This window comes from Anguilla rostrata, chromosome 4 (genome assembly GCF_018555375.3).
Source record: "Anguilla rostrata isolate EN2019 chromosome 4, ASM1855537v3, whole genome shotgun sequence".
Taxonomy (NCBI): Eukaryota; Metazoa; Chordata; class Actinopteri; order Anguilliformes; family Anguillidae; genus Anguilla; species Anguilla rostrata.
In genome coordinates, this window is record NC_057936.1 from 36,199,796 (window position 1) to 36,343,974 (window position 144,179).

At 41.8% G+C, this 144,179-nt stretch overlaps 5 protein-coding genes and 1 long non-coding RNA gene across 11 annotated transcripts; 3 read left to right on the top strand and 3 right to left on the bottom strand.

Moving 5' to 3' along the window:
* Window positions 1–51,381: 51,381 nt before the first annotated feature.
* Window positions 51,382–52,449, top strand: LOC135253314 (uncharacterized). The gene is made up of 2 exons (XR_010329582.1): window positions 51,382–51,708; window positions 51,887–52,449. It is a non-coding gene; the product is annotated as an uncharacterized LOC135253314 (long non-coding RNA).
* Window positions 52,450–55,221: 2,772 nt separating this feature from the next.
* Window positions 55,222–83,744, bottom strand: pak2b (p21 protein (Cdc42/Rac)-activated kinase 2b). 5 transcript variants are annotated; one of them, XM_064332433.1, is made up of 16 exons: window positions 83,508–83,744; window positions 75,468–75,557; window positions 69,378–69,610; window positions 67,992–68,098; window positions 67,258–67,405; window positions 66,866–66,897; window positions 65,158–65,271; window positions 64,926–65,058; window positions 64,342–64,405; window positions 62,455–62,503; window positions 61,823–61,935; window positions 61,555–61,672; window positions 58,583–58,682; window positions 57,883–58,079; window positions 57,363–57,500; window positions 55,222–56,999 (listed from the first exon to the last, which is right to left on the bottom strand). In XM_064332433.1, the coding sequence occupies exons 3-16, from the start codon at window positions 69,562–69,564 to the stop codon at window positions 56,913–56,915; spliced, it is 1,587 nt and encodes a 528-aa protein (XP_064188503.1). In that variant the 5' UTR covers window positions 69,565–69,610; window positions 75,468–75,557; window positions 83,508–83,744; the 3' UTR covers window positions 55,222–56,912. The 5 variants fall into 5 exon arrangements, with proteins under 5 accessions (XP_064188503.1, XP_064188502.1, XP_064188504.1 ...); XM_064332432.1 differs by having other exon boundaries at window positions 83,358–83,744; XM_064332434.1 differs by lacking the exon at window positions 75,468–75,557.
* A 304-nt stretch (window positions 83,745–84,048) lies between these two features.
* On the bottom strand, window positions 84,049–88,286 carry pigx (phosphatidylinositol glycan anchor biosynthesis, class X). Of its 2 annotated transcripts, none has more exons than XM_064332436.1 (6): window positions 88,088–88,286; window positions 87,926–88,007; window positions 87,711–87,846; window positions 87,168–87,378; window positions 86,856–86,977; window positions 84,049–84,698 (listed from the first exon to the last, which is right to left on the bottom strand). In XM_064332436.1, exons 1-6 carry the CDS (start codon window positions 88,152–88,154, stop codon window positions 84,561–84,563), a joined length of 756 nt encoding a protein of 251 aa, XP_064188506.1. In that variant the 5' UTR covers window positions 88,155–88,286; the 3' UTR covers window positions 84,049–84,560. The 2 variants fall into 2 exon arrangements, with proteins under 2 accessions (XP_064188506.1, XP_064188507.1); XM_064332437.1 differs by having other exon boundaries at window positions 86,877–86,977; window positions 88,088–88,284.
* Window positions 88,287–88,390: 104 nt separating this feature from the next.
* cep19 (centrosomal protein 19) lies at window positions 88,391–91,714 on the top strand. The gene is made up of 3 exons (XM_064332440.1): window positions 88,391–88,538; window positions 89,143–89,297; window positions 90,163–91,714. Exons 2-3 carry the CDS (start codon window positions 89,168–89,170, stop codon window positions 90,507–90,509), a joined length of 477 nt encoding a protein of 158 aa, XP_064188510.1. The 5' UTR covers window positions 88,391–88,538; window positions 89,143–89,167; the 3' UTR covers window positions 90,510–91,714.
* Window positions 91,715–91,843: 129 nt separating this feature from the next.
* ing5a (inhibitor of growth family, member 5a) lies at window positions 91,844–99,824 on the bottom strand. Its single transcript, XM_064332438.1, has 8 exons — window positions 99,708–99,824; window positions 97,916–97,987; window positions 97,228–97,394; window positions 96,528–96,639; window positions 94,656–94,743; window positions 94,185–94,320; window positions 93,929–93,990; window positions 91,844–93,766 (listed from the first exon to the last, which is right to left on the bottom strand). The coding sequence occupies exons 1-8, from the start codon at window positions 99,742–99,744 to the stop codon at window positions 93,730–93,732; spliced, it is 711 nt and encodes a 236-aa protein (XP_064188508.1). The 5' UTR covers window positions 99,745–99,824; the 3' UTR covers window positions 91,844–93,729.
* A 537-nt stretch (window positions 99,825–100,361) lies between these two features.
* On the top strand, window positions 100,362–106,179 carry plekhb2 (pleckstrin homology domain containing, family B (evectins) member 2). The gene is made up of 8 exons (XM_064332439.1): window positions 100,362–100,510; window positions 101,312–101,364; window positions 101,519–101,671; window positions 102,053–102,155; window positions 102,587–102,626; window positions 103,342–103,428; window positions 103,523–103,643; window positions 103,987–106,179. Exons 2-8 carry the CDS (start codon window positions 101,328–101,330, stop codon window positions 104,121–104,123), a joined length of 678 nt encoding a protein of 225 aa, XP_064188509.1. The 5' UTR covers window positions 100,362–100,510; window positions 101,312–101,327; the 3' UTR covers window positions 104,124–106,179.
* Window positions 106,180–144,179: the final 38,000 nt, after the last annotated feature.

Consider the following 144,179-nt stretch of genomic DNA (forward strand, 5'->3'; position numbering starts at 1 on the left):
GAATCTAAGACACAGGATACAAATAGGATACAAATCCCATAATCCTTCCCTCCTCTAGTCAAGACTGGTAATCATCCGTGCGAAGCTCACGGGGTCAATGCTGAACCCGTAAACAACAGAGAGAGAGACGCCGCGAAGCAGAACGGCATAGCTTGTCTTTGGCAAACCACTTGAATGTCTGCATCATTCGGCCTCTGTGAGAAAAGATGTGATGCAAATTTACATTTTTTTTAGAATACATTGTCCCCCCTCTGTGCCAATTAAATGTTCGCTAAAAAGTATTGTTTCATGTGCTTTTAGACCAACTAAAATAGACTAGATATTCAATCTAGTATTTTAGTGTAAAAAAAACAGTGCTTTTTGTGAACAGCTAAATTGGAAACAGGGGGCTTTATAATAGTATTTTATTCATTTAGAACACACACACACACACACACACGTCTTGATAAGAAAATAAACCTGACACACAAAAGTTAATAACACTATTACACTGTGGATGTAATTCCTAAGCCACTGTTACTGTAGCTGCAAACAGTTTCAAACAGGAAACCGGCAAGTCTTTGAATACCATGGGATCAATCTCATTATTTTAGAGGGGGGAAGTGGAGGTGCAACCAAAATTTGGCTAGTTTCGTTAATGACGTTCTTTGTTTTTCATATTTCCACATAAACAAAGGTCATTAAACCTCTCCGTAGACAGCCTATCCCGGAGGGAAGACTGATTAGAAGATAGTTTCGCTGTGTGGACGGAGTCACATGGGACACACTAACAGTTTGAGTCTCTGGGTTTTATGTTTCTAACAAGGTTTTAATTGCCTAGGTAACTGAATGCACCTGCTTAGGTCCTTTAATTATTTGATAATGGTCTAATCTTTCACAATACAGCCTTTTCTGGGGTGTTGAGCCGGACTAATGAAGCCGGCTGGGAGAGCAAGGAGGCTGTGTGTAGCGGGCACCAATGAAAATGTGGGAAATGAATTTTATTAATATTAAGCTTAATAATAATAATGACAACAGTAATAAAACATCTGGGTGTGAGCTGGCTGGCACGACTAAACAAAGTTATGCTATCAATGCATTCATTTTAATAATGCATTGCAGACATTTCTTGAAAAGTGTTTGTCAAAAACACTCCCTTTTTAGGACCCTGACGAACGGTTTTGATATAAAGTGAACACAAAATGAGAATGTTTCACAAAATATTCAACAGAATAATGATGGAGAGCCATGTTTCCCTGGATAAAGAAAAATGCGTGGCCTATTTCATAATGTCACATTATAGCTCAATACACAGAAAGCACACATATATTACATATATTAAAAACTGTGGTATATAATTGTAATCACATACTGCATACCTTGCATAGGATTGTCTGATATATTTTGACTACAGTGGAGGGATTTGACCTATGGAATTCCATATAAACTCTGGTATCTGATGTTTCCATCCCAGGTGTATCAGTAAAGCACTACATAGTAATATTCATGACCTGCAGCATTGTACCTAGTTAAGGGAAATATACATCAGTAAATCCGGAGTGCACCAAAGAGGCTGTGGGTGTGGAGTTGTGGAGTCGCACAATGCATAGCCCTTTCAGGACGGACAGCATGCCGACTTCTCAACATCCCCGCACTCTTCACCCCTGCAGTGATAGATAGTTATAAAACGGCACATTTCCCTTCATACGCAGTCGGTCACCGAGCGTGCTGTCGACGCGCCTGTCTCATCTTCGGCGCCCTCTTTTAAGATGCGCGATGGCTCTCGGGTTGCTCCCGCGTGCGGGTTCGGTCGGGGGAGGGCGGGCCTGCGGAACCTGCCGCGGCGGTCCGGAGTTTAGCGGTTATTAAAAGATGTGTCCTCCTGCTCTGGCGCTCTCCCCAGGATTGTGAGCTCCTGCTGGGAAGCAGCGTGTCACTGTCAGCTCCCACACGGGCCGCTGTGGCAAGCGCTCCCCAAAGCGCCAAAAACAACAGCACAGGAAAATAGAATTCACCCGCCACAGTCCATCGGAGGAGGCGCACACACTCGCACAGAAACTGCAGCTTGCAGGGAGCAGGCAGTTACCAATAAAAAAGAATTCACAAAGGTTTAGTCCCTAGATCTAAGTCTTTTTTAAGAACTGTTTTGAGACCAAAGATTGGAATTAGGAAATAATAGTCCTTTTGTTCCTGTTGGGTGGGTTCAGCAGTCATATAAATCTAATGAACAAATGCTGTTTGAATTGAAGGAAGACATGTTGAAAGACATTTATGTGTACGTCAACCTCAAGGACAAAATTCTACAAAATCCAGGTATCCTATCCTATGCATTGCTAAGGTCTTTTTGAAGCATGTAACAGCTTTATTAATTTATAAATGATCAAAACGTATGTAATATAGTATTATTCTTTTTGAAGAATGGCATGACAGAAAGTGCATAAAATTCCTTTCTCAGATCTGATGCAAAGGTTCCTGAAAATGTGCACATGTTGGCTTTGCAAATACACTATACAAGAACAATAGAGCTTTACTAAATACTTCACCAATCAAAAGGACCGTGCCTGCTGTGCAAGAGGTCTTTCTTTGGCCATGAAATGAAATAAAAGGTACCCTATGAAGGTGGGCATGGTAGAGAAATGATGTAGTGACTGCAGAATTTAGTTCAGAATCAAAAAACGTCTTGCCTTGCCAGTGACAAGCGAGCTTTGCCCTTGCCCATCTCATAACACATTGTTTTTGTGGTGTTCAGCAAAATGCAGGTCTTACACAGAAGTCCCATTTGTGCATTGATCTGTCGTTGAACCCATATGGAAGGAAGAAACACAGCAGACAGTCTCAGCGCGTGGATGTAAACTGCCATCCATACAAATCGAACAAACAAGAGACAAGTTGGCTTCAGACAATGTCCTCTTTTTAAAACCAGAATCCTGGAAACATATCTCAGGAATTTTGTTCAGACACGTTGTGCGATTTCTGTAATAACACCTTTCATTTCATCCTGGGACTATATACAGTTTGGTATAACGCAACGACAATTGTAGGTGTTCCTTATTTGTAGTGAGCTATATCATCAAATTCGAAGGTGCAGACATACAATAAGGTTCATTGTGTATATAACTGTAAAAGTGATTTGCATTTACCTTGAGATATTTTCACTGTGGTGTTTATTCAGCCATCTCTCACTGCTAAAGGCCTACACCTCTGAAATCAGATTATCCCAGTAGCTGGGAATCCCTCATAGACATAAATAAGGAGATTCAATTGAGATGCAAAAGAACCGCACAGACAATGGAACACGTCTGGAGATTTCCTTGAGGAAATATCCCCTCAGCCAATCGCTCCAGTCCTGGGGCACGGGCGCAGCCAATCATTTGAGAGTATAGGTTCGTGCACCGGCACTCGGCGCATGCAGAGTTCCAGAACCGTCCCCGGAGGAGCGCAGGATTGAAAACCAGATATCACTCCACAGCCTGTGTGCAGACTGGGAAGTGTGCAATTCTCCCCAAGCTGCATACGTCCTTAATACAGTTCCTGAGGCACAGATAAAACACCGTGCAATCCACAAGTGTGATGATGACCGAAGCAAATATGTCCCTTTGCTTCTAAAATAAAGCATTTTCATGGTTTTACTCTGACCTGTCGCACAATGAAAACGAATGAGTGACGAGTCCTTCTGGGTGGCTTTTCTTTCTTACTGGAATCAAATAACCAAATTAAGTGTCTGCTACTGGCAAATACGAAAGTACTCACGTTGTACGTACGTGTGACTGTGTGTGTTCTGCCAAACATGACAACATTGGTAAAATTATCCAGTGCAGTGACAAGTTCTGAGGCACACTCAGCTTTAGTGATATACCAGAATGGCCAAGCTTTAATTCAGGAAAAACACAACAGCATGAACACCGATTGCTGTTTATAAAAAAAAAAAAAAACATTTCAAATGTGCTTGTTTTTCATCTGCTTCATTTTTCATCAGCACACACAAATTATGGTTCAACAAAATCAAGACAAAATTATGTTGAAGCCAAGCGAGTACCGTAAGTGAGATTTGTTGGTGTTTAATATACTTATGCTCACCTTGCTTTGGAACAATGTCTATTCTGGGGCTGCTGTCGTAAGAGAAAATGGATGCTTAGATTACAATTCCCTATTTGTTATTGTGCACTTTATATACAATTCTGTTTGAAATTAAGATCTTAAGTCGAAAAAATTATTGGGCTTTCAAAATGTGCATAAAGCATCTGCAATGAGATAATTTTTCAGCATTATTTATTTATCAATTTGCTTGAAAAGCAATAAGTAAATCGTTATCTGAAAAACTTACTGATAAATGTCACCCAACTGATGAATTGATTTGACATAAAATCATATTTATGAGTCTTGTGAAGAAAGCTTATTACTATACTTTTGAATTATTTACTTCGATATTAACCATGACACAAATACAGAAAGCATCCAACAGTCCAATTATAGTTGCTTTCCAAAACTTAGTATGCAAATAATTTGATACATGAGAACTGTTTCTGTATTGAAGCAGGAGTCCCTACAGATAGAAATAGCTTATATAATAAGCAATAACATATTAACAGATATCAGAATACACACACACACACACACACACACACATGTACACACACATGTCAAGTCACACACTTTCAAACACACTCACAAACTCACACACAAAACTATCGTGCCACTTTCTTTTACTTAAAAAAGACACTAATTTCTTTGGTCTTGGGGAAAATGTTGTATTTTCATAAGAGCAGGCCTGGGATTGGCTGAAAAAACCAACAGTGCCACAGTCCCATCTTTCTTGTCAGAGGCCTGACGTGTGTATTCCTGGACAAAGGCCTTGTGGGTCTGGACACTAACCTAGTTTTCCCTTCTTGCTCTTTTAATCAGTGCACTGCCCTAGATCACTTCTCCACCACCCTCCAACCCTTTCACCTCACAGTCCTTAAACATGTGAGTGATTGTTTTCTGAGATCACTCCGTGAAAAAAGAACCCCTCACTCATTAAGATCTTGAAGACGAACCAATACAAATATAGATATTAAAAAAACTAGTGTTCTAAGAAGCAACGGCGTATAAGCACCAGATAAGTTGGGGGAGGGAGGAACACAGTCTTTGCAAAAGGAGTGCATGTGTGTGCATCTGAAACACAATGAGAACAAATACACTTTACAAAATGCTTTTGGAGAAAGCTGCCTTTTGGGAGGAACTTGTTTTATGTGTTCATTACAGGCCTTTGTCTCAGTGACTGAAGTATCAGTTCTCTCTCATTACAGGGGAAATACAGTCATCTATTACAGTAACAAGATGCTTTTGTAAGTAAAGTACGGCACCAACCGTACACGCTTGAAATGCATGCATGCCCCAGCTATCTTTGCTTTAATTAACAGTTTTTTAAGGCCCTACTGACTGGATCCCCGCTGGTTTCCTGATTAGATATTAAACAATACATTTAAAGAAAACTGGCTTTTCAAAAGAGACTAGTTCCTAAATGAGCAGGATTTGATTCAACGACAAACCTAAACCAATATAACCTGGCTTTATGGCACAGTTTGTCAGCAATTAGGAGAAACAGAAAATCTGAGCAGAACATGCATATGTAATTATATGAGAATCACAGTCATCTTTGATCGCGTTTCATTACCTTGAACGAGCTCCCTGAACAAGCTACTAGGTCTCTTATTCATTCGACAACCCAGGAAGCTAGGAAAATCTGAAGGGAAAAACTGGTGTACAAATATACAGGTTCATCAATGTGAATCAAAGTCCATTGCAAAGTGATTTATTTTATTTTTTTGTTGTAGAGGAATTTGTTTTGGTTAATTGTGTACTCAGCATTAACAGCTCAATTAAGTGCTGAATAAGAAAACAACAGCAGACCCCGTTGCTCTTCAGGACCAGGTTTGTAGTATGGATTTAAATGCCTACTTTCAGACCATTAAGGTGTTATCACATTGAAAACAATGAAAACAAAGCTTGCAATCATGGTGATATGCTAACAATGTTCACTCCAGGAAAAAAAGATCTGGCTTCAGTGAACATTCTGTGACTTTGACTTGCAATTAAATATTCCCTTTTTCCAGTGCAAACAGAGTCTGGTGAGTTAATTTAGGTGACTGTTTAATTCTCCAAGCTGTGTTTGTGGAAAACACAAACACATGCATTTAATTCAAAGGTATCAGAGTCACACATACCACAGGGACTCTTCTCGTGCCTTGGAAATCTCCTTTGCTCAATTCAGAGCTCACAGTTATGCAAGTGAAGGAAAAGGACTGTTTGGGAGCTACACTTGGTGCATCTCTTTCCCCTCTCTACCTATCTATGTTTTTCTCTATACGCATCGGTTATATGCCCCGGAGATGCATAATATCCCTTTTAATTTCCCTCAGGAAATATCCACCAGTGGTTTTTTTTTTAAAGAACAAAGGCAGAGCGCAGTAAGAGGGAGGTGGTCGTGTAATCTATGGTCAGAGGCGTGCCACGTTGTTAAGACAATTGTTTTATATGCAGTGCCACCTCTTATGTCTGGGGCAGTATTTTTTTGTTTGTTTCTCTTTGCTTTTTTTCCCCCCTCCCATTGTCTGTAATTTCAGGTTTCTGGGTTTCAAGGGTGTCCAATTGGACTGTGCTCAGTAAAGCAGAGCTCTGTATATCATAGCAAACACCCCCTCCCCCCTACGGCCCACAGTACAGAATCGTCTTCTTGTGCCAGAACTTGTCACGTACCGGACGAGGCGATGGCACTTTGCTTTAAAGGAGGAGGAGTATTGTCATGTGTGCTGCCCTGTCTGCATGCGTAGGAGACAGCAGGACCCCGGTCAGTCCAGAGACATCAAACGCAGCCGAGGCAGCGCGGCACGGCACTGGACACAACCCTCGTGAGAATTCAGGAGAGTCTCTTTCTCGATCTTCTTTAGGAAAACAACAACAGCATAAGATGGTTTCATGAGAAGAAAGGGCCGTTCAGCCTGTCTGTTTCTAGAGCAGGGGTCCCAAAACCCTGGTTGTGGCGAGTTGCAAAATCTACTGGGTTTTTTCTTTCACTGTAAAATCAGCATACAATTCAGGCCCAAAAAACCAGGTGAGCTGCGTTAACTGGGTAAGCAACTATCTCATGTCTCCTGCTCTTTGTGTATAATATAAGGTTCATATGAGTTCCAAGCTCAAGGCCCTTTTCCTTAATAAATACAGTATTTTTGTTGAATATGGTTACTGCTGAAATTAATATATTGAAAGACACAAACACCAAACAATAAATACAACATTTCAAATAGAAATTGTTCAAAGTGTTGCTGAAAGTTAACATGAAACACACTACAAATGGCTAGTGAATCTGGGTGCTGGGAAAATGGCACCCTGAGGCCAGCCCAAAGTCATGCCAAGCAGTGTGGTTCAGTTATCCCCTTTAATGGCCTCCATTCAGTCTGCCAGGCTCAGGTTCCAGAGCAGGCAATGCTGCATATATCCTTTTGTGTGTTTGAACACTGTTTCAGCAGAGGGATATGACCGCTTTAAGAGTGATGGCGAATGGTGAAATTACGGTGTTTGTGACATGGCTCCAAGAAAGCTCTGAGCGCCTAGCTGCTCAGGGGACTGTGTGTGTGTGTGTGAGGGCCCCCCCTTTACTGAGGAGTCAGTGGGGATTGTGTCACTTCATCTCAGCAAGTCTGAAAGTCAACTGGCAGGGTCAACTGGCACAGCGTACATGCCATCTCAAAATCTCCTTGCTCCTGCTGGGGGGACTGGGCTGAAGTGACAGGGATGTTTTGTTCCCCCATCCCCACAACACACACACACATACACACACCCCCACATACAGTACACACACACACGCACACACGCACATGCACATACACACACAGTTCTGCCAAGTACAGTCAAATATGCTAAACTGCCTATACACAAGACTGAACTTCCTGACCTGTATATGTACTGTATATACAAGATGCAGGGCGCTGCCACTGCACCTTTTATGGATGTAGGGAGGGGGCTGATTGGGTGGACTTCTTGTTTTCCGGATGATGGGGGCACTGCTATCCAAAAGTTAAAATGCATTAAGCCTAATATATGCATTCCGCATTGTAATATGAAATCATTTCCCCGTTATTTCGCCCTTCTGATAGTTTCCATGGCAACGTGTCCAAAACTAAGAGCTGAATGCAAAAAAGACCTCTGCGGGGTAATGCCTCTTCACCACAGGAACCCAGAAGAAAAGTCTAGAAGCCAGCAGGCCTGTAATGAGCACAATATAGGTTAAAAACCTCTGTAGATAAACGGGCGGCAAAGAGGAATTTGAAGAGAAAGAGGCGATACGATATCCGGCATCATAACAATTCCTCTTTCTATTCCCTCGTCCCTGTCCTTTCAGGACTCTTTCCTGGCACACAGCTCCAGGGAGATACGCCCATATCAATGTGCGCTTTGTCAATATTGACAAGGCAACAGCTATTTATGGACATGTTATTAATCTTATCAATAATAACACTCCGTGCATCCCTTGTAAAATTAGGCAAATATTTTTTCCTACTGCTTGATTGTTTGATCGAGCTTGTTATTTTGGTAAACATTGCACTAGCGTGAATTTTAAAACGTAAGTAATCTTTCTGTGGAATAAATTCACTGTTTATTTCCCTCTCAGCACCACTGTAAGGTCCCTGTTGTAATATACAGTGGTGTCAAAAAATGAATTTTTTTTTAAATGAGAGGAAGTATAAGATTAACTGATGCATCAAATATTCATTACATGCATGTACTTTCAAATACATACCTACCAGCCATATGGAAGACAGAATTTATGTAAACAACATCTACGAACAAATACAAAGACCCTCAAGGCATTTATAAATAATTAAATCTAAAACACTTCTATGTCTTCAGACATTCAAACAAAGAAAAATCTCAATACTGGTTTCACAGCATGCAATTTAGCCTTGTTTCAAGACACGTTCATCAACGTCTTTGTGCTGCCGAGAAAAATCATATTGCTTGTCATTAAAACCCTCCTTTATTTAAAAATTGGGAAAGATGATGAAAAATACGAAGCGGCATTTTATCAATGACCATCATCCCATAATCTCTGCTATTTCTTGGCATTCATGGTTTATTTGTTCTTAATATGATTAAACGGAAGGAAAAAAAACATCAGTGGATTCTTACACTCTCAATTCCCTGACCGTGAGTGCAAATCCAGATAGAGAACAAAAATAGAAAAACAACAGCGATCTAACTGTAGGGTTCTGATGATTTTTGTGAGGCACATTTTCCTGGCCTGTCATTGCAGGTGAATTGAATATTCTTGAAGAACACCGGAGACAGTCACTACCATAAATGAAACACGCATTGTTTGGCTTTCTATTGAAAGAGAGTAACATCAAAAACTTTGGTCAGAAGTTGCTGTGCTCAGTAGCTTTCTCAATTATTCAAATTCTGTTCAAGTTTATTTTAGTTAAATTAAATTAAAATGACTCTTTAGCCTCTGCTTTTCAACCCCTGCTTCCAATCATCTGAAGCTGACTCTTGACATATTCCTTTGGTAATTTAGAGTGGTCAGTTCAAACCTAATTGCCATTACTTTGAGCACATTTTGAGAAATTAGTGCACAATGCTGACTGCACTAAGAATACCAACTTCAATGGCATTTTTTGTCATTGCCTCATGAGGCTGCTTTGCCGCTTGCCTTTAACTGAGTGCTAAGGCATGCTGGGTGATCCCTGCGTTTCCTCTCATGAAGGGCAGAATTAAAGGCCTAATTCTAAACATTACACTGTATTTGCTCTATACTGTACTTTTCTGCATTCTCCTCATGGCACCACTTTCTGCGCCTATTGCTTTTTTAATACCAAAATTTAGAGGAGGTGGGGGACCTCTTCCTTTTCAGTAGCATTTCATAAATGATAACTATGTTAATCTTGAACTGGTTGTTGGCACAGTACCCAGACATTTGTCTGCTTTTAAGTAATCTTAGATGATTTTCTGTCAATGACATTATGCCATGATGGTGGTGCAAATGTTGCTGATATTTGTTTAATCAAGAATCAGTCACGAAGGAATGTCTTTGTAAACTGAAACCTTAAAACTTTTGGTCAGAAGTTTTCTGTACTTAATAAATTTCTCATTTGGTGAGAAAACACATTTAATACTAATTGCTTATTTTGCATAACATTAGGAAGATATAGATGTAGAAATATTTGATTTGAATGCTTAAGGTAATGAATTTGCTGATAGCAAAAGGAAGACAATGAACAAGGAACCTGCTTGTTGAATCACAATGCCCAGTGGTGGTCATTTTCAGAATATTGTATGAAACAGATGTGTATTTATGAGATGTACATACCTGCAGTTGATATGTTTGGTGAACGCATCGCTATGTCTTGAATTCTATACATTTGATGACTTTCAATTTTATTAGTTTAACAGGCATTTTCATTTTATTCTTTTCAGAGACTTAAGTTGGAACATGTTATCTGTTTCTACAGCTAAATATGAACTACGGCAGTTCAGGGTAAGCACGATCCTCAAGGGGATCACTGTCAGCTCCCACCCATGGATGATCAAACCAACAACTGTGTTAGTAAGAAGCTTTTTAACCATGATGCCTCCTCTGTGCTATTATTCGTAAACTGGAGAGAGAGCAACAGTGTTATCAATCAGTCCAGGCAGAATTTGTTTTAGAGCATTTTTACAGTTGTAACACAAAGCGCTGTACAGAATACATTGCCATTGGGAAATTGAGAAACAAGAGAACCCTGTGCCAATTACAGGACACACTATGAAGTTATTCCTTGACCCCAGGATAAGTGAGGAGAGAGAAGCTTCTGGAAAAGAGTTAATGACAACAGATGGAATAATAGAAGCTAATGATTTTTTAAAATAAAATGCACAAGCACACACAAATAAATCCTCATGTGAGTTCTCACACACACACACATATATATATATATATGATAGGTGACAAATTTGGGCCACCCTTCCATATTTGGTCATGCTGCATGTAGCCACAATTTCTGAGTTGTCTTAAGGTCTATTTGCCTGTGAGTGTGTGCTGAATATTGGCTGAAGTCTGTCTGGATGGGGTACAGGGATAGGGACAGGGATGGAGAGTGGGGGAGTGGTTGTGGTGGTGGTGGTGGGGGGTGGGGGTCCTACAAATTGACCAAACAAGTTGAGTACGTTTTGTTCTCTGTGTGGAGCGAGTCAGGCCAAGGTACCCCAGCGTTGTCTCTGAGTATATTTTTGACACCTAGCAGCATAGAATATCAGCATTGCGCTGACGGAGTCTCAGTTGGATTATAAGCCTGACAGCTGGTCCCCTCTCTGGAGAAATCCAGCGGAGCGACCATGTCTGCTTGCTGTACAGTGTCAATTTGTGTCTGAGCAAGTAAGACTCAGCCCTGCATAAACAACCAGCCTGTCTCCACAGCTTCATTTGTCAATAGGTTGTACACGCTGTGAAGCATGAAAACCTCTTTTTTTAAACACAATTCCTTTCATGGTATTGTGATAACTACGGTGAATTAATTCTCTGGAAATTAGTTCAGCTCTGCGATGTTCCGTTCATGTAGTGAGGAGAGGTGGTCAGAATGCTGAATTCTGGACCTGAAGGCATCGATTATTTTGAGTGAGATGGTTAGCTGCCAAATTCCAGATTTGTGAACGGGGCTACCGAATGTTGAAATATTGCAATGTAGTACATGTTAATGGATGTTGTGTACAACCTACAGTTTTAGAACTACTTAATATCCATTCACAATCAAGGCTTAAATTGGCCTTTCTGCCATTTCAGTGACTTCAGAAGATAAATTAATAAAATGACTGCTTAAGGTGCTTGTGCTTCATTTGGTTGACTGGTAGTCCAGGGGCTCATTTCAAGAGAGTTGCAATGTGCTAGCAGAGATCAGCGAGATGCCATGGATTTCTCCAGCTCTTTTTGGAGAGCGTCACATAGAAATGACAATAGCAAACACATGTTGCAAGGTGTGTTCATGTAGACAACCAATAAATTGTACATGTATAATTATCTTCCTGCTCCCGTGTTTTGGTTTTGTATTGCACTGTTGCACAACATTGTATCCATCCTCTACTCTACATGGGCTGGCCACAGGCATCAGGATCCAAGGTTGCAAGGGGTATCTAGGCAGTGGATAAATTTGGTTTGTGGTCAGGTTAAATTTTTATCACATAAAAATGCAAAATGAAAATGCCATTTGAACAATTTGTAGTGAACTATTTGTAGTGAACTATTAGCTCTCTGTAGTCGGCCAAATATAGCCTCTACTTTATAGTAACATTAGGTGTTTTGCTATATTAATAATATTATTAAAACAATTGTTTAATTTGTAATATTCAAATTAAACCGACCCACTATCACCCACAAGCCCCACATCAGTAATGTCACCGGTGACCAAGTGGTGTCACAAATCACCGTTGCTCCAAATGTAGCTGTCTGTGTGCTCCCAGGGTATTTAACCACACCATCTAATTCCTCACAATTAGCATCACATACAACTTGTATGTTTATCGAGTGGTCCCCTTTTTACCCACAAAAGTGCAATTGTTCTCAGTCCATGCCCTGACAGAAATTTGCAACTGATTAATTGCACCAAGGACTTTTGGGAGACCAAAGGGTGTGTATAAGTTTCATTTGACGCCTGTTGTGGAGCTCGAGAAAGTGAATGAAATCAGTATTTACAATGCATAGAGCTGATGCCACTTTACGAAGGCATCTGGACACAGAGGCTTTGCTTATTCCATGGCAGTGTCGGTCAACCTCGAGAAAGCTACCGGTTGCCAGGAACTGCAGACCTGTCAACCCTTACCAGGAATAAATTTATAAAAGTATGCATAGATCACGGTTAAAAATATTTCATGTAAACCACTTTAAAGCACAAAAATTTGAAGTTGTTCGTAAATAATATACTTAAAGCATACTATGAGTATGCCTAAATTGTATGCTTTAATAAGTATGCTTTAGATAACTATGGAGATAAAACTCATTATCTCCATAGTTATCCAAAGGGTGGACCTGATCGCGAATGATTTTTTTTTAAGTGGGCCTCCATTTCCGCGCAATCAAAGTAAATGCCAAGCTGTTGAGGAAAGTGAGAGAGGCCTGAAACACATTTTCACAAGATCTGCAATTGAAAATCCACACAAATCGCTTTTGTGAAATGAGGCCCAGATCTCTGAGCTTGTACTGTACACGCTATATACATTTTCTTTCATATATTTTTCTTGCTTCTCCTTTCCAGTGCATACCGGTAAATATCGGGAACTCTGCCGCCACCTGCATTTTGCGCACCAGCTGCAAATTCATCGCCACTGCCAGCCCACCACCTTTGACTTGCAACAATTGGTGGCAAATTGTGACAGGCAGAAAAAAATGGTGCTAACAGCTCAAAGTCCCATATGTTAGGGCGCAGGCTGTATTGGGGGGGGGGTGTCACAGGAGGTAAGTGTGTAGAACCCATTTTTTTTCTGTGTGGTGAAGAGTACTGCTGACATTGACTCAATTGCTACTTAATTATGTTTTCATTTAAAGGGGCCCTCAATGCAGAATCATTTAAAGTGTATGATCATCTGGTAGGGAATACAATAGAATACAAACCATGCACAATGATATGCAAGGCTCTTCCATACCTTGGCATGCTCATTAAAAACGATTATAGAGCACTGACTTCAGCCACATCCACAGAAAGGATATGTGTGGACATTGGCACCTAAACTACCCAAGGAGGGTGATCTGTGACTTAATTTGCTGCGTGATTATACCCCCAGCATGTCCAATTGAAAAACACATGTTCATTATGATAATATTTGATGAAATGCTTAATGTGATGGTGATCCAACCATATTGTTCACAGATATGGGCTGTCTGTGAGGTCAAATTTTTACCTCAATCATATAAAAGTGGGCAAAGAGTTCCTGACAAAAAAAGGCCTGGGAATTTATGGAGATTTAAAAAATACCTTGTTACAGTGAAAATATACCACCACTGTACATTAGAATTATTTTCTTCTTTTTTGAGAATATCAAGACAAATTATAATGCATGATGATGATGTCAAGAAAGAAGAGGAAAACCACAAAAATAAAATATGAAGAAAAAAAAGCCTCAGAATGACTTGCCTCAGGGGGGAGGCTTGCACAATTATGCAAAATCAAGGCCCTACTTGAGGCTGGATTGGATTGTTTTTCATATGTTGCAATCAAGAATCATGCCGTTTAATTGATTTTCAAGTAACAGGATAAAAAATAAGAGGTTTTACTTTTCAACTCAAGTGCCATTTCAAATAATATGGCTGTTCTCATCTTAAGTAGGGAACAAATAAATGTACAATCCCTGGTGCTGCGTTCTCTTAAAGATACTGTGCAATCAACACATAATTGTTATTTTCACAGGTGAGTAGCATAGCAGGGGGGAAGGCAAAGCTGGCTATATGGGCTTTTTAATTTGTTCTGTTAATTTTACGGATACCAGACCACTCAACTTACAATTTTTTATGTAGTTAAATAATAGGAACTTTCTATGTATTTGTACCTGAATCATGCCCTAATTTACTGCACACAACTACTGAAAGCTTCTACCAGAAAAGACATAAAGGCCCAAGTTAAAACAAACTGTTAGACCCTGATGCATTTCATTAAAATTCCAGTGTTGTTTTCTGTCAGCCAGAATTTCCTGTCAGGTTTTTCTTGACTGTTGAGACAGGAACAAACATACAGTTCAATGCCATGCCTATTGAAACTCTGTGGTTAAATTTGGCATTTAAACAAATATGTTGATATTTTTTTTATCTCATATGATCATACTATCAAGTTGTTTGTGTTGTTTTTATCAATAAAATCTCATTTGTAGATCTACTCTCGTCATGGCTCCAACTACTCCAAACACTCCAAAATAATATAAATTAACGAAAGTGTGTTGATGCCTGCATGGATCAGCACCTGGAGAAGATCAGCGCTGAACGCAAACACAAACAGTGCCGGAAATACTTAACACAGTCTGCATGCTAACAATTGCATGCAAAACAAAAATCTCAAAGCAAATTCGCTGTTACAAGACTGCTACAAGGCAGGGTTGTATTCTCCTTTATATTTCAGTGTTATCAATCCATGTTAACAATGAAATAAAGGAAGAATAAAACAGTGATATTTATTTTTAAACATGGGGGATGAATTCTACAATGGCTAGGAAATAGGCTTTGGTATCACATCATTAGCCACATGTCATTAGGGTATCAACAGCACAGTCTAATTCAGATTATGTCTGCCGTCGTGTTTAAAAAGAGTATTAACTTGGAGCATTTTATCTCACTTGAACAGACGTGGGCCGCGGGTCTCAAAACGCACAGTCAGGAATGTCACACCGGTCCACGAACGTGCTCCCAGGAAACTACTGCTGGTGGATTTAGGCCTGCAGAACCCCACAGGCGAAATGCTCCATGACTATCTGATTCTAGTTTCAGTCCTGAAATTCTGATATTAGGGAGAAGCGCAAATGTCTACTATTATCATACATGGCACAGTACATTAACTGTAGATGTAATTGTTTGTGCACATTAATGAGGTGAAATGATGTCCAAAAACTAATGACATTATAATGATCAGTAATTCATTGCTATGTTTAAAAAAAAAAAAGAGCGGTTATTTTTGAAGCCGGTGTTGCTTAAAATGCAATTCTGAGTTGCGGTCTGTATTCTTTGTTCCTGGGACTGGTGGAGGGGTGGGGTCAGGGTGAGGACAAAGTGAGCTAGTTACTAGTTAAGGGCCTTCCACCTGATTCCTTCACAATGTTAATGAGTGGTCAATATGGTGTTAAAAAGCAATATTTAAACATCATTCTCTGCACATGATAAGGGATGATTCTAAAACAAATCAAATATCTATAATAGTTTTTTACTTTATACTGACTTATGTTCTCTCTTTCTAGATATATAAACATGCATAAATACATATGTTCGTCATGTATAAATCAAATTAAAATATGACATGCTTATATATGTGTGTGTGTGTGTGTGTATATATGTAAAACTATATAAAACACATACACACACATCATTTCATATGCAAATGCATATGTAATGCATGTGTCTGTGACTGTGTATGAATGTGAGAGACAGGTAGATCTTGTGTTCGCGTAGGTTTCTGTATCTTAACATGTATTGCGTTTCTCATAAATGCAGTCATTTGATTTCCAGCTGCAAGTGTTTTCTTTTTTCCTTTAGTTGAGGTTGACAGATGAGGCTTGCTCTCTTCACATTGAAAGGGCCGTACAGCATGTATTTTTAGTGCCTATATCTCCCGGAATTATAAGAGAATTAACAGATTAACCTCACGGTTAGTAGACACGTGAATATAAAATCTCGCTGCCATTAGTCTTCATTAATGGTCCATTGAAATATGATTGCACTCTTTATCATCTTAATGATATGACTCATTAAATCTCTCAATTTTTTCCCTTTTCTGTGGCACTCAAACAAACAGAGTGGGCCGTTAGAAACCAGGGGACCTGTAAGTGCAGGGAGTGTAGGTGTGTTTGCCGGAAGATGGACCACCTACTGCACACCTAAAATACCAACCTGGCTCTATCGTTTAAAGAGCTTAGAATGACAGAATTAGGTAGTATAGTGTTCAGATATCAAACTTCAGACTTTTCTCAAGTCTAAAAAAACATACATTTTTTCAATGTAGCAAAACAATATTATAGTTAATTTAAATTACAAAATCTGCGCATTGCAGTTCTTTGTCATTCATATTCTCTGAGTGTGCGTGCAGAGAATGCATGCATCCACAATTGTAAATAATGTTTATAAAATGTGTACAATAAAAATAATTTTATTAGGCTACTCACCAAGCTAATAGTATAATCAAGGACAACTGACTAGACTATCCAATGGTATTGATCACTGTGTTGTTAATCTAAGTAAATGACTGAAAACAGGTCAAGACCAATAATCAAGAGGAAGTTTTCCACCCCATCAATTCTCAGCTCAGCAGCCACCACTGGCTAGCTGGCTAACTAACATTAGCTATAGCTACTCTGGAGTTGCAAGTATGTTAAACTTAATGCAAAGGACAGAAAATGCTACACATGCAGTGGAGAGAGAAAAGGATTTCAACTACATCATACTACATAAATATATATATATATATAAGATAGATATGTATATATTTAATGCATGTGTGAAAGAGACAGCGAGGCTTGATAAGTACAGTAAATTGACATGGGAGGATCACGGCATGTTCATCAGTCCATCCACCCTGAGGAATTGTTGGCACTAATACCTAGTTATCTCACACATCTTGCGATGCACTTGGACATATCATCAGTGATGCAACCTGGGGTCATGGGGTGTTTTGAGTCTTTTCACAATCATACACCCTCACCCAGGCGACCAAGCCAGGGTTGATCAAGCCCTAACTTGTGTCCAAGTAGCATGTGTTGTCCATGGATCCCCCCTCTTGATCCACAGCCATCTTGACGCCCCTCTACACCTCTGCAGCCTCAGTGGTGTTCTTGATGGCTTTCCTGCTGTGCAGTCCTGTAATGCCAAGGAGCTTGAGGGCCCTGTGGAGACACTGGTCTGCGAAGCTGCTGACAGCCCACCTCTATAGGAACACATTGTGTCCTCGATCCCTGTCTCCAGCACTCACTAACCACATCCCCATACTTGGCCCTCTTCATCTCATAGACCTCCTCCATCCAGTCTTTCCAGGGAACAGTGAACTCCAGTAGGACCACCTGTCTTGATATTTCAGATATCAGGACCATGTCTGGCCTAAGTGTGGTCACTGCGATGGTGTCTGGGAACTTGAGCTGCTTCCCCAGATCAACCTTCAGCTGCTAGTCCCTTGCTGTGACAAGGAGCCCACCCTGCACTCTTACCTGAGCCTGGGGCTTCTTCTCTGCCTTAAAAAACACAATGAGCTATTTTGCTGTGCGGTGTTGCTTCGCCTGGCTGATCACCTTCAGGACCTGGTTGTGATGCCAGTGACAGTACCCCTCTCCCAGAGCTTTCAGGCAACAGCTGAGGATATGTTCGAGTGATCCTCTTCTCTGGCACAGTGGGCATGCTGCTGTTACAACCATACCCCAGCAGAGGTTAGCTTGGCTGGGGAGAACGTCATAGATCAACTGGATCAGGAACTTGATCCGGAGCGGCTCAGCATTCCAAAGCTCCGACTAAGAGATCTTCCGCTCTGTCGCTTGCTCCCATCTGGTCCATGCGCCCTGCTGCCACATCCTACCCTGGAGTGAACTTCCTCCACCCCTGCTCGAACCTCCATCTGGACCAGGTGACGCTTCTCTTTGCCTTGGGCTTTGTCGTAGCAAGGTCTTGGGACACTACCAATCCCTGCATGCTCAGACGCCACTGATACCTTCAGCACACTGTGCCGCAGCCGTGACTCAGCCTGCTTGACTGCTTCCCATGCCCTCCACTTCCTCCCAGTCCTCACTTCAATGTCGGCTGTAGAGACTCTGGTGTTGGTGAAGTCTCTGTATTGCAACACCTGTCTTACATGGGTGAACATGAACTCTTCAGTGAGGCTGCTGAATGGGAGCTGTAGCTTGTTCTTCTGCCCATACAAGGTGATGCTGTTCAGGCTTCCTGGCAGACCCAGCTGTCTGCAGGGGAATTGGTTGACTTTCCTTTTGAAGCCCTTGATAGTTATCAATGGGACCTCATAGACTAGCAAGGGTCACAGGAGTCGAGGGAGGATGCTGTACTCATATATCCAGGCCTTGAACTTCCCTGGCAGCCGTGATTTGTCCACTGCCGTCACTCATGACTCCTTGTTGGTTGTCTGGAGTGTCCTTCAGGGTGCAGCTGATGACCTTGCCTAGGCTCTTGACTGACTTCTCAGTGACAGATGGGATCTGGATACCTCCTACGGAGAAGCGGAACTTGTCTGTTACCTCTCCCTGCTTCACAACCAGCAATCAGAACTTCACTGGGTTGATGAGTCCCTCAAGGCCTTGAAGGATCCATCTGCATCCAGGCATTGATGTAGTTGTCACTGTCAGGTCATCCATGAAGGCTCTGATGGGGGGCTGTCGAACACCAGACTTAGTCAGGGGGCCTCTACACTCCACTTCTGCTGACTTCATCAGCATGTTCATAGCTAAGGCAAACAGGATCCCTGAAATGGTACATCCAGTGATTATCCCCTTCTCCAACCGGTGGCACGCCAATGATGTAGTTCCAGAGGTGATGTAGTCACCTCTTATAGACCTTGTACGGCACTCCACTTAGGCCAGGGGCAGAGCTTGTTCTGGCAGCTCTGAGGACTTCCTGAGCCTCCTTCAGGGTAGGCTCCTTGATGTTGCACTCATAGGTGGGATCTGGTGGTGTTATCAAGGCTCTGCATTTCCCCAGGTCTTGCTCCTAAGCTCTGTCACTGTAGGAGCTGTTGAGGTGCTGGTCAACCTCCTCTTTAGAGCACATGGTCAAGCCAAAAGGGTTCGCGATGAAGGCTGTGTGCTTCCTGGCCCTCTCTCTGCCTCTTCTTCTGTGCCACTCTGCTCTGCGGAGAGTGATAAGCTTCCTCCTGGTTTAGCCCATCTGGGTTTCTGGCTTCACGTTGCTTTTTAGTACCAAACCTTTCGGCTGCAATGCAGATTGATGCCATAGACTTGAGCCGTCATTCTGCATCACCCTTGGTGGTAGCTTCAAGGATCCTGTCTACATCCTCATCAAACTGGAGTCTCTCTCTCTCCTTGGTGGCTGCAGGCCACTTGACCCGACGATGGGGATGGAGCCCATGGCACTTGGAGGTTCCAGGCACTGTGGGGTGACTTCAAGACTGGCTTCTCCTGCGTTTCACCAGGTATTGCTCCTGTACGATGCATCACTTGCTCTCCCCTCAAGCATCTCATCTTGACCTGGTGGATTTTCAGGCTATGTGGGTTTTTGTAGATCTTACCACATATACAGTACATACTGCACCCATAGTCAATACTCTGTTCGCTTAGGTCGTCACCTGTCCGACTGGGGTGCTCTCCCCCACCGCCTCCCCCCCCCCCATTTTTGGGCACCCCAGGGCGTATTTCTTTGTAAGGGTTTCTGTAACTTGTTTTTAGGTTGTCCCTCTCAGGAGCTGCATTTTGGGTTGCTAATCCTCCCTGCCCCAGTTGCCGTCTCTCCAAGCTGTCTGCTGTCTCTCCAGCTGTTGACACAGTATTCGTGGGAGACCTTTAGCCTGTTCCTGGACGTCACTGACTAAGCCAGACTGAACTAGTTTTTTCACACATCTTGCGATGCACTTTGACACATCATCAGTGATGTAACCAAAATATTTGTCTTAACACTTCATAAGTGTGACCCGTACAGGGTGTTTTTGGAGATTTAAAACTTTAGGAATACAGAAACTGGTCACTTCACTTTAGTCACTTTAAATTATGTACATTGGAATATTATATAATGCATCGATGACTGATTTATAAAGCAATACCTCAGCATTAGGACACAGCAAAGAATGTCACTTTACTGGATGCATGACACTGTACAGCACAGTAATATGCCAGTAAATTAAGAAGCTAATGTTTCATAAAGGAAAGTACAACAAAAGTTATAACTATGGTATTAGGGTGGAAAGTCATAAGATGCTGAACAAAAACATAAGTGGTGCAGAGCCAGTGGATGACAAAGCCTGTAAGTACTGAAGGTTTGTGTTATCTTGTGAGCCAAGAGTAAATGAGAGTATTTGAAGGGCATTTTAATTATGGTGCCCTGAAGTGGAGGTTATGCATAAAAGGTGCTGTAATTTCTGTGCGTGTGTCCATGTGTAATTATGTGTATGTCTATATTGTCATTGTTGTATTAGTTTCTATTCTAATGGGTTTTGGTCTCTGAACCCTCACTAAAAGCAGTTTCTGCTTCACCAATCACTTAGACTTATCCGGCCATAGCTCGGACATGTTTTTCCCCTGACCACGGAACATCCGGTGTAGCTTCACTGTGAAAATAATAGCTCTTGTTGTCGTCCAGTGGAACTAAAGAGAAATTCCACTTGCCATGTTTCTACTGCCATCTGTGTGTGTCATCCTCGATCCTTCTCTTTGGGAAAGAGAGAAGATAAAAGTAAAATATGAGACACCCTTCGGCTTATTGATCAATTGCTCCCTCTAGATGTTTTTTTTTTTTGTTGCCCTGAGTGCGAAATACAACCTGAATTCAGTGTCATTGATCACTTCACCCTTTCAAACAGAACAAAACGCATTAGAACCAAACTAATATACGAAAACAAGAGCTGACTAGTGCTGCCCTGACAGACAGCTTTGTGTATAATTGTCTTTCCCCGGCACACACTTTTTTGCTTTACAAAATTATGTCATGACTTATCAGACATTTTCCTATCACGTTGTGACAATACTGTTGTGACTTACAGGACATGGTGTCTGCCACATTCTCCCTGAACTCAAACAAGGGTGTGTCCGCATATGCACCTAGACTCTCCTGTCTCTCCTGGACTCCTTCCCTGTGTCCATTTAGTGACAAGTGAATGCCCAGTTGTAGTTCAGTACAGACAGAACTGTAGACAGCCACTTTGATAGAAAAGGTGGTTTGATGTCTGGCCACTCATCAGTGTGTAATGGGAAGGATGTGCTCCCCCTCCAGGTGGAAATATGTAACTTATTTAGCCTCTCCATTCCTTCCTCCCACATGACATAGTAATCTTTTCCTCACTGACATTCTGGTCATGATCACCTGCATGAATTATCAGTAACGATGAACTGTGATTGCCGTCACAACAGAAGAAGGATTGACTGGAAAGATTCCTGCATTTAGTCCTGTATATGTGGTGATGACAACATTATGTGTTATTCATCACACATGTTTTTATTGAAAAGGTCGACAAACCAACAAGGCTGATAAACAAGTTTCAATTCATGCAAATGTAAATCTCTACAACATGCACTAATTTGTTTTTGCTGCTGCATGATTGAGGATATACTTTCACAAATACAATTGAATTAATGCTATAGGTTTCACTCATACAGGACATAAAAGTGCCTGACATCTTTTAAAAAATGTATTCCGTCCTGGAAACTTATTAAACTTATTTAAACACCTGAGAAAAACAGTATCTTTGATAAATGCCCATGCTGGTATGGGGTTTCCTCAGTTTAAAGAAGGAACATGAGGCTTCTGGCACCAACACAAGTGCCCAAGGAACAAACAGGATAGCCCCATTAGTGCATAAACAATACTTGAGCATAACCCACGGAAGCAAAGCTTTGAAGTCTCCATGTGCCAGGCCCAAACCTTCACAATACATACCGATGCGAGGACCGTGATATCCTGTAAACAATTTCCAGGGACCAGGTGGCAAAAATATTTGTGGTGGGCAAGAAAGCGGCCTTTTGAAGTGGGAAATCTTACAGGCTATTGAATATTTGTGGCCGAACTCAGTATGAGTCAGTATAATAGTGGAAAAATCCCAGGCTTTAATCAATATTTATCCTTGACTGACTAAAAAAGTTTTCTTTACAAGTACAATTTAGTGTGTTCAGCAATCATGAGAATTGATTCTAAAAAAGCAGAGTTGGTGATGAACATTTTTATCATTTGCATTTATTCCTAAATCATAGTTGCAGAAAAATGGTCATTGAATCTTGGCCCCAGTCTAGGTGAAGTGTGATATTGATTGATACATAGGAATTCTGTTGCCCTGTTCTTCTGTTTTGGGGAAGGGATGGGAGGGGAGGGGTCAAACATGACTTTCGAGTGAAAAACATCAACTGCCTCTGTGGCTGGCAGGGGTCCCACTCTTTCCTTCACTCTCTTCCTTTGCTCAGAAGAAACTATGTCGCCCTTTGTTTTCCTCTCCCAGTTCCGTTTGCACTAAGAATGAGCCTCAGATCCCACAACGGGAAGGAACCCCAGAAGACCCAGATACAGGCCAATTAGGGAAACATACCATGCCTGCAAAAAAAAAAAAAAAAATGGAAAAAGTTTGACTGCACAACAAGCTCAACTGAACTCGACCCGAAAAAGAATACGAGGAAGAAGCATTTGATCACATGCCCTTCTTCTGAACTAAGATCTATGAGAGAAGGTGTGTGATGGAGAATTGTGGGAGAAAGGGGGGTTAATTTAATGTAATCTGGAGATATTATGGTGATCTTTGTGCAAGACTCCACGCATGCCAACCCTTGTTAAAGTGATGGATTGACAGCTCTGGGGGATACATCATTGAGCTGTCTGTCAGCTAAATATAGCAGCTCACGACACAAAGATGAATTTCATTCCCATTCTGCCAGAGCGTGAGGAAGCACCACATCACCGTGTTTTGGACTTTGTCGAGGTTGTGACTCAGAGCGCCACTGACCAGCAACACTTTGTCCACCGTGTTACTGATTCCTGAGAAAGTAAAAAAAACAACAACAAAAAACGTATGAGTATGCTGGTCTTTGTGTTCACCTTAATATCAGCATCCTACTTAGACCAAAGGAATTAGGTAAGGTGTGTTAACTTAACGGCGTAATTAGCTTCATTATTTGGTCCACTAAGTACTGAGCAACAATGCAAACCAGCGCACCCTGTGGCTTTCCAGGGAAAGGGCTGCAGACCCCCGCCACTGTTCTATGTACCTCTGTCAGCCTTCTAAGTCTGATGTACAGATTACTGGTGTTATTTTACTATTCGTAACGTACGTACATACTATTGGCAAAGTACAGTTGTACATGTATTTAGCTCATATTTATTAGTTTGCATTTATGGATAGGAATTGACAATAATTAGAAGGACACTGCTAGGCAATTCCTAGTGAAGAGTGTGGGGGAAAATAGTTCCAAAAGATTTGGCAGACCACCACTCTCATTTAATTGCTGAAAAGACAGTGGCTTTTGTGTATTGCCACACATGCAGAACTGCTCAATCCAAATGAACTCAAAGCTTAGTTTTTAACATTTCATTTTAAATAAACATTACTTCGAGCTGTGTTCGCTGCAACTGCAGCGTGTGCATTCATCTTTTTTGATCTTACATTATTTCAGATGGAAGGTTCTCTTCACAGTTTCCTTCTGGCCCAAGAGAAGCCCTGTGTGCTGTGGTCCCCAGCCAATTTTCTTCACTTTGGCCAGACGCGCATTTTCCAGTCTGCAGTACACAAGTCATTCAATAACTCTGTGACCACACACTATTAAAAAATATTATTTTTTCTTTTCAGTGTCACTGCACTGTGGTGTGGAGCAAAAATTAGTATTAAGTGCCAAAACATAAAAAGCCTGCATTTTTAGCTCAAATAGAAACAAATTTTGTGTCTTTAAGTTTTGGAATCTTTGTACAATGTTTTGTCATGTTACATAATTTTCCGAGGTCAATTGGGGAAATTCTGAAGCATTACCCACGTTACATTTTATACAATCCTATATCGCCTCCACACAAAAAAATGGACTGTTATTTTTTTCTTTATGACCTCCTCAGACCCACAAGATTCTTATGAAAAGAAAGGGGAGCGTCTCTGTGCATAAATAACTGTTGCAGGCAAGTTAGTGTTGCAGGCCTTGGTTTGCACAGAGGAAGATTAATGTACATATATACCCAAATGACAGGGAACATCATGTACATTTAGCACACACACATCTTTGCACTGTAACATGCTCTGAATATGAGCGTCTGCTAAATGGCGGTAAAGACACACACACCAGTGCAAACGTTTTGGCACCACAATCATCGGGATGTATATACAGTATTCACACTGCACCAGTGGAACACAGCATTACTATGTCCTATATAGATATTTTGTTAGCACCCATTTATAATAATAATTCATTTTGCTAATCTCTCCTGGAAGAAGATGGCCTTGAAAAATCATCTTTTGAGATCAGAAGAGCTGTAGAGCACATATTTCAGTGAAAAGCAACATGTTTGGCAGCCTTGAGAACTTCGTAGCCTTCACCAGTATTGATGGGTACAAGTAAATCTTAATCTTGATCATTAGCAAAAGAGAAGAGTTGGCATTTTACCAACATAATCAGTTTCTGTCACTCAGAGGCTCTGATATTACAGCAAAATACATATATTTCCCCCCATCAGTGTTTCAGTTTTACGTAGCATTTTTAAAGTGACGTGCGGCAGCATTCCGGGGCCAGCCAGCCTCTGATGGCCGCGCCCCGCCCCACCTTGAAGGACTCTCAGGATCGGCCGCTGCGACTGCGAAGCATCCGTCCGCTGCGACGGCAGCAGCCGCACCAAGCCCAGTGTTTCCGCCTGGCAGACGCACGGCATCCTGGGTGCTCAGAGCGAGGAATGAGACGCCTCCTTTACCGCCCAACCCCAGCCGCGATCCGCAATTACCGGAGAGCCGGCGACAGAAAAGATAAATGAAAACCGCCTCCGTTAAAGCATTCCTCTCTTTCTGCATGGCAGATTGAGCCTTTCTGGACATTTTTAATTCCGTTGCTTCTGCTAGTCCTTTTTTTTCTTTTTTTTTTTTGCCCAGTGACATGTTCAGTTCCACTGCATGTGTGATCGTTTGCACATTATCGTTTCGTGCCCTTTTACTCATTCTGACTGTGGGCTCCTGCAATCCATGCATTTTATTCTTTTTTATTCATTATGTATTTTAAACTTTTTTTTTTTGTTCATGTATCCAGCCGTTGTCACTGCGAGGGAGCCAGAGGGCTCTGGATCATCTATTATATGTTATTAGGCCATTGCTGAGAAACGCTCAGTTCTGGAGGCCCCATGGGAGGTGGGGGGATTCGCTGATCAATGGACTGCCGCATAGAGAGAGACTTGTATGCCTCGGCAGACAGCCACTCACACTTTAAGGCTGCTTTTGTCTTATTCTTCTTCTTCTTCTTCTTCTTCAACTTCTTCTTCTTTTGTGTCATCTAGATCTTTTTTCATATCAGTGTCTCCATGGGTCTCTGGGACATTACATTTGCGAAAACCCAGCAGGACAGAAAGCCCGCAGTTCTCGCCCTCCTCTCCTACACAGACACAGAGCGCCCAGCGTATGCGTGCACGCCCACACCTGTGCCCACAGCCGTACCTTGGAGCTTTCTTTCTAACCCTAACCCGAGCGCTTTCTCCCACCGTCATTTTCCTGCCGTCGTTTCCTGAGTCTGACGGAGAGGTGGGATGCAGTTATTTGCTGACCTAAAGAAAAAAAAAATGTCTGCCAACATTGTTACGGTGTGAGCAGATCCCTTTCATAGTTCTTTTCCAGCTGCCATGACTGAGGCACATCCTGAACTCTTTGGGCCAGAGCTGGACAAGCAGCACTGTCTGATGCCTTTGTGTGGCTTGATGACTTTGCACATGTCCTGCAATTACTCTCTGCACGGGCACCCCTCTCATTAGCTAGGAGACAATAATTCTGCCAATGGCACACGTTCCTCATTGTATAATGCATTTTCATGGAGTAGGAGCATGGTTTGGTTTCGAACTACGGAGCTGCAGGATTGACTCAAAGAAGGGGAATTACCGCACCCAAGTTTCTTCAAGGATTACGCATGTTTTAAATAATGTATTTATAATGTAGTACATGTTATACACTCTAGTATAATGTAGAGTGTCTGCTTCAGGTTCACTTTTGTGTGGCTGCATGGATCATTTAAAGTAATCTTAAGAGACTCTTGATCCTGACTTTTCCTTATCCAATGCTGTCTGACACGTAGGGAGGGGAAAAATAACAGGGTTGCTATTTTGCATGCATTTCAGTCCTCCAACAGCAAGGCGTCGACGCAGCCTCTAGTTCAAGCCACAAGTGAAACCATCGGTTAATTCAGTTAATTGCAGCAATCATCTCATCATTCCATTTTTCCACCCAGTGAAGGACGAGAAGTTTGCTTATGTTCATTGATATTTATGACATTTCTGACTCTACTTAGCCTATTACACAATCCAGCTATAAATTTAACCATCTACCAAGAACACATATCAGGTGGGAAATGTTGTTTTAAAATGAGCAACCTGCATTTTGGTGTTAAAAATATAAATGTGAAATAATAATACAAGGTTTGTTTTGTGTGTGCGTCTGTGTCTTTTTACCTGGAGGTCATTCTTTGACTGAGTCTTGACGTCGCTTGTGTATCCCAGTTTCACTTCCTCCACGCTTATCCATATCAGCGCCATTTCATCGTTTTGTGCCGACGAAAACCTCTTAATCGTTCCCTAAATGTGTAATTACCCGTGTGTCTGCGCTGATTTCTGATCTCAGCGCGCCCGTGGGGACACCTGGAGGATAACTGACGAAATTCGGTGCGTGCTCGATTATTTCTCCAGACCCGACTGATGCAATGTGCTCAATGGGCTTATTTTCATTTGTGCTTTACTGACCTGGCACAAGAGTGAGTGCTGCGAGAACGAATTAAAATAATAGCAGTAATCAGACGTAGGAGCTCAGGTCCCTCTCAGTGAACACCACAGTTTCGTGTTCTAACTATCCGTCTACTGTCTATCTCTGAAACCTTGTTGTGTTGTTTGCATGCTCCGAGTCACTCTAATTAATTTCCCTGACTGAAGCATGTATGATTTTGCCACTTCTTAGCCAGATCTCTCCTGAAATACACATGCAATATCCTCATTATGATGATGTTGATTTATTATTATTATTGTTGTTATAATAATAATAATAATAATAATAATAATAATAATAATAATAATAATAATAATAATAATCATAAACACTTTTTAAGTTACGTTAATGTGCAAGGCTATAATACATTTGTGTAAAATCATGGCTAAAAAGTAACAAAATATTCTGCCTACTGTCAAATAAACAGATTCCCTATAATCCATAGGCATAGGTACAGTATATAACGGGGACATACAACATTCACACAAGACACTAGCACTATTCCACAAGTAAGTCAGTTAACTCACACTTAGTTGAAGGAATTAGAAAACTCTGCTGTAGAATTCCTTCTGGAATATTCCATTAATGCTCAATCAGATTCAGATCGGAAGATGGAGAAGGCCATGATATATGTGTAATGTCAGTGTACTGCCTCTTGAACTATTAACTGCTTGTGCTCGGTGGAGTCGGGTGTTGCTAGTTTGAAAGAAATTACTCTCAAAAAGAAAGAAATGCTTTAACATGGGGTAAATATTCATTTCATAAAGCAATGATTGACATAAACCTTGCGTTCCCAAAGCGTGAATGTATCAAAACCATGGCAGTGAAATGTGCTTGTAATGTGTAAGATGCCATAACATCTAATATGTTTTAATATAATTGGAGACGGGCCAATGTTATGTATCCCACTAACAATGCATGTGTCCAAGTTCTGAGACTCTTATTACTGCTATGATGTGTGATATCTTGCTTGGAAACTTTGTAGCCCAATAAGTCCCAGCAACAAAAAAAAAAGAGAAAGAAAATTTTCAGCTGGCCCCTTTGCCCTGTTTGTTTGTTTTGGAAAAGACTTAATAAAAGTCGTAAATCTCCGAGCTCTGCGCTTGCCCACACTGTCCCCCCGTGCTTCGGCGTAATGGCAAAGTTTGCACTTCCTATAGGTCATTATTCAGCTGACGGCAGGAGAATCCCAAATGACAACAACCGAGTAAACAACTTACAAGCGGCGGCGATGTTAATTTCAAATGATGAAATTATCTTTAGGCCACAGATGCATTGTTAAAACTATTTACATTGTTGTTAATTAAAATAGACAGCCCAGACCTGGACAACCCACATGTTTGAATCTTAGATGCTGACTTTTGGGATGGCTGCTGTTATTTTATTTTAGATTATTTTTTTTGTTTTATGCGCATGGTTCTTTGAAACTACAGTATATTCTGAGCAAGATGTCTCCAAGCACTAATAAAGGTGCTGATACATCCTCATTTTACAAAAAGGAATTGGAGACTGAGAGGTTATATTTCTCATTAGATGACCCAGCGCATGGCATGTGCATTAGCGCGCATTGGCTCCTCTCAACTGAGCATAACATCCTTCTTTTAAATTACTTTTTAAAAATATGCCATTTTTAAACATTCCACAAAACACCAAATGTGATGTATTATAAACAATTAAATCCATGTCTTGTCATTATCATCAAAGACATTGCTCCCTAAGTATGCGAAAAAAAGAAAAGAAAAAGAGAATAAAAAAGGAAAAAGAGCTGGCTGATTGTTCTTTGATTTTTTTTAAAAGGACAGTGCTTTTTTTAAGAAAACAAATTTAAACTTTTTTTTTTTGCTTTTGCTGAAACGATTATCCCTCTTATTTCTGAAGAGAGAGCATACGGTTCTCTTCAGGCTTCATGGTTGAAAGGCCTTCCTCCTCCGTGATTCTGAACGGGGTCTGTGAGGGTTAGGTTACACTCCAACCGCACACTGCTCAGGCTCGCTGCCCAATGATATGGACTATGCACACACAATATAATGAAGACCAGGAGAGCAGCGCAGCTGTCAGATCTCCCACTGGGGAAGAAGGGGGTACATTCCCAATCATATTTCAGGCTGAGCAAGAGTTAATAACTTCCAAAGGGCCTGTTGCATTTAGGAGTTAGCCGTAAAAGAATACACTGGCTTTTGTTTCTACTCGAGCTAATGTATTCTTCACAAATGGTGCTGCATGAACAGGCCCCTGTGAAAGATGCAGTGAGCAGGGTCACAGAGCTAGTTGGGTGCAGAGATAGCTGCCCCTGTGAGAAAAATGTCATCTGGTTTGCATGTAATAATGTTGTGTATTCATGCCTCTAGAAGTCAGGGAGAGCTAGGAGACCTTATTAGAGCGGAGTACCTGTTTGGTCTAAGAAGGGTGTATTTCAGCATGACATCATAAAATGGATTAAAATAAATTGTCGTACACTTAGAGCACTGACTCATATTAGAGACAATGAGCTTATTTCGGGTTCTGTTTGGACACTGACACACTCAAACAGGGCTTTAGTATAAATAGGTTCAGCCCGGAGGGAGAGTGGAGTGGGATAAGGTCTATTTCAGTGGAGCGTACCGGTCCTCCTTGCTGCATCACTGCTGTAGCACAGTCACAAGCATTAAACTAAATAACAAGGACTGGCAGTTAAAATAATGGAGCTCTTTGCACAGCCAATGGAGGTCAGTCAATAGAGAGGGGGGTGGGGGTTGGGGGGTGAGGGCGTCATCATTGATGTGGCAGCACAGGCAGTGCAGCAATTTGCTTTGCTGCATCACTTTAAATTTATATTTCCACAGATTTCCCTGAGTCAGGGTTTCCCCTCCACTTTCTCATGTCAAAATGTCCATATTGTTTACGTCGACACGGCCGTATTTCACCGCGAAGAAGAAAAAAATAAAATGGGAATAAATCTCCTGGATTTGTTCGCCGGCACAAGCACACACCCAGTGCCTCCTCAGCCCTATTGGTCAGGCCTTTGAGCTTAAATCGAGAGAGACGGAGAACTCACCTTTGCACCAATCACAGTCATACACCTTTTTGTTTACTTTTTGTTGAACAAGTTTTCAAATCAAAGCAAGTATTATCCATCATGTTTATAAGGAATTTAAATTATAACAAATCAATAGGGAAGTCAGAGTGAAAAAAAAAGAAAAACTATATAGGGGAGTCAAACCATTCAGGTTTATCCTATCCAGGCTTTCTGTTTACTGAAAGACATCACCAAGGAGGCTGACTTAAAGGCAAGTTATTTATTTTTCTCCATTACAATTAAAATTACCTCACATGATGCACGCAAATTTTTCACTGTTACTAAGCAGTTCCATGAGCTTACATCAATTTAAGCACCAATGAACAGATACATCACATTCTGTATGTGAAAATAAAATAAAAACCCTATTTACTCCTGTTCAACACCAATGTGTGGGTATACCCTATCACAGTTTTTCTTAACCTTACTTTATCAACCCTGAAACTACCAGGGATCCAATCAGTGACAGAGTAATCCGATGTAGGTGGATGATCCTTAGACGAAAGGCCATGCGTGACGATCCCAGAGAATACGAGTTACGTAAAAAACTGAATTCAGTACTGGCAAGGCATATCTATCCTATCTATGTTCTTTCACAACACAATTGAGCCATTCTCTCTGATTTCTTTCATTTTTATATTTAATAAACTTCAATACATTTGCAAACAAACTTATGCTAATATGGATTGTCCGATTAAAGTTTTCAGTTGAACTAGATTTGCTTTATACAGTATCTATACATAGCAATTTTGTGTAGATTGTTCTAAAATAATGTAGAATGCACACACTGTTTACTGCACCCCTGTGCTTGATATGTACTGTTTGTGCCTCCACTAGTTAATTGTATTAAAAACATTTTACTGGAAGAGGTATTTATCCATCTGTTAGAATCCATACATTTGGAAACAAGTCACCAGTGATATCTAGAGAGCAGGAGATGGCTAAAGCAAAAATTATTTGGTTGATTTGGCTCCTTTTATGGTCAATTCTTTTTAAAATGAGGCTATCCTCTTTGTTTAACTCTAAGGGAACCAACATCACAACTGCACCAAGTTCAATTTCAAACTCCTCAAAGCTGGGTCTATTTTAGCTAGCGCCAAAGTGGTAATATTTCACCGTAAGAGATTTCATATACAGTTTCAAACTAACCAAACCACCTGAATGCAAATTAAAGCCCAGACATACCAGCTGTGAAGCATTGTAGGAGAGTTTAAACACTCAGCTAAGTGAAGCATAATCCTTCATCTTTACTATTTTTGACTGAGAATGCACTGATTCTGAAAGTCTTTGTGGAAGTAGTCATAAATGTGTATTTCAATTATATAATGAATGATAATTTAACAAAGTGTGCATGAATGTTTCAGAGGATTATTAGTTTCAACATACAAGTTTGTCAGTAAATTGTAATATCGTCATCACTTACTTCAAAGAATGCAGAGAAACTGACAGTTTCCACAGTGTGTGTGTGTGTGTGTATGAGGATGGGGTGGATTATTTTGCTGTAAAGTGTCCTTGAGACAACATCTTACATTGAATTACATTTGCTTAGTGTAAAAAGCACTGTACAAATAAAACTGAATTGAACTGATTCTGCAGCCAGTGATTGGACAATGAGTTTTGCATGAACTAATTAAGACTGCGTAAGTGTAGGTGTGTGACTGCTCAAAAGAGGCCATTCACTGTGATGTACTGACAAGGAAAAGACATTATGTTGCTTCATCCTGGGTGATTTCACTTTAAATTGAGACGTAATAACAGTCCTGGGACATTTCACGGTATCCAAACCGGTTTTCCATTTTAATAAAATGTGTAAATAAATAAATAAATAAATAAATAAATAAAACTCTCCGTCCCCTGTTGAAAACCTGAGCTCCACCTGGTGGCTCAGGTGTAACAAACATATTGGCACTGCATTTTCAGAGGTAGTGCACTGCTGTTCCGACAGGAAATGCCTTGATTATGTTCTAACAAGCAGATGTTTTTTTTGGTTTTCCCCGCATACTTTAACCGGGTTCAAGAATGCATGAAAAACTTATTTGCTATTATAATATTGCAATAATGTTTTTCTATATAATGTAATTTTGTTATCCTTTGTTTTGCCAGGCTACTTGAGACTGAGGCCTCTCATTCTTTGACAATACATGGATAATAATGTAAGCATAATAAAATGCTTGTAATATCCACCTGAAGATTTTAAAATTCATTCATGTAAAAGGAGGGGAAAAAATCATACCTTCTTTTAAAATATAACCCCTGTGATACTTGCCGTTATATTAAATCCATTTTGTAATTTTACTGATCAAACTAATAGAGTAAAAAGAGAGCATTGATCCACAGGACATTTGTTTTTTTGAACACAAGTCCATCATTAACATTTGTTTATATGCTTCAGCCATAACATGAGCAACCTCCGTCTGCATCTCTGGGTGCTGCCCGGAGACTATCCGAAATGAACTCGCTTGTTGTTTCGGGTAAGTGTCTGCGGCTTTCTGGAACAAAGGTCAGCAGTGCTTACGCTGCTTATTTAAAACAGGGAGAGAGAGAAAAAAAATGGTTTCCCCTGTCTTTCTGGGCTGCTGTTGGCCAGAGTAATTGGAAAAGTTTTTTTTTTTTTTTTGTGACTAAACAGGAAAGTCTGACTATGTGAATGGCCATGAGGTGCACCGGGGGGATTTTGCGGGTCACATTATCTTCAGAGACAGCGTATTGTTGAAGGCCCACAGAGATATGAAGGATATCTCTTGCTTCCCTGTTGCTGGCAGAATGGTGACTGGAACTCTGAAAGAAAGTGGAAACAGAGGTATGGAGTGAAAGGGCGAAGAAAAGAGAGATACGAACAGACAGAAGAGAGGTTAGAGCTACAGTATATCATGATTCAACTGCCGAAACAGCTCTGTACGTTTTAATCAGGGCAGCTAAAACACCACAGAAATGTGTGGCTGTGATTGAATGACCAGTCTGTTGAAGGGCCGATGTGGGTTTGTCATGGGACAGTACGAGGCCCGACATGTAGAGCGGTGAAGGGGAGGAGCCTGTCAGGCGCTGAGCGGGACCCTGGCAGCCTCTTCCCTGATGCGTGCGGGCCGCCCTCTCTGCGTGCGGCGCGTGTCAGCTAAGCTCGGCCATGTGCCATTCCTCTGCAGGAGGCCCGTGCGCTGGAGATCAGCAAAAACAAGCCCACCCCACATCCTGTTCCCCATCATGCCCAAACATCCTCCAGCAGCGTAGGAGTGCAGGGGCGCACCGTTCTGACCCACCCCTTGCGATCCCTCCCGTCCCCCATCCCCCTGGGACGCCTGATATTTCCAGGAGGGGGTTGGGAGGGTGGGTAGATGTGTCTCCACTGAGATCTATAGCAAATAACACTCTGACTCTGGCGGCCGGTTCATTTATCAGACCTGTGTTTATTCCATGATTTTTTGTTTTGTAAAACTACATCTTTGTGTTCACATGAAAACTCATAGTTACTGAATGTATGGTGTTTGACTTCAGCATGTCAAAGAAATGCAGAAGAGCATGTCTAAGACACAATTGGTTCACATTGTTTCTTTGCTTGACAGATGCCCATAGTGCCCTCCCCAGTAGGCCTGTTTATTTAGCATAGAACTAATGTAACATTTGCATGACGCCACACTGACAAAATGGCAGGATAAACACTAAGATAAGATTGACTACTACAGTCCACTAATCTCTGCTTAGAAATGGTTGCTATGTATGACTTCCTATGACATCTAGCTCCGACACTGTCCGCAACATCATTGTAGCTGATAGCAGAAGAACTTTAGCTACAAGTTACAAAGCTTTTTCTGGAGCTGTTGTTGGAGAACTTCAAAACAGACACATTATCCTGAACATCTGTTTGGGGGGTGTTATTTTTATTCCATTCTCCAAGCTGAAGATAGACTTGGAAAAGTGTCTGTTGTGGATATAACTGTTGACATTAAAACTGTAATGTCAATACTATAGACAGACACATACATTTGCTCAAAGGTAAGCTATGGGCTATTCTGCCTATTAATAACATCAGATAACATATCTAGCATATTACCTGTAGTTAGCTGAGTGATTAAATCAAATCAAAGTTTTTGTCAAATACAGTTAGCTAATAATACAGAAAATAGGCTATTGTTAGCTGGCAATGAAATGCTTGATGTTAGCCTGTCCTTGTGTATTCAAAGGGAAAACCTAGATAAACAAGGGTTTTTGTTTTTTTTTGAAAGTACAATCTTTGAAAGTATCCAGATATCTGTAATTCCTTGCGGTAATTCATCCTAAAATTAACCAGGCAACTTGGTAGGTGACTGATTAGATCTAAGTGGGGTAAGCCAAGACTGGTTAATGACACATTTCCCCTGTGAAAAAACCCTCCTGTCCACTTTCCGCTCTCTGAGACTATATTTTGTTGTTGTAATGGCCAGTAGCTGATAACACATGCACCTGAACTGGGCACATCCAGTTAGTTTACAGTACGTGTGCCATCAAAAATTTACTCCACAAACATAAATCATTAAGGCTTAAATCTGTAGCAGAGACAGATATGTTAAACATTTATTATAGTTAGAGGAATCCGCTAGAACAATAGCTGATGACTCAACATAGTCTTTAGGCCATTTACTTGAAAGTATCTGTTCATCACAGGAAAGCAAGAAGCCAGAGACATTGGAGCCAACAGAGGCTATTGTATTATGAACAACTGAATTATGGAGGAAAGACCACACCTTTGCACCTTTGTCTTATTACCAGTCATCCAGGCACATAACAGAATCACTCCTAATCACTCCACACCCCTCCTAATCATCTTTTCCTTCCTTAATATTCAGGTTCCTCCAGCTACTGAATTGAATGAATTAACTTTACACTGAAGAATGTCTACCAACATCTCTTTGCAGTTTTCAGAACCAATATTCCATTTTCTCTTTAAGTGGGTATCCTTAACGTTTCAGGTTTGGGGAATTTGACTACATCTGTGGTTCGTTTTAACATTCAAATTCTGGAGTTCTATTCGAAACAAAACTATCACCAGGAGCTCACCGAGTGCTTATTTTTCTTAGAAGATAACCCAGCAATAGCGTATTTTGGAGACTACATAGAAATAACAAACAATGCAGTTTGAGAAAGTTATATCGAGCAACATATCAAACCTAATTTTAAAGACTTTTTTGGGGGATTTTAGACGCTTGCTCTTTTGCATTCAGCATGCAAGTTCCTGTGCAGGTGTTATCATCATACTTGACAAGAGTGTTGCCCCCACACCACCAGTGGAAAACAGAATATAGATACTGGTATAAATATGGCAGCATGAAAAGGTATTGCATATAGCATTTAAAAATATTTTTTACAGTTCTCATACACCGTTTTCTTACAATGAACGTTCTCAGAGAGTTTTCTGTATTTGATTAGACAATACCTTATGAATTCCAAAAGTTCCATCTGTATGTCTTCCCTATCTTAACCATCAAGATTCCAACATATTGTACTAATGACCCCAACATAAAATCCAGATTCACTACAAGAATTTTTAAAACACAATTTTACAAGAAACAGGCCACAATATTAAACATTTTGCTTGAGATTGAAATACTCTCTCTTTCAGGAGTACTTAATCAAAACGTTATTTAACCGTCTGAACATATAATTTGTGTCAGCACTGAATGGACATTGATTAGACTAACTGTAATTGTTAACTTTACAATCTGTAGTCTCAAACAACTTGAACCAGTAGTGACGTCAAAAACTAACAAAAACATTATGGATGTACTGTATTTTTGCAACTGTTCGATGATGTTCACGCAGTATGCTGCAAACACATGTGCTGTTTATCATTAATCATTCTACAGACAGACAAATCGCACCGTTTGAACCTTGCCATGATCAGAATATACTGGCTCTTGAGAAGATGTGCATACTCTTGAAACCTTCCTGTCTGTAATGCAGTCACAAAGCCATTTTTACCTTTTGTGGGATTTGCAGTTTGGCTGTATCATTTCCACAATGCAAGAGACTGACCATAAGCCCACATGTAGCATTGCTGCTCTAATTGAGGATTAGAGTGTCAATGTTTGAGCTCCTTTCTCGAACATGTATACTACCTTTAAGATATTGACAGAAATACAGTTAAATTCAAAAGTATTGGGATAGTGACAAAATGTTTTGTTGTTTTGGCTCTGTATTCCTATACATTGTATTTGAAATAAAACAATGAATAGGTGGTTAAAGTGCAGATTGTCATCTTTAATTTGAGGATATTTTCATCCATACCAGGTGACCCGTGTAGGCATTACAGCCCTTTTAATACATAATCCTTCCATTTTAGGAGAGCAGAAGTGATTGGAAAATTGGCTACACAGCTATTTCTTGGCCAGCTGTGTGTCTTTGCATTATTAGTTCACGTACAAGAAAGGTCTAGAGTTCATTACAGGAGTAGAATTTGTATTTGGAGTCGGTTGCTGTTGTCTCTCAACATGAGACCCAAATAAGTGTCAATACCAGTAAAGCAGGCCAACAATTAATCAAACATAGCCAAAACACTGGCAAAACACTGTGTGCCAAAGTCAACTGTCTGATACATTGTTAGGAAGCAAGAATACACTGGTGAGGTCAACAATAGCAAACAGCCTGGTAGACCATGGAAGACCGCTTTATTGGATGACTGAAAAATACTTGAATTGTGAGGAAAACCTAATATTTTCAAACCCCAACTGCCAAGCCATCAATAACACTTTCCAGGATGTAGCCAAAGACTACCATAAAGAGATAAGCATAACCTCAGAGGGTTCATTGCAAGATGCACACTTTTGGTAAGACTCAAGAACAGAATTGCCAGGCTACAGTTTACTAAAAAGTACATTTTAAAAAACTGTTGAGTTCTGGAACAAAGTCTTATGGACAGACAAGACAAGTATAAACTTGTACCAAAGAGAGAGAGGTGTGGAGAAAGAAATCAACTGCTCATGATCCAAAGAACCCCCCCCCCCCTCCATCTGTGAAACATGGTGGAGGTAGTGTTTTGGCTTGGGCATGTATGGCTGCCACTGGAACTGGCTCACTTGTCTTAACTGATGATGTGGCAACAGTGGCAGGATGAATTCTGAAGCACATAGAAATATCATGTCTGCTGAGATCTAACCAAATAAATGCCACAAAACTCAATCATCTTGCAGCAGGACAATGACCCCAAAATATATTGCTAAAGCAAACAAGGAGTTTTTCAGGGCCAAAAAGTGGAATCTTCTTGACTGGCCAAGTCAATCACCCATCCTGAATCCTAGTGAACACGTGTTTCACTTGCTGAAGACAAGACTGAAGGCAAAACAGCTCAGAAACAAACAGGAACTGAAAATGGCTGCAGTACAGGCCTGGCAGAGCATCACCGGGGAAGATACCCAGCATCTGGTGATGGGTGGCAGACCTCAGTCATGGAATTCAAAAGATTTGTAGGCAAGTACTAAATATGCTGACTTTATTTCAGATTATATTAATTTGCCTAATTACTTTTGCTCCCCTAAAATGGGGAGACTATGCATAAAACGGGCTGTAATTCCTACACAGCTCACCACTGATATGAACGTAAATACCCTTAGTCTTAACTTTAACCTCATATTCATTTTTGTATTTCAAATCCAAAGTGTTCAGAGGCAAAACAAAAAATAGTGTCACTGTCCAATGCATATGCCTGGGGGTCAGAAATGACCTCATTTGATCACTTGGGGGTTAAAGGTGCATGACAAATTTGCATTTGTCAAAACAATGTCACTGGATAGATGAGCATGTACCAACGTAAGTTGCCCTAATATATTCAGTTTCTACACTGACTAAAGAAACACAACAAATGCCAAAAATGGTTGGTGTGTATGCAATTACAAACACGCTACTGTTGTTTAAAGTGTTCAATAAAAAAACTGAATGTCATATCCAAAAATGGACTATCAGTCATTTAATAACAAATCAAAGGTCAGTATCCATTACTAAACCAGTAATTCCTTGAAGTCCTGATGTGTATTTGCTTTTTGCATATTCGTTTCAAATTTGGACTTAAAATAGTTTATTTTAGATTTTTAGGATTGTTGTTATTTTAATTTTTTAATCACGTGTGTTCTTTCTTCTTGTCCAACATTATTATATTCAAGCTGTCTCTATTTAATCCAGTAACAGCTTTTGAAATTTGTGTTAAATCACATTTTTTTCAGACTGCTCTCTTTTTTTTCAAAGCTGGTAAATTGGCAAGTAAGACTGCATCAATAAAATCTGAGCATCAATCAGGGCTCCATTTTAACTGATTTTTACTTGTGGTTGTGCTGTACTGTGCAGCATTTGCATATGTAGTTCAGTGAAAAGTATACCATCAGCTGAAGGGATTGTCTGAATGGAGCCGTATTCCTTTGAGATAAAGAATGCTTTGAATTGTTCACACTGTGTCACACGTCTCTATTTAGCAACATAAAATATTACAGTAAAAGCTGGAACTTTCCATCAGATTAAGCACAGGATTAAACACATAACCTTTACCTCATCTCCAACAGCGAACCATAAAACCCATTTTTACTTGGAAAAACATTGTATAAAAAAAAAACATTGTAGAAAAAACAAAGTGAAGTGAGAAGAAATTAACCTGAGCAAATATGTTCATCAAATAGCCTCCTTTTTACTTTGGCAGTCCTGCGGTGAGATTTCTCAACTTTGGAGAGCGTTGAGATGACGTAAGGGGGGGGGGGGGGAGTTAGCTGTGAAAAAATCAATTTCAAATCAAACAGTCGTACGGGATTGTTTTTGCATTTGTGCTCGGGAGTGGAAGATGGAATGTAATGTTCCCTGGCAGCCGGTACCGCCATGCATTTAATCAAGCCCACCTTGAGCAGAGTACAGCTGTAAATTAGGAATTTAATTTCATGGTTCTCTCATCAAATAAACCAAAACCCAAACCTTTCGCTGGTTAAGAAATAGGCCGGGTGGGGGTGGGCAGTACGAAGAAGCACCTTATGTAACGCGCAGGAGAAATGAAAGAGCGAGGAGAAGAGCAGGCAGGGGAGTACTATAGTGCTTTGCTGCCCTGTTTGCCATCAAAGTGTCTGCCCAAACTAATTATGACGCTAATGCCCAAAGAGACTGGCACACCTGAGACAGGCCTGTTCCCCCTGGATCTCGACTCCTCCGCGCCACTCGAAGAAACAGCCATCCCCATCCTATTCATTAAAAAAAAAGGAAATAAACATTCCTGGTGCGAGGATGCAATTAAGGCCAGTTTCTCCTCCTGAAACAGCACAAAATACACCCCATTTGAAAGATGCAATTAAAAAGTAATTACTTTCAATTAATTCATTAATCTGGAAATGCTGAAGCGCACCAGGACGAGGCCCCCGTTCGGGGCGAAGCCCTCCATCTCACTTTGTCTCTTTGGAATCGGCTCATCCCGAAGTTACCTCGCAGGAATTTCCAGCCGAGGCTGCGCGGTCGCCGCGGCGGCGTCCGCGAGCCCGTCCCCGGATCGGGCCAGATATTTTTGCGTCCGCATTCGTGTTCGCGTCAGTGGCAGAGAACCGTTGTTGCCGGTGAATTTCATGTAAGATCTTAATTAAGGAAACGTTTTTTTCCCCTCCTTTTCAGTGTTTGTGGGAGAGCTGCTGTCTGATAGGGACCTGTCAGCAGTGCCAGCAGGATACGCAGGCCTCTCAGAGATAGCAAATGTTATATTGCCCTCTGCTGTTTCCCTCTCACGCAGACAAGCTGGAGAACAGCATATCCCACATGGGGCAGGCATGAAGTCCACTGGTGCATTATTCCCTGTTCAGATTTCCATTTGCCAGTGTTGTTGGCGGATATATATACAGTGAGTGCCATAATGTTTGAGACAAAGCCATATTTTTTTTCTTGATTTAGCTTTGTACTCCATAATTTTAGATTTGTAATCAAAAAATGCATATGTGGCTAAAGCGCAGATTCAGCTTTTATTAAAGGCCATTTTAATACATTTTGGTTTCAACAGCACTTTTTATACATTCATGGCATCATAATGTTTGGGACAAATGGCTTTACAAGACGCTTCTGATTAGTCAGGTATGTTGAATTGCTTCTTTACAGCAAGTATAAGTATATATAAGCTTTCAATATCTAGTCCTGATTCTAGGCTTTTGAACACCTTTGCAGTCTGTTAGTGGCATTTGTCAGCATAAAGACCAGAGTAGTGCCAAATAAAGTCAAGGAAGCTGTTTTGAGGCTGAAAAATATGAAAAAAATTGACAAGCACTGGTGAGCTCAGTAATCGCAAAAGGCCTGGTAGGCTAAGGAAGAACTCTACAGTTTATAACTGCAGAATTCTCACCATAATAAAGAAACACCTGACTGACAACTCAGAAGCACTCTTCAGGAGGCAGACGTGGACGTGTCAGTGGCTACTGTCTGCCGAAGATTTAACAAACAGGACTACAGAGGCTACATTGTAAGATGCAAACCACCTATGTAGCCATAATAAAAAAGAATGGCCAGGTTTGCTAAGAAGTACCTAAAACAGCCTGCAGAGTTGTAGAAAAAGGTCAAGTGGACAGATGAGACCAAGACTGACTTGTATCAGAGCGGCAGCAAAGGAAAGTGTGGAGGCCAAAAGGAACTGCCCAAGATCCAAAGCACCCCCCCCCCCCATTGAAACATGATGGTGGGGGTGTTGTGGTTTAGGCATGTGTGGCTGCCATAGGCACTGGCTCACTTGTTATAATTAATGATGTAACTGTTGATAGCAGCAGCAGAATGCATTCTGAGGTGTACATAAGCATTGTATCTGCTCAAGTTCAAGCAAATGCCTCATTGGACAGAACTTCATCCTACAGCAAGAGAATGATCCCAAACAACAAAGGAGATTTTCAAAAGCAAAAAACTGGAAAATTATTGACTGGCCAAGTCAGCCATCCAATCTGAATCCAATTGAACATGCATTTCATTTGAGGAACAGAAAACAGGAAACCATCTCCAAAATAAGCAGGAGCTGAAGATAGCTATAGTACTGGCCTGGCAGAACATCACCAGAGATGATACTCAGCACCTGGTGATGTCTATGTGTCACAGCCGGCATTGCATGCAAAAGATATGCAACAAAGTGCTAAACATGATGACTTTCATTTACATACTCAAAAATATGTTCCTAATGTTACGGTGCCGTAATTTGGGGGAGGCGCGGTAGGGGGGTATGCATAAAAAGTGCCGTAGTTTCAAAATGGTGAAACTAACCTTTCATAAAATCTGAGAATCTGCTTTTAAACCGCATCTGAATTGTCTGATTACAAATGTGAAATTATGAAGTACAAAGCCAAGTCAATAATAAAATCCCATGCATCACATAGCAATCTTACATTCCACACATTTTAGAAGGACAGCAATCATGTGGGGATAGTGTTGCCACCGCTCACATTACCATGACTTTGTATATTCTGGTCAGTAACTGACTGACAGTTATAGTTAAGGCCAGTACCACAGTTCTGAGTGGATTGCTTTCATTGTACCCTTGAGCAATACACACACCCTGAGTTGTTTCTGTGAATTCTATCTACAAATTCATAAAACTGAATTTATGTAGCCTACAGTAATTCACCATGGATAAGGGAATCTGCAAAGCAAATTTGCAATCCTCTGAGGGGAACTGCTACAGATAGGTGTTCAATTTCCCCTTGCTTGGAGTACTGTCATGTTTCCCACAGTGCTAAGCAGGCATTCCCCTTGACCAGCTTCCATGCATTGCAGAACAACTGCTGAGCCGGCTTCATTTTGATCATGGAATATTATGAGTGAGACTCATGATGTAGACAATGGGAGATAGGGAGAAGAAGAGAGATAAAGTACAAAAAAAAAAAACTGTCATCATTGCTTTTAAACACAAAACTGTCTTCACAAACATAATTGTTTTATTGATTGCAATGTGGTTGGTGCGCTTTCATCAGTTAATTCCATAAGATAATTGGAAAAAAAAAATCTAAAAGTTATTAGAAAAGAACCGGCGACTGATTGTGGGGTTTGTGCACGTACAACTTAGTTTGTTATTTCTTTTTCTTCTTAGCACTCATTTATTAAACATGACAAGTGTATGCATATACCAAAAGTAGAGTGTACTACTGTGTGTCTCATTTAAATGTGTCTCTAAAGACCATCTGGGAAATGAAACTGCTAGGCAAAGTTCTCTTAAACAAAAAACAGAGAAAACCTTTTATTTTTGGGTCAAAAGGTTACTTTAAAACTGCTTGCTCAGACGTTTCTAACCTGGATTTCTGACAGAGGGAGGACCTTTTGAAGACTCGAAGCCTTTGAAGTCTTTTAACCACGGGCATAATGTGTGCGCAATTAATAAATGATTTGCATACGATGAAACTTGGGTACTTAGTCAATGTTCTTGGGATGGGAAACTTGAGACAAAACAACAACACCGACCATTAAAAAGTGAGCTCTTGCAAATGTAAGGCTTGCTTTAAATTCTAAAAACATTAGCAGCTAATTATCTGCTAATTGCCAATATTTTAGCAGGTGTTTGTACTTAACTACCGGCAAACCTGAGAGGAAAGGGCTCATCACAGTATTGTCAGCTGAATTGGCTCCGGCCCTGTGTGTATACGCATCAGATCCCTCCGATATGCAAACTCATTATTAATGCTATTAGTCTGTCATTTGGAGTCAGCCAGAAATTGTTTACATTTCAGAACTGACCCAATTTTCCTACTGTTATGAATAATGTGCAGCATAATATCACAAAGTTCCTTTTTCAAGTATTTGTTTGTCACCTCTGAGGGCATTTTATAATGACAGCCTGATTTATTTGCACCACGAGCAGGGATACACAATATAATTTGTGTCATGTAATTTAGGTTGGCTGCAGGCCTGTATTTGTCTATATTTTCTGTATTTTATAGAGTAATGTTTTAGGTGTTCTGATAAAAGATCCAGCTCTATACACAACTTTAACACGCAGTGCTAAAGCGCTGTTTATCCGGTTGTGTTTGCAACAGACGAGAAGCATTTTGTTTTAAGGCGGCTCCTTTTCTCTCACTCCACAGGAACAAGACAGTTTATGAAACTCCTTTACCGGTACAGAAAATATTTGCAAGAATACGTCTGACTGTTTTAAGAATAACTTGGCTAGCCATATCAAAACAAACAAAAAAGTTTTTTTTTCTGTTTCCTATCTCTTGCAGGCATTTGAAATAAAGTAAACATATATATATGTATATATATATATATATATATATATATATATATACTCTCCCTCAGAGAGATTTCTTACATGCAAAACTGCTGAGCGAACAGCCCCCCATTCCCTTGTAAAAAAGACAGAATTCATAAACTCCAGGGAGAAAAATACAGCTTTTCAGAGGAGTGCGAGATCTTCCTTGTTCTCTTTTCATTTTCTTCCGCTCTATACGCCATTGTTCCCATAGACCCCTGGGGCTTCCTCAGCCTGAACTCAATATTGTGTCTGACCCTGTAAGATCATACCATGCCGGTTCATTCAAGGTGAACCCAGTGACACATATTGCTACAGACACCATTTCTTTTAAGAATCCAAGAAAATGTGTTTATATATCTATAAACGTGTATGCAGGTTTCCATGCATATTTTTGCATGTGAATGCTCACCTTTGTGTTCAAGCACGCAGGCGAGCACATTTCCGTGCCTTCAGGTGTATGTGTGTGTTTGTCGGTCTGTGCATGCATAATTATATATACGGTGCTTTTAAGCTGGGCTCCTCCCATGGTTTCATCCTATTCACCATCCACTGACTTTCCCCCTGTCGCCTTTGACTCGCTTTGCTGCTGTTTAAGCAAGGATATACCATTAACCATAGTTTGACACATTCTTTATAAGCTGCTATATAAATAAAATTTGACTGAGTGATATTTTAACAGGTCGTTGACCTTTCAGGGAGACTCTATGAACTGTTTCCAGCAGTGTCTGCTGATGAGTTTAATTTGTTCTTGAATCTCACTGCAACGATATTTTGCTCCTCAGTTTACATGGCCACAGCACTAAATATAAATCTTCTGATGTGTGAGGGAACAAAGCATTGTTTGGCATACGGATCTGACACACATGATGCTAAGGGAGATGATCATCACTGCAGCACCCAGATATCAAATGTTCTTTTCGCTTTGCAATGTACTAAATGGAATAGTCCTTTTTTAACCTTTCAGATATTGTGACTTTAGGCATTGAACATGGTTCGATATGTCCCATTTTTAGTCGCACTCTAAGCAATGCTGTTTCTGATCCTCCCAGAATTATTTGGGGATAATGGCGGTGGCCCTATCCCTGGCTGAGACTGCAGTCAGCTGTTGGCAGTGGATCAAAAGAAATGCGGAGCCTGAGTCCATTCCAATTATAACAGCACACACTATCAACTACAAATACAAATAGCATGTAACTGATAGCGCTTGTGGTCTAAATGATTGCTGCCAGTATGCAGCCAGAATGTTAATTAGGATACCTTTTGCTATGGGCTATTCAGGGAATAATCTCTTATCTGCACAATCCCCCTATGAGAGAGAGAGCTAAGAGAGAGGGAGAGGGAGAGGGAGAGAGAGAGAATCCACAAGCCCACTTGACTCAATTCAAGGACAAATCATTATAAATAAATCCTCATCTTTGCTCTTGGCCAATATCCATGTTAATTACTGCCGCCAAAAATGAATCATACACAAATCAAACATATTAAATAAAACATACACCTCAAATCAAAATTTGTTTAACATGTTTTTGTGCACTTGCATGGTCACCACTATAAGCAAGTTAAAACTATTTTTTCTTTTATTTTTTAATGTTTTTAAAATAATGAAATATATAAAGAATGTATTGTCATGTTAATTTGTGAAATCTTTCACTTTCCCAAATAAATACATAATTCAAAAAACCCATGGGAATCTCTTAAGACTCTAGTGAAATGAATATGTTCTGCGGCAGTTATGAAAAGAAGCATCGGTCACTGAGTGAACACAGTACTACCTCCCTCTGAAGTTTTTGTGAAAATTTTGTGATGTGAGTTGGATGAGGTGATACCAGAACCAGGAATTTGCCTTAAAGCAGTGATTATGTTTTCTGATTATTTGGGTCATTGTTTATTTTCTTGTACCTTTTGCATACTGCCAACCTATAGCCAGCCGATCCAGTACAAGTGCCTTGCTCAGAAAATGTTGTGCTGGGATCCTAACTTATAACTTTGTGTATACAAAAATCACCATAATGGCTCCTGGTTTAACATGGACCTTGCTCAAGGGTGCAGTGACAACATTACATTACCGGTTAGCTCATGTAGTCTTCAGGCAAAAGGCCCTGTCTTCGGCTTAGATGCTTTACTGTTACTGTTACCGTTCAATAGTGCATGCTGTGCAGATGCCCTCTGCTGAGCGTTCTTGGTATTGCCACCAAAGGGCAGGCAGTTGCAGGGCAATGGCTGGAGGCACATGCTGTGCATTGTGGGACATGCCAGTCCCCCGTCTAAAAAGAGGATATGCAAATAGCGTGGATAAATGGGACAAAGTCTTTCAACTACTCATCCCAGCTGCAATAAAAAGGAGGAAACTTTTGAACCTACGATGACACAACCACCATAATTTAATTACTATTGATGGCTTTGGGAAAGCTGATGTACACTATATACGCCTTCTCCAGAAGAAGGAATGCATTTATTGATTTTTACTGACTCAATTTCTTTTGATATAATAATGCAATACTGATGATACTGAACTTCCTAGGAACCTGGCAACCAGGTGGCCAGTCATGATCCCCCCCTTATATGATGAGGGCTGTAAAGGCGGACCCCCGCACCGGACGCCTCATCAGTCCTCCCCGAAACGTAACGAGGAGACAGCATCTCGGCAGTCACGTCCCGAAAAACGTGCCCGCGGAACGCTCGCACGAGCCTTCCTCCAATCTGCCGCGCCGGTTAGTGGCCCTCCCGGAGCGGCCGGCGATCGATGCCCTTCATTTCCATAAAGCGCCGCCGCGGTCGGGCGCCGGCCCCTTCGCGTTTCGGTACGCCGTGCGCCCCAGCGGGCTCGGCCGGCATCGATCGGAAACGCGCAGGGCTGCGTGCGCGTTCAGAGGAGGAATCAATCTGCATCCCTCTGTGCGGGGGACAGTGGTGCCCCAGGGACGCGCCAAACCCGGAGACACCGAAATCATCATAACAGACAGATTCTGCTCACAAATTACCAAGACAAAGGGAAAATGAATGCATTCATGCATCCTGTGGAAATGCAGTGGGGGTGGGGGGGTTATTTTCTTGTTTTTCTTTTAGAAAATTCAGCATTGAGCAACTGACGGAGAGGCCCGATTCCAGTCGCTACAATATCAGGGCTTATGCCAGCTTCTCTGCTGCTTTTTAAAAAGCACTGTGATTAAAATCCACAAAGGAATCAATTTTCGGCATGAAGCCGAGAACGTTTCTCCTGTTGTCAGAAAATGGGCAAATACATCTCAATTCATGCTCTTACTTGACGATTGCACGTTAATACATAAAGGTTATATGTCCATGTTGATATAGGGGAACAACAGCAAGGTCAAGAATGTACATTGTACTTTATAGACCTAGACGACCTTCTCAATTCCATCCCAGAGGAAGTAACATCCCAAATTGTGCTGGGTGATTTCAATATTCCCCTGGATGACACTCAGTCATCCAGATTCCCGCATGTCCACTCTTTTGACTTGACATTTTCACAGTCCCCCCACCATATGCGCAAGGCAGGCAATCAGCTGGACCTGGTCCCTGAGAGCCTGCTCTGCCTCCAACGATCACACCCCTCCACCTCTCCAGGGACTATTTTGCATCATACGCTCTCACTCCTCCTCCCCCACCCTCCTCTGCAACTCACTTTGTCATAATGCACCACAACCTCTATAATCTGTCACCTGCAGCCACATCTTCTAATGCTCTTACTTCTCTCCCATCTCATGAGCCATTTTCTCATTTTTCTGTTGGCTCTGCCAACACTACACTGCTCTACTCTCCATCATCTGCCCTTTACTCTCTCTTATTGGTTACTTTCACTGGCCCCTCCTTCCTGTTCTTAGCTTATGGACACCCATGTAACTTTTTGTGCTGCCACTTCATCTTCATCCAGCAAACTCCCATTCATCCCATCCATAACCAGCTCATCACTGCCCACAGGCAGTGCATCCATAGGTTTCAAGAAGGTCAGAGTCACACCCCTGTTGAAGAAACATCTTAGAAGGTCCTTTCAGGTTTCCTGGGATGGGTTCTTGTCTCGTCCTCACGACCTGCCTACTGATGTCTCTAAAGGCTCCATATTTAGATTCCTTTGCTTTTTAAATTCCATCCCCTGGGGGGGCTGTCATCTCTGTGGTTTCTCAAATCATTGCTATACATTCCGTCCATCTGTCGCTGAGGTCACTTTGTACACAAGATTGCAAGACATCCTGTGCTGCACGGCAACTGTCATCTTAAGCTCAACCTTGCTAAGACTGAGGTTCTCCCAAATCCACACCACTGCGTAACCTCTCCCTCAATCTAAGTGCTGCAGAAGAGCTCACTCAAAGCAATTTTACTGCAAAGGGCCTAGGGGTAACCCAATGGAACAGGTCTCCTTCTTTCTCCATGTAGCGGCAAAGAGCTGGGTGTGCAGATTCTTTCTGTACAAAATCTAAAGAACCTGACCTTGCTTCCTTAACACCTACTTGACACAGCCCTTTGTCCAGGCACTGGTACTCTGAAATTGTGTTCTCACCGATCTCTTCGCTTGGGGTGCTAAACCCCTCTGGCTAATACAGAATACAGCTGCATGACTTGTCTACAACTTTACCAAGCTTGTTCATGTTACACCCCTTCTCATCCCACTTGACTTGCTATCTGTTACAGCTCACATTATATTCAAAACCTTGGTACTAGCCTACGGGCCATTGAATGGAACACCACTAAATGTACAAATGATCTTGCACGCACACCAGATTGTTCCACTACCAAACCCTGAGGCGGCTGGCTCTCCCCTCTCTGCATGGTCATTTCTACCGATCACAATGCCTGTCTGTACTGGCCAACAGTGGTGGCCTGGACTAACCGCAGTGGTCAGGAGAGCAGAATCAATGCAGGCTGAAGACCTCGTTCTCCTCTTATCCCAACGCCCCAGTACTAATTCAATTAGTATTTTAATGGTTTCTGGTTCTACTTTTATCTTTCTTTTTTGTTATGGATATAATCTGTATGTATTCAGAATTAGTATTTTGGTTCTTGCAATATTATAAAGCAGTTAGAACATAATAGTGCTTTATTGATATTGCATCCTATTCTCATCTGTTTTTGAAAGTTGTTAGCCAAATCTGGCACTATTGCTGAAATTAATCAGGTGAATGCACTTATGTTCCTCCTATAGTATAAATCACACTGGCTAAGAGCACCGGCTAAATTTATATAACTTAAAATGAGAACAGTCTACGGTATACAGCAGATCGATGTGATAAGCCTTCATTTTTGATATCTCCTTGTTCTTGTATTTGCCATTATTTATTATCATTTGGCAATAGTTTTTTTTTTTCTTTTTGGATCCTTCTGGAAAACACACTTCAGCAGGTTGTGACAATTGCAAAAATTCAACATAAAAAAGAATTTTAGATTAAAAAAAAGAGCACTGTTCTCTGCCAAGTGAAAGGAAAACTGCGATGACTTCAAAGCCTCAAAGACTAAACTTAACCCTCAGAGAAGAGTAATACCTCTATTACCAGGGCCTCATAATTCAAATGGCGTATTACTGACATAGGTGCTTAATCAATGCTTCCAGTGCAATATTTCTTCATCAAACAGCGATGCTTGATTTATATTACTCCAACTGCCATTCATTATCTACACGGCAGACTCCAAACTGTTTTAAAATTCTACATTACATATTATGCAGCCCAACTGTTTTTTTTTTTCTGCAGCAGGAAATTGAATTTGAACCTTGCTCAAGGGTATAATGGCAGTACCCTTCAACACTGCATTTATCACTTCCAGCAGTCATCCACTACACTACCATTCACACCACTGTTGAACTCATTACATCACAACCAGTGAGGTCCAGTAGCATTCTGGAAAAAAAAAATCTTAAATATTGGCACCCAACATGGGGCTCAATACGTCTAATTCACAGCTGGGAAACCTGCCGACCCCGTCACACAGGTGGACTCCGCCATTTCAGAGCAGGCAGCCAGTGATGTAATACTGGTCTCGTCAGAGGCGGTTTGAAAAAGTCTTATTCACTAATGCTCATTTAAGCATCCCAGGGCAATTCAAAGGACCTTCCTTCTGGGTTTGGGTCTCATTGTTGAGCGTAAAAGTCAGCAGTTTAGCAATAGGAATAGCTTGAGGTTCTGCGACAAACCAACCCAGTGTGTTCCAAGATGGCTGTGCTAGTAGCTGTCAACATCAGTTCATTCTTCCAACAAATATGGATGAATTTCAGATTTGAATGCAGGGCCAGACCTTATCTAACATAAAACGCAAACGATCCAGTAAAATTAGAGTGCTTCACGTCCCTTTGAAATGTCCTGTTAATTATCTTGTGTTCTCCACTGCTGATTCGAGACAGTGAAGACATCCATAGTCCTCCTCCAAAACACGTGGTGTCACCAGCCAGCTTCTTTTCAAATCGCGGCTTAAAGCCAAGCTTGCAGATGAGTTGGAGGAAGACCTGTCATATGCAGCTTTGGCATACAGTCAACAGACATGCAATTAATCAGTAGGGTTCCAGAAAATATAGACCCCTAACCAGCTGAACCCTCCCATATCCCGGGTAACGCAATTGCCAATTGTGCGTCGCCATATGTAACTACTGGCCAGTTGACACTGGCATGCTCTGGATTAAATCCCAGACCACAGGGCTCATCCATGCACCATGGTGCCTTAACTAAATAAACCACCCAGCAGTGCCCCAGTGTATGGTAGCACTGTAATGTATCTATACAGCCACAATGAGATTTTAAACCTTGATTTGTATGAACTTTGTTCAAATGCACCAACATATGCTATATCAGTTGGCTTCAAACACTTACAAAGCACGCTGTTATTATTATTATTGTGATCATCGTCATTATGCTCCTCATAATTTGGACACTCAGCGTCGGGAGAACGGCACATACATGCATTACGAATAATCAGGCTGAGGAAAAATAAAAGCTGAGTGTATAATGTTCCGGTTAATTGAGATTGGAGAATGAGAAGTCAGGGGTGCATAATGAATGCGGTAACATTGATTGGTAATGAACGCTGCATTGTGCTGCCTACTGCTGCATGTCTCGAGCGAATCCCTAAGGATGCTGGGAACTAATAGCGAAAGCGCTCTCCGCAATGTTTCTGTGGACAAATTGGAAGGAGGCTGTATAACATGGACCTCAAAAACACAGTGTGGCTATTATAAAATGCATTTATAATTACTTCTGTAATTGCTTAGCAGGTACCCTTTCCAGGGTGTGTCAATTCCCATTTTATACATTATCCATTTACTGCTGGATATTTACAGGGCCAGTTCAGGTGAAGTACCCTTCTCAGGGGATGCCAGCTCGACCCTAAATGGAAGTCAGATCCGCAGCCTTCTGCCAGTCAGCGCTAGGAGGAAATAATGCTGAAGACCACTAAAAGCACAGAGACGGTGCGTACAATGAGGGCTGATCCGTTTCAGGATTTTGTGCCAACTTCTGCTCTTAATTATTTAATTAGCTCAATCATATCTTCCTTTGACATTTGCATAAGCACCAGCTGCAGCTGCAGACTGCAAGTGTATAGCAAAGACTTTGATGTACTCAAGTACTGGAATGAACCAGCGTAGTTTATAGAGCTGTCAGTAAGCAAAAAAACTAAAGTAGCTGGTTGGAACAAAAACCAACATGCAGACTAGGCCTCCAGGACTGGAGTAGTGCACCCCTGCACAAAGATTATGATGCTTTGGCCGTGCTCTTTTAACGCTGCGATCTTCATTCCTAGTCCTGCCAGGCAGAAGGGCCTGCTGGTTTTTATTGTTAGTTGGCACTTAATTGTTCAACTCAGCTCACCTGGTTTCTTGGGTCGCAATTTGTTCCTGACATTGAGACGAAAACAAAATCCAGAAGACCCTGCGGCCTGCCAGGACCAGGAATGGAGGTCACTGCTCTAATATGTAGCCCAGGGCTGACCAACCCTGTTTCTAAAGATCTACCGTCCAGCAGGGTTTCATTTCAACCCTAATTTGGCACACCTGATCCTACTAATTAGTAGCAGCTCAAAAAAAACCTCTAGCTGTTGAATGAGGTGTGCTTTGTTAGGGTTAGAGTGACCCACAGGATGGTAGAGCTCCAGGAACAGGGTTGCTTACCACCACTCTAGAGCACGGATACTCAAATGGCCCTGGTTTTCTTTCCCCCCAGGTAACCGAACAATTAGCGCTACTGATTGGCCAGACTGTATTCAGACCTGCACCCAGGTAAAGGAAGGGTGGAAAACGAGCGGTTCTCTGAAACTCGAGGGCAGTCACAGAACAGGGCTCTAGAGTTTCTATGGAACAAGCCGACAAATAAAAATAGCGGCCTGTGTCTTTAAACGCAGCGACACGTCGCGACCCAGTGGCTCCGCCGAGCCGAACTGATGCTGGGTCGGCTTCCCGCCGTCTCCGTCCAACAAAGGAGAGCTGACGCGGGGCGGCGGAACACAGACCCTGGGGTACGGTACCTCCGACTGCAGTCCGCCCCGCGTGGATCTCTTCAAATGAAAAGCAGGTATTTCGGGATCCGTTCCTTGCGGGGGGGAACGCAGGGGGGGCCGCGCGCTACCCAGCGAGGACCGCGCACTTTAACACACCGCCACGGTTCAGGCGCCCAGCCCTCGGCGCCTCTCTGCCGGGGTTTTGTGCTCAGCTTCACAGCCGAACCGCCTCGCACGCACTGTTCACATGGACTAACAGTCTGAAACTTTGGCTTTTCAATGACCTGAACTACGGGACATATGTATTTTTGGTACCATTTCGACATTTCCGGGTTCTGACAAGCACTTTGTCCCCTTTGAGGCAAAAGTAGAGTCCTGCTTAGGTACTATCCTGCCAAAATGGCCACACAAAATGTCCTGAGGAGCTGAGCCTGTAAAAAGATCCAATAAATAATTCCTCTTACTTCCTTTCGCAGTGGGTTTTACATTTACAAAGTTTTTTAAACTCTGAAGAACAAAAGACCTACCTGCATTGCTATGTATGGTTTAGCTGTAACTGTTTAGAGTTCTGTCTTGGTCTTAGGTTAGTTTGTTCCCCCCACATCTCATCCATTCTAAAACTGCCAATCTGGGGGACACATAGTTGTGCCAAGAGACATAGCTGTTCCTTTCTTATACACTCAGTGTATAATCTGCTCTACCACACACTCTGTGGCATTTGTATGCAACAAATTCAAATTGACTGACTGAATGGAAGTTGTACCATTGAGGCTCAATACTTCCAAAGTTTGCATTCGCCAGAACACAACACTTACCAAACCCAGTCACCTTTAGGATAACCATTTAAGGGCCAACACGTTCCTTCAAGGAGAGAAATCTAATTATCAGGGGCAAGATACATTTCCAGATAAATTTAAAGAATACCACTGAAAAGTCAAATCCTGAGCCATCAAACCTGTGCGTGCAGTACTATACTGCAGTCCAATACCAGAAACAGATTGCCTAAACATTACTGCACAGTCTAATCTAGATCAGAGCTCTCAAACTCCTGTCTTGGAGCACCACAGGCATAAACGCACTGTATCTATGCTGACGTTTCTCAGCAGAGCGAATGTCAATTTTATTTCACCGATTAAACATGATCGTTTTACCAGCAACAAAGCAATAATGATTACAGCAAACTATTTACGGGACATTTGATGTCATGCATAATTTAGTCTGCAAGGCACAGGAATCCACCATCCCCTTTTGGCTATAACACAAAGTATCCAATATATTTTCTTCCTATTTCAATTCAACCTGAACAGGAAGTGCTTTCAATTGCATTGTTTAGAATAAATACAGGGGTTGCCATGTTCATGAATGGCCACAGGGTGTCACTACATAACTACATACCATTAGGCTGGATGGATATTTTGAAGAACTCAATTAAGTAGAATTAATGAATTTAGTTACAATCTAGGAAATTGAGCTACTAGAATGGGTTAGGTTTAAAAGTGTCAAATTCCAGGAGCACCCTGTTACAAAGGTTTTTGGAGGTTTGTTGCAGGAGTGCTTTTCCAAATATGGCTGTACCTATGTTCCTGGGGCTGCTTCAGTTCGTGGATGACATGCAAATTCAATTAACCTACTATGCTGCCTAAAAACAAAAGTGAATGTGGTCTCTTCACTCAAACCAACAAAAACAAAACCAAAAGAGGATTCTAACAGACTGAAGCAGTGGTTCAGAACCTCGGTCCTGGAGTCCCCCTGAGTATGCTGGTTTTCCTTCCAACCACAAATTCAACCCCAGAACTTGAACAGTTGTTACCTTTTCTTAATTAGGTGCTTTTCGTGTTCAGAGGGATTATTTACCCACCTGAGCCACATCATGTCAGAAATAGCCATGAACAAGTGCGCTATATCGCAATTACACGAGAGGCAACAAACCTTTTGGACCAAATGAAGGACTGAGAGAAATCAACAGACTCCTGAGCATGTCGCTGAACACAGGTTTGCTTTTGAAACGTATTGACATCATGCAGGTTTGGCTCGTTATCATTTGCTTTGTCTTCAAATTAATTATCTCCCAGATGGTTAGTTTTAGTGGCCAGTTGTGCACACTTCGGCCAATTAGAAGCCTACTGATTCACCTTAGTCTTTAATTTGACAATTTAAAAATGATTTACCATTCATGTGATTGTGTGCAATGTAGCACAATAGGCACAATAGGAACATGGAAATTTTATTGTTCGTGGCACTCATAGCTATTTCTGACAACGTGGTTTATAAGGGTAAATAATCCCTCTAAACATGAAAATAACCTAATTAAGAAAAATGAACAATTTGTTAAAATTTTGGGTTTGAAACTGTGGTTTGAATGAAAACAAACATACACAGGGGCACAGTGCTTTAACAAAAGCTAAAAAAAGGGTAAACCATAAAATGCAGCCTTCTTTGGGCTCTTCGGTGGACCGCTAACATAAGTTGTAGTCCTAATAGAACTGCATTTCCCACTGAGGGCCTGGGATTGCAGGTCTTAAATACCAGCTGGGCCAGCACAGCTGGAACACTTTGTGACTAACGAGGCGATTCCAATCAGGAGCACCACACCTACCAGAATACACCTCAAAACAGAGGAGGAAAAAGGAAAACCTGTGAAGCTTATAAAACTTTTACTGCCAGGCTTTACTTTTACCACGAAATCGATCCTGAAGGGCCAGGGAGACCCTGCCATTACTTTAAAAGCTCTCTCTCTCTCTCCCTCCCTCCCTCCCTCACACATGCACACAAAAAGGGGGGCGGGAAAAGCAATTTTTCCCATTTATGGCTGTGATCTATCACTTGTCATTGGCAAACACACGCAGAAAGAGTTTGCGGCAGTGCTGCACTTAAAAGCCTGAGGATTCTTGCCGTATTTGTGTCACGCGGCAGACGAAGCGTGTTCCAACCGCTTACGTTACCTACAAATCCTACTGTCCCTCAACCTAAAGACTCAGTTACCTCTAGGGGAAAAAACAATTATGATCATAAATTACAGCAGTTGACGTGAGTACTGTGAACACCTTCCACTGTCCCAACACTAGCCATGTAACAAGAACACATGGGAAGTTCCAGTTACTGCTCCAGTACCTCAGACAAATCCCTTCACTTCCGTTAGAATTTTAGAACATTTTCGAGGAACCAGCAAAATGAGAACTTCTTTGAAGAGCATCTCATCGAAATGGGGAAGAATAAGAGACCACTCAAAAACCTGGGAGCATCTTTTGAAACGCCACTTGGCTTTCGATATATTTTAGATTGATATAGTCATGTTTAATTTAACAAGGGAGAAATAAAAATACATATTTTCCATTCAAAAGTTTGCATCGTTTGATTTTCTTTTTGCAGGGAGGAGGCTTTCGCTTGCAGCAAGGAACGCGAGTCGACAGACACGGACGCAGAGTGGTCATTTCTCACATCTGCAAACACTTTAACCTGTGCCAGACCGTCAGATTGTTAGTTATTAAAAACAAAAAACAAAAAGTTTACATATACATATACAACAGCTAGTCAACACATGGCCTGATCTCTAAACCAGCGGCTTCCGCTTTTCTCCTTAAAAGTACACAATATACAAAACAATTTTTTTTTCATTTTTAAGTTTAGCTACCTAAGTCCCTGTGTAGTAAATAAAGACATAGCTCATCTCATACAGTAAACGGTTAGTTTAGTTTTTTTGTGGGTTTTCTTTTTTTTTTCTTTTTCTTAGAAAAGCAGGAGAAAAGAGAAAGTATAACACCCTGTCGCTCACAAGCATTCGCCGGGCCGTGTATCCCGTGGCAACCCGCAAAACCAGAAAGTCCGAGCAGAGGCCGCGGGTTTTAACGGCAGAGAAGAGCCCGACTGAGAAACTGAACACACTTCACGCCCGACGGCCGGGCCCTCTGAAATGTTTCAATACAATTGTCTGGAACTGAAATTGAGAGAATCAACCTGCTTAAAACGGTCAACGTATGATCCAAAACAATACTGCAATGTTAATTTTTTGTTACTCTAGGTACAAAAATTATCGACGCTCCTTGCGCTGAAATGTATGCAGAAAATGAAATCTCTTCGTGTCCGGTCACAGTGCACTCAAGACGCCTTGAAGTGATTTCAGACCTTACGTCTCCCTATCTGATGAAGACCTTGCTGTTGAGATGCATTTATTTGTACTTAAATACGGCATATATTATTCAAATCATCTGAAATGTTTTGGAAATACTTATTTAATGAGCCCTGCAATGAAAATGATCTCGTTTTTTTTTTTGCAAAAGGAAGCAGCAGCCCTAAAAATAGTAGTGTCCCTTCCCTTGACGAACTCATCTCCTGCGGTAATGAGATGTTTCGCCACTAGAGGTCGCCGTCATCTGACGGTGCCCGTTCAGGTCATCTCTAGAAAACCTCTCCGACACGACACAATACAAAAAGGAATCCGGTTCCGTGATTTCCAGGATTGCGTTGCTTTAGAAACAGAGGTATTGGGGGAAGGGGAGGGGGAGGTTATGAGAATGAATTCAAGTACGGTAATACCGAAGTGGAGGCGGAGCTGAAAGCTCACGAAAGATGGGAGGAAACGAAGCCCGAAGAACACAAATCAACTCGCTAAATCGACAGCGAAAGCGGTCGCTAATTCTCATCAGCTCAAGGCAATCTACAGTGAAGTTCTCCTCCTCATCTCTGTTTGTGGGACAGCAATGTCTGTCTTAATTCAGTCCCAGCTTCTTTTTTAACCGCTAGGCGACTCCAGGCTGACGTCTGTTCGTAAGGCCGGTGGTGGTGGTGGTGGTGGTGCCCTGCCCCCCCCGGTGGCTGGGCAGAGCGGTGCGTTTTGGTCTTGGCGGGTGGCGCGGAGACAGGGTACTGCGGGCGAATGGCACGGAGGGACTGGCACAGCTCGGGGGTGGGGGCGGGCCGGCGCGGGACTCCACTAGCGGTTGCTCTTCATGGCCTCCTTGGCGGCCAGGATGAGGGGGGTGAGGCTGGAGAGGGGCTTGGCCAGCTTCAGGAAGGGGTGCTGCAGGGGGACAGAGGAGATCACATGATCGCAGATTCCTCTGCTGTTCCCACTTAATGGGGCTCAAAAGGACAGAAAAAGTCATGAAAAGTCGTAATAAACAGTCATAATACTGTGTGCAGTATCGTGTATATATATATATATATATATATATATATATACGTTTAACACAATTGGAGTGTGTGCAATATCCTTTATATACTTGTTTAATCATAAAGTAAATATGTGTTCAAATGCTGTCAGACTTCGTAATTAAATGGTTATGTGCTCAGTTCTTTAAGTAAGCCTTGTGCCATGACTGACACGGGTGTGTTGGGTGGGTGCAAAGGCAAGCATTCGCCGAGGCGCGTGGGCGGGGCTTACCTGCAGCAGCTCCTTGCCCCCGCCTCTCTTCTCCACGTCCATCTCCAGGCAGCGGTTGAGGAAGTCGCGGAAGATGGGCGACAGCTTCTCCGGGTTCTGGAGCTCCGGGGTGCCGTTGGTGGCGATCAGGTACAGCGCCTGGGGGGTGGGGGGGGAGGCAGGGCAGAGCCGGCCGGTTAGGGCGCAGCGGGCCACGGGTTCGATTCCCGCTCGCCGCAGCGTCGGCGGTGCGAGGGGCGCTTTGCCTCGACTGTTCCCACTTAGTCACATCGAGCCACGTCAAAAAGCAGTTCAGCAGCCTTACATTTCCCTGTTTAAAATCCAGCACTGTAATGTGTTCATGGCTATGAGTAACTGTTACAAAATGAATATTGTACCTTATCAGACCTGTGTTCTGTAGATGTCCCAATGACCTTGGTGTGCACTTATTGCACATTGCTTATGGATAGAAGCATCTGCCAAATAAATTTAGTGTAATGAAGGCCTGGTAAAGCCATGCAGTGGCAGAATAGGCACTTACCCTGAGGGGGTTCTCATTGAGGTAGGGGGGCTCCCCCTCCACCATCTCGATGGCCATGATGCCCAGGGACCAGATGTCCACCTTGGGCCCGTAGGCCTTGCGGGTCACCACCTCGGGGGCCATCCAGTAGGGCGTGCCCACCATGGTGCTGCGCTTGCTCTGCTCGGGGGTGATCTGGGCGCAGAACCCAAAATCAGCTGCGAAAGGGGGAAACACAACGTTAGTGCGCTCCTTTTCACGAGGTACTGTCAGGGTTTTCTTTGCGTTTTTGCTGTGTGTGCGCTTTAGTGTCCGTGTATGTGCGTGCGAGAGTGTGTGCCAGAGGTGAAAATTCAGTTTGAGAAAGTAAAAGTCTTCCCCGATATTTTGTTCAAATTACCTACATTTGCTAATTAGCACAATTCTTCAGCCATGAAGTAGAACTAATTAGCCAAAGCAGCTGGCTGACTTCCCGAAGTGAAAGAAATACATGGCAGGAGTTTTACTTTCTGACCCCATCACTGGTGTGTCTGTGCATTTTGTGTGTGGGTTGTGTGTGTTTTTGTGTGACACGTGTGTTTAGTCTGGTACATTTTGTGTTGTTTATGCTGTGTGCTTTTGCTGTGGCAGTGTGTTGTCTTGTGTGTTTTGTACATTTTTGTGCGTGTGTGTTTTTCTTTCGGTGTTTTTTTCAGCATCCCATACGCAGGGAGGGACTCACTGAGTTTCACAGAGCCATCCATTCCCAGCAGCACATTGTCACTCTTGATGTCTCGATGGATGACCTGGTTGGCATGAAGGAACTCCAGTGCCTGTAAACACTGAGAAAGGAGAGAGAAATTTTAGAAACACACACACACACACACACACACACAAACGTGAATGAGTAAAAGCCCAGGCGGAATACCAGCACGACACATCTGCACTGTTCCGACTGTACTTCATCAAACCAACCACAGTATGGATCACGGATCTTCAAGCTTATTTAAACTATAGGCCTGTTCAGAATAATACATTCTGACAGACAAAATTTACCAGCATACTCATTACTCTTGCTCATGCATTCATTTATCAATTCAGCCTGAAATGATTTTTTCACAGGTAATCACTCCACATGCAAATAAGCTAAGGCCTGCCTCTGTAACTCATGGGCACTTCAACCCCTTAAAATCATTAAAAACTCAGGGTTTCATGTAAAAATCCCCCGTCTTAAACAAACCCCATTTTCTTTAAAACTATATATAGTACAGGCATGGTTCACAGCTTTCAATAAACGAGCACATTTTTACTCAATTTTCTACATCCCCTGAATTTACAGGAGTCTCACTCAGTAAACATACAGGAGATATTTTCTTATTAACAGAGAAATAAATTCTGTAGTGATCACACGTACTTCCGATACTAGATTTATTTTCCAAATCGTACCCTAGGATGTATACAACATCGGGATAAAAGTTCGGAGTGGATTAAACAAAGTTGTAAAATCCACAATACCTCTCCAAATGGCACCAAACCTCTCCAAATGAGAATATTCCACATCTTTTTTCCCCAGCCATATTCCACTTCTAGAATCTAATTCCATTGAGATGGCACCCTCTGGAACCCCCACAAAACAAATCAAGGCTCCAGAGTGTGACCATTTTGGTACACATGCGACCAAATTGTCAGTGCAGGCATTTCTTTGTACGCATGAGTAGGGCCACATTAGGGTCGTCTAATGTGTTTACGATGAGTCGATTTAGGCCACATGAGAATAAAGTCAATTCTCGAGAAAAGTCATAATATAAGAATAAAGTCGTAATTTTACGAGAAAAAAATCAATATTACGAGAATAAAGTCGTAATTTTAGGCTACGTGTTATTTTAGACAGGAAATATCAGAAGAGCAGCCTGCCGCCTGCGTTAAAATGAGGAAGGTGGAGCATCTTGTGTATGTTATACTTTAGTATAGGTTTCACAAATAACAAAATACTTAATCTTTTGGCACATCAGCACCTCGTTATCATAAGTATCAGGACATTGAAAAGATTGTGCAAGAAACTGTCTATTCTGAAGAAAGAACCACACGGACTTGGAGGAAATTGCAGGCTCAGGCTGCCATTAGACTGTCCTCTCGCCCGTTTTGTTGCTTGCTGGTAATATATTTTCCTAAAAATTATGTTTTTTTCTCTCGAAATTTTACGATTTTATTCTCGTAATATGATTTTTTTCTCGTAAAATTATGACTTTATTCTAGTAAAATTACGACCTCATTCTCGAAATTTCAGAATTTTTTCCCCCCTTAATGTGGCCCTAATACTCCGTCGTAGTACAGTGTGTGTATATGTGTAGCGTTATTTATTTTTCCCCACTCGCATTCTGGGAAGACCCGCCCCTACTCTGCCTCTGATTGGCTCTCACCCTGATATTCTTCTTCGCTGAATGTGGGTGGGGGAAAGAAATAAGGCATGTATGTGTGAAACCGCGCCCTGTACTCCTCCGGGAGCAGCGCACACTTTTGTTTGAGTTATTTGAGTTTGATTTATTTATTTGAGTTTGTCAAGCACTTTAAACATTGGCACTTTTTAATATTATTTTTTAAACAATTGAGGTTATTGCGATTTCTTGTTTGTGCTCTGATTTAAATAAAGAAAAAGCATTTATCTGCACCTTTATTCCTGATTACAATCATTTACATAATGTGTTAAGAAACTACTAATGTGTATGGGAACTGACAAAAAAGGTAACGCTTAAAATGTATTATTGTGGCGCCAAAAGGTGCGGTGAAAAATTTTGGGTGCACCTACATTATGTGCTGGTGCACCTAAATGAAAAAGTTAGGTGCACCAGTGCAACCAATGTAAAAAGTTAGTCTGGAGCCATGCAAATCCTCTGTAATTACCCATTCTCTCCTAGTGGCCAAGCTCTGTATTTCAGTCAAGGTGTTCATAATGGTTACTTATCACACGCACTAAATTCACAGTGAAACAATCAAACCACTTGTTTTCATCTTGCTGTGCACTCTTACTTTACTGCACTCACTACTCTAAGTAGCCCTCTAATTTGCACAGGCAAACAGTGGCTGTATGAAAGGAGGCAGTCTCCCAACACCCCCTTTTAAAAAAAAAAAATAATTTCACAGGGAAGTGTGAAGTGAGGGAACTCATGCCACAAATAGTAACTTGTCCTTTGAGCTCACATGGAGACACACACACACACACGTATATGAGCAGGCACTGTTCTCTAAAATCTGAATTTATAGAGAACAGAAAGAATTTGACTGTGCTGACCTCACACCTTAGACCTGTTCAGTGTGGAGAAAAACCTGCCAGAAGCTTCCTCCCACTGGAATTTACTCATAGTGCCAAAAGGTTACACAAGTCTCCTGATCAGAACAGAGTGAGAGCCCACAAGGAGGAAAATTTGAACTAATCATAAAAATATAAAATCAAATCAGACGATTCACGATAATGTAGTGCCCTTTATTACTATTACTATTGCAGTGTTCCTTACGCAAGCATTTGCCCATAAACAAAGCTGCAAAAAATAATGGGTCATAGCGCTGCAGCTTGTTTCAATGACAGATAAAAGCAATAATTTGAGGCAATGTTATTGTTAGATACCGGTGTCTAATTTCATGGTCGCTGGGCTTTCTGGGTTTACAATTTCAGAATATCTGCAGACTGAGAATTTTACAGAAGAGCAGGAAACTCACTTCTCTACAGACGGCGGCGATCTGAGCCTCGTCCATGCAGGTCTCCGTCACCACGTCCGTCAGGGAACCGCCCGCCAGGTACTCCATCACCACAAAAAGCTCCTCCCCCACCAGGAAGCTGTGATGACATCACGCATGTGCATGCGCCCACACAAACAAAAAGAAGGACAGCCAATCACAACCTCCGAGGGGCTCTGGTGCCAGTCACCACAGTAACTGTAACATGGCTGACTGAAGCCCCTCCATGACCGAGTGCCCTCAGCTTTACCTGTCCAGGAAGTTCACAATGTTGGGGTTCTTTAACTCTTTCATCACCAGGATCTCGTTAATGATCAGCTCCTTCTTAGGCTGCTTCTGCAGATTGATCTGTTTGATGGCCACCTTGGGAGAAGAGAGACCACCAGTGAGCCAGTGATGACTGCAGCATTGCCGTCCTGTTAACCCTCCCCGGGGGGGGGGGGGGGAAAAAAACCTAAAACCGGGGCTGCCCAGCCGTGTTAGCGGAGATTTACCATCCTGCAGGTTTTCATTTCAACCATAATTTTGGCACACTTAATTTGACTAATTAGCCGTTCAAAGAGATCTGTAGCTGCTGAACGAGATGTGTTTTTTCAGGGTTGGAGTGAAAGCCAACAGAACGACAGATCTCCAAGAACAGGGTAAGGCAGTCCTGCCTTAGAGCCTCTCACTCATTCCCTCGTCTCCAACGGTATCAACTCAACATTGCTCCTTCATCCTGGCCTCCCCCACCCTTGTCCAGCTCTTCCACACCCTCCCGGGTCCCTCTGACCTCCACCAACTCTGCGTTACCCCCCAGCTACCCTCAGACACGCTTCCTGCAGGCTTTCCATGCCCCGCCCCCCACCCCACCCGTCAGACCCGTGCAGGGACCCTCTTTACCTCCTGTCCTGTAGCCACATCGATGGCGGTGAACACTGTTCCCGAGGCCCTGCAAGGAGAGAGAGGAACTCATGAGCACGGCAATGCACGAACGCCCATGACCGCGCATGCACTCGCAAGAGTTTCAATGCCAGCGCCCTCTAAACAACGCCACACCTCCTTCACACAAAGACACGTCTCAACCCAACGCGGACACAAGCTACGATCCGCTAGCCACAGTCCCTCCTAACTGAAAGGCCAAAATGAATGCTCTTGAACGTTTTTTATTTTATTTTTTTAAGGCTTCTTAATGCTACGCACAGTGGGGAAAAAAAAGTTTAAAGACCCTGTGCTGCCTGCCTTTTCTTACATTTAAATTGTTCCTTTAGTTACTAAATTACAATATATATGTATTTTTTCTACTTATAAGACTTTGAAAAGATAAAAAACCTGCTTTGATGTTAAACCTGAATTTCAGCTGACTCAAGACTGGCTGTGTGTGTCAGTCCTGTCCTAATTATTTATTATTATTTATGCATTCACTTTTGATTGACAGCCCGGGCCGCTCACTCCCACTGACCTGGATCAGCTTTCACTCCACGTAACGTCAGTTGTTAGCTAACGTTAGCTAGTTATCATACGACCGTAATAAGGGATAACGAGTACATCAGTAACAGCATTAAAAATATTGAGCCATATATGTATGAGCCCATCGCATACAGCCTATAATATAGGACCCTAACGTTATAGGATAACTTACGTTAGCACATAACATTATCGATTGTCTTTTTTTGCGGCAGTAACGCTACAACAGTCTGGAGAATAAAGTAACGTTACACTCGCCAGCTAACGTTAGCTATATTTACACAAGGTAAGTACAGCTCATTGCTACATTAGCAAAATTATCGATAGCCAGACAGCAAGTAAATTGGGGAGATGAGGTTAATGGTAACGTTATAGTTTGTAGGCTTGATTCGATTAATAGTAGAACTTCATCTAGCCCGAACGGACGCTTATGGGAACCAGTCCGTTCGGGCTAAACATTATCGACAGAAAAGTAAAGTGAGGTTAGGACGGTTAACATTATGATTTGTAATATAATCTATATCAACTTTAAGTAATTTTAACGTTAACTGATCGTATTAGCAAAGGCTTAATTAGATTATCGATAGCATCAAAGCTATCTCGGATTCCCTGGTTGGGTTAGTTAGCTACATTGCGTTTCATGCACATTGAGCTAGGTAGCATGCGTAAAACACCTAAAGCAAGGCGTGAAAAGATGCATTCATATCTCTGCAATCTTTAATCACACAATAAGGCATTGTTGAACTGGATAGTTAGCTAATGTTAGCAGCAGACCCGCGCAATATGCATTTGAGAATTTGGTCATGGAACTTGGGAGCGCACACAACATAAATCATACTGGGTGAGTGTTTTGGCCACCGCACATTGGTCAATGCAAATTAGACATTTGTGATGTCACTATCTTGGTCTCAAAACCACCAATACCAAATAAGTATCCACCAGGTGGCAATGATGAGCATTGTATAGTTTTTAGGGGAAAAAAATCTAATTCATTACATAATGTATGAAATACTTTTAAAATCAATGTGCATAAGTAACCTTATAGTCTTTGATCATAATATGAGCATTTTAAAATCATGATTTTCACTGCACGGTGTCTTTAAGCTTAAGTACAGCTTACATGTTAATTAGAATTCTTTCTTGAAGGGCATCACAAAGTAAAAATTAAGGTTCTCATTCTCATTATCAGACTACGGGCAGGACACATAAACGTTAAATGTGTCCAAAGGAAATCGTGTCCCCACCACATTTGGAAGAGCACGATCTCTCTCTTCTGCCTTGAGGACAGAACAGGCTTGTACAGTAGATATGACCAGCACTCACCCCTGTCCAATTTTCTCGAATCGCGTGTACTTCTTCTTGGGATCTCCGATACTGACGATGGTTCCTAAGGAGCAAACACAGTGAGACTACAGCAGGTATGCTTCCTGTTTGGGAGATTGGGAAAGTTGTTTCCATGACAATGGCAGGTGTGCTGTGGTCAGGCGCAGTCACCTCCTGTGATTCATAAGCACACAAATCTATAGGGCGTGACTACATGTTCCTTGTAGTGAATTATGACACAAACAGATTTTTGGCTAGCAAAATAGCGCCATTAGCTTGTTGCCCTGCAAACTAACGTTCAACTCCCTTGTCACCATGACCAGTGCTTTCTTGAGGTAATACACAAGCTCAGCTCATTCCATCAGCCGATTTTGCAGTTCAGCATTATTCCCAGTATTTTCCTACAGCTCCTGCACTGTGATTGGAACACTACGGGGAAGCTGCTCTGGTGACGCCGTCATGCAGCTACACTACGGATGAGCGGCAGGCTGAAACCGCCTGTCGCGGGAAGCTACGGCTAAGCCCCGTGGGACTGTGAAGGCAGGGCAGCGTGCCGCGTCAGGCGGCTGGGCGGGTGGGCGTACTCAATTTGTCCATGATCTCCTCGTCCGTCATCTTGCCCTTCTTCTTCTGTCTGTCGGCGGCTTTGGAGGCGGAGTCTCCGTCCGGGCTGGTGGCGGGCGGGGGGAGAGGGTCGATGACGGAGCGGGTGTACACCTGTGTGTGAGGGGGGGGGGGTGTGAGAGTCAGAATGCAGCCGAACAGGATCCTGACCGTAAGGCCTCAGATCTACGGGCTCAAAGACGGGGCGCTCACAGATTTGGTGTGCTCCGGGCGGGGCGCCACGATGGGGGGCGGGGCCTCCTCGTCGTCATCGTCGTCGATGTCCTTGATGTTCGGGGACAGGGGTTCCGTGCCCTTCTTGGCAGGCTAACGGCAAAACACAGAGGGATCGGGTCGGAAGGTTAACAGCTGTCCAAGGCACGTGGACACCGCAGGCCATGCAGCTGGCTGTTCTCTCGAGCGCAAACACCTTCCCGTAGCGCAGTGGTTCTCAAACTCGGTCCTGGGGGACCCCTGTGTATGCTGGCTTACCATTCCGACCTCAACTGCAATCCCAGAATTTTAACCAGCTGTTCATTTCTCTTAATTAGGTGCTTTTAATGTTTTAGACCTGGGGTCCCCGGTCTTATCCAGAAAGGGCCAGTGTGTAGGTGCACACACTTGATTCTACTAATCAATGTCCTTAGCAAAGACTCTAGTGGTTGAAAGCAAAGCCAAAGACCTCACACAAAGTGCTAGGTGGGATTCTAACCATTCAGGACAAAGCTAGTACAGAATTAATAACAACTGGACAGTTATAATAAAGGCAGTAAGCTAAGGGATTCACATCGTTTAAAAAAGTTTTTTAAGCATGGCTATACAGATGCGTTGAGTGCCCATTTAAAAGTAGCCAGCGCATTTGCTGCCCTGATAGATCTGGGGAGGCCATTTTGGAGACGCGCGTGGAGAGGCGGAGCTAAAAGCGGTTTCCTCAGGATCGCTCCTTCACCCTAGGGGAACTCGATCGACTCAAACCAGCCAGGGTGTGAGCGGAGCCAAACCGTGTAGAGGCTTACAGGTAAGGGGTAGGATTTTTGTACTCCATCCTAAACCACATGGGGAGACACTGCGACCTCAAGAACGCACAGGGCCGCTATGATCCCAGGACTGCGAAGGCTGAGAGACCCAGGCTGCGGAGTTCTGGATGTTCTCTAACCTGCTCAGGACGCGCTGTGTTTTCTCTGCCTCCGACTTTCATTTTCAGTAAGTGACTTGGTGTTACTGGCCAGGCACCCACACTCTGAGAAATTAGGACCCCAACTGCCTCTACATGCCAGTCTGTAATTTAATAAATTACAACGCTAAAGCTCCTTCTAAAAGAAAATTAAGTTGTAGCACATAGCAGAAAATGAAAGCACTCTTTTATCTGACTAATTAACAGGACTGGTTGAGAATATGAAACGGTTATTCTTCACACCACGCATTGTCATTTCTGTTCTGACACAATGTGGCTTTATGAGGGGAAACCATTCGACAGATCAAAGTGCACAATTATGAACACTGAGCAGCTCCTTGCAACTCAGAGTCTGTATGCTGGTATTAGTTCCAACCATTAGTGTACAGTAGACCTCCAGGACTGACATTGAAACCCCTAATTAAAAACGCATAGTCTCATACAGGCACGCAAGAACTTCCACTGTCAATAATTAAATGATCAAATTTAGCTAAAATTTCTCAAATATTTTTGCAAAATTTCATTTTATTAAACCTCTATTTATTCACAAGCAAACTCCAATTAAGACTTTTTTTTCAAGAAGGACCTGGCCAATAGGTAAATGATTGCGCAAATTATATAATTAAGGAATAATTAAGTTGGCAAGGAATCCATAATCAAACACAGCTGTGCTTGTCCACTCCTGCTCTAGTGTAGCTCCCCGAAATAATGCACTCCACTAACAGTGACGAGACTGGAAATACTCACAGGTTGTGCTCCTGATGGGAAGCCATCTTTTTCTGTGAACAAAAAATAAATAAATACATAAATAAACAAATAGGTTTGTAAATAATGTGAATGTTACTGTTCTTATGGAACTTTTCAGGTCTATGTAAACACAGTCCTCAATGCCCATGCATGTATTCATAATAAACACACACACACACATACTAAAGGGGATGTGTGCGCAAACACACACTAAAGGGGATGTGTGCGCAAACACACACACACACTAAAGGGGATGTGTGTACGCACACACACACTAAAGGGGATGTGTGCGCAAACACACACACACACACTAAAGGGCATGCGTGTGCACACACACATAGCTGCACGCAGTATGCGGTGCAGAGGAGACTGGTGAGGACTGGAGGACTCACCTGAGGAGAAGCTGAGGTATTTCTGCCTGCTGTTCCCCGTGGAGTCGTAGAATTTGAGGACGTCCAGCACGGCCTGCGGGTTCTTCTTCTGCTCCGACTTGGTGATGTTGGAGGTCTGCAGCAGCCGTGCCCACTGCTCCGGCATGCCCTAGGGGAGGAGGGAGGAGGGGGTGGAGTCAGAGCTAAGTGGGAGGGGCTAAGGGCCTCTTTGGAGCAGCAGGGGTAAGGGCAGGGGTCAGAAACAGCATTAGGCGTGACTCTCGCAGTCATTGCAAAACAAGTACAGGGAGACTGAGAAACATGGTGTGGGCAAAACTCTGCAAAATTACTGAAGACAAAGACTAAATTTAAACCCAAATATCCCCAAAGAGACTCCCATAACCAACAACCTAAATTACCTCCATGTTACTCATTATAAACCTGACACTGTGCGCAGATATTACAAACTACATAGGGAAAAGGCTGAAGTAGTGATTGGACGAGGCCTGACAGGGAACTGTGTGAGTGACAGGCAAAGGCTGAAAGAGCCCACACCAGAGGAGGAGCCTGGCTGGGATAGGGGCGGAGCCTGGCATGATGGGGTAGAGCGCTGGCATGACGGAGGCGGAGCCTGGCACAATGGAGGCAGAGCGCTGGCATGACGGGGGCGGAGCCCGGCACAATGGAGGCAGAGCGCTGGCATGACGGGGGCGGAGCCTGGCACAATGGAGGCAGAGCGCTGGCCAGTCACTTACGGTGAACTCCCCCGTGACGGCGTCGAAGCCCACATGGATGGTGTGCTCGAAGTCCGAGGGGGGCGAGATCTCGGGGCGCTCCTTGTCCTTGTCCTTCTTTCTGCCGCCTGCAGGTCACATGACTAGCGTCAGACCGAGCGGAACGACGTGACCCGGGCGGAAAGGAATGTATCAAACCGTTACTATCACAAGCCAAGGGTTTAATTCTTGGGTGGGAGGTTGTGCTGGGAAATGGTTGTGAGTGGTTGTGGGCTGTAGCGGGGTAGCGGTTGTGAGTGGTTGTGGGCTGTAGCGGGGTAGCAGTTGTGAGTGGTGGTAGGCTGTAGCGGGGTAGCGGTTGTGGGCGTAGCGGGTAGGTTGTGAGGGTTGTGGGCTGTAGCGGGGTAGCGGTTGTGAGTGGTTGTGGGCTGTAGCGGGGTAGCGGTTGTGAGTGGTTGTGGGGTACTGGTGTAGCGGGGGTGTGTAGCGGTGTGGAGTGGTTGTGGGCTGTAGCGGGGTAGCGGTTGTGAGTGGTTTTGGGTAGGGCGGTAGGTGAGTGGTGTGGGCGTAGCGGGGTAGCGGTTGTGAGTGGTTGTGGGCTGTAGCGGGGTAGCGGTTGTGAGTGGTTGTGGGCTGTAGCGGGGTAGCGGTTGTGAGTGGTTGTGGGCTGTAGCGGGGTAGCGGTTGTGAGTGGTTGTGGGCTGTAGCGGGGTAGCGGTTGTGGGCTGTAGCGGGGTAGCGGTTGTGAGTGGTTGTGGGCTGTAGCGGGGTAGCGGTTGTGAGTGGTTGTGGGCTGTAGCGGGGTAGCGGTTGTGAGTGGTTGTGGGCTGTAGCGGGGTAGCGGTTGTGAGTGGTTGTGGGCTGTAGCGGGGTAGCGGTTGGGGTGGTGGTGGGCTGTAGCGGGGTAGCGGTTGTGAGTGGTTGTGGGCTGGTAGCGGTGTGGGTTGGTAGCGGTGGTTGTGAGTGGTTGTGGGCTGTAGCGGGGTAGCGGTTGTGAGTGGTTGTGGGCTGTAGCGGGGTAGCGGTTGTGAGTGGTTGTGGGCTGTAGCGGGGTAGCGGTGGTGGGCTGTAGCGGGGTAGCGGTTGTGAGTGGTTGTGGGCTGTAGCGGGGTAGCGGTGGTGAGTGGTTGTGGGCTGTAGCGGGGTAGCGGTTGTGAGGGTTGTGGGCTGTAGCAGGGTAGCGGTGGTGGTGTGGGCTGTAGCGGGGTAGCGGTTGTGAGTGGTTGTGGGCTGTAGCGGGGTAGCAGGGTGTGAGTGGTTGTGGGCTGTAGCGGGTAGCGGTTGTGAGTGGTTGTGGGCTGTAGCGGGGTAGCGGTTGTGAGTGGTTGTGGGCTGTAGCGGGGTAGCAGTGGTGGGTGGTGGGGTTGCAGCGGGGGTTGAGGTGGGGGGGGGGTTTAGTTGGCTTGCCTTTCTCTGCTCCAGAGAAGATGGAGATGATCTTGTTGCGGGGTTTCCTCTCCTCGGGCACTGAGGGCAGGGGCTTTGAGCTGTGATTGGCCGACATGGTGTCCTTGCTGCCGGTGCTGAAGATGGTGCTGCTCATTCTGACGGGTGGGGCCGGCGGCTTGTCCTCCAGCTCTCCGTTATCGGACATGACAGGGGTGGGGACAGGGGAACGAGACACAGGCGCAGACACCTACCTGTGGAACAACCCAAGAAAGACACACACAATTGAGGTTAGCAGCGGCTAGGCTAATTCACCTCGAAATGCTACTTTCTGCTCATTTTTGCATTTTTCACTGCTGTGTATTTTAGACCCTGTGCAATAATTTCTTGCATTTAAAGTGTTAACTAAGCAACAAAAAAGATGGGCACTTGCCATTTCAAATTTAAGAGGACAAAAGAAATATAATTTCCTTTTGATGTTACGGTTAAATTTACGAAGATACAATAATTACTAAACGCAAGAACAGGAAGCCTGATGTGGTGTGCCCACTCAGTAGACATATTCAATTCAAGTTCACTGGCGGCCCATTAAATGGTTAAGATCTAAAATGCCATGTTAGCAAAGCAACAAACAAAATACCACATCCTCAGGCAGTATAAGGATGTTGCTACAAGAACACATAATTAAAAAAACTCATTTAAAATCTCGCCTGGATAGTCTAGATATCAAAGTATTCTGGTTCTTCATGCAGACAGCACACGGCCTTTAACTCCAACAATGACTGTTTATAACGCAACCGTGCTGACATACATACCTCCACCGAAAACAGCGACACCAAAACAGCACCGAACGCAGAAAGTAATCGCTCTGATCAAGCGAGACAACCCTGTGAACCACCGCCGGCATCCTGCGTTCTTGGAAACGACTCACGAAACACGCGAGCCGGCGTGATGTTTTATTTTTTTTTCGCCGCGAACAGCGCAGATCCACGAGCGCCGGCGGCTTCCGACTCCCGGCTCAGAGCGCGAGCGTGATTTACGGCCGCGGCGGGCGGGGCCCCAGCTCCCGCTCCCGCCCCCGAGGCTACGGTTAGAGCGGGGGGGAAGGAAGAGTGACGCCGCCCCGGCAGGAAGGTTGGGCCCGCGAGGCACTTCTGCTTTGGCGGGGCGTCCGCATTCCAGCGGCGCTCTCGGGCGAGCGAGGGAGGGGCGCTCTCTCTCTCTCTCTCTCTCCCCGCCGCGGTCTCGCTTCGCGCCCGTCCGTCTGTCTGTCCGTCCGTACGGCGCGGGTTCGGCTCTCCGCTCCCCCCCCGCTACGACCGCCGCCCCGGAACCGGGTCGGATATTATATTAGTATATCCCATTATAATTATCTTTGACGCCGCTGGAAAAACACAAGGGAAAAACATGGCCTTGCTTGCCGTGGACATTACAAATACAATGCCGCTTATCAGGTTTTATAATCGCCAGATTCTGGACTAATTTCCCACCTCATTATCAACCTCACTGTAATTGTCCAACCACATCCGTTCTAACCAAGTCACTGCTGAAGTTCAACGAGGCTTCTGGTGCAAACCAGCAGCTGTGCTACTCCCAGGTAGATGTAAGATCTAGCTGCAGTAGGCTGCTTTGTGTAGGATAACCCCATAGACCCCATCGTATTCATGTCCTGAAAAGGCTTCCTTCCCCTATTAAAACTGAGTCGGACTCGGGGGTGGCTTGGTTAGCCGTACTGGTTAGCCACTGTGCAATTGGGTTGCCAGTGCAGCGCACCTGGCAGCCAGCGCAGGGCGGTGCGCAACCGGCTTCAGCCACGCCCAAAGGAGGGAGGGATTTCAGTAGATGGGACCTCCCCCTCCAGTGACCTGGCTGCTCCCACTCAGTCTGTGTGAGCTGCACGGAAACAGACCTTCTCCAACAACGTCTGTGAGCAGACACTGTGAGGGAAAAGGACTAAGGAGGCTAGGCTCCTGGTACGGATTGTGTGCTGGTCTGAGTGCTCCCGGGCGAAGGTTTTCAGCGTTGAGAAAGGCACCCGTGCGCTCCGCTAAAACAAACAGGAGAGACGCACGCTGTGCGGACCGGTGACCGGTGACCCAACGCTGGCGTCTCCGGTGGCTCAGCGCTGGCGTCTCCGGGGAATACGTGGGCCGAGCTCGGCACGGGCGCCAGCAGGGGCGACTGCGCTCTCTCTGAACCAACGGGAAGCCGAGCGTGAAGAGACCGGCTGCTCCCTACACCCCGCGGCAGAGAGAGAGAGAGAGAGAGAGAGAGACTGACTGACAGAGAGAGAGAGAGAAAGGGAGAAGACTGACTGACAGAGAGAGAGAGACAGAGAGAGAGAGAGAGACTGACTGACAGAGAGAGAGAGAAAGGGGGGGAGAGAGAGAGAGTGTGACAGAAAGGGGGAGACTGACAGAGAGAGAGAGAGAGGGGAGAGAGACAAAGACAGAGAGAGAGGGACAAACAGAATGACAGACAAAAGAGAGAGAGAGGGGAGGAGAGAGAGAGAGAGACTGACGGGGGGGGGGGAGGGGGAGAGAGAGAGAGCACTTCTGGCTATGAAAAACCGACCGATCCAGCACTAGAACCCAGTGCTCCCTTCAGCATGACCCTGCACGCCCGGAGGAGCCTGACAGCTCCCTTTCTGCACTGAGTGTGCGGTGGCCTGTCAGCACCGGAGCAGCTCCCTCACACGCGTGTGAAATACATATCCTCCAACCACAGGGACTGCCGTTTGTCCGAACGCGCGTGACTGGAGGGATGCGGCGAGGGAGGGACCAATGGAAACGGCCAAATTCTTAGACAGACTTGAATTCTTCAGTTGTGCGTTATGTTTAATAAAACATGAGATGAAACCAATCATTATCACCAGGAAAATATTCAATTTTAACACAAATAAATCAATAATCATGAGCAGGAGAAATGGTCACACTTTGCCATCACTACCTCATGGTTCGCATGTACAGACATCCACAGGAACTGTAGGTTGCTCGCTGTGAATGAGCGGCGGATGAGACAGGAAGCGCGTCTGTGGGACTGAGCGTCTGTGGTGAGCGTCGCTGAGGGGGAGGGGGGGTATGAGCGAGGGGAAGGCGCTGCATATCCGCCACGCACTCTGCGGTAAACGAGGGGAAGCGGCGAAAACCTCCAGCTCTGAGAGAATCTCTCCGCTCGCCGGGCGGGCTTTCCCCAGCGCGACCGTGATGAGGACCGCTAAGGACCCCGTCACCTGGGCCGGCCGGCGGACTAAAAAAAAAAGCGGGCCCCTGTCCGGCTCTGTGGGCGGCGGTGACTCGCTCCCACCCACCAAAACGCCTCTCACCGGGTCCTCTCTGCTCCTTTGCGGTTTGTGTCGGGAATGACGCGGCAGTACCGGCGTGGTAGTGACGCCGCCACTATGCCCTAATAAGGCATAGGTGGTGAACGGTGGCTCGACTCTTTCGTTCTCCACCTCAGTCTACAAACGCCTCTCTCCTGACCCCGCTTGTACCTCCGCACGCCTCTCCCACCCTGGCATAATGAGCTATTCAGCTGAACGGCCAATGGGAACGCAGATGGGCTGGAGAAGCTGATCTGTACTTCGGCGTTTGCAAGTGAGGAGTCTAAAAAGTGGAAATGCAGACAGCCCTGCACTGATCACCCAGGGCACTTCCTCACACAGGCCAGGACTGAGCCATTACAGCAAGAGGCCTGGCCCTGTATGCAGATAGATGTGTGCAACCTTTGGAGTGTTACAGAGTGAAGAGAGAGAGAGAGAGAGAGAGAGAGAGAGAGAGACAGAGAGACTGAGAAAGAGACAGAGAGAAACAGAGAAAGACTGTGAGAAACAGAGAGCGAGAGAGACAGACAGAGCCAGAGAGAGCGAGCGAGAGAGAGAGAGAATGGGTTGTAAAAAAATCTTTTAAGTGTGATGCCAATCTCGGCCAGAGTGCAACCCCTCACCAGAGAGGCGGATCACTGATCGACTGCGCGAGGGCGTAACGGAAACAACCCCGAGCCTTGTCCCTGAGAGCCCGTTCAGACGTGCGTCTCCGAGAGCTCCGATTGATCCAATAATCGACTCCATTGTCTTAACGAAAGGGCTGGGAGGACCGCTGGGTGGGGACAGACAGAGAGCCCGAGGCCACAGACCCTCCTGTCCCATCACCACAGGGCCCCCAGCTCTGTGAAATGCACAAAATGGAGCACGGGGACGCTCCGCTAACAAAAAAATCCCGGCCTGCCTCCCCCATGTTTACGTTCTGCCTCTGCGGGAATGAAGCCACTATCCGGGTCGTAAAAAGTCACGTGATCTGGTGTTTCCGGGCCCGAGCAGACGTCTCCTCAGACCTGCGCGCTCTGGCATTCCAGGAATGGGCCTGCCCATCCCCGATCAAGCCAGGGCGGCCCGCCGTGCCTCCGGGGCGCGTTATTCATTAAGCGCGGAAGACCGCGCTCTCTCCGCCTGGGCTGGAATACTACGGCGTGGGTTTTTAACGAGCTCCCATTAACTTACGCGCACACTCGCGATGCGTGAACACTTACGCTGCGTACGAAGGTCGAGTCTAAAGCTGAATCACTGAGGTTACACCACGAGGCCTCTTCCACCCTTGGATCGCGGGGCCCCTGTCACGCCTCGCGATCGACTAGGCCATTTTTTTGGGTGCGCGTGATTGGGAAGGCAGAAGTACTGAGCGATACGGTCTCACGCCGCACGATTTCAAAATCAGAGAAGCCGTGGCCACAAGCGGGGGCTAAAAAAAACCCTCAAAACTAAAACGCTCACACCGACTACTTCATCTGCTAGGGAAGTGCAAACTGACTGTTAACACACACTGCTGTTAGCCAACGTAGTGGGAAGTCTCCTTAGCCCTGCTGCATGGTCATGATATGACTTGGCAGCGCTGACGTTAAAGAGTGGCGAGTTCTAAACTTGTCTTTCATCCCCATTCCCTATTGGCCATTGGGAAACGCTTGTCATTTATCCTAATTTCCTACTGGCTATTGGGAAAGCTCATCAGATGTTCACCTCTCAGTACCTCTCAGGCTTCACGATCAAGTGGTGACATGTCAGAAACCCGTTGCGGTCCTAGACCCTGGAGCTCATGAAAGTCATGATTCTCCACTCCGCCACACTGACCAGCCCAGCACATCCCGTTCCTGAGTCCACAACGTCCACATTCCATCACCACATGTAAAATTCTACCACAGACTCGTAAAATCAGTTTTAAAAACCGTTCAGGGTCAGGTCGCCACAGCAATGTGCTTCTAAATAATGTAGATGTTTGTCCCTGCATGTTACCAAACCGCTACTTACACGTTCCTCAATATCCTCTCTACAGGTCACTCTGACGCCTTAGCTTCACACAAATTATTCACTCAAGGCAAATGCTCAGTTCAAGCCACAGTCTTTCATTACAATATTCACAGTGTCAGTACAGTGACAGTGATTAAGCTCTGAAAATAGTTCAGCTGTTCAACCACCCACACTTCAGTCCCTGTATGAGTCAGAGGTCATGGTAAATAGAACTAGGGAAACAACAGCATGTCCACTCGCAGGCTAACAGAACAGCTAACTTCGAAGTCAGAGAAGCACAGATTAAACACTGTAAAATGAACTCGAAACAAAAGTTAATTAAAAGGCATTAAGCTGTGCCTTCGGAAGCCAAGGTACTCAGTAAAGCTGTGACTGTTTGGGTTAAAGTCACAGTAGCCGTGACACACCTGAAGGTAATTCTGCAAACCACAACACTGCCATCTGACCCCACCGCAGAAATAACAATGTGCCGTACGCCTCTCAAACTTGTGGAAGACTCCTGGTCGATCAGGCAGAGGAACTGCTGCCTCTTCTTTATACAAAATGGACACCGTCTGAAAACTTTAACAGGTTTTAACACGTCCCCCGCCCTCCCACACACACACACACATACACACACACACACAGAGTGAGTTTCTCCTCTGCAGTAGCCATGCTTGAGGTTAGCCGCTGAGCTCACAGAAGAGTGACCTCTGGTGACCCTCGTGGCACAGCCAGCCCTGCTTCCTCGGCACCGCGCAGCGAGCGCCGCGGGTCTGCCCCGCCAAACGCCGCCGCTACGCCCGCGCTGGCCCGGGCCGGGGCCGTCGTACCTTTCAGCAGAGGTCCGCGCTCACGGCGTCTCACCCTGACGCCCCGCAGCCGGTTCCGGAACGTTCCACTCCTCTCTGGCCGAGCGCTTTCTGGAAGGAGACACAGGTGGGTTCCCCCTCTCTCTCTCTCTCTCTCTCGCTCTCCTGTCTTCTTCTGCCCTCTCTGTGGCGACTCTCTTTCTCTTTTCTCTCTTTCCGTCTCTCTCTCTCTGTCTCTCTCCCTGCCCCCAGGGGTGTGTATGCATGCCTTGGCAGGCAAAGCTCCCCCCCTCACTGAGTAAATTTAAAAAAAAAAAAAAAAAAAAAATTTTAAAGGGGCGGAGCTACTTCCGCAGTCGGCACGAGAGCCAGCATGCCTGCACAGGCTCAGTTCTGCTCTTTTCTGGCTGTGTTACCCACACCATGAGCCTCGCGCCGCCACCGCTTCCTTACGACGACCGCGATTTACTGAGCACCCCGTCCTCGCCACCGCCGTGTGGGTCCAACCGCCCCGTCCTCGCCACCGCCGTGTCGCTCCGGCGATACTGGGCCCGACTGCTGGACCGGCCGACTGAATCTCTACCCAGGCGGGGTATGAGTCACCAAGCAACAAGACGGAAATGAAACCGCCGCCGGGCAGTTGTGTACCGGGAGCGGACGAAGTTCAGCTTAGTTTAAACCGGGGCGAACATCCCGGTGCACGGGAGGCTCCGATGCACCGGGGCATCTTTATGGCTCTTCTTTTGGGGCGGAGTCCTGCTTACGCGACAAAAGGAATGTGCGGCGACTGCTAGCGGTGGCCGGTTAGCGCGCGTTCGTCGGGGATTCAGCGCAGACAAAGTGGATTCTGTGCCCGACTTGTCAGCACAATGCACCCACCATGCAAACCGAGGCTCGGAAAAATCATTACACGGCTGCGCATGCGAGCACGACAGCACCACGCGGAAAGTATGCAGCAGAAAAATAAAAAAAAGGGGAGAGGGGTGGGGGCGATAATGATTTCATAAAATACCCCCCTACCCTCAGGACAGAGATTATACAGAATATGAGACACAATCCTTTTGCCTGCCCAATCACTAAATGGTTTTGTCAATGTGGATGTAGTCCAGGGAATTTCCCTCAAGCACAGTGCCACTAAAAGAGCTGCTTTGGAAAAGCTGCTCAGTGTTCAACACTGTCTACAGGAGCAATACAAAATGGGAAAAGTGGGTGTGGCAAGAACCTGTCAATCAACTAAAATGAAGGCCTACACGAAAGCTCCAGCTAAGGAAAAAGACAAAAAGAGGGCATCACAGGTAACATTTCCCCCTGTTCTCCCTGTTAACTTTGGAGTTTTCCCATTGTACGTGCTTTAACGATACAATTTGCTGTGTTAAAGCTCCTGCTGATAAAGCCAATTCAGGGCAGAATTCTAATGTAAATTTAAAAAAAAAAGAAGAAAAAAAAAGGGAAAGCGTGTGCGCATGTCACACGCACCCCAGACAGAGGAATGTGTCGTGGAATTCCAGGGCTGACTTCCTCAACCAGCCCTGCAGATTATCAGCCTCCAACTTCAGGGGCAGGTTTTCAAATTTGCTAACCCTGAGGTTAGAGTAAAGCTTGTCGACCTGGATCAGATGCACGAGTGCGAGGTCTACAAGCTTTACTCTAACCTTAGGGCAGCAAATTCCATCCAGAGCACAATCGTGCATTAACAAGGGGAAACCTGCAAGACAACGCAAAACAGCCAGACCTGGCTGCACCATACAAAGCACCACCTGTACCTATGTGTTAGCCTAGCATTTTGCATCAGATTACTTATACTGTCGGTTTGCTCATTCAACGTCTCAGATACCATCTTCGGGCTGCTCAGTGCGCAAAGGCCAAACACCAGGTCTATACATTCAAAATGTCCAGAGTGCGAACGAGACCGAATCCTCCTTCAATGCAACTATTCATCAGCTTCCATCTCATCCGGGCCAGGCCAACTTCTACGAGCTAACTCTGATTCAACACGTTAGCCTTATACGTAGCTTCATAGTTGGTCACTATATCAGTTCACCTAGCTCACTTGGGCCCCATCTTAGATTTAGACCTTTAGTCACATGATCACACATAAGGCTGTCTGACTACACCACAGTTATTTGTCAAATGAACAGATGCAACTTCTATTCATCACCATTTGATCATCATCAGCTAAAAGCTTTGATCAACACAAGACTCCATGGAACAATTCAGAGATGTCTCTGAATCCTCCAGTGAGCAGAACGTAACCTGTCCCACATTCAAACAAAAGCAAACAAGTCATAAATTCAGCGGGGAAATTTTGAAAACGTTCAGAGTTTTTAAGCGTAAGTTGTAGGGCAATATTTCATCCACTTTTCTTTACTTAGCCAGGACTCAGGAGCAATTAGCAAAGTTTTCCAGGGAGTGCTGGAAGGCAATCGGCCCCCTGGCAAGCTCTGTTCCCCTCTGGCTCGGATGGGCTGGTTTCCTGCAGTTAGAGGGAATGTAAACAGAGGGGTCGCGGGGTCCCGGAGCCGGGGACCTGGGAGGACCCCGCTGTCGTCACCCTGGTGACGGCCCGCTGCTTTACTGCGCCGCCACGCTCCGCGCCTGCACCTGCCGCATGCAACAACTTCCCTTCAAGTGTTCCCTTCCAGACCGGTCCCCCCCCCCAAAAAATTCAACTGTTGACCTGCCCCGCACTCCGAGAGGCTGAGTTAACAGGACCCTGATGTTGCAACAACCATGGTACATAAAAAAGTATCATTTCAAATTTAAGCCCATTTACAATGTAGGGACATTAGCCCATTAGCCTATATTGTGAAAGTACTTAAGTGCTTCATTCGTCACTTATTTTTACCGTGGCAGTAATATACAAAACACAGCTTGATTAGTTTCATAAGCATTAAACCGAATGTTTTAGAAGCCGACCCGGCTTGGCAAACACAACCTTCCAATTTGCTATGGTACTACAATTCCCATCAAGCATTTGAACATCTCATGGACATCTTGGACAAAGTCTCAGCAATGAAGTACGGGGGCTAGACGCAAAGAGAACACAGAAATGGCCTTGAACACTGACTTACAAAATACAGTTTAAAGACTGAAATAGCGTGGTGACAATCTGACTAGCTAAATGAACGTGGACAAGTACACACATACGCATATATCACCGATTATGAAATTGTGAATATAATGATCAATCGGCCGCAGGATTCCAACACACATTTATAGGCTACTTTCCATATTAAACTGGAGTTCTTCCCAAACATCACTGGGAGTTATTTGTTCAATTTTTAGGAATGTCGTCTATAAAGCACAGCACTACGCACACCATACTGTTTATATTTACATTATCATCTGCAGACAGTAAAAATACATTATTTCTTTTTTTTGGCAAATTTTTCCCTTAAAAACTCTTTCCAGTTTAATGGTAACAATGAACATTTTTTGTTAACAGAACTACTGACCAAACCAGTAGATCTAACACAGCATTGCCAGCTAAACAATCACAAGATCTTGTACAACGTTGTGTCAGGCATAACAATGAAATGACCGGCACGCTGTTATGAGCAGAACAGCAGTGTATCCTCAGGGCAGCGAAAGCCAGCCTTCGAGAACAGGAGATGCTTTGGTTTTTTTTCCTTCTGTCCAACCCTTCAATGACATCATTGGCTCAGAGTTTATGCAGTGTTAATGCGGGTGACTGTGCACTGAGGGCAAAGAGCCCAGCTATTGTATTAAGAGGAGCAAGCGCAGCACTGAGACACTGCAGTGACGGGGCTGCTCAACTGCTGGAGTCAATAAAGCGTCTTAAAGGCCGCAATGCAAGAGGAAACCTGTCAATAACTGAACGACATGCACTGGCGACAGCAAATAACACAATTCTCGTACCTTTCAACAAGCAGGAAGAAGCCTGAAAAAGAACCCGAGTGTAAGTTCTACAGCCGCACACTGGGGACAGGAACTGACCCGCGACTCAGAGCCAACGGCGAAACACACATCCCCCCCCCAGCAAAGGCATTTATAGTAAACCCTCTGTCGGTACTGACGTCAACAGAAATGCAAACAGTAGGGAGGCTGTACCTTCACCCTTAAGCCTCTGAAGATCACAACAGATCCACTCTCCCGCTCTCCAGGAAGAGGAGACTGCAGGAGAAACTGGAATACTGCCACTTTTGCACACTTGACAAAGATGCCACCTGATGCCCATGTAACCCACTTTGATGCTCAAAGCTATGAAAGGTCAGCACACTTTTGTGCTTGATTAAAGGTGAGCCTCCACAAGCACTTACAGAGGTTAAATTTTTCCCTCATGACACCTTATTCCAGTACATTTAGTATATGAGAATTCTTATATTCAAATACAAAAACGAATGCTACCAAATGCACAGATAACAGCAATCAAACTTGGAAAAATGGAATAGGCTACATCATTAAAACTCAGTTATCAAGCAAAATCAGGTTTAACTTACAAGTTAATGACCAGTGAATACAGATTAAGGTACCCTACTGAAATGATATAAAACATCAGAGTAAACCGCACTCAATGTGTGCACACATGCACACACACACACTACACACTTCCAGGCTTCTAGTGCAAAATGAGGCACAAGTGGTAGTTCTGTTGCCATCACATTATCAAATTTACTACAGCTTGTTATATTGTGAACTAGCCTATATTTTTTAATGGCCAGTAATAGTAATAATCGGATAACTGTGCTGTCTTTTCATCTGCACTCTCTTCCTTGCAAACTCTCCTTCTAAAAACCTGGTTATTCTATCAGCCGTATCTGCAAAGTTGACAGTGGCACAGTGACAGCAAGATTCTGAATTTTTATGCAGAAAAAGCAAAAAAAATAATAATAATACACTGTGATCTGTCAACACAGATATTCAGAGTCATTTGTTTTTAATTAAGATTACAACAGGCAATGACCCAGACTTGAACCATAACAAAATAATTGCCCCTGTTTCTCTGGGACAATTTCTTTCGGTCCACTACATTTATGTTGTTCATTGATCATAAATATTGACATGGGCCTCGATAGCTTTGCGAGATTCAAAGAGAAAGCGCTTATTACACTGTGCCGATAAGAATGCAGCACCACTTTGTGGAGGCGGCACAAAATTCGATTGCGGCGGCCAACACAGAGTTCTGTGAGCAGGGAAATTCCAGACCTCTTAAATAAGACCAACTGCACTCCAGTCATTCAGATTCTCAATGAAACGGCCTCCATATCATGTGTACAGTAAGCCTGCTCTACCCAGGACAATAAAAGTCAAACCGTATCTCCCACTTATTTAACTGCGCATCCGTATTTCAGTTTCGAAACTCAACTGACCTTTGTGAAACAATCCACTTTAAAATTCCCCATCTTCTCTAGATGTGGTCAACATACCAAAAACCTTGCAAGGCTACCCACCAGAATTGACTCTCCCTGACACTGGCCCTGTTTGTAGACCATAAAACGTTAAGACAGCACTGTGTTTTGGGAAAATGTTTGGTTCGCAATTCTTCTAACTGCCTTTTGATCAAAAACCAAAATGGCCACCAAGCAAAAAACAGAAAGCAGAATTTCATCTAATTTTCATTTCAATAGGCACCAATGATGCTAACCCTTCCAAGTTTCAGGGACTCCAAAAAAGTGATGGATATTAATTTTGTGAACAGTACAGGACACAACCATAACCTAAGATCTTATTCGAACCCAGACTTTATAGAAATTAGGACATCACAGTGACCTCTGCTGACCAACTCAATATGAACAGACAGCATGAAGAGGGCAAAGGAGAAAACACTACATTGTTTTTCTTCGTGCTTCCTGACTGAGTCACTGAAGTTGGCTGGGAAACCATGCTGTGGAGGAGTATCCTTTTTTGTGTGGGTCAAGCACCAAAGGCACTGGTACCTGACTAATCGCTCAGACTTTATGACCCTAGGCCTGTGCGTCCCTGTCCAAACCGCATGCATCAGACTGGGCTCTGAGAAGTTCCCCGACTGTGGCCCCAGAACTGAAGCCGCCTCTACAGTTGGGGGAACTCGTAACCAGGAAGAGATCCAGACGTGCAGCCTGGCGGGTTACACTCATTTCCAATAAGTTACAACAAAAGATGATGTTTCTACTCCACATTTATTTGTGGGGCTTGCTCAATGACTTCTATGCTCACATTATATAATGGCAGGAAAGTAGGTCCATCATTCCCCCAAAAAAAAGCAATTTTCCAGGCAAGAACATCTGCGAAATGCTGATGGACCAATGATAAATACTATAACACCCACACACAGGACTTTGGCAAATAACCAAACCGTTCAAGGAAAAAAGGACCAGCTAGTAGCTCTGACTGCACGTCAATCATAGCTACAGCCAATGAGGGGATGCCGACTGGGCGCACAAAATCATTTGAAAAAAATCTCAGGGCTCACTTGAGTGGTCACACTCCAACCAGACTATTAGCTATGCCTGCTCAACGTCTTAGCTTCACCTGTGGCCCTGTTAAGCACTTGCACACGTCCCTCCAGCACCTCTGCAACCTTATCGTGTCTGCAAGTTGGCAATGGCACGATGGCAAGTAGTAATGTGTTTTAAGGTCATATGTTCACTTCTGCGCCTTGGTACGCAATTAAACATTTCCCTAGACTGCTCTGCTTATTTGCAGTTTTTAGTGATTGTTTGGTTGTGACACCATAGCGCAGTTTTAAGCCAAGTTAAAACATTTAGCTTACCCTCAACTGTTCTCACCTTCATATAAGCTATTATTCGGTACAATAACGTCGTGTATCTTGCGTATTTACATCGTGTTATGAAAAAGGAACTTAAGATATTGCCTACAAACTCTTCTGACGCAAGTAAGCACATAAAAGCATGTTGTCTCTTTAACAATTTGCGCCGATAACCAAAATAAAGGATGTGTGCATGTAAAAACTAGATCAACAAGGAGCAAACGAAAAGAATACATTTCAATGTGTTGGGAAAAACGCACCGTGTTTAACTAAATTCATGACATGTTCAAGCACTGAAATAGAACAGAACACGACCAGGTGTTTCGATAAAGCCTGTCTGAAAAAAAAACTAATAAGGGCGCGTCTGAACAGTTCAACTTCAGGCTATTCCCTGCGTGTGCTCCCCGTTGTACTCTACTTTTATTTTCCTTTTAAAGAAAATTATGCTATATATCAATTTTCTTCAGGGTTCGGTTGACGAAGTAACTCTAATGTTATATTTCAGCAAGCCAGGCAAACGATGCTAGCAAGCTTTCTGAGATCAAAAAGTTAGAATCTTAACAGGGTTGACAAGAGAGCCAAGGCAAATAAAATGGATAAAACTACTCGCTAGCAGGTTAGCTAAACAGCATTGGCATGGTTTCCAAATAACTGACTGAACATGCCTATGCATCATGCAATCCTAAAATCGAGTTTAAACAGATACATTATTCAAATTGTAACTAGCAACAACGCCTTTTATGGAAGTACCATCAAGCTAAATTAGCCGACTACACCTGTGTCACTGCTCAGGCATGGTAACAAGCGAGCAACTAGCTAGTTAAACGCCAAACGTAAGCTATCTGACGCTAACTGACCAATACATTCGCTAGGTCATATTACTCTCTACTCAGTTGAGGGCGCTAAACAACGCGACGTTGTGCATAGCTATATGCTAACTAAATGTTAGCGATCCAACTGCTCCGTTATAGTTAATCAGTGAACCGTTGTTTAAGCATTCATTAAAACTTTACGCACCTAATTTTCGAAAAGATATGCATGATTTTACAAAAGCGACTTTTCATTAAGCAAAAGATGCAGTAATGTTTCGCACACGACGTATACGCACAAATTTCACACATTATAAAACTTTAAAAACACAGAAGAATTTAGCCTGTTCGCTAACATTAGCAAGCTAAGTGTGTTCAGAAATCAGAACTCACCAGCGAAACTCGCGCTGTGAAACTTCCACAAAACTTTGCTCGCCTTCCCAGAGCCGTTAAACAATTTGGCCACTCTTAACACCTGTCCAATGACTTATTACAATACTTATATTACTTCTTACACAACTTGATATGGGATATTTTGCTTACGTTCCCTTTATTCTTTAATCTTCTTGGACCGGGGTAGTAGATCCGCAATGGCGCAGGGGAAGCGGAACTACTGACCCAACCCAGTCTATGCTCAGAACACGCCACAACTAATGAAAATATAAAGCGACAGTTTTAATGGTATAATAACTAGCCGAAAAATACAAAATATATCTGCCCATTTACATTTAATCAAACTATCCAAGAAGGAGTCGGAAGCAAAAATAAGAACGACTTTTTCGTTTTTTCGAAAAGCATTGTGGGTGACGTAGTCAAAATCTTCTTTGGGTAAAAACAATAAAATGCGGATGAGACGATTCCACACTACTTTTCCCAAGACTACTGAATTTCTCTTATTAACGATTGTGAACAGGTTTTCGTAGTCGGTGCAGAATTAAACCGGAGTCAAATAGAATGAAATCTTTTTTTCTTACACTGTATTAACTTATAAAGTGAACAGAATTATTCATAGCAGAGGTTAAATTCTGTCATTTTAAATATCAAATGACTAACTTCAGCTTGAGGAAATCAATGTCATAACAAATTGACCATTTTTTCTGGTTTAATTATTTATTGAATCTGAAAATACAAAAATAAACTCCACAATATCACCCATGATTACAAAATAAAGAGGAAAAAAAAACATTTATACAGTTTATGCTTTGTTGCACTCAACAAAGCATGTTCACAGTATTATTTTATAAACAACACCATTTTAGAGCTCACAAGAAAATGTATTGTTGCCTGCAACATCACTACTCCAGCTCCACGTTTCAAAAGTTTGATAGAAAACAAGGTTTTTTACAACCACAAAGAGTCTATAAAATCATCAATCTCTCCCTCCAAAACAAACTGACGTCAATTCAAAATCCAGGTGTCGTCTCTTCTTTGGCCCATGCCAATGAACAATAACAGCAAGCCAGTGACATCAGGCAGTGGTCTATCTTCCAGCGGAGTGGGCTGACATTAGCTTTCATGCACTCTGAGAGGCTGCGGACTACACCGGTACTTTCATTTTTTTCCACAGGGACATTTTCCAGTGACAGACTAATAAGACTATTGAAAGCCATGCCTCTGAATAGCATTTGCAATGAGAACACAACATAGCAGTGTCACCAGCAAGGTGCCACCACACACCGGTACCGCCAAAGACCAGTCGCCCACCGGGAGCTCCAGACTGATGTGCCTCTGGTCCTGGGAAGGGAGAGCACAAAGGCAGGGTTAAGAAAACTTCCCCCACTGAATATGGGGACGAACAATTACATTTTTTAACTTTAACAATAATTCCCCCAAAGGTGCTAATTTATCAGTTGCAAGTGGTGCTAATGGAAAATTGTGCTTACTCAGTTCTTAACTTGTCTGAAGGACAGAGTTAAAATAGCATACACATAAACTCCCAAATAAATTTACAGAAGACTGGACGAAAAACAAAAATCATACCGATAATCTTATTATGACATTTGATTTGGCTATTAATAAGGTATAATGGTTAGGAAACTGGTCTATTAACTGAAGGTTGTGGGATTATAACTGAGGTATTGCCACTGTACTCTTAAGCATGGTATTTAATCAGGATTATTTCAGGAAAAATATCCAGCTGTACAAATGAATTGTTTATTTGAAACTATGTTTAAAATAACTATTTGAACTATGTATTAGAATGTCTGCTACAGTAAGTGCTGCAAGGTAATGCATCAGGATTGGCTCTATGTGTTGAGTCATTAAGCATGTTATTTAAATCATTGCATTCTTCTCCTTTATAATCTTCCAACAGTACAGCTCATAAGTATTTGTACAATGATACATATTTTTTGTTTTGGGTTTGTACTCCAGCACATTGGACTGGAAATGAAACAGTGAATATGAGGTTAAAGTGCAAACTTTCGACTTTAATTTGAGGGCATTTACATCTATCTTGGGTGCACCTCGAAGGAATTACAGCTCTTTTTTATACATAGTTCCCCAATTGTAAAGTACCATGTAACTGGATAATTAGCTGCTCAGTTGTTTCTTCACCAATTATGTGTTGTTGCATCATTGGTTCATGCAAAAGAAAGCTAACAAAAGGTCAAGAGTTGATTCTATGAGTTGCATTTGGATTCCTACTATTGTCTCTCAACATTAAGATCAAAGAAGTGCCAATGCCAGTAAAGCAGGACAACACGAGGCTGAAAAATCTGAATAAATTGATCAGTGACATAGCCAAAACATCAGGTGTCTCAGAAATAGCTGTTTGATACATGGTAGGACATAGGAATGCACTGGAGTGCTCAGCAATATCAATTAACCTTGTAGCCCACGAAGGATGACAGTGGTGGATGACTGAAGATTACTTTCAATTGTGCAGAAAAACCCATTTTCAACTGTTGAAAAGATCAAGAACACTCTCCAGGATGAAGGCATAGATGTGTCAAAGACTACCATAAAGAGAAGACAACACCAGCATAACCTCAGAGGTTTCACCACAAAATGCAACCCACTCAAGAACAGAATGGCGAAATTACAGTTTGCTAGAAAAAGTACATTAAAGAGTTCTGGAACAAAGTCTTATGGACAGATTAGGCGAGTATTAACCTGTACCAATGTGACTGAAAGAGTAAAGTGTGGAGGAAGAAAGAAACTGCTCATAATCCAAAAACACTCCCCTCATCTGTGAAACATACTGGAGGTAGTTTTATGGCTTGGGCAGGTATGACTGCCACTGGAACTGCCTCACTTGTCTTGACTGATGATGTGATTGCTGACAGCAGCAGGATGAATTCTGAAGTGTACAGAAACATCGTATCTGCTCAGATGCACACAAATGCCTCAGAACTCATTGGCACTTCACCTTGCAGCAGAACAATGGCACCAAACATACTAGGAGTTTTTCAGGGCCTAAAGTAGAATCTTCTTGAATGGCCAAGTAAAACACCAGACCCGAACGCAATTGAACATCCATTTCAGTTGCTAAAAACAAGACTGAATGCAAAAAGCCCCTGAAAAAAGCAGGAACTGAACACAGCTGCAGTGCAAAGCCTGGCAAAGAATCACCAGGGAAGATACCCAGCATCTGGTGGTGCCTTTAGGTCGCAGACTTCAGGGAGTCATTGAATGAAAAGGATTAGCAACCAAGTATTAAATATGACCATTTTATTTATAATTATGTTAATTTGATTAATTACTTTAAGTCCCTAAATGGGGGAACTATGTATACAAATGGCTGCAGTTCCTACATCTTTCACCCAATAGGGATGTATATACCCACAAATTAAAGCTAACAGTCTGCACTTTAGACTCAAATTTATTGTTTAAAGACCAATGTGCTGGAGTATAGACCCAAAACAACAAAAATTGTCACAGTCCACATACTTTCTCACTGGCCTGCAATACCTGGGGAAGCTGGACCTCCATCCATTTGCACATGCTCATGTTGTGACCACTGCAGGGAGCATCCATAAGGACAGGTGGAGCCACTGCCAGGTGTTGTGCACCTTAAAAAAAAAGTTACTAATAAAGATCTCAAAATATTGTTTAATAATGTAGTTCCTACACCGTGTGTGTTTAAAAAAAAAAATGTTTTTACTGACACCAAAGCAAAATGGCTACATAACAATAAGATTCTTCACTTGCAATCTGGGAAAATATTTACATTTTATGTTCTCTTAAAACAGTACCACTCACAGCCATTGGCTCTCAGGAATAGCCGTGGGGGTTCAATTTCAATCCTTTCCCACCCCTGTCCTGAAGAAGGCCGGTGGTACCGGCCATGGATCGGCAGCACAGCCTGGAGGTGCCCAGGATGTCCCGGGTCACGTTTGGGATATACAAACATGGATAAACCATTGGACTCATAAGCTGGAGCCTCCAGATCAACTTTAGAGTGAAGAAGGGCCTGAGAGTGAAAATAGTTCAACAGAACAACTCAAACATCTCCATTACATTATGCAGCTTAAACATAACACTCAAAGCACCAAATATTGCATTTATAGTTAAAGCTTTGTCTCACCTGACCACAAAACCCCACTTAAATGCTTTCCAAAGTCCATATGGCCTTTGAGAGTTTATTTGAAATACTGCAAAGTCAGGTATATCCATTTCACTGAGGCACAGGGTACAGTATCTTACAGAATACAGGGCATCTTTTTTACGACCAGAATGAGAAGAATCACAAATGTCCTGAGGAAGATTGTGTGTGCGTTTATGCTTTCATTTATCTACAGGTACCTGTAAACCTGTGTCCTGTTGTAGCGATGCCAGTTGGTATGGATCGACGAACACTCCTCTGGGCAGGTTCTGCACGAGCAAAGCATGCAGCTTTTCCGGAGACTGGCGACCACATTCCATGGTGGTAACAAGTTCTCTAAACACACAGACCAAAGTGTCAAAACCCAATAGTCCATTCGCTACTTCGCTACTAAATAAGCGACAGCAATCAGTACCTGTGGAACCCCATTTTCCAAATATCTCTTGTCACCTTGAGAGATTCCAACCATTCCCCCGACAGGTCGCAATTGTCTTCCTCTACAAAAACGAGATTAAATAGTCACTCTTGTTATTTCAAGTAGTTTGTAAACAGTAACGGGCCCTTTCTTGTTCTTTACCTGTTTTGGCAACCCCGTAGATCTCCACGACTAAGAAGATCGCACACAAAAACACTTTGGTAACCATGTTTAACTCATTTTGTTACATTGTTATAATACTAAAGTAACAATTTTGGATTGTAGGGCAGTCTGGCTGTTTTGGTACAGAGGAAAACCAACACGGAAGCAGATAACAACCGGCGCGCTGGAAGGCTGGCAATTTCACTGCCTGATCAAAATGTACTATGTTACATCGAAAATGGATGGACTTTATTGAAAATGAAAATATACTCCACATGTATTAACACTTAATAAAAAACAAAATTTACAATATTCACGATTATTACGTTTGAGTTACTGTAAATTTTGCAGGCAGTATAGAGGTCAAACTTATAACCCATAGCAACACAAGCCCTGAAGATGCGGATGCTCCATCTGCGCAAAAGGGAAAAAGACCAGACAGTTGTCACTGGTGAGTTAATAACTGACAATATCACTGACTCCATCGAAACTATTGTCTTGAAACAGTTGTACAAAAAGAGATCTGAATAAATGGAAGCGATGTGAGCAAAACAAGCGGTAAGCTTATTCTTTGTTTCAGCTATTGTTACAAATGTCTACTCGCTGTATGTTAGTTATTGGCTAACGTTGGCTGTCTAGTTTGCTAGCGCTTTCAGCGTCTACGTAGAAACGTATGATGTTGATGTAACTTATCCTAGTTATTAAAATCTAATTATAGGTCTGCGTTTGCAACTGACCTAGAGAAGTATTGCTGTTGGTTTCCTACCACATACAGGGTTTCAGATACTGGCAAGCTAAAGACAAGTTAGCTTTTCCAGCTGACGTTATAATATGTATTTAGCAGGTAATTGTTAGAGGTAGTTCCTTTGTTTTCAACAAGTAGTTGCATGTTGTAACGTACACGTTAATGATAAAATGTCAAACAGAACATGTAAAAACGCTGTGCAGTGTCACCTAGTGGGAGTTAACGTTAAGTGCAGAATATAAGGTTTAACATTCTTTTACGATTTTTAAAAAACTAACGTCATATACCTCTCTTTCTTTCTACAAACAAGAAATGACGGGAGCTGAACTGTAGAAATGGCATATGTGGCTAAACGGTGCGGAGTGAAGTTTGACCCACCTTCCATTGTATTGGTCTACGAAGATGGCAAAACCAAGAAGATGCGCCAAAGAATCATGCCAGTGAGGAACTTCTCAAAATTTTCAGGTCAGAAATGCCTAACTTTGCAACACACCGAATTTAACAACTATTTTAATTTATTTAACATTTTCATTGTTCCATATCCATAGTACATATATACTATGATTTCCATTTACTTAATGTCTGAAGCCTTTCCCAGGGACAAGGAAATGAATAACCTATAGGGATGGAAAATGACACTTTCAAAGGCAAAAAATCCTTAATATTCCTTAACTGTGGGGTGATTCTATTCTGAAGATGTCGGTGGCATTATGCCAAGTTATTTATTCGCTTGGCAAGTGTCATTTTCCTGGACAAATTACCCATCTTAAATCTATACAGTTATTAATTTACAGATTATTTTCAGGAGTGATTCAAGTTTTGTAGCAGTTTAAGGGCACAATAGTTGTGGCCACCAGGAACTTTCCTATTACATGTCCCATACTGGAAACACTATGTGTCATGCTGTTCTGAACAGACGCACACTTCTCTCTGTTTCAGCTCACTCTCAGTTTCAATTTTTTATTAGCTAGATAAGTACATTTGTGTTCCCAAATCACACACACACACACACACACAGATATACACACACACATACAAACAACCCCCCCTCCACACACACACACACACACGCATGCACAGACATATACACATGCACACACATACACACATACACACGTGCACACACATACACACATACACACGTACACACACACACGCATACACGCACATGCAAACATACAGACACTCACACACACACATGCACACACTCATATATACACACACATACAAACACCCCCCCCACCCACACACCAACACACACGCACACACAAAAGCAGAAAGCGCAATGTGAAAGCAGGGCTTCTCAATGCCGTCCCTGTTTCCCGCGCAGACTGCAGCCTGGCAGCGGAGCGGCTGAAGAGCAACGCGCGCCACAGTCCCTACCTGCAGGGCGTGTCCCTGCAGCAGCTGGAGAGGCTGCACGGCGTGCTGCGGGACCGCCTGCGCGGCCGTACCCTGGAGCAGAGCCTGGCCGAGCTCCGCCCGGACCCGGACCAAGACCTCAACAAGCTCAGCGACGAGGAGCTGGCCCGCAGGAAGGCCCACATGGACGTGCTCTTTGAGCGCAACCGCAAACGCAGGGACGACCCCGACTTCGTGTACGACCTGGAGGTGGAGTTCCCCGAGGCGGACGACCGCGGGACGTGCAGCTGGGACGAGTCCGAGGACGGCTTTTAGTCTTCTCACCCCAGTCCGCGGTTGCCAACTTTTTCCCACAGAATGTTGCTAATTCATGCTGAAAAGTCGCTATGCCGTTTTCACATGAAAATGTGTATTACATAACAGACATAGATTTTCTTGAAGTTTCCAAGAAAATAATATTTTATTTTATATATTACAGGTGTATTATTTTTTTTGTCGCTAGGCTCTTTTTTGAAATAAATTCACTAAAGGAGTCTGAAAAGTCGCTAAATCTAGCACGGAAGTTGCCAAGTTGGCAACAGTGACCCAGACTTGTGAGGTTAATGGCAGCTGCTAATGTACACGGGTGGAATGCAGTCTGGTGAAAAAAGAGTGACTGAGAGACCGTGAGTACAGAGGATGTGTACAAAAACTCAGCAGTGCTCCTGAGGAACCGCTGTTGAAATTGGAGTTTGTTACACATTATTTCCACATTAACTGAGAATCCTAACAAGCACTTCAGTGTACCAACAAATGCTTTTGTAGTGTGCTTAAAGACCAGGGAATGTCGGTCTCTCCTCTTTGCATTCAAAATGAAATGTGATCTTTGGCACAAAAAGCTAATTAGCCGTATTAGAAATGGGAGGGCAATGGTGGCTACAGGTAGAAAGTAGGAGGCAGAGGGGAGCGTTCTGTTCTCTGCTGCGTAAATGGGCCTTTCTCAGAAAAGGCACACAGGCCATTTGGGCGTATAAAAGGGGGGATTTGAAGTATTCACAACAAGTCTTCAGCTTGAGATGGAATTTTTGTAATCTTTGTCCTCTCCCAACTGTTTCACCTACAGATCAGGATAAGGCTGTTGCTATGGGCATTTTAAAGACCACCCTGACAGTTTCAGTTAATGAAAAAAAGTTCTTTTTTATGGGACAAGGGTACAGCTCCATAAGCAAATGTATATTTATAGTTCCTCTCAGCAGCGTACCTGGCATCCGCTAGTTAAGATTTGTCAGCAGTAATAGCCAGTGCCATTGGCTCTCCTATTGTACCATATGCGCAGAGTGGGAAAATGTGGGATTGGGAATGCGAACGTGGGAATGTACACTGGAATACACAAGGAAGTCAGCTGTAGTGCACTTTTAATAGGTTAAAAAAACACAAATGGTGCTTCTAAACTGTGGATAAAATGTGGAATTATTTTCCAACAATTCAGCAGTGATTATAGTCAACATGTGCAGATATACAATAAAGCTTTCTACCTCTTGGGTTTGCTTGTTTTACAAAGGAAAAGAACCATGCATTCATTCATATGGTAGATGGGAGGAAAAAGGCCACATTCAGCAAGCAGTTTGTACTGCCATGTTGTGCTTCCAGAAGAGGCAAAATAGCACAGATTAAAGTTACAGCATTTATTCACAACCATAGACATAAATATCATCTTTTTATATCATTGGTTCTCAGTTCTCAAGTGCAAGCTCTTCTCTTCCAACTGCCTGTGTAGTAATGTTGATACAGGAAACCGTCCCTTGAGTGCAGGTTGCATGTGCCATAGGAAATAGTCTGAACCGTTAATACAATTAAACAACATTTTTTGAAGCATATTTGGATAATACACATATTTATAATGTAACTCTCTGCATCAGAAACTGCTGTAAATATAAAAGATATATAAATATCCACTGCTCACAAAAACTGTGTGGGCTGTTCGAAAACACACTAAAACAAGAAATATCAAAAAACCCCAGAAAGTGAGCTATCCCTTTAATTGATGTTTCATGTGGTACCTTCTCCTAGGTGTGCAAAACACTTTTATTTGGTGGCTTAAGCACACCGCAGTCATGAATATATTTAATTGGGTACTTCACTCTCTGGAGTTTTTTGATTACGTCACTATGGAAGCTGCTTCAGAGTTACTTGAAGCGTATTTGATTACTTGAGAGCGCAAACCTCTGAATGCCCTATAACTGCAATTGTAAAGCCAGCAGGTCTAGAAACTTCTGGAATGCAAAAACTGCCTGGGTCATACAAAAGCATACACTGAAACTGAAAAAAGTGAACTATCTCTTTAAAAGAATGTCTCTGCTACAACTATAGAAAGCTAGTTAGACCTTGTTGTGCAATACAAATTTAAAATAAGTTGCGTTTTGATTGCAAGTTAAATAAACTTAGTAAAGGTCATGATGTATTACAAAACCACTCGAAATAGCTTACAACTAAGCAAACACAGTTTTTGCTTCCTTTAGTGCCCGCTCTAAAACTGAAAAGATTTAAACAAAACATTTTTTACTTTAAGGTAACTAAAAAAAAGTCTTCACCACCCAATTTTATACATATGCAGGCCTCTCCATAAGGGGGGTGGGGGGTGGGAAAGCTTCTCAACAGAGGACAGCAACACCGGCCCATCCTGTGCAGAGGATATGCACGGTGAGTAGGGCCCAGACTCCCTAAAGGGCCCTGTCTTAGCTTATAGCTACAGTTAATAGCAAAACATTTTATAGTTTTAAGCTAAGACCCCCCCATCCAGCCTATGATCGCAATCTCAACTACCATGCCCCAACCCCCTTCATGAACAAATCTCAAACCTCCTCCCCCTGTATCACCATCGCAATCTCATGGGGAGTAAAGGGGGGGAATAAAATTTTACTGAGGGTCCGTATGTACGTTAATTACTCTTACATTGCAGGAGTGCTTAGAACACTTAAGCAGTTCCTCAAAAAGTGCATCACAGCCTCTGTGCCGCATCTATGTATGCAAAGTATTTCTGATCATTAGCACGGCACTCAAGTGAGGAGGGGAGCCAGGATTTCAAAGCATTTTGGAGTATACACAATATACTCTTAGGACTTGAATTCAGGACTTCAAGCTTGAATATGAAAGCTTTTCATTCCTGTGTTTTAGCAGGGGCGCAAGACTAAGTGATTGTTGCATTTACCCTGCGAGGTAGGTAGTGGTAAAGATCAGATGCGACACTGGGGACCAAACAAAGCTTCCATCGCTGCCATGTGCCTCTTATTAACACTGAATTAAACTAAAAGAAAGTGACTGGTCACAGTAATAGTTCTGTGGTTGAAATGGATTCATCTACAGTATGACTCGACATATACTAAAACCTCCACTAAAACTGGTACATTTCAAGTAAAAGCAAATCAATTAAAAAATAAAACATTTTTCCCTCGCCATGAAACCATGGTGAAATCATATAAGCTTTACATTTTACTGTGCAAACAAAATACATATACATAGAAATATACATAGACAGATTTCCTTCCCCCAAATCTGCTCAATTCTTCTTGTCCTCCACACAGCAAGGACAAAACCTGAAAAAAACAGGTAAAATGTAAAATTAAAGAACTAATATTAATCAACTATAAATTCAATAATATCAATAATAAACTAGTAGGAAATATTAGCAAAAAATGAATAATTTGAAAATATGAATGCATAATAATAAAAAAACTTAAATATACTTTTCCACCTACCATTTCCCTTTAGGCTTTGTAGAAAGGTTAACACAGCCAAAGTGAAACCACTCTATTGGACACTGTTCCAAAAAAAATAGGAAAGAAAAATACAATATAAGAAAAAGTTCAAAACAACTGAAAAGAAATATTTTAATTTCAACATGTTATTTAACATAATATCAACTTCATTCATTCTCTGCTATTTAATAATTTTTTTTGTACTAGTTGAATCTGTGTGTGTATGGGGGGAGCAGACACAGAAGTAAAAACATACATCAGGGTTATCGCATCCAATCATTTCTCCGTACGACACTTGATGGCACAAGCAGTAAGTTGGCTCGTTGGGATCGACCGGCATGTCCAACACATCGGATGAATGTGCTGCCAGAACAGAGACTTTCACCTCTGGCCTGCAAAGAGAAGTAAGATAGGCCAGCGAAGATGGGACATTAATTTGACAGAAGATTCCAATTCATGAACAAATCCAAGCTTCCAACAACCATTATTTTATGAAGATTTTTCATTCACCAACAGGGATGTTACATATTGCATACATTTGTAAGACTCTCGGGTTATCAGATGGGACGGTATTCAATCTGGAAATGCAGACATACTTCCAAACATTAAGGTTAAACCCTGTGAAACCAATTACCAATCTTCCAAAAAGTACAAGCAGTCCTTGGATTGACGAGTTTGAACTCACCCAGAGTGCTTTTTCTAAGAGCGTAGCTTCACCTCAGCTCACCTGTTTTTCAGCTTTTTCTTCCTTGGTGAATCTTCCTCTGACACTTTCCGGCCTCGCCCCTTGGGCCCCTTCTTGTCCTTGATGTCCTCTGCAGAAAGGTCAACAAGCAACTTTGTGGATCATAACGAAGTAACAGGAATAGGACTACTGTGGTTGTCAACACACATCCCTCACTGTCCACCAAGCACACCAAGAGTTACAGTTAATTCACCCAATTTAAGAGCAGTGAAACTCAGCACACCTTGGTTTCACTGATTCTAGTGGGTAACGTCTATTTCTATAATGAACTCTACTTTAATCCACAAGTGCTCTCTCACCAGCATCTTCATTCAGTATGTTGTAAGAAACCCCTCAGATACACCAAACAGCGGAAGTATCTGAGTGGCGAAGAACGCGTGTATTCTTACTCAGTGCTACTGGAATGGGATAATTAAATTATATCTTGATTATCAAACTCCAAAATAGTGTTTTAACCTTTCTTCTGTGCAAACAGTTATGCAAAGAACTGGAGAAGAAACTGCTTTCCACCAGCAGTTTGGCTCTATGTGGATTGCTATTTATATTGGTAGAGGCGGATGTGCCACTGGCTTATGTAGACTGCATAGATACAATTGTGTATCTTGCTACACAGTAGGTGAGTATAGGTGAGTGACTACAGGGTGCAGATATCCTGAGTTCTATATGTACATAAGGACCTAAAAACTGCTTGGTGTGCAGTGGTAAGGGTCAAAGAGGAATGTCAGGTTATAGTGAATGCAATTTATTGTACAGTATGTTAATAATGGCAATATCCAATGGAGCAAAATGTGTGCATAGTGAGATGGCTATACGCATATGATGTGCAGGAGTGTTGATGAATCTCCCCAAACCATTGCACTTTTTCTCTGATGTATCCAAAGATCAAAGGAAAACCCCAATTCATCAAATAAAGACACAATCACAACAAAACAGTATATCAATGATCCTACTGCACTATCTCAGCAAGCATACCACATTGGGTTAACCTTTCTAGCTGAGACACCAATTTGTTCCCCATGACATCGGCTTTCCAACAATACCAAATATGATTACACTGTATTACGGAGAGCCTGAGGTTTACATAATGCTGATACAGTAGGATGTTTAGCAACTGAGCGCTGTCTCTTTACCACACCCTGCTGACTGCCTGTCAGCACAGTAAACAGCCTGTTTTCCTTTGGGGGTCTGATAAGGAGCACACTTCTGTAAACCGCCCTACAACGCTGTGTTTTTCTCCACATGACATACTTGGAAAACTACTGCTCTTCACTTGGTAAAAACCATTCCATCCCATAATTTTCAGTAGTTCAGTTGCAGTGTGCAATTCTCTAATGACCACATGACCACATTATGTGAAGTTAATAGCCTTTACTTTGCTTTAATGACCTGCACCTGCATTGGATGTGTACATTAGTACATTTTCTTGCAGCATGCCCACATTACCATAATAACTCTGCTGTCCTTTCACTAAATTTAGGACTGGTCATAAGCTGTAGTTACGGAGAATTATTAGAGTAATCTAGCATTTTTTGTAGTAAAGTTCTATGAGTTCTAAGTAAATTCTAAGCCAGGGCCGTCAAACCCCATTCCTGGAGATCTACCATCCTGTAGGTTTTCATTTCAAACCTAATTTGGCACGCCTGATTCTACAACTTAGCAGCTCAACGAGATCTCTAGCCGCTGAATGAGGTGTGCTTTGTTAGCATTTGAGTGAAAACCTACAGGACGTAATATCACCAGGGAACAGGGTTGGGTGGCCCTGCTCTACGTGATCACAGGAGGGGACTGCTCAGTCCAGGGAAGGACTGATTCACTCAGAGTGAGACGTGTCAAAAGCGTAATCATGCCTCTTACTCTTCAGTGCCCTCCCATCGGGGCTCTCTTCAGTGCTCACTGCCAGCTTCTCCTTCAGCTCCTTCTCAAAGCGAGCCAGGTCAGCATCCAGCCTGCAAATATGCTTGTCCACCTGGGAGGACAATCCAGAGAGACAGTCTGGAACACATACTAAATTTGAAGCAAACAATCTTGGCGCCATTACGGATGCGGATTTTAGCTTCCAACGTCCAATTAAAAGAGTAACAAAAGTGGTCTTTCCCATCTTTAGAACCCGTACGCATCTGTAGGACTGGCAGTGTACTGTAACGGTTAGGAAAGTAAGCCTGTAATGCCAAGGTTGTGGGTTTCATTCCCAGGTGGGGCGCAGCTGTTGTAGCCTTAAGCAAGGTGCTTGACCTCAGCTGCCTCAGCAAATATTCAGCTGTATAAATGGGTTGCATGTAAAAATGTAACCTGCATAAGTCATTCTGGATATGAGTGCCTATCAAATTAAAACATCTATTAATTTATTTATATTTTAACTAAGCAAAAGTCCCCCATTGAAGAGGAAGGTGTGCTGCACAGGCCATTAGACCAGCTGCCTGATGTTCTGAATTTCTGGACTGCCAATGCTCTCATACCCTAGATCAAGGTATTTTGTATCACTTCCTTCAGTATTGCCCCAGGGGAACAAACTAATGAAAAAATATCCCAGCAAGTAGGAAAACGGGTACTTAACCATTTCGTATGTTTTCATGGCGAGCTGCACTTTGTCAGTGCTGTATTCTTTGCATTTGCTGTAGGCGGACTGGAGCTTCTGCAGGTGCTCCACTCTCTGCTCTGAGGCCAGATTCTTCACGTTCGTGATGTACTCTGCCGCCAGCTTATCAATTTCTCCCTTCTTTTCTACAGAGACATTAAAACAGAACCCACTGTAAGCTTGTGCAGCTCCAAAAGTCTTTTTTTTCTTTTGGCTTAATTATTATCACTTCTGCCTTGGCTTAAGTGAAATCAATATTGAGATATTCACTGTTTTATCTGTGAGGCTTTTTTCTAACAAGCTAATTGAGCTTTTAAGATAGAGCTCCATTCAATTTTAATCAGAGCCTTGACACTGCCTATGCGTTCTCTATTGCTATTTTTAAGGAAGCCAAACTTTTTTTTTATCCTTAGGTGACCTAGAGATGCACAACTGTGTCTCATCTGTTTAACAATTAATAAGAACAGTTATTATTCTATCAAAAGGAAACATATACAAACATTATATAACATATTCCGTTTCTGTAAAGGTAAGAAAACATGATTACCGAAATTCCGCAAAATTCCCACTGATTTTACAGCACTAGAGACCAAAGAGTCCTTATCGATTCAGGAATAATTTTTGCAGCTCTTTTTATGAGAAATATGTCATTCATACTGAACCTTACCTTCAGCCCTATTGTCCAACTCACGCATCAGAGTGAAGTTTCTCTGGAGTTCGCAGGGAAGATTTTCAATACCTGTGGTAAAACCAGGGCTCAAAATCAACTTCTTAATGCAGTAGTTGTCACTGGTGGTCCCAACTTAAAAAAAGGCACCAGAAAAAATTTAGAAGTACCAATAATTAAATTCTTTAGGGAAGTGCCCAAGTCACTGTTGACATCACGTGATCCCTGTAAGCGCATACAGAACCTGTCAATTTTTTCTTTGCACCACTAATTGACTTTAGACAAATTTAACAGATTGATTTTTGATTGATCAAACTGATTTAGACTAATCTAAGTGATTGATTATAGATGGCAAAACATGAGTGCTAATGCCAAAGGGTGCATGGCTGTGTAGTTGTCATTTCACAACTGGCCAAAGAGACGCAGGGCATTGAGATGTTGTATAAACGAATGGTAAATCTGAAATAACACACTCTGAAATAACTCCTGTAATTCCCACTGACTTCATGGCATGCAAAGCTATCGCTCACAACATGAAACGTACCGAATTAAGAAAAACTAGCAGTTCGTTACATTTTTGGGATTGCAGTTGGCACGAAAACCAGCATACACAGGGATCCCCAGGAAAGACTTTGAGAACCACTGCCGCAGGCATACTTTACTGGCTCCCCAATCATCTTTGTCCCCTTCCCTTAGCTCTGAGCCATGTCTCCGTAATCACGTCATAACCTCAATTATTTATCACAGAATTATTTCTAATAGTATCAATCCCCTTCTCCCAGCTCCATCCATCCCTAATAAAAAAAAATGTTAAATCACTTGATTTTATTCGTGTTATTCTTACAAGTATTCATATGTGTAGCCTTTACAGTTTCCATCCGGGCAGTCTCTACCACCTAACACTAACGACTGATTAACCTTCCTGCCCTCTCAGTCTCAAATTATACTGTGTTAACGTAAACACTTGCCTCGATTCTTATGCTTTGCAAATGGACACCTTAACCTTTGCAATAGTAACCTCATCAGTTCAACAACATATGAGATTGCTTAGCGGTATTTTTAAATGATGTGAAGACAAGAAGTTTTGAAAATACTTTCCAAGAATAATGTCAACTCTTCTAATAATACTTGGCACTGAGTTCGAATCGATTGTTGCCTGGTAAAATGCGGCGACATGACAGGAAACATGAAGCACGCAGTGACCAAACAATGTGATGACGCACTTAAAAATCAAACATCCCGCCTCCTTCAGAACCTGGCTCCCTTAGCAAACGAGTTTGCTGCCTCTTCTTTTAACCAGCTACAATAAGCCACATTTTATGAGAAAAATCGTTACTCGCCTAAAATAAAAACAGAGAGGGGTGCCAGTGCCACACCCCCTGTCAGTGGATCTGGTAATAATTGCAGCAGTTCTAATGAAAAATGTTCGCTGATCAGTGCTTATGGTTGGTATGCTTGCCGCTACCACAGTTGCAGACAGCTAGCTGGTTGCCTAACTAACTTTTCTCATGACACAGCTAAATGAAGATACGGGACAGATACATTTATTTCCGAAAAACTAAAATCTATTCAACGACATTCCAATGGGATCCGTTCGTTATTTTTGTTTTTCTTTTTAATGCACAATCGCAACGCTACCTCAGTCCCAGAATATCTTTCAGAGAGCGAAAGTGCATTTCCTTTTCTCATTTTCATACTTGGGAAGTTATGTAGCCTGTCAAACTTATCTATTACCATTAGCTCGCTAACGTAACCGTTGTACAAGTTAGAATAGCCTACTTCTGTAACTTACTGTCTAGGTAATGTTCCAGGTATATTGCTGTCGCCATCTTTACAGGATCCACGAGTAGTACTAGTACTAGGATAATAATTTTTCTTCAACCCAAAAAGCGACATGCTTTAATTATTCATGACTTATTCCACTTTCATTGGCTCAAACGGGAGTGAATACGATATGTAAGTTCTGATTGGACAAAAAGAAGGCACGGCCTTCACTCTACGGATTTAACTGGCCGAGTAGTAACAAAATCTCCGAAGACTCACTAGCTGATTTTGTATGCTTTTATGGCTTATAATGCACAATTGCAAATATTCTTAAACTACAATGTATGTAAATAACCTCAATTTAAGTGTCGCATTTAATTTCAAAGCCAAGCACTTTTTAATAAGGTATTTATCTTATCATGTAACAGTAACGGAAATAGTAACGCATTAATAGGTTAAATGGTTAAATACCATTTAAAATGGTATTTCTCGGGAAATATTTTATACGAATGTCATTTTAATTGTGATTCTATTGTTAGTCACTTTGGATAAGATCGTCAGTTAAATTAATTTAGCGGCATACAATATGTTTTTCCATGCTTTTTCTGGCGGTTCAATGACTTTTCTTAAATCCTTCAAAATATATCGAAAATATAATTTCACGACAGATATACGGTACAATTTTTTGTTGTGTGGGAAATACAACATTTCCCAGCATTCAAGTTTAGCTGTCACCTGACGCGCTGTCATTCTCTGTAAACAAGCCGCTAGTTTTCCTGGCAATCGCATTCGTACAGAGCTAACGGGAGCGGATTCATCGCACGTTCAAAGGTATTTCCTTGCGACGCAATTTATCTTACCCCTTTGCAACTTACTATTCAATGCTTATATTTCATGTTAACATATGTTGCTGAATACATTTAGTAGCTAACTTCCATTTTTATTCTTATCTTTATTATCAACTAGAGCAGTCTTGCTAACTTTAGCTAGCTACCGCTAGTATATAATCCGAGTAGCTAACCAAGCTAACGTTGTCGTGCTGTGGCTATTCATTACTAGTAGTTAGTTAGTTATATTGCTGGGTAGCTAGCTTAGCCTTCTAGGCATAGCAAAATAAAAATGTGGCCACTGTGATGGGAATGCTCAAGACTAAGTTATTCTAATGACAGTTCGTCCACTGTGCAAAGTAACCAACATAACGTTAGCTAGCTGAATCGTACAGCAATCATACCACTCAGCGGCTACGGTGTTCGAGTCGACAGCGAAAATAACGATAACATACATTTATTCCATTTTGTCGAAATTAAGTTGAACGCGAAAATCCACCCTTTGTTTTTTTTCAGTGTAATTGCCTACACATTGTTAGAAACGCAATTTATGTAACTTTTCTTTCGCATACAAAGTAGTATGATTAACACAACAATAATATTTACTCGCGTTAATTGGTGGGTACTCTTTCCAGCACGTATCCTGTCAATTTCATAATTTTATTTTTAGAAACAACGCTTTGGTGTGAGAGGCCATTCCTATATGCCCTCGAAACTAGGCATGATCTGTTGAGCCACGTGATACTGATGCAATCTACCATCCCCGGCAGTTACTTGTTTTTTTTTTTTTTTTCCCCTTATCTAGTGACATTTCTGCAAGGATGGCATATGTGAAAAGTGGATGGCTTCTAAGACAGAGTGAGTGTAAATATTATTTGTGAATATTTTTACTTGATCTGTGCTTTACTCGGGAACCTAGGAGGGGGGCAGGGGGGGCATTGTACATTTATATGGAATTGTGATTTTAATATTTCTACTGTAAGATATTCATCTGAATCCTTCCTTGAATCAGGCACCATTCTGCGACGCTGGAAGAAGAACTGGTTTGATCTGTGGTCTGATGGTCGCTTGATTTTTTATGATGACCAATATCGGCAGGACATGGAGGACCAAATACACATGAAGGTTGACTGTATCAATGTCCGCACTGGGCCTGCGTGTAGAGGTAGAAAGTCACTGGCAATGATTTCTGTACTTTTTTCATTTTCTGTATCTTTTAAAAAACTATGTAAATCTGTCAGGCCACAGTCACTCAATCACTCAATGCATGCATGAACACACACACACACACACACACACACAAAAGTATACGCTGTGCTAAGACTGTGTGCTGGTTTGTGTAACAGAAGCTGTGATTGAATCGTATGTGCAGAACAATGTGATTCAGTGACAGCTTCTGAAACATACACACACGGGCACACACAAGGATACATACACATTGTATGTATATAGAGTACTAACACAGTGTGTGTGTGTTTGTTTTTGTGTGTCTCTGGAAAGTAAAAAGGACTCCCTCTCTTCCCTGTCTGTTAATGTGTTTCCACAGATCTTACCCCACCAGAGGGTAAAGGACGGGATTCCCTACTGCAGATCGTGTGCAGAGACGGAAGGGTCATCAGCATCTGCGCAGACGGTGCAGACGATGCCTTGTGAGTTCATTAAGTGTTCAAGGGATCTTCTAACCAGTTCAGGCATGTTTCCACGGAATATTAAAGCGTTCTGGTCGATGCATGGTGACTTACGAGTATTCATTTATCGTAACTGTTGTCTTTTCACTTTGTGATCGCAAATTACGTCTATATAATCACTGCAGCTGTCAAAATAAAAATACACCCTCTGCACCAGCTCACATAGGAATTTACAAGTAAAGCACTTGAGTATGACCTGGCAGAAAGAACCAATCAGCAGAGAGAATAGACAATAGACTGCAAGACTGCAAATGAAACTAAAATCCTGCCCTGCTTCCTGGGTGTCATTACAATACCCTTGCCCTAGAAAGTGACTCTGGAGAGTAAACATGGAAAGGAGTGCCCTGTGTTTGCAGTGGTGGAGCAACTCGCTGTTCTTTTCTTTGTTTCAGGGCATGGTCAATGGCCCTGCAGGATGCCAGAATGAATTCGGTGAGCAAATATATTCGCTTATTTGGAGGAGGGATGCATTTTTCCACGTTTTCTAAAGTATTACTGTCCCTGTGCAATACATGTCACAATATAATAGTTATACATGAAGAGCTAAAGAAATACTTATGGTACCAAGCATATTTTTTATTCAAATTAGGTTGAAATCCTGATCTAAAGGCTTTCCACCACAGGATAACTAGGTACTGGTCCTTTGAAGACAATGTTGCTAACATAGGTAGCATGGCATTTTGCATTTAATCAGTTGGTGGTGTGACTGTTTTGTGGGCTGAATTTGTTAAGAAATAAAATCAAGTGGTGCATTTCAATTCTGATATTATGACTTGTATGGCAGTAACTTGAATTATCTGAACTGTGGAAGATATATTGTTGGATGTGTGAGACATTGGTCTTTCAGAAATTCTTAGGATTAACTTAATACCTCCTCAAAACTGAGATTTTAACTTTGTATGGGCTGTCCCAAGTTTTCAGGAGAAAATCTCAGCCGTGCCAGAGATTGAGGAACGTAATGGCAAATCATTTCTTTCCATACTGAAGGTTCTGTTCTGTTCTGACCAGTGAGTGCACCTTTTTGGAAACCTGTACCAGATAATGGACTGGAGTTAATGGAGACTGATGTGTCATTGTCAGTCTGTTGGCCTTGCTTTTGTTTGAGCCCTGCTGAACCAGCTACGTCTGCTTCTCTTTTCTTCCTAAGGTGCTCACCGAACCTCAGATTGGTTTCTCTGAGGAGGTGGTGGCCTCAGCCCCTCCCCCGTACACCGAGTTTGTTCCCGCTTACCAGGTGATGTCCAAAAACACAGTGGGGCTTTGGAAAATGCAGACAAGGTCTTTCCCAGAATTCCTTTATAACGCCCGACCCTCCTGACCCTCTGCAGGTGTATGACCAGGGCCACCATGGTGCCTATGGCCCGCCTCCTCCTCCTCCTCCTGGAACACAGGTGGTTTACGGCTCTGATGGACAGCCTTACGCCGTGGCGTACCCCTATCAGTACCAAGGTAAACAGAGTATTTTGCTACTCTTTGGTTATACAGCATAATGAACTACAAAAGTGTACTTTGTGAACTTTTCAAAGTATTTATTTGCCTGGCAGAGACCCTTGCCCAGATCAGCTTAGCAAGTTAGATTTTGTGCATTTTAAATTTATGTAGCAGGGTAGTTCTTGCTAAGTGCCTGACCTAAGCCTGAAGCCTGTAACTAACTAGTTACCAGTCCAACTATGACAAATCATCATATATGCTATCGTTGTATAATGCTAATGCACCTTGCTAATATAGATTTTTACCGTCCCCTTGTTAGCATTTGCCAGCAGATAATACAAACGTCTGATTTGCCTTTCAGGCAGTTACCCTCCTCGAGGAGTGAATCATGTGATCATTCAGGAACGTCGCCATGACAACGGGGGCGACATGGCACTAGGCATGCTCACTGGAGCTGTAACGGGCATGGCACTGGGCTCCCTTTTCTCTGTGTTTTAGTGTCTCTATGGCAACCCTACCCCCCTTAAACACAGCTCACACGTAACCTTCTCACACTACTGCTCTAATGTGGCGGAAACCAACTACTTCCTGGTAGCGAGGCTGGTATACGTTAGCTGCTCCACTCCACATGTCTGTGATGTTCCAGTGAAGTGCTCCATTGCCCTTTACCAAGGCCTTTAAATGTATGAACGCTCTAGCATTTCCTGTCCAGTAGCCTGTGACTCATTTCTACTTAATGACTATGAGAAAAGAGAATTTGCCTGGTTATTAATGATTCTGTAGTGAGGAAAATAATATGTAAAATAGCTTAAACACGTTGGTTCCTCTCAGCACTGTAGCTCTTATTGGAGTACTTAAAGTAACATAACAGAACTACTGGCAGATAATGATAAGCAGGGTGTTCAAAAATAGAAGTGCAATTCCAGCAAAAGGTTTATCGCTCAGACTGTACTAGCTAATTTCTTTCTTGTGGCTGTTTGTCATCTTACTGCTGATCCAGATGATAATGTCTGAGATTTCAAACCAGGTTTTAAAAAATCATTCCATGTACTTGCTTTTGAGCTATGTATACTGCCTGTAGAAGGTCTTAAATTATTATTATTTTTATTTATTTTGATTTCAGTTACTGTTATTACTGCATCTGTTTGTACACTCCTTCCCAGCTGTGGTTGTGATTCTTTAAGTAGGAGAGAAATTCGATGTTCTGCATTATGTACTATTTATTAATATTAGAGTTGTCATGAATAAAATAATGTAATCTGGAGTTGTTAATGGAGGTAAATAGGACTTAAAAGCTCTGTGCATTGGTGCAGTTCTGCGCAAAAGAAAATCATGTTATACAGTGTGGTAGTTTACTGTATTTTAAGATTTTACGCAAAAAAAAACGTTCTCTCACTTTATTCAAGACATCAGTTGCAGTAGTGTCTTTTTTGTTTAAATCCATTTTCTTGTTCATTCTAGCGGCAGCTATCAAAAAGTAGCATTTGATCAGCTAAAGTTGCTAGGAGATGATGGGGAAAAAAACATTGGTTCTTTGATATAGGTTGTGCAGTGTAAAGTGCATTGCAGGTGATACATATTTGTGGTTTTCTTAAATGCCTCAAGCCATTAATGTTCACCTAAAACATACTGTACACAAAAAATGTGCATATGTATTTATTGAGTTGTATACCTTTTCTTCATGTGTTTTTGTTGTCTGGGGAATTACGTTGTGTGCTTAAATAAGGCAGGGCTACAGCTATTAGACGGGGTTATTTTCTACACTTTCTAATGACGCTTGGTAAGTCTAGAGGGCTAAACTAATAATATGCTTTACGCTACTGCTGTGTTCTGGCCAAAATCTATATTTTAATAAAGTTAATAAATCCACTGCTTGCTACCACAATTCACAAGAATGTAGCTGAAAAAATGTAATATGTAACCTATTGCACATTTACCTCTCACTGTTGGCAAAAAGTGACATCTGTCTAGAAGAGCGACTACTTTGAATGCTGCCAGAGCCTCTTGGGGCAGATAAACCTGTTATATAAAAATAATTTCCTGAGATGTTGTGGCCTTCCCTTTAACCTGGCATGATTCTGTTTTAAAACGGAACAGACCACGGTTAATGATTTGCTTTACCTGCTGTGTAACATGCATAGTCAGTGCCTTAACAGGGCATTGGATAATATTCTGGACATCTCGTGTGGAACCGTAAATTGTGAGGACTGGTCTGCTTTGCCCTTTCCTACTCTGGTCTAATGCGTGCCCTGTGCATCTGGTAGATTGCATGTTGTATCTGATGTCACTGTGGATAAAGAAGGGAGATGGTTATATAGGGTCTGCATTATTCCACCCTTGGAACACCCATCTGTTTTGTACTCAAGAGGATGAAAGGGAAGCTTTTCTAGAGATTTTCTGCTGTGATGTAATGTTACAAAGGAGGGGATGTTCAGTCCAGCCTTTTCATTTATAAGTGAAGCTTTTCTGTCTTTGAAAATCTTTTCTTTTCCCCTCGGTCTTTAAAATGTTCTAAAATTCTACTCTTATTTGACATTAAAGCATTTAAAAAGAACTCATGACTGTGACATTTTCTTTTATTGGTACAGTTAGAAATCCCCCAGAACCTGCTCATCAGCTTTTTCATGTAATGCTACCCCCCAGATTATGTTTGTGTGTATGTGTGTGTGTATATATAGGTGTGAGTAGGTGTGCGTGCGTGTGTAGATGTATGCGTGTGTTTGTATATGTTTGCGTGTGTGTGTGTGCGCGTGTGTATTTAGCATGTGTGTGTGTATGTGTGTGGGTGTATAGCATGTTTGTGTGGGTGTGTATTTAGTGTGTGTGTGCTTGTGTTTGTTTGCATGTGTGTGGATGTGCGTGTGCGTGTGTATTTAGCGTGTGTGTGTACGTGTGTGGGTGTGTATTTAGCATGTGTGTGGGTGTGTGTGTGTGTGTGTGTATTTAGCGTGTGTGTACGTGTGTGGGTGTGTATTTAGCATGTGTGTGTGTGTGTGTGTGTGTGTGTGTGTGTGTTTTATTAGCATCATTAACATGCACTTTCTCCCCCAGGCTGGCAGTGCTGGTGGATAGAGGACTGGGGAAGTAGTGGAGAGGGGTTTATTATGGCTCCCCAGTCAGGGAAATTAATCATTTCAAAATTTTCACGCCAATTCAATATTGCATCTAGGGCATGGAAATGTTACTCTAAAGCAAAGTTCCATTTTCATTTCTTAGATGTGATTTTGAGATAAATCTCTCTTCTTGCCTGCTGATGTCAACAGTCTTAAGTCTTTGTCCTCTAATGGAGAAAGGCCTTGAGCATTATTGTTGGAGTCCAGAAGAGAGGTTGCTTCCTAAACCAGAAACACAAAGCAGCTTTTCTTATTTGCTGATTTTCTTTAATTCAGTCATTCCCTTCATGAGTTCAGTGCCTAAAATAGCAAACAGGAAGTCTACTGTTTGCGGACATTGATTCCCAGTGACAGAATAATTACTGCTCCCCTCTGGGAGAATCAATGTGACATTTTTATTTTGTCTCTTGAATCACTAAATTACACCTAATGCTAAAACTACTGTGTGAAACTTTATACAGCCTTTAGATAAAATAAAGCAATCAGACAAAAAAGAAGAATGAGAATCAATGAACAGAGATACAGTTGACTTGTATGTACCTTATATAATGTGATAGACAAGGACTTAGCCAAATGTATTGTCTACATACACACACAAGACATGTGGGCTAATTGCCACCATGTCATCAAGTTTTTATCCTGTCAGTGTGTCATCTCAAATCTATTGCTTGTAGTATTAATTTTGCTTCTTACTAATTGGGTGTTGTGATCTCTTTGTCAAATTATATACAGTATCTCAGAATTATTGAGAAAGCTGAATGTGCCACTTTGATTACATACTAACAAGCCAAGTGTGTTAGGGTGAGAAAAGAAGCGGGAACAAACCCCTGAATTAATTGTTTGTTTTTATATTTGTTTATTCTAATAGTTATTTACATTCAGAATACATACCCTTTGCTTTGAACTAATTGAATCCCCTTTGTTATCTTTGACATTAATCTGCACATATTATTCAACCGGAGCTTCTGTTGTGCATAACCATTTGTAATTTTGCTGTGTCGGTATATCGTGCTTAATTGCAAATTTAATTGTGACCTGCGAAGGGGAGAACAGTTGCCGTGGAGTGAAAGTGTGCTGCAAGAACATTACCACAAGATGGCGTTACTTATTCATAATATGGTCAAGGAACGTAGACACTCTCAGTCCCTGTACACGGAAGTACTTACAGCTAGTCTTGATGGTGCATGTCAGGAATATGTCTGTGTCTGTGCTTTGATTCATTTCGTTTATTTCTCTCTGATTTTATATTTACATTCACAAGGGCACAGAAAATCCATTGTAATTACTTGAATGACATATAGGCAAAATGCTCAAGTCTGGGATTTGTGAGGATCATGAGAGGGGAGACAGTGGCATTGTTTGCAGGAATGTCAGTGTAGTTCTTGTTTTGCAAAACAAGCACACATCATGTATTAGTCCTGGGGATGAGTTAATGTAGCCTACTGGTTTTGTTTTTCATTCAAATGAACAAATTACACCATAAAAATTTCAAGGTGGCTCTACTTAAAATAACGGGTAACCTGGCCACCTTAAACACTTGATCTTCGGTTCTTCATACTTCTTCATACAGTTCATACAGGAGAAGCAGGAAGAACTGTAGAATTGAATAACTGAACTGTTGGTCACCTAACTCAGTTTTTATTCTTTGGTAGCCTTTTTTTCTTCACCAAAGGGACTCTCAGGGGATGTGAGGTACAGACCAGTATGCTGGATCCAAAATCCAAGAGTATGATGGTTCCTCACCAACTCTACAATATTTGTAGATAGTGTCTACAAATACGTACTGCATTATTAAATATGCTCACCAGTTGAGATTGGTACAGACTCAGTAAAACAAGCAACGTTTTGCACAGTGCTGGTGTAATGTTCAGTAAGCATTCAAAACTCAATTAAAAGAGGTGAGTAGTCCAGAACAGATATTGTAAAATGCATTAATTTTAATGACAAGATCTACAAAGCAATCATTCAAACCAGGTAACAACGTAATAAATGTTAATGTTTTATTAATGGTTAATAAATGGAGCCTCTACTGACATCTCCCTCTCGCTTGTGGACAGTATTAGTCTACTGATTACATCAATTACACTCTGAAATGTAATGTTGATTGAATGCTTTGAGAACCCTACAGGAAACAGATGTCTTGGTCAATTTACTGATTGTCCTGCCATGGCCATTGGGGCGGCTGTGAGAATTTACTGTGCTTTCTGAAGGAGGCTGTCAGAACTGCCTGTGGCTCCGCTCTTAATGTACTGTGCGTGTTACACTCCGAGACTTCCTGGAAGCGTCTTTTTGTTTACCTCACAGGGTTAAGGTCCATCAGTTTGGGAGACGGGTCTCCTTGGCACCGTGCTGATATTTCTCCGGTACGTCAGCCACATTCGATGCACGCTGTGCTCTCCTGGGCATCATTAATAAAGACGGAAGGACGGTTCATCACAGCTACAAGCCACAAGGCTCCATTTAACTAGCATTCTAGCAGTGTTCATGCACATTCAATGGCACCTTGCAGAGAGTACGTAATGCACCGAGATGTGTAACAGACTTTGGGGAGATGCGCAATCATTTCAAATGATGATTCTGAAAGGTCTCCTGATAAAAGAGAGAGGAAAAGGAAAAGGAAAAGAGAGAAAGGGAGAGCATGATGGATAGAATTATCTAGCATTCATATTGTACATAGTATTATGTACAATAGGTCTACCCTCAAGAGTTAATAACAATGCTTATTGGTCACTACATGTGCTATCCCCTGTGCAGATGGCTGATTGATATCTATGCCAATATCAGCCCCTGATAGGTATTGTAGTATGGTAACATCCTCTCTCTCTTATTTTGAAAATAAGGTAGTCTAATTTCACTCTAGAGTAGACCTGAGTGACGAAGGGTTTGTTTTGTCTTCTTCTTATTCAAGGTCTCCTGTCAGGCCAACCATCATTCTGCAGCAGTTACACGCCCACATAGTGCAATTCAACATAGTTTCACTTTGACACATCTTTCAGAGAACCAGAGGGATTATAGCTTCCAACAACACAATTACTAACCAATGATATAGTAATATAGTGGTAGGCAAACATCACATAAAAATTATTTTAAATTAATATTCATGAAAAGGGGGACTTTATTTCAGCTGAAGCAGTTCTTATTTTTTTGTATGTCGCATAATATGTATGAATAAATTAAAAAAATAAAATAAAATCTGTCATCTTTTATTTGCAGCAACAGGCATTTCATTGAGGAACTTGTTTCACTTGCTTAAGGGCTTGTGAAAGATGTTGATCTAATAAGCTCCATCGATTCCCAATGGTTCCATCAGAGGTCCTTTTCATTGAAACGGGTACTGAAAAAAAAAATGAACTGTCAATGTAAAGTCACTTAATTTCAATGTATAGCACTTAATAAATGGAAGGCCTGTCCAGAACTTTTATACGTAACCTTATGCCTTTTACGTTATTTGCGTAAAGAATGGATGAACCACACCAACAGCAGCAAAGGGATTAGTGGAGTATGCATTCACATTGTACTGGATCAAATGTATATTGGAAATACTTGAAAAGATTGAATATTTGAAAACACTTCTTCACATTCCTGAGAATTCTCAGTGAAACATGTCACCACTGTAACTACAACATACATATACAGGAACAAACAACATACATTCACAGGAACACATTTTGATATTACTTTTTGACGAAAAAAATAGATGTTTCTTTTGAAGTTGTCAATAATCTACAGGACTTTTGCTGTTATAACAAGCTTTGTGTTTTAGGGCTAATGTACGGGACATAATTATTTGACCTCGGTCTGATTAACATACAGGGGTGTTCTCACTGATGTATATCCCCTGTGCCTTTCTAGTTTTTGATGGTTTCTCTCCATTTATTTGGGAGGCACATGATCATTGCTTACTTGTCATTCAGGTAAAGGCAGACGGTTGTGTATTTAGCAGCAAGTACTGCACAGCACTTCCCCTCCCAGAGGAATAAAAGCTTCTTCTTGGTGTTTGTCTGGTCTATGAAGAATAAAGAGATAGATTGTTAGATTTGAAGGGGAAACTGTCACAGTCTCTTTCCTTCTGTGACAGTATTTTTCACATGGTGTTAGGAAATGCCACTTTCTCTCTCCCTCTCCTCCGTTAGGAGCACAGCCTTGTCTGTCGGGTCACCCAGTTCTGGAAGTGTAGGTTGCTCTTAGCCTGGTCAGGCTGAACTCACTGAGACCGTGCCTGCTAACTTGTGATGTGTCCTGCAAGGTTCAGTGCTGGGCCCTCTCCTGTTCACTTTCAGTGCAAATCCCTGCTATTCCGATAATTCTTGCTGTTGGTAATAGAATAATCCTATCTGTCCTCATCTTGGTATAAGTTTTCAGTTTAGTTTAGAACAACATGTTTTAATAACATAAAATTAAAAAATGCAGTATTAAGGCTTATACATGTAGTACACCCCCCCCCCCCCCCTCTCCACACACACACACACACACATTCAGACTGACTGCAATGCGCAAGGTCTTGGCAGGCTGTCCCAGAAAGCTATGGAGTGCACTTTACATAGATCATGTTGAAGAATGATTATAGATAATTCTTACCCAAGGTCACCCTCTCTGAGAGGACAAAGTTTTTTTCCACCAAAGAAGAAACCCCACTCTGAGACAGCTTTTCGCTTTGGCTGTCGTATAAGCTATATGCAAATAGGCGATGTTCATGAAAACAGGTGATGAGTTGAAAACAAAACAAAAAGGAGAGGATATCAACATAATTATGAATGGTTGCGCTGATTGCATATGAACAGTAGTGAATATATCAAGTATATACAACATCCTGAATTGGCAATATGCAGCTTCAAATTGCAGCGATCAAGACCTTGTCCATTCCACTCAGGAACACCTTGGAACACCAACTGTGACATGTGACAGCATTGCGCAGTGAGACCATCCATCAGGTCTGGCGCTCCTGTCAGGGTAATGGCTGCAGTCTGAAGTCGCTGTAGTCCAGGTGTAGTTTCTGAACTACACACCTGATTGGCATTCAATCTCTCACCCCACAGGCCAGGCTTTTCACAAGCATGCTTATTATGGCACTGCTGCCATGAGACTGAGTAGTGACCCTGTCAAGGGCAGAAGAGTGGGTGTATGTGTATGTGTGTGTGTGTGTGTGTGTGTGTGTGTGTGTGCGTGTGCAGACACTGCACTTCAGAATGCAACAGTTTCTCTCGAATTGAGGATTTGCACAGTGTCTGTTGATAGCGTGTGTGTGTGTGCGTGTGTGTGACCGTCATATGTGACCCTGCTTTGGGATTTCAAATGTTAAGTGTTCAAGAGAGGTGGCTACATGGCACCACTGTGTTCCAACGAGACTGCAAAGCTGGACAGTTAATTTAAAAATGTCAAGCGTCAGGCGTGCTCTGCAACTTCTGGAATAACTGTCTGGCTGAGCTGACACTGTGAAGACAAATGTGAAGCAGGTAAGTAATGACAAAAAGAGCGAGGGTGGAAATTGCGTGCGCGAGGTTAAATCTCAGTGGAGTATGCAGAAATATCACTCTATGAAACCTGGGATGCACAGAATGCCATCTCTATGAAAACATTTATGGAGCTGGTCTTCATGTTCTCTGTCTGTTGATGGCCATCCTGATTATTGACCTGAAAATTTGGTGCATTTGGGCAACAGCAGATAATGTTCTCACGCATGCCACATGTCGAAACCTCAACTGTTTTCATTGGACATGTCGTTCACAGAAATGGGTTCTGCTCCAATAAAAAAACAAAGATGCAAACAGACTGCAATTATTCAGGAGGCCCCCTTGATATTCAGTTACTTCTTCTTTCACAGCCCATATATGGAAATTGTTTTATCATATCTTATTGTTATGACCCAGTACAGCCTAGCCTATCTTACTGCTATTTTTTGTATGCGAATCAAAAAAAAAAAAGATATGAAAGTTGGAGCTCTGGTCAATCTATTGTGACCTGCCTCCCACTGCCAGCAATGTGAGAAACTGTAGAGAGAACAACAACTGTGACTCATCTACATGAGCACTTTTTCTTCGGAGAAAGGTCTCTCCATCAAAATGCAAAGTGCATCATGGTTTTGCTTCCAAGTAGTAAGGTTATATCCTATTTGCAATTAATCTCAGTATATAACAAACAGAAAATTGATGCATCCACTTTAGAATGTTTAAAAAATGTCTAAAGGTTTTGTAATATGGTCATTTGAGAGGTTCATGAACTGGAAGAATATCTCATCAATAGTATAGTACCTATACATACCAGTGTATAGTAATATTGAGTATGTTTGCCTATTTCATTATTTATTTTATGAAAAAAAAAAAAAAAAAACATTTAACCACTTCCAGAACGATCCATGTGTGACCTGCACTAACAGAAGCACCACTAGAGAGTGCTGTTGTGTCAAATTGCTGCTGTTTGGCACAATGATGGATTCTGGCACTCTTCCTGGCATAATAATGTTACAGGCATTTCCAGACACATTGCCCACTTCAGCATCCTGTCACAATGTACAACTGCTTACTGTATGCCTTCTTCCCAGCTGTGTGGTACTGAGCCTGGGATGACAAAATGGCGTCATACGTCTGAAAGAGAACAGCTTAAGCAGGATGTACCAAACAGTACGGAGCAAATGGTCATTCTCTCAAACCACGAAGGGCTACACTAGCAAAAAAGTAAAGGCAATGTTCATTCTTTTTGTATCTCCCCACCTCCCACCTTCACCATGAACTTTGACACCATTGCTTGTGAAATGTCAGAAAAACAAGCTGCCTTGCTTAGTGAAGCTCCTTCGAAAGATGAATACAGGCTGCCCAAGGCAGGCACAGTGTTTTGGACATGAATGCAAAACAGGGAGGATCAGACAGTTTTAGAAACTCAAGATGTACGAGAAGATTACCCGTTTTGCTTATTAGGCACATTAGCCAGAACTGTGAAAAGTGTTATTCTCAAGAGCCTGCTCCACAGTAATTAATTATTAATGAGTTAATATTTATCTATACAGAAAAGAGCTTTTAATTGATATGAAATTAATATATGAAAGGAATGAAATGCGTTGGCTCCAAAAATTCTCAGGAAATGAGAGGGCCACAGAGTAAAGAGTTTTTTTTTTCTTTATTAATGCAAAATCAATTACTCATTTGCAATGCATCTGATTAATTACAGAACAGTTAATGTTTTTAAAAACTTTTTTAGGATGAGGACAGGTTAATCACTGAAACTTCTGAAGTCTTCCCTCTGGACCCAACGTATAACTCGTACTTGTGCAGTTTTGTAATATGGTACACCAACTTTTTTTGTGGAAAACAACTTTGCCCTCTCTGAGAGGGTGACACCTCCCCTCCCCCACCCTACCTCCCCTGCCAATTCTACACTATAAATGAAAATCTAATTTTTAAATAAAATTTTAATGTATCAAATATGAAATGGTGGCAAGTATTGAAATATGTAATGATTTATGTTCATGACCCCTTCCTTCCATAAGGACCAGACCATTAGACGCAATCAGAGCCTGCAGATGCATAATGACAATTTCCTCTTTTAAATCTATTGCTTGCATCATGAGAAAGAACATTCATTGTTCATACCACCACGCAATCTGCCCGTGCCGACTGGCTGAAGCTAAGCAAGTGTGGGCTTGTTTAGTGCTTGGATGGGAGACCACCAGGCAATACTGAGTTGCTGCTAGAAGTGTTGTTGGTGGGCCAGCAGGGGGCAATCTTCCCTCTGGTCAAATAAACCCCAATGCCCCAGTGCAGTGATGGGGACACTGTGCTGTAGGAGATGCCGTCTTTTGGATGAGACATTAAACCGAAGTCCTGACTCACTGTGGTCATTAAAGATCCCATGACACTATTTGCAAAGAGTAGGGGGTTCCCCGGTGTCCTGGCTAAAATCCCAGATCTGGCTCTCGCAAAAACTTGCCACCTAATTATCCCCTGATTTAATTGGCTAAAAGAAATGTTCTCTCCCTCCAGTGAAGCTGCTCAGTGGCCAACAATAGAGGATTGTGGTTGTACTGGGCAGCTCTCAGGTGTGAATGTGCGAGTGTGAAGCAGGGCATTGCTGCAAAAGTGCTCAGTGAACCTACCCCGGGTAAATAAAGGTTAAATAAATAAAAAAACACTGTCTTTAGAATAAATTTAAATTTAAAATATTTTTTTTCCAGTTGATAAAGTCCACAGATGTAATAGGAAAAAAAGCCATATCATAACAAAGAACATTTTATTTGTTTACTACTGAAGTAAAATGCATTGTTATTTATTTTAATTGTTTTATCTGCCACACCCAGTCAAGCCCCTCCCTCCAGCCCCCTTAGACATCGCGCATTGGGATCATGGAAGTAATTTAGTACTTGCCCTCCCATTTCACAGTCATCAGACCTAATGATGCAGCCCATGTGCTGGTCCTGCTGGTGATGAGGGGAGAAAGAAGGCTGAACCCAGGCAGTTTTCTCCTCTCAATGTAACCTCTAGGAGCCATTAATAGTCCATTACTACCCAACCCCCTCTCCCCTATCTCCAATTCTGTTTAATTAGGGAAAGCAGTTAACATTAGCATGTAACATTACATTAGCATGTAACATAATGACATTGGGACTCAAGCTATATTTGAATCAGTTTTCTGTTTTGTATTTATTTATTTATGCCCCTCTGCTATTCTGTCTATTGTTTACCCTTCCACAGGAATGTCTGTAGAACGTGTCCACAGAATACTTCATTTGAAAGAAACTTCCCAATTGGAGTACAGTAGAATGACTTGACAGCTTCATGTCTTCAAACATGCCCCTCAAAAGTAAATTATTTGTCTAATTTACATATAAATTTAATTGGGTGTACATTAGTCTGGACAAACGCATGTACTTTCTGGGGCAAAAGGGAGGAGCCTCTGCTGCTGGGAGCCAGCGGCAGCTTCCCTATTGGCTAATGGAACTGTCTGTCTCAGTGTGCCGGTTCTCCCTCCCCCCCCGACACTCCCTCTGTTCCTTGTGTGCTGCAATCTAAGTCCCGACTGAAACACACCAGTGAAACGGACAAAGCTATCTGCTAAAAACAGAATTATGGACAAATTCGAAGAAGAATTTAATTCTGTTATATCACAGACTTGCCAAATACATGGCATGACTTTGTTGAAGGACCTTCAGCGCGTATGTTTGGATTTGCTGTTATCGAACAGAGATGTACTCGCTTGAGTGCCTACAGGATTTGGCAAAAGTTTAATTTTTCAAGCGTGGCCTATGGTATGCAGTCTGCTATCAAATAAATACCCAGAAAAATGGCCAGAAGAAGCAATGGTTTTGATTGTTTGCCTGTTAAAATCAATACAATCATTTTTCCCAAATAGTGATGAACAGATGCAGGTTTGTGGAAAAGTTTGCCTCCAGTAATGTTTTCCGGTGCATGTTTCAGACCACGTCTGGCCAAAACACTCTGATTGGTTGGGATAATACAACTATCCCGGGAAGGTTGCCTCCTTCATTTATGCCTAGAACGTCAAGGCATCGGCCAGGCTCTGTTGAACGAAATGAAAAAAGAGACTGGCTCGCGAGGCTAGGTGTACATTAACATACTACATTTCACTAGGTGGCCATTAACATATTTAATTTCAGTGGCATTTATATATTCAGTTTATTCAGGTGGGCAATTGTGATGAGTGCTGTTCCCCTCACATTAGTTCTCCTGACTGAGAACGAGCCTTCACTTCAATGCAATTCATTTTTCACCTGAAGGGAAACACCACTGTATTAATCAAGCACCCAGCTGTGCTGCTTGAACACACCTTTTCAATCTGCATTGCTGTCATTCAGAAAAAAAGAACTTTTGTGGTTTGTCACCCTATTAAGTATTCCGCATCTACATGTGTAACTATAGCGACATGGCAGGTTAAGGTAATGAACCTATTCAGATAATATAATTTCTAAACATTACTATCTATCAGATACAAAGATACAAGAAGTCATTTGGTCTACAGTGCATTTTTATTTTCAATGGAGGTGCAAAAGCATATTAACTCATATAAGATACAGTAAGACAGAGGAATCAGTCAGATTTTCATGCGCCTAACAGGGTAATAAATAACCATCCAACTCAAATGAGGCATTGCACTTCTTATCTACCCTCACAAAATAAAATCAAGCAAGTCCCAAAGAGACTCAGGCAAGCACTCATTTTAATTAGTAATGCCAGTGGCTAGTTCCTGGGGAATGTGAAGCCAGAATAACCATGGATATTGAATCGCTTGAGTGCTCTACTCTTTAACAACGGTCAAATACATTTGGGAACAAGACCATTGTATTGCCCTGCATCTTTTCACAAAGGCAATTATTTTCTTGTCGATTGATAATTGCTGCTTAGATTCAAGTTAATCTGATGTCTTTCAGAAAATTATGTTCATACAGTTGAAAATGTCCAATAAAGCACCAATGCAGATAAAAGTCTTGATGTTTTTAATGATTTATGTGATTATAGAATGTGCACGGCTTTGACCTGTCACTGACCTGTGTGATGTGGCCTGAGCCATTCTTATCAGATGCACAGTCACTTCAATCGAGAAGTCTTCTGTTATCCAATGCATCCAGAATGATCACACAGGTCCACAGCAACACCACTTTCTCATCACTACAAATTTCAACAGAAAAATTAGACTTGAGCTTTTTCAAAACTTGCAAATGGAATGTAGGGAATTCTGAGTGGGGAAAGATGCTATAGAAACATGAGATTAAGAGTTAACCTGGCATGTATGTTTTGTTACTGGGCAGCATGCTTGCATCTCGAGACTTACTTGGCTTGATACTCAGAGGTTCCTTTAGACTTGGAATCTGTTTTCAGAAATTCAATCTTGAAACTTGTTGCCTAATTCAGTATTCAGAGGTCCCAAAATTATATAAAAATACCTAAATTGACATATGGAACCAAAATCATCATTTTTGACGGTGGTGCCTCCCCTTAAGACTTTGGATCTGTTGTTAGAAACTCAATCTTGTGATTGGTTACCTAATTCAGTTCTCAGAATACCCTTAAAACTTGGAATCTAGCTCTGCATGTGGCGTGAGCTCTGACACCCAGATTCAAGTATACATACCACAGTGCTGGGGACACCCTTGCACTTTAGGACATACACATTGGCTCTTGTAGGTTCACATAAGCTGGACTCTAAGCAGGGGTTAAATTGGGATTTGGGCGGTGGGTGGACCCTGAGATCCGGTGGGAGGTGGGTACAAACCAATGAATGCCTCAGCTCAAAATAGTTGTATCTTTAATGTATTGTGCCCATAATTGTAATTAAGGAAAACAATGTTTTAAAAAGAATGTATACTATTGATGCAAGCTTTTACATAAAATATTTCAAGTTTATTGAGAGTCATTAATGCTGAGAATTTTTTTTACCTACAAAAATAATCGGTCATCCTCCTCTATTGTCCTCCCTTTCTTCTTGCTTTATCCATCTTTCTTAAACTGTTGAATTGAAACAAAATAAGCGGCGACTGGTGAGCTGAAAATTGGTGGGGTGCAAAACTTTCCTTTAAACTAATCATTGATCTCAAACTGTTTGCATTAATATTCAGTGATTAACAAGCATGCAAATGATCTGACTAATCAATTGAAAAGGAACACACAGCTTCTTCGCATTGTATTGAATGATAAATGCGATATAGAAAAATCCGTTTTAATCACTAAGCAGTAGCGAAATCTTCCCCTGATTTTCCTTGAGTATCATTACAATTAATCCACAAAATAGGATACACAATACTATCATATATAGCCAGCTCTCCCCAAATAGGCAGTTTTAGCGAGTAGCCTAGGCCTTAGCCTACATTTATTTTCATTTGCGGTACGAAATTGTGCACATTTTTAATCAACATTATTTGTGGATACATGCACTTCATTCTTCGCACTTCATGGCAAATATCTGCAATGCGTAGATTGTAAACAAAATTGAAGTGCAGGTTTTGTTTTTTGCTGGTTATTCTGAAAGCTAACACAGTAGATAGGTGTATCTTGTTTGTTAAGTGTAGACTACTTGGTGATTAAAATGGATTTTTAACGGATAAATTTATGATTTACCCTAACACAGTATGAAGACGCTGTGTGTTAGCCCCACTTGCCATTTGATGAGTCCAATCGTTGGCACACTTGATAATGAAGGAAAATTACTAATGAAAACAGGTTGAGATCAATGATTAGTTTAAAGGAAAGTTTTGCGCAGTTATGTAGGCTATGTGGGAAATATTAAATCCTAGCTTAGCTGCTGACCAGCAACCTGCTGATTTTGCTCAAGCAATCAAAGTTACCGTTAATAATAGCCGGTGTTTGTGGGGGCTGTTTATTCATCACTCTTTAAAATGTTCCATAGATGAAATTACATCTTAATGAAATTACCTATCGTGTCCGCTTCCAAACAATCAAGACAATCAACGATATTTTTCTTTTTGTGCCTGTCTATATAAACGACTGTTCCTCCTGAGTTTTTTTTTTTTTGATTGGTTGCGCGAGTAACTGGCTAGAGGGAACACATGGACTGGAGCATACGAAAAATGTTTATTTATTTACCAAAGGTGGGTGGACACCGTCCACCTGCGTCCACCCCCAATTTAACCCCTGGCTCTAAGTATTTATAAAACAGCAAAAGACTTGAAGAGAAAGGTGCTGATGAGATGAAAATATGATGATTTATTAATAAACATAATCACCGGTCAGTGAGAGCAAATGTGAACACATGAAATATCTATAGCTGAACACAGGATGACATGCTGGCTAAGGTGAATATTACATGAACATGTAATATTACATATTTACCGACCAAGTACACAACAAAATGATTCTGTACGATGATGACGATGGTACCAGGACTTCCCTTAAATACAATCCTGAGCAAGCCTTCCACTCACCACAGTGCCCTTTGTTCACTCAAATAATGTCTGGACAGGAATCAACCTGTAACAGCTTGGCCCCTCCTACTTACCTGTAAGAGAGAAACTGCATTGTATACTTTTCCAATCTGGTAAACTAGTGCTAGTAAAATATGTTTTGTATGATTTTGATCTTATGATTGTACCTATCAATTTTCTAGATATATTTCTATGGAAGTCCAAGCGATGGTTCGTCCGTGATCTAGACACTCTTGTAAGCAAACCCATCTTCCACAGTTCTCCTTCTGACCACATTCCCACATTTATTCCTTTCCAAATGTATCTAAGAACCCCCTCTATCACATTCTGTTCCATATTAATGCGCATTTCTTGTGCTGTGGTACTGTCCATGTGTTGTAAAGTGATTTATTTTCATTAGTGTCCAGTTTTGTCCTGCCCTCTTGACCTCGGTATTGTCCATAGCCTGGTATTTCAAGGGGGTCATCTGCCTGTCCTTTTGACCCTTCAACCTGGTATGCCCATGGTCTGGTCTTCCACCCATGGCTTGTGCTGCCAGTTATAGCCTGTGGCATTTGTGGTTTCACCAGTCTACTGCAATACAATTTGTGATGGTGCACCTACAAGCTATAGGTCGACCATCACAAAATAAAATGGTTTGCAATTCCTCGTCACCCATAAAATGTTTAATCACAACACGGAAACACTGTCATTTATTTGGATAATGTACCCATTATGAAAGTATTACAAGTGTAATGGAATTCTGTGCTGTGAGTTATTCATAAGTGCACTAACATCTATCCTACCTCTGCTTTTGTTGTTTGTGCAGGAGATCTGGAAATCTAACAGATGATTATGCATATAAAATTGTCTGTTTGTGTAGTTTTCATCATTGTGGTTATTTGGTGAAATGGTGATTTGTTAGTTCTTGTTAACTTTACGCAGCATAGTACCTCATGACTGCTTTTGCAAGACACAATTTTTCCAACAGCTGTGACAAAGTGAATGGCTCATAAATTACTGTGAAAAGGCAAACGCTCAGCAATCGTTTTAGGGCGCTCTGTACAACAAAATATCATAAATTTACTAGTTTGATGTACAAATTCAATCGTCAAGAAATAAATGAGCAAAAATGTGATTAGCTCAAAATAAATGAGAATGAAAGAGGTGAACACAGTGCCCTCTGAAGTTTAGCAAGAACAGCCGATAGCAGATAGCAGATGCAGCAGTCATTGTTCAAATGCAATGAAAGCAACTTCGGGACTCCCTATATCATAATTGAGATAATGGGGAAAGGGAGGTAATGGCATGATAAAAAAAGGAATGGAAACTCGTTATTCTTCAATAGGCTTTTTATCACAGGGAAATTCAATTACCATGATTGCATCGGGGTTAATTCCGAGTTTGATAAAAGACTGATCTCCTCAACCGTCCCCCCCCTACCCCCCCCCCCCCCCCCCCTTGCCTCACCCTTCCAACATCAACGCCAGCACAGCTCTTTGTGTCCACGAGAGAACATACTTCAAATTATGGAGAAAATCATTGCAGGATCATAATGATCATAATTACAGACTACTGCAGAAAATAGATATTATACGTGATGATAAATATGAGGATGCCCATTATCAGTTCTTCCATGATGTATTATAAGCCCATACATCCATGCTACATTTCTTGGTGTGTATAGTAATTTATACATGCCAGGTGTGGATGATAATTTCCTGGGGTAACATAATGGATTGGTTAGTGAAAATAAGGGGGATTATCCTTGGTTTTGCAGCAGCAGTGATGCAGTTTTGTGTGTGTGTGTGTGTGTGTGTGTGTGGTGTTGGTGGGGAGGGGGGGGTGCATTTGTATTCATATAAAATTAATTAGAGAAAAATATAAGCATACACCATAATGCAAGGATTTTTTAATGATACATTAGAATGTGTGTGTGTGCTTCTGTGTGTGTGTGAGTGCATGTGTGTGTGTGGGTGTGTGTGTGTGTGTGTGTTTGTGTGTGTGTCACATCAGTATATTTGGGAAATATGGGAATACAGCAGGAGACATAACAAAACAGGGTTAAAATAAAAGGAAAATCCTTGGTGTAAGTATGTACATGGTCTTCTGGGCCCTTCATAATCCATTATGTGGCCACGACACATTATCACTCAACTTTGTGAACTGTCAAAAAAGCCAAGAAAATAATTCATTGTTGTTCTTATTTCGACAAAACTACTCATTTGACAGGTCTGTCACACAGCAGGGTCTGTGACCTTGATGTGTGTTTCATTTCAACATTGGGGAGACACACTGCTGTATATGCTGTATAAAGATCAAGTCTCACAAGTGCACTATCTAGTCTAGCAATTCATTTGCATGAAAATATTGGGGGTTCTTCGCCTCCCTGTCAAACATACACATATGGTCTGTAAGCATGGATGTCTATCTCACTACAGTATATTACAAACTCCTGAGCCACATTACAAATATTTACATATAGAGGGAAGAGAAAGAGAGAAAAATGAAAACAAATTTTGATATAATTTTTTAAAGATCTGTGAAAATTGGTATATGTTTAGTTAGTTATTACAATCTTGTCAGAATAAATTTTCCCACTAAGAACCAGGAAATTGCCCCTGTGATAATGCAATATTTGATCTTAACTTACAAATAAAAGTTTCCCTTTTTTGATAACAATTGCATTTTTTCTTACATTTTTGCAATCCCTAAACTGGAGGGGAATATATAGTAGGATGAAACAGACAATAACTGATATTGAATTGAATTGAATAAAATTAGAGACAAAATCATGAAAGTATACATATGATGATTATTAACATCGTAACAGGTAACCATTTCATATAGGGTAGGTTAATGTGAAGATAAAAGAATAACTACTCACAATGGAGACTGTAAATAATGTGCAGATAAAAATGGCACAGGTAAATTACCAAAATTCATGATCTAGTGGTTGTATATATATGAGGTCCATATTAAGGGAATCAACATGAAGACAGCACCTTGAACAATGGAGATCTCATTGGTTACAAATTAAACTATGTGCATGCCTATTCAAAAATGACCAGACATGGTCAATTTAAGAATGGTAAATTAAATTAGTCAAGTGAAAATGAAACCTGTAAGAAAAAGAAGGCCACTGTTTTCTTATTGCCTAGTTTGTAAAGCCTAATTTGTGTGTTCATTCTCATTACTGCAGGCTCCTTTCTGGGAAAGGGCAGACACTCTCATCTATAGCATGTCATGTGAAGCCTCTGCTTCTGTCACTCCAGAGTCCACTCATTAAGTTCACAGACATTGAGTTGGGTTATATGTAATTCAGTGCAGGCAGACAATGGACCAGAGGGGGTTGCCAGTGCGTTGAGACACGGAAGATCCCACTGACTGACGTATCCTGACGCTGCAATCCCTTATTAGCAACAGTCAGCACTACTAATTGCCTGGATTGGACATCAGACCATGGGGCCAAGTCACTCTTTCTAACATTGCTTTAACAGGATGATTCACCCAGCAGCTTTATTTAACGTGACTGTAAAGGTAAATTTGCGAATGGCTACATTGTTTGGGGTTACTATGGCATGTATTGAGAATCAGAGACAAAACAAGAATTCAACTGCATTTGAATGTCAAATTATATCTGTCTATACATTTCCACCAGTCCCTATGATTGAATGGGTGGAGTTCAATGTAATATCAGGTTCTTAGTTGTTGGGTCCAGGTCCTACATGATATCATGAAGGACCTGATGTAATGGCCAATAAATGTGTTAGTCTAATTTCATATTTCCTCCCATAGTCTGAGGCAAATACAAGTATTCTCCCCCGCTAAAACAACCTCTTTGAACCTGAGCTAAACATTCCTGAAACATTGCTTTGCCATTGAGAATCATTATCCGTGTTAACAATACAGATAGAATCTGCTCTCCGCACAGGTTCATTTGTATGAATTAGCATATAGCAAACAACCACAATAAAGTTTCAGGCTTGTAAAATGAAGTTCAGTCACTTTACTGGCAAAACCATTTCTTGTGAAACTGCACAGAAATAACAGAATTAAAGTTTGTTACAAATTTGCATTGTTTATTTTTATTGTTTCATACAACCCGGTTACAACAATGTATCGAATTTAGCATATTATTACTAGCATAAAGAGTGGTCAGGAGATTTTAAGAACGATACATCTTATAATTTATCTACATTAATATGCATTAAACAGCGGATAATTATTTTGTTAGATTTATCAACAAAACTATTTATATCAACTTATTAATCATAACCACATATATCTCAAGGCTAATGAAGAAACAAAAGCTGAGGCATTAACATCAGTCATCTTGTTTTAAAAATTAAACACGGTCTTAAAATGTCTTTTAATAAACAATGGAACTACATAATGTTCTTATCAAGTGTCTTCCGTAACATTGCCATATACTAAAAGAAGCTATATACTAATGTTAACCATAAGAAGAAGCCATTTGCCTATGAATCATGCTTAACATTCACCTTGAGGGTTTAAAGCCTGCGCTGAAATGTATTCTCTAATACTGAGAAGTTTGGTGTAGACTATTGCTAATTGTTTTCCTGTCTGAGGTAGGCTACAGTAGGTGATATATAGGGGCTTATATTTCCTGTTTTGCAGAAAGTGTGGACCGAATCTCAGAATATGGGTTTAAAGGTGGAATTTACACAGAAACCTGAATGTGACAGAATTGTGAGTTCTTTGTGTAAATGTTACAAATTGTATTTGGTGCCATTGCACAATGAGAATACCATTTGCGTATCTCTGATGTGTTTGTTTACTTGTGGGTGGGACCATTTTGGAGGTGGGGTGCCGGGACGCACCTGACCATGCCCATACAATCCTGAGGTTTTTTTCAATACAGATTTTATGCCTGATTTGAGACAAGTGTTATTACCATTATTGACATAACTTTGAATAGACATTTGGTGGATGTGTAGTGGATACATCCTGCTGTGATAATTTTTTTTTTTCAACTATTTTCAGCCACTTTACAATCACTGTAATGATTTTGATATCTAATTGTGTTCAGCACCATGACGGCTGGTACATTGCTATATACACAGTTGAATGTAGGCTGTCACATATAAACACTATTTGCAAGATAAAATTTCCATGCTCTTCCACAGTATCATATGATAATTTAATTTACTGCTTAGGATAGTTATGTTGTGTGGCATATATTGTAACTGTTAATTTAGTTCTGTATCTAGCTTGATTGTAAATTTGAACATTCAAATGAATCTAAATAATTTTGTTTGAAAAAACCTAAAACATATAGGTGTAACGAGCTGAAGTAAACATTTAGGTTTATCCAATGGAACATTTTTTTTTTCAGTTCTGATTTGATATTCACATTTCTACTTAGCCAGACCCAAGCTAACTATTTCTCTCTGGAACTGATTTCAAATGTAAATCAGCAATGTAATTTTCCATAACATAAAATTAATTCTCTAACTTGCTTAGGAAGTATTACATGCTTTGACTGTCTTGGATCCTCCTAAAATCTGGGAGAGCACCACAGAGCACACAGAGTCTTCTCTTCCAAAGCCTCTTGCTTCTTCTGCCAGCTGCCCCTACAGCTGCCTGCTACTGTTCCATGATCTGTGCACATGTGCTTTATACCCACGTACAGTAGATCTGTCAGGACAAAAAGAAAAGAATTACATTTAACATGATCTGAACAATTGAAATGAGGTTATCACATACAGGATAAGCAGAGCTTAATGTACACCCCAGTTTCATCTGCGGCTGTGACGTCATCACTGCGATCACAATAAAACCTCAGTTAGCAACCTGAGCGAAGCATTTAAATCTTTCACACATTGAGCTAATTTGTGCCTTGTGGTTGGCGAAGGTCACGGTTTCGATCCCCAACTCATAGCGCTCCAGTTGTGTTGAGTTTACCATGTCTATCTGTAAGATGAGTGCCATTATGTCAGAAGATCAATACCTTGATATTTGATGCTATCATAAAGCCTGACAGTCTGGCTTTAATTGTCTTCCACTTTTTTGATGTTGGTCACCGGGGGACTACTGGCCAAGGCAGGGGTGATGCACATGACTGGCGACCGTGACTGGCCTAACTAGCTCAACCTTTATTTGGGCTGATTGCTCACCTTTACCAGCTCTATCAAGTATTTGGCCATTTTCAGCCGCCATGATACAAGTATGGCTCACCCTATGCTAATTCCTTTGTTTGCATCCAATTCCAAGACTAGCGATATTTGATTAAACTTGAACTATTTGATCTAAAGACTATATAATATGGTTATAAACATGATATAACACCTGTGATGAACATTATTGACAGCATATTATAGTTATACTGTCATTGTATATGCAGTGATCATTTTTGAATCCAGCATTTTGATTAACAGATTATATAGAGTGTTACATTTTTCATAATCTGTAATACTCTGTCATGACAAGTTATGACATGTTACGTCATGCCTGTAACAACCTCATGAAGGATTTATGACAGATACTTTTTGTAGTGCTCACCAATATTTTCGTTACTACTGTAATCATAATATTTATTGCTGCCTCCATGCTGTACTCTTATAATAATGAATGTCAGGTACACAAAGTCATTTAATTTCTCAGCTGGTTGTCCACAGCTATACCAATAATATGTTTTCAGCAGCAAAGTCAATGTTGCTTTGTGGAAGTATGTTCACCTCAATGAACATTTGCTAATTGGAAACACAAATACCATTGGACTAATTGAGTAGTTGGGGGGCTGTTGCGTAGCCATTGTGATTATGAAGAAATTCAATCACACATTTATAAAGCATAACCCTGTCAGAACTCATTTCAATCAAAGTCCATGAATGATAAAGCGATTAAAAAAGTGGAGGCAAACCCCAAGTCAACATATGGTAAAGCTCTTAAGTTGACCAAATGCACACTCACAGTAATTGTGATGTCTATGAGCAACAGTGACAGTTAAATGGGACAACAAGCCCAAGGGCTAACTTATACTGTACTAGTAGCAGCATATAGCCATATTTACTAAAGTTTGCATGCCATAGTTCACTCATGACAGTGACAACTGTCATACTGTGCATCCTGGCCAAAGGGGTGTCTGTGGGTTGGTCTGCTACTGAGCATATTCCTATCCTGATAGGCTATAAATCAATCAATCAATCAATCAATCAATTAATTAATTAATTAATTTATATAGCGTGTTTCACAACAATTGTCACAATACGCTTCACAGACAATCCTGGCCTAGAAGTTAAATCCAATTGAGAAAAAACAAAAAACAAAAAAAAACAAAACAAGAATTGCACCAAACTTAGTGTTTACACTCAGAAGAAATGTTCCCATCATATTATATATATATTTTTGTCTCTATTCTTATTTTAGGGAGTGAAAAAGAGACTGCTCCACCTATTCGTTTTTGTTTGGAGTGCAGAACATGAGTCATTTATTTTAGACAACGAGAGAGAGAGAAAGAGAGAGAAAGAGAGAGAGAGCTGGAAAAAACAGCCGACAGGGGCGGAGCCAACAGTAGTGGCACCCATATGCCAAAGTTGTGGAAACACAAGCCCGGAGGCCAGCCATGACAATTTAATGGAGAAGAATTGAGCCTGATCCATGCTGGTAATGTCCCTAGGCATTACTCTGCTCTCTCTCTCAGAGATAGGACTAAAAACAGCACTCCTGCACACCCCGCCTCTTAAGAGGCTGCTGCTGCTGTCTCCCTGAAAGACAGCCTTCAGTGTCGTAGGCTCTCCTGACACATCCACACTTGTCACAAATTCAGGGACTCATTCTGCATTTTCGCTCATAAGCATTTTATACTTCAAAAGGAAGCTAAGCTTAGCTTGTCTTTTACACGAAGCAAAATGTTCAAGGTGAAGTTCCTTGTTCAAAAGCAATCAAAAAGGTCAAAAGGGAATATTCCTGTAAAAAAATCATCTGTTTTTATAGTCAATCAGACTTTAAGGAATGAGTTATAGACAAATAGTTTTATGTGCCTTGCTTTAATAGTTGAATATCTCTCAGCAAACGTCTTACTTCACGCACATCTATGCAAAATAAAAGCAAAAGAACACCCAAAAGATGGGAAATTTAATGGTGACACATTCTGACTACACTCCAAGTAAGGTGAACACTCCAAGTAAGCTGTGTTGATCACGGCAATGTAATAAAAGTTCTAGGTTTTTCCTCAAGAAAATACCCTGCATTTTGTTCCTTAATATCTCTTCTTCAATCAAAATATTTTCTTATTAATTTCAGTTATGCCCAACCTCATTATGTATATAAGAAAATGCATATGATGGTATTTCCTTTGAAATTTGTAGGGATACAGAATTTCATGATTGACAGTTACATTATATTGTTTAAAGCATAAAATGTTAACCATAGGCTGCTTGTTGCCTTTGAAAGAAATCTCTGCAGGGTGGTGACAATGACTTCTGAGCAACCAATTTCTCATACAAGCTCAATGAATGCTCTTTGCCAGATCTGTTTGTGGAGCGAAATTGCGCTTTTTTGTGAAATGTTCTGAAAGGGAGAGATGTATTAGCGTGCACGGAACCCATTTCGTATGAAACGAGCTCCAGAACTGCAGAGACTGGGTGATGCTGCCGTATGTTCTCCAACAAAAACATCCATTAAAATTCATGAAATGTTTGCATTAAGGCTGGATGACAGACAGCTAGGGAGTTCTTTTTTTATTTAATGCAATCAGCGGATTCAAATAATTTCAATAAAAAAGAATGTCGACTAAAGTCAATGGCAGCCGTTTCAAAATGGCCTGCTGAAGAAGACTTGCATGGTATTCTATAGATGATCACAAACGAAGCATGAATTCATGATGACAGTGCCTTGTAAATCTGAGGCATAGGCTTTGATAGAGAGAGAGAGAGAGAGAGAGAGAGAACATGGCTACCCAAAGAAGAGCGAATATGTGGTCACTGTAAGACAGGAGAGGTGGAAACAGAGATGCACTTCCTCCTTACTTGCACAAAATATTTACAAATTAGAAAAAATTATTTCCACAAATTATCCCCTAAATTCTGTTATGAACTGAAATGAACTGTGCCCCAATTGCGGCACAGTTCATTTCAGCCTGTCATAACCTGAGGGGCAGTGAGTGACCATCCACCCCATATAAACATATATATATATATATTTATTGATTTACTTCTGTTGCTGTCGATGCTGTTATTGCTATATATTGTTACATTTATCACGACTATTTTAATATTATTATTATTTTACATATTATATATGTATGCTTTGGCAGTAATTAAATTTGTATTTCATGCCAATAAAGCAACTTAAATTGAAAATTGAAAAAAAATTGAAATTGAGAGAGAGAGAGAGAGACAGAGAGAGATAGAGAGAGAGAGAGAAAGTGTGTGTGTGTGTCATGGTTACTGTGAAGTAAAATTGTGTGATACACTGATTGGGCACCACTGAGCAGGGCAGGACATCCTTTACAGTTTCCCTTGAGGGAGGAACATAAGGCAGATGATTAAAGAGGCCCTAAAATGAGTGCATGTCTATGAAAGCATTCTGCTGGCAGCCAAAAATCAGAAGAAGAACACGTTGCACATCTGAAAAGGGCTTCCACTGCATCAAAACAGCCATTTTGTGAGGAATTCTTTATACATTCCCTCTCCCCTCCCCCTTCTATTCCAGCAGGCATGATCCACATGTTAACATGCTAGGCTTGTGCGGCCGAACCATTTTATTTGTTTCTGAGAATCGCTCCTTTTTTCCTTCTCTCCAACGACATTGAAAAAGAGAGGGAACAGCTTTTGGATCAATGCTTTCTGCTGAGCTTGCATTAGTGAGGGTAAATTTGATGTGCTACATTAGACAATGGGAGAGCTGACACCACCCACCCCCCCACCCCCTTCCCCAGGGGGGACTCACCAATGGAGCAGATGGATTGTAAGAAAAAAAGCACAAGGGAACTAGTCTTCAGCTCCATATTCAGCCTCTCTCTCTCTCTCTCTCTCTCTCTTTATTTATTTCTGTGTTTCTTTCATCATTCTACCATTTAGCTTTAAGAGGCAGAGGGCGGGTTGTGAAACTTTCATTGCCGTCATTTTTGTGCTCCTGTGGGCTGTTGCATTCAGCTTTGCACTTGTGGACCAGATCATGAAGGATCATCACAACACATGGTGTCATTTCCCACAATTAGTCTTTGGTCCCCCTCTCTATCCATATCTAATCCATATCCAAAAAAATATACTACATTTTTGTCCATTTATTTCCATACCTTTCTTCTTTTCCCCAGAAATATGTCTAGACGTGTCACAAGGAAAACTGTGGATACATCCTTCCTAAACATTTTGTTAAAATCTTTAAAATATTGGTTAACATATTTTATTACCATTTCGTTACCTATATACAATACAGTTTTTCAGTGCAAGTGTTGGGGAAACCCCTGGGACCTTTACTTAGTCACTGCTAATTTTATGAGATTCAACATGAAGCAATTCATTGCAACTTTTTTGTGCATCGTGATAGGCAAAGCCATCCGCTATTTGCGGTGTATACAAGGCCACTGTGAAAAGACAGCTTTTTGATGCCAAAGCAAAGCTGGACACCTTTTTCACTGATGTGAAAGCAATCTGTATTTGTAAATGCAACAGCAACCAAAATGTGTGACAGGGCTTTTTGAAATACTGCCTGTGTGCCAGTGACCCAGGGAAACAAGCCCTGTATGAAACAAAGGTACCTGCTGGTGGATGTGCTTGGGAAGATGGGAGATTTTTACCCCCATTGGAAGAGGGCAGACAGTGCTCAGAGATACCTGATAAGCCTTAAGGCTCATTTATGCTTTGGAGACAAAGTGTTGTAGGATACGGCATGTCGTGGGACAAAAATGAGGTGAATTCGACAGTTTTAACATCAAGCCGACACTTGTATAGGGTCGGCGACGGGTGTCGCGTACCTGCTGATTTTTGTAAGGTTGCAGATGCCATCCTAAGTGTCGCAAAGCTGTGATTGGATGGCTGAAACGAAAGCAAAAAGGTTGCCATGGCGACGTTGCTTGTTTACTATGTACTTGTTTTTATGAATGAAGACGGTTTTGCATAGCTAGCTAGCTAGCAAAATGGATGGGTTTGAGAAGAAGCTGGCCGAAGAGGTGAGGAAATATCCTCACATCTACGATTCTGCAAGGGCCGACTATCAAGACCACGAAAAAACAAAGAATTCTTGGACAGAGATAGGAAACACCCTACATACAGAGTCGCTCATCTGTAAAACCAGATGGAAGCAACTTCGGGACAGGTACGTAACGTTAACCTCTGCTGGGCTTGGCGTCTGGTTGCTATAGTAACAAGGCACTCTGTTGCTGAACTATAAATGCAAAACGTTGTGCAACAAAGTTCTGTCGGCTGACACTTTGTCTCCGAAGCATAAATTAGCCTTTAGTGAGTGTTCGGAGGAATACTGTTGATATTGTGCTTTCAAGAGCACTCTGTCCTAGTGATGATTGTGTGTGTGTGTGTGTGTGTGTGTGTGTGCGTGTGGTATGTGTGTGCATATGTGTGTGCATGTGGGTCTGTGTGTGTGCGTGTGTGTACGTGGGTGGTAGCAGGTGGGGGGTTAGTTGCTGCCATGGTCAAGGCTGGGAAATGGAACAGTATGGCTGTGATTTACCGCCCTATATGTTATAACACTCTGAGTCCCTGTGCTTGGTCTTCCAAGAGAGTTATGCTTTGAACACGAACGGTATTTAATTTCCCCTCATCCTAACCTATATCCCACCCCCACTGTTTATTTCCCTCCAGTGCAAGAGACCATACTTGACCAAAGGTGACATTCACTCAATTTGTTTGTTATAAAAATGTGCAAGAACAATGACTCTACTTTAAATCATTTGTTTCTTGTGCTTTGGACATTGCCTCTCATGGCACATAAACAAACAAACAACAACAAAAAACAAAACAATTAAAAAAAGATTGTTCAAGTGGTCAGCTGATAACTCATGGATCGTTTGGACTGATTGAAGCAAATAATTAAATATTAGTCGTAATTTCCTTAGCATACATTAAGCTGCAGTCTACTGTTATCCTTTAATGGTATGCAATTGTAAAAACATCATAATCCAAACAATAAATTAAACAGTGCCATATTGTGTAAAGCAATGTTACATTTCCAAGCTAAAGTTGTTCATTGAAACACAAATTGATGTGTGCTGTTGAAATTTAGAATATTTTGACAGACTGTACAAAGTAAAATGCTCAGTGTTATATCAACGCTTTCAGAGTACATGAGGTCCCTACTGGACTTGAATATACTCTGTAAAAGTTGAACTAACACCAGACATTTAACTGCATAGATAATCTAGTTTGTTCAAGTCAGCTAACATTTATACCTGATATACATTCACCACATTCATGCAATTCGGAAGGTAGCTTCCAAATACAGAGATATATTACTGCTTGCACATCCATGAAACATCAATTTCAGATGGCCATGATACTTTTAGTTCCATATAGCTTGTTTACTGTCCAAACATCCTTTCAAGGTACATGCACCAGTAGCACATTGATTATGGAAGCAGACATTGTTCTATTCATCTTGTTTACGCAGAAAGCGTCATATGCTTCTCTTGACATTTTAGTTTTGGAGAACATCAACGATGTACTGAGCAAGTCCTGTCAATCCTGAATGGCTGGTTGGGAGGTAGTCATTTTGCCATATAACCTCATTCGCGAGTTTGAGTCGAGCAGTCTTCACAATAGCATTCCATTCTCTCTTTACATTCCTGTGGATTATTGTTGTCTGTGGTATTCAATGCAAAATAAAGACTTCATATTATCTCACCATGGTAGAATGCATAGTACTCAAAGCCATGAACACCTGCATGAGAGCTAATAAAGCCAATACAGTCTTACTCCATTGGGGCCTCTTTCCGCTAGTATCCCCAGGTGCCCCTGCAGAGAGGAAGTGCTCCAGAGCCGTGGACGGCACTCACACCAATTAACAGGCACGGCGCAACTGCAGCTCGTTAGGGAGAACTGTAAGTGCAGCCTGCTACCTCAGCTGCGTTCCTATTGAAAGGCCCAGTTCCAAGGCCTCTCTCTAAAGGTGCGCACACCACACTCACCAGCTTTCTCTGGTTAAGTGCAACATCATTTATTATCAACCTGCTTTTAAACTGGGGATGTCCGATCTAGGTGGTGAATTTTAGGCCCAGCGCACTGTTTCTTGTGCTTAATGGCATTTATGTGATGGCACAAATGCAATTTCCCCTGAAGGGACAGTAAACTATAGTGCAAATAAAATACGCTGGACTGGTTTGCAATTTTATTTCAAGAGTGACTGAGGGCTAGCCTACAGCATTGCACTAAGCCATTTTAAGAATTCTTTTAAGTTTTAATTATTCAGTCTCTTTTTCTCACTATTTTGCTTCTCACAGCCCCCCAACCCACCCCCTTTGTTTTTCTCCATAGTATTAGCACACCTGCTTATCTGACAGAACTGCCTTAAACAGTGGTGGGAGTTTGTTGATAGATCATAGCTGAGCCGCTGAGGCTTTTACAAATACCTGAACAGCTGCTGAAGTGAGATATATACCTCTGAAGTGTTACACAACATGGATTTTGCAGTGTTGTTGAGCTGAGATTGTTGAGCTTTTTCCCGAGTTAGCAAACATCTCCCTTTGCTATTTCTGGAGATTGGGAACTGTCAGTTGAGTGCTGTCAGATGTGGTATGATATGAACATTGAAGTGCTTTTGTTATTGTTGCTCAATACTAGAGCGAATAGTTATTATGAAATTATGTTTTTATTACAGTGACTTACTGTATCACACACAGTTGTTTGGAATGAGGCAGAGAGCAATGATAACCACAAAAGAATTTTAAACCTCCGTCATCTCAAAGGAATAAATGTCTTTTAAATACCATACAGTATATCTGAGAAATACTAGATCTATTTCTTACAGTGCCCTCCAGAATTAGCACCCTTGATAAAGATAAGTATTAAATGCTGAAAAAAAAACTTAAGTAAATTCACAAGAAAGCACCCACACTTCACAAGAATAGAACTATTGAGTGGTTTTCTATGTATAATGTTGAATGACTGGTAAACATATCGAGGGATCTTTGGCCAATCCTCCATTCATAATCTTTGAAAATCCTTAAGGTCCTTCAGACTGTGCTTGATGACTGTCCTCTTAAATTCAAACTGCAAATTTCCAGAAGCCAAATTTCAAGCCTTGAGACCGAGATGGCCATTGCAGCCATTAACCGCAAATAACATTAATGCTAACATTCAGCCTGATGTGTCCAAACACTTCCACATTGCCTTTAGGGACCCCAAGAGGGCCTTCTGCTTCTGAGTGAGTGCGGGTATGTATCTCTCAATTGTGACATAATCAGCCAGGGTTTCAGTGCATAGCTCCTATAGCCTATATACAGACATCATGATTAATGCTCAGCAGTGAGACCAAATGATATTGAAGATCGAAACAGTACTCAAAAATACTAGCAATAAACCAGCTGTCTCCAAGATCTCCACATTCTAAGCAATCCACTGAACTGCTCTGTAAGACAAACAAGTTGTACATAACACATGGCCCGCAGGAAACAGTGTTCAGGATCTTACACATTGGAGATAAACTGTGCATCGATGTAGTGGCAGTTCTTTCTGTTAATCAATGGAAATACATTTTGGTACAGTGCTCTGATGCACACAAGTTCTGCAATGGTGTATGGGAATTGTATGTGCTGTGGCACCAGATGAATAATGCCACCCAGCACATCGGGAAGTGTGTGGCAGAAGGCTAGGATATCCAGGTCACTGGAATGTCCCAGTGGCTACAAAGCCTATGGTGGAGATTACCTGTACATGGGGAGGGACGAGATGGGAACAGTTAGTACGTCTTCTGAACTGGGGCTTCAGGGTATTGTTGAGAGTCATGAGGAATGACTTGTCAATCGAAAATAGATTAGGAGCCATTCGTCAAGGACGTGTCTGCAGTGCAATCTCCAAAGAGGGGCTTTCTTCTCAAGGCACAATTCACCACGTCTAGAATTGCCAGAAACACCATTGTCATCCAGGGTCATTAGTTGTAATTGTGCATTTTTATATGTCTTTAACTATAATGCTTGGATAAATTAGGGACTGGCCAATATTTACAATTCAGATAGATTAAGTTCTATTATAAGCCTACTGACTAGATTGTTAATTGGTGTAATAATATGTAGGTGTATGCTGATTACAGACCATTCTGTGTGTTCACTTAGTGGTCATATTCATTATTCATATTATTTATACATTGTTGACATCAATCTGAAAAATTCAGAATTTCATAATAATGGAAAAATCTCATCTTGCTCAAATTAGTGTTTGCAGTCATGTGTTCTGGAGCACTCCTAAAATTAGTTCTTACCAAAAAACAAATTGTGCTTTAGAAGAAATTTATGAATCAGAAAATATTCTTGAAAATGTTTTTAAGCATGTAATATACATGCATCTGTTTGTATGTGAGACTAATGAATGAGGTCTAGTATGTGTTAAATATTTAATCTGTAGTTAATAACTAGGGGTCAATATCTTATGCAACACTCATGTGCGCATTTTAATTCAGAAATGTAAACATTCTAAAATTATCCATATCATATTAATGAAAATGAGCTAATTAAAGGCCTTAATAATATTTAATAAATACATCCATGGGGTTCAATGTTTATCTTTCACTTTATATTGTCAAAAGACAATACGTTAAGAGTGACATTCATCACAAACACTGATAAATAATGCAAGCCCTGCTTCTGCTCAACTGTACACTAAGTGTGTCAGGCTTCATCCAATAAACACATTAAAGTTTAATCTCCGCCTCCCTCCCTATTCGTGCACTTAACATGTGGGGCCGTGTGATGGTGTGCCTGCCCTGTGAAATTGAGTTGTCAGCCCATATGATACCAGTGATTTAAAATATTCTGTAGTGGCAGCTGGCTTAGAATCAAGCTGCCAATACACATTAATGTTCTGCACAGCTAGTCGAGTGGAGCCGAGGAACCCCTGGGTTTTTAGGAGACAAGGCCTTCTGCTCCATGTCAGCAGGGATGTCGTATGGCAGGGTTCACTGATCCTTCTCAACTTCCTCAGCTACTGAAACTTTCCTTGGTTCGGATTCCGTCTTGGTCTCTGGCTTCAGGTACTTCCTCCACTCTGGCTCCACCCCCGTCTCTGGATTCAGGCTTTCTCCTGGGCTCTAGCTCCACCCCTGTCTCTGGATTCTGGCCTTCTCCTGGGCTCTAGCTCCACCTCCTTCTCTGAATTCAGGCATTCTCCTGGGATCTAGCTCCACCCCTGTCTCTGGATTCTGGCCTTCTCCTGGGCTCTAGCTCCACCTCCTTCTCTGGATTCAGGCATTCTCCTGGGCTCTAGCTCCACCCCTATCTCTGGATTCTGGCCTTCTCCTGGGCTCTAGCTCCACCTCCTTCTCTGAATTCAGGCATTCTCCTGGGATCTAGCTCCACCCCTGTCTCTGGATTCTGGCCTTCTCCTGGGCTCTAGCTCCACCTCCTTCTCTGGATTCAGGCATTCTCCTGGGCTCTAGCTCCACCCCTATCTCTGGATTCAGGCCTTCTCCTGGGCTCTAGCTCCACCTCCTTCTCTGGATTCAGGCCTTCTCCTGGGCTGTAGCTCCACCTCCTTCCCTGGATTTCGGCCTTCTCCTGTGCTCTAGTTCCACTCCTTCTCTGGATTCAGACCAAGTAGCCAAAACCAGGCTTCATTTCTGAAGCTCACTTCCTGGGCTTCTTGAGAGACATTGCTCACTAGCGGCAGTGTGGTTGGCTCTGGTATAGGTGTTTCAGCCACTCGTTTCAATGTAAGTCAATGGTAACAATGCAATCAAAATACAAAGTCAACAATTTTTTCCCACAAGAAAATGTAGTCACAATAGATGTTTTTTCTTTGTCTAATGTCTCCGCATGTGCCGATTTGTTAAGATATTGTGTTGTTTGGACAAGACTGTAATACTTTGTTTCAGCATTTCAAACAGAAAGGTTACACACCCAGGTTAAAAATAAATAAATAAATAAATAAATAAATAACAGTCCTACCCAGCCATACACCTGTAACTAATTACGGTTAAAAGGAAGGTTAGCAGGTGAGCAGTTAGGATTAATGAGTTGTTGAAAGCACCTGACAATTTTCCATAATTATCAGAAGGAAACATTTCATCAAAAACATTGTGGAGTCACACATTACATTTTGAAGTCAGGCCAATCCAATTATGCTAAAATGTTTGTGAAAAGGGCTGGAACACACCAGAAGGTGCTTCATTGTGTGTGTGTGTGTGTGTGTGTGTGTACTGTATCTGTGAGTGTGTGTGTTTTTACGTTTATACACTTGTGGGTTTTATTTACGTTCTTCTTCTTCTTCTTACCTTCACACTATGAGCTTAGGGGGCCTGTACTTGCAGGTTAAAAAAATGGAAAGGGGACAAGGTGAGAAAGTTAGGAACTTAATATAGGCCATATTTCTTGGAAGTGTTTTTAGCATCTACAATACCTGTATGGAACACATGGATATTTGACCTGCTCTAGCTCCCATACGTGGCCCACCTCCATGTTGAATGTACAGGACAGATTGAGCTCAAGACCCATGTGAGTGAAGGTCTACTGCACGGATGGATAATTATATTCCTGGATGCATGCAAGTTTATAGTGGCCATTTTTGGTAACAAATTACATTTATGGGTTTGGAATGATGCCTATTTGTGTTCAATTTAATTTGCCATTTTGTGCATATTAAGGATTATTGCATTATATACTGTGTAAAATACAATAAATTCATTTGTAGAAGATGATTCACAAGGGCTGCAAAAATAGCAATTCAAACTCATCATCCTGAGAGGTTTAAAAATAAAGTCTGCTTTGAATTTATTAATCAAAATAAAAATTTTGTTAATTAAAATTAATTAAATTACCATTTTAGTTGATATATTTTGAAGAGTAGGAATATAAAACTCAATTACCATGGCACCATGCCTTACCATTCTACTGGCCGTGTGGGTGTGTTTGTGTGTCACGTGTGTGTGTGTGCATGTGTATGTGTGTGTGAATCTACTATTGAATGATTTTAGAGCAATGTATTTGAGAATAATTCATAGATATTTATAGATATCTGTATTATTTTATAGGGACATGAGGATATTTCCTTTAGTTTTAACTAAAGCACCATTTGGAAGACTGGGTGGAATATAATATTCAGTGTGCTGATTTTTTCATTGTAAAGTAGTCTTTGTGGATTGTAATGAATTTGTAAGTGAGAACATCAGGTTTATTTTAAAAATTCATTGCACAAATATCACCAGGGGATTGTGTCAGGCTTTGTATGTCTCTGCCTAAATATGGCAGTTGCAAATTGGATTAGTACGACAAACACAATGTGTAGCTCTAATTGCAATTGTCTGACACAGTTTGTGATTGCCAAAGGATTAGATTGCATTGTAAGTTGTGTTTAAACACCTCTTGTCAAGGGTAAGAGAAACGTTCAGTGACAACTTCTAGCATGTAGGGCCACAGACACATAAACCATTTTGACTGACTAAACAAGTGAATGCGTTTAATTACTGGAACAATGTGCGAGTAAAAGGCAGCAATTATGCAAATAATTCTTCAATGAATTCGTCATTTTTATAAATGTTTTGCAAGGTTTCCTGAATCTACAAGCCCCCCAACTTAGCTCTACATTTAAAACATGTAAGAAATGTACGCTATGATTACTTGATTTAGCAGTAAGCAACATTTTTGCTTATATATCGTAGCAACAGGGAGAAAATGTTTGCGGGACAATCACACTCATTTTAAAAGATAGCTAGGCTGCAGGAATTATGACTTGCCCCCCCCCCCCATCCTGGTTTCTCTGGCTGAAAATTTAGGGTGGTGATTATGGAACATGAAAATAGTAGTTTCATTTATAATGGCAGTGAATAGATTAGATCACCAAGGACTCTCTTAAAATTGAAGCTGATGCTGAAAGGTTGGAGGCATTTGGGCATGTAGAATTCAGAATTTTTGTCATTAAAGCTGTGTGTGTGTGTGTGTGTGCGTGTGTGTGGGTGTGTGTGTGAGTGTGTGTGTGTCTGTGTGTGTGTATGCGTGTGCGTGCTTGTGCGGGTGTGTGTTTATGCGTATGCATGCACGTGTCTGTTTTTGTGCGTTTTTGTGTGTCGTGATTGTGTGCAAGTGTGAAGAATCTCCTTTCTTCATGAAAGGGAACAGTAGAGAATGAGTGCTTTGATGCGTTTTGTTGTGAGTTGGCTGCTTTTGCCAGTGATGAATGGAACAGCAGTTATCTCTGCCTCTAAATGCCAGCAGTTTCTCATTGCACCACCTGCAAAAAATGCACCGCCCTTCTCCCTGCCCCCTCTCATTCTTTCAGTTGTACTATATCTTGTTGATTATTTGAACTTTTTTCCTAGAAATATTTTTTCATGCATTTTCATGTTTCACAGTGTAAAAGTTATATTTCAAGGTCATCCTTCATACAGGTTTCAACAAACACAATACAAAAAAGTACAGAAAATGGGGAAGAAGAAAAGCAAATCTGTTCTTCTGTGGAAATGTTGTTGTACCTCCCGATGTCTGTTTATTTGTGTTCAGCTACTGATTTTGAATGGTGCAGTTATCACAAACAGAGCAAGAAAGTGCATGTTGCTCTGTTTGTGATAAAAAGGCTGTAATCATTTTAGTTTGTGGATCATATGTTGACTGATATAGTGACATGCTGATGGCCCAGTTTGAGGGAGAAACATTGGTCTGCTCTGCTGTTCATACCCTGGCTGAGTCTTCTCTGTCCTTCCCTCTGGCTCTACTTCCTGTGATTGCAAAATGGTAGGGTATGTGCCCAGGCATTCTTGGACATTGCCAGCTTTCACTTCCCATTTTTTTCTTTTTCCCTTATTTGGAATTGCCAGGTGTCATTTTTGAATTTCCCCTGTGTCACCCATATCCATGTAAGATAACATTTATTTTTCTGGTGCCCTCACCCATACACTAGTGAATATTTTTCACCCTGAAGGCCTCTGGGTCCATAATGGTGTGGGCAAAATTTCCTGCTATGGTTTTGGTGCATACAACAAAATTGGAAATGAGAAAATTGATGTTGATGATTACAAGAGATCATCTTCACCCCATGCTAAAACAGATCTTTCCTGCAGAGAGAGGTGTCTTTTAAGACAATGCCCCTGTCCACAGAGTATGGACAGCCCAAAGCACACCCAGTGGTTTGAGGAGCATACTACTGATGCCATCTATATTAAAATGAATTGTTTAGTCATTTGGCAGATGCAGTTAACTAACAAAAGTGCGTTCTACAATATCATAAAATACCACAGTGGCTAGGAATAGGCAAAGTTACTGTGATAAAAGTTGAGGGCAGAGAAGGAGCGGTTGCCAGGTGCGTGAGGAGAAAGGGCAGCTGACTGGTGAGAGGATGCCGAGCAGAGAGGCCTGTTTTGAGTGTAATCATTGTCAAATGATAGGAAGGAGCAGTACCATTTTCACAGCTTGGTATGCCAGTATGAGTGATTTGAATTGATTTAGGGAAGTTACCAGAAGCTAGTGAAGGGCAATCAAAAGTGACACTACATGTACATTTAGGCACATTGACGACTAGGTGGATAAGGAATTCTGAACCAATTGCATTGGCTTGATGGCACAGGCTGCTTAGCCTGTCTTTAAGGCATTGCAATTGTGAAATATTACAAGGGCTTGGATGAGTTGTTTTGTAGCCTTTTGGCTGAGTAGGATGATATTTTTGATGTTGTGAAGGGACAACGTGCAAGACTAAGTTGTCACCAAAATCTGTCCTTAGAAGCCCAGCTGGTCAAAATGAGTGAGAAAGAGACACTGACAACAGAAATCATCAACATGCCATCGCCTACTCAGTCACCACATCTAAACCCAACCAAGGATTTATAATATTTAACTGGAATGATGCCTGAAATAGCGTTTTCCCACATCCATTACCCACGTGTGAGTTAACCATTGAGGAAGTGTGGGGCTATTCTGCTGCTGAATTCCAGAAACTGGGACCCTCAAGAGTTTGGGGCACAAGTCAAGACTATTGACCTTACAAACTGCCTCAACACCCTATTAAGAGACATTCTATTGGTGTGACCAGTTTTTTGTTCAACACTCATGGTCAGGGCTTAAAACTGCTATATGTGTTCTACAGGGAGCACCTTGACTTAGCGACTAGGAGTTCAGATTTTAATCATTATTGTGAACTTTTTGAAAACATAATCTACATGCTTAGGGTTTATTACAAAAACACATTTTGCATCCTTTCAAATAACTTTTTCATGCAGTTTAAAAGCAGTCAGTTTGAGTGGTTTCCTGTCTCTTATAGTCCATCTGACCCTCAATGACAGAAACGGAGCTTTCATTCAGTAGCCAAGTGCAGCAATCACAATGTGGTGTGGAAGAATCCACGTGTTCATCTCACCTGTGCTAACCTGAGGAGATGCACTATTGATTGAACTAAATGCTAGCCAAGCCAGCCCCTTAAATTCAAAGAATGAAATCAATTTTGGACCAAGGCTTTCTTTTAGATATGTGAGGTATTGAATTTTGTTTCTTCAGTTTTGTTTAAAGCATCTTTATTCAACACACGCTCTTTTCTATTATTGATACGGTTTCCTACAGAGCCAAACGCCTATGAACTGGCATCTAATGACCTTTGAACACACATCATTCAAGGAAACACAAATTCATGCTGAAAGCAGAAATAGTTCTTATCTAGGTTTTGAACAAAGTCTGTGTTGTATGGACTTATGGCAAGAGGATATGTTGGGAAGCAAGAAGGGTGGAAAATCACAAAGCGAAATATCCTTCCTATACATGTTATCAGGCTCTAGCCGTTTCATTGGGGGATGTGGAACAAACTGAATATCCTCCCTTTTGAATAATTGCATTATTAAATATTAAAATGATCCACTGAACATCAACAATCCATCAATAAGGAATGGATCTTAATTATGATGAAATTGGCTTGATTTTCAGTTGGCAAAATCACTGGGGACTCGGATAAGACTAATTGATTTTTAAAAAAAACACAGTTTTCAAATCCAATGCAATTCTGTTCCATCATTAACAATAAACATATCAACTGTACTTGGCTTGCTACCATATAAAGCTAATGTATCAATATATCTATAGCAAGTCAATAGTACACAAGATAGTGAGATGATAGCAGTCCACAATGGCTTAAAGCTGGGTGGTTTACGATACCATTATTTTGTAAGCTAGGTTTTAGCTTACTAGCCTTACGAGTCTAGTCATACTTAGAGCCTAATATTACTCACTTACATATCTACACATACCTGTAGCTGAAAAATGTCATGTTGTACTTTCCAATGGCATGCACTGACATGAACATGGATACAATGTTGAACATCTGCATTGTTCTCTCTGTCTCAAATTATTAATTCCTTTTCCAAGGCCATTTTTGAGCAGATGATATGGCCAAAGATTGTTGTTGGCATTTATGCAATTTTTTTTTTTTTGCAATGTTCAAGAGAAATGAAGCAATCAACGGTAATGCTGGCTACTCAAATGAAGCACAATAGATTGTGATGGTTGTGGGTTATATCTGGGACTTAGCTGGAGAGTGTTATATTGCTATGGAAATTTCATGACTCTGAGTTTGATTAAAAACTTCTGTGTGCTCAAAATCCTGTGTCAACACCTCATGCCAAATGGACTTGTTATTGTTTTATTTTACTTGAATCAAGGTCATCTGTCAAATTAGAATTTGACTAAGAAACAGTATCCTCAATATTCTGAGTTGCTGCCTCATGCCAATGGAATACCTATTATGTTATGGCCTACTACATGCATTTATTGTATCTTTCTATATCTTTTTGAAAAATCAATAAACATACTGTTCCCCCATGCTGAACCACCCCCACCCCCAGCTACAGCACAGTCCGCACTATAAGTATTTGCACAGTGACACAATTTCTTTTGTTTTGGCTCTGCACTCTAGCACATTGGATTTGAAATGACACAAAGAATATGAGGTTACTACCGACTGCTTGGAATGGTTTAGATGTTCTGTAAGAGGAACAATCCATGTGATGCTATTGTACAAACCTGAACAAAGACACTGATGTAAAAGGCAGGATTCCTGTCAATGTAGGCTACTACACATAAAACAAACCTGCTTGCGAGATAAGACCGCTTTAATCTCTTTGACACTGACAATACCACCATGTTAGCTGCCATCCTTGGACGAGGGACTGAAAGACAGCAAAAGACAGGGAAAACACTGAAGAAGAAATGCAGAACAGACTGACTAGCAGGGATAAAGCACAGATTAGCAATGTTGCGGCTAATCTAATGGGCAGATCCAGGCAGACTCTACCTGCAAATGTCAGTGCATTACACTGTTCAGGGCCGTACCTCTTTCCTCTGCGTTAATAGGCAGTGGCTTTTTGATGATGGAGCTATGCAGGCAGGCACAGACAAGGATGGATGATTCAGAAACACGTCATGTGCAAAAATCTATTATCAGCATTTTTCTATCTTAATTACCTCTCCAAGCAGGTCTGACTAAACGAGGTCATTCATTTTGTGAATGTGAAACATGGAAAATTGATGCTGGCAATACAAATTCTTGGGCAGCAGGGAAATTGGTGATATTTAGCAGGAGTCGTCGGGCTCCTTCAGGCAAAAACCTTTTGGGTTAAAATCTATATCTCCTGGCTGAATTTCGCCCTCTGATTCAAAGGCTCACTGTATTTTCCAATGCAGACCTCATCCATTAAATGAAGTACAGCAATGGTTGAGTTTTTCCTTGGGAGTTATGGGTAATGATTTTATTGTTTAAGCAGTTGGGCATCCGAAATATGCTAATTTCTTTAAAAAAAGTATAAAATTACTGCACCTGGATATATACATATATATATATACAGTGATCTCCATAATGATTGGGATTTTCCAATACTTTGGTTTCATCATGTATAAATCACAGCATTTTTTAATACATAGTCAGGGTACCATAATATTTGGGACATATTAATGTTATGTAAAGCAACGTAGTCAGGTTTAATACTTTGTTGCATATCCTTTGCATGTAATGACTGTTGAAGTCTGTAGACGTCACCAGAGGCATAAGATACTAAGATACTCTGGTACACATTAGAATTTATCCTGCTGGTGCTACCAGCAGTTATATCATCAATGAAGACAAGTGAGCCAGTACCTGTAGCAGCCATACATGCCCAAACTATAAGAATCCCACCACCATGTTTCACAGATGGGGGGGGGGGTCATATATGCAAACTCTAATCTGGCCATCCTGTTTTTCGGCTAACTAGTGGTTTGCATCTTGCAGTGTAGCCTCTGTAATTCTGTTCGTGAAGACTGCGGACAGTAGTCACTGACACATCCACACCTCCCTCCTGAAGAGTGTTTTTGATCTGTCAGACAGGTGTCTGGTTGTTTTACTTCATTATGGCGAGAATTTTTTGGTCATACCTTAGAATTCCTTGGCCTACTAGGACCTTTGCAATTACATTGATTTTGGCAAGCCTAGAGTTTAGCCTGTCCCT

Coding starts and splice junctions, on each gene's coding strand:
- pak2b (XM_064332434.1), bottom strand. CDS start 69,564: ATGTCCGATAACGGAGAGCTGGAGGACAAGCCGCCGGCCCCACCCGTC. Junction 66,898..67,257: donor ATACCTCAGCTTCTCCTCAG/GTGAGTCCTCCA, acceptor TTTTGTTCACAG/AAAAAGATGGCTTCCCATCA. Junction 61,936..62,454: donor ATGTGGCTACAGGACAGGAG/GTAAAGAGGGTC, acceptor TCTTCTCCCAAG/GTGGCCATCAAACAGATCAA.
- pigx (XM_064332436.1), bottom strand. CDS start 88,154: ATGGTTACCAAAGTGTTTTTGTGTGCGATCTTCTTAGTCGTGGAGATC. Junction 87,847..87,925: donor TGGAAAATGGGGTTCCACAG/GTACTGATTGCT, acceptor CTGTGTGTTTAG/AGAACTTGTTACCACCATGG. Junction 86,978..87,167: donor ATTCCTGAGAGCCAATGGCT/GTGAGTGGTACT, acceptor TTTTTTTTTAAG/GTGCACAACACCTGGCAGTG.
- cep19 (XM_064332440.1), top strand. CDS start 89,168: ATGGCATATGTGGCTAAACGGTGCGGAGTGAAGTTTGACCCACCTTCC. Junction 89,298..90,162: donor GAACTTCTCAAAATTTTCAG/GTCAGAAATGCC, acceptor TTTCCCGCGCAG/ACTGCAGCCTGGCAGCGGAG.
- ing5a (XM_064332438.1), bottom strand. CDS start 99,744: ATGGCGACAGCAATATACCTGGAACATTACCTAGACA. Junction 96,640..97,227: donor CCATGAAAACATACGAAATG/GTTAAGTACCCG, acceptor TTGTCCTCCCAG/GTGGACAAGCATATTTGCAG. Junction 93,991..94,184: donor TTGGATGCGATAACCCTGAT/GTATGTTTTTAC, acceptor TTTTTGGAACAG/TGTCCAATAGAGTGGTTTCA.
- plekhb2 (XM_064332439.1), top strand. CDS start 101,328: ATGGCATATGTGAAAAGTGGATGGCTTCTAAGACAGA. Junction 101,672..102,052: donor CACTGGGCCTGCGTGTAGAG/GTAGAAAGTCAC, acceptor GTGTTTCCACAG/ATCTTACCCCACCAGAGGGT. Junction 103,644..103,986: donor GTACCCCTATCAGTACCAAG/GTAAACAGAGTA, acceptor TTTGCCTTTCAG/GCAGTTACCCTCCTCGAGGA.